This window comes from Oryx dammah, unplaced genomic scaffold (genome assembly GCF_014754425.2).
Source record: "Oryx dammah isolate SB20612 unplaced genomic scaffold, SCBI_Odam_1.1 HiC_scaffold_29, whole genome shotgun sequence".
Lineage (NCBI taxonomy): Eukaryota > Metazoa > Chordata > Mammalia > Artiodactyla > Bovidae > Oryx > Oryx dammah.
In genome coordinates, this window is record NW_024070213.1 from 17,709,736 (window position 1) to 17,853,914 (window position 144,179).

The 144,179-nt window shown below is 42.0% G+C and overlaps 3 protein-coding genes, 2 long non-coding RNA genes and 1 pseudogene across 6 annotated transcripts; 1 reads left to right on the forward strand and 5 right to left on the reverse strand.

Annotated features, from left to right (window-relative positions):
- Window positions 1–23,287: 23,287 nt before the first annotated feature.
- LOC120858781 lies at window positions 23,288–28,340 on the reverse strand. The gene is made up of 2 exons (XR_005719942.1): window positions 28,225–28,340; window positions 23,288–23,671 (listed from the first exon to the last, which is right to left on the reverse strand). It is a non-coding gene; the product is annotated as an uncharacterized LOC120858781 (long non-coding RNA).
- Window positions 28,341–45,788: 17,448 nt separating this feature from the next.
- On the reverse strand, window positions 45,789–46,421 carry LOC120858782. The gene is made up of 2 exons (XR_005719943.1): window positions 46,270–46,421; window positions 45,789–46,149 (listed from the first exon to the last, which is right to left on the reverse strand). It is a non-coding gene; the product is annotated as an uncharacterized LOC120858782 (long non-coding RNA).
- A 20,549-nt stretch (window positions 46,422–66,970) lies between these two features.
- Window positions 66,971–79,886, forward strand: SLC2A3 (solute carrier family 2 member 3). The gene is made up of 10 exons (XM_040235086.1): window positions 66,971–67,147; window positions 69,114–69,206; window positions 69,751–69,911; window positions 70,460–70,700; window positions 71,347–71,509; window positions 71,773–71,960; window positions 75,109–75,213; window positions 75,568–75,669; window positions 76,249–76,452; window positions 77,214–79,886. The coding sequence occupies exons 1-10, from the start codon at window positions 67,133–67,135 to the stop codon at window positions 77,424–77,426; spliced, it is 1,485 nt and encodes a 494-aa protein (XP_040091020.1). The 5' UTR covers window positions 66,971–67,132; the 3' UTR covers window positions 77,427–79,886.
- Window positions 79,887–98,804: 18,918 nt separating this feature from the next.
- On the reverse strand, window positions 98,805–103,322 carry NANOG (Nanog homeobox). 2 transcript variants are annotated; one of them, XM_040235088.1, is made up of 4 exons: window positions 103,187–103,322; window positions 100,796–101,058; window positions 99,368–99,454; window positions 98,805–99,176 (listed from the first exon to the last, which is right to left on the reverse strand). In XM_040235088.1, the coding sequence occupies exons 1-4, from the start codon at window positions 103,320–103,322 to the stop codon at window positions 98,805–98,807; spliced, it is 858 nt and encodes a 285-aa protein (XP_040091022.1). The 2 variants fall into 2 exon arrangements, with proteins under 2 accessions (XP_040091022.1, XP_040091021.1); XM_040235087.1 differs by having other exon boundaries at window positions 98,805–99,221.
- Window positions 103,323–108,118: 4,796 nt separating this feature from the next.
- On the reverse strand, window positions 108,119–108,595 carry LOC120857970 (annotated as a pseudogene).
- A 28,598-nt stretch (window positions 108,596–137,193) lies between these two features.
- Window positions 137,194–140,192, reverse strand: LOC120857971 (negative elongation factor C/D-like). Its single transcript, XM_040233891.1, has 2 exons — window positions 140,134–140,192; window positions 137,194–138,976 (listed from the first exon to the last, which is right to left on the reverse strand). Exons 1-2 carry the CDS (start codon window positions 140,190–140,192, stop codon window positions 137,194–137,196), a joined length of 1,842 nt encoding a protein of 613 aa, XP_040089825.1.
- Between the last annotated feature and the right edge of the window lie 3,987 nt (window positions 140,193–144,179).

A 144,179-nucleotide genomic window follows, 5' to 3' on the forward strand; every position in this document is an offset into this window, starting at 1 on the left:
GCTGACAATTAAATTATATACTATAGTCTAAGCACTTATCAAAGAATCTCGCTGCAAAGGGAAAAGCTCAGTTTTTTCGCATACCAAGCCATGCTCTGTGGCTGCAACTGGTTGTCCGACAGCGTAACTCGATTCCGACACTGTCCTCCCTGCCCCCTGCATGCATACACATACGCACGCACACACTTCAGATGCCAGTTGCAAGATTACCTGTGCTTCTGACCAACCGGCTGTAGATTGGGAGGGCTTCCTTGGGTTCAATTAATTTGCTGAAATGGATCACAGAACTCAAAGAAACACTTATGTTTACCAGTTGGTTAAATGACATAAAGGACACAGATGAACAGCCAGAGAAAGAACTACACAGGGCAAGGTCTAGCAGAGTTGCAAGTGTAGGCGCTTTCGTCCCCAGGGAGTTGAGGTGTGTCACCCCCCCCACCTTGTATGTGTTTACCAACCTGAAAGCTCTCTAAAACCCCTAGCACCGAGGTTTTATGGAGGCTTCCCCGTCAATCAGTAACTCCTGTTTCTAGCCCCTCTGCCCTCTCTGGAGGATGAAGGGTGAACTGATAATCCCAAGCTTCTCATCATGGTTTGGTCTTGCTGGGGACTGGCCCTATCCAGGGGCCCACCCTGAGCCGCTTCACTAGAACAAAAGATGCCCCTACTGCTCTTGTCACTGAGGAATTTACAAGGCTTTTAGGAGCCTGGGACCTGGTCAAAGACAATGATTAAGCAAGAGATGTTCCCAGTGTTCTTATCGCTTAGGAAATTACAAAGATTTTAGAAGTTCTGTGCCAGGAACCAAGGACAGAGACCAATATTCATATTCTGTTATCTCACATTGGCATATAGAAGATGTTAAGTACTTGGGAATTTATTATTATTTACATGCATTGATTTGTGAGGCAGATGTTACTCTGAAAACCTTAAGATCGTGGATAAATTTTTCAGGTCACAAAACTTAGCTTCACTAAGAGAGTGTCTTGTGACCAATATCTTTACACGAAAACTGTCTTTCCTCTGTTCTACATTATTCCCCTATAGACAGATCTACATTATTCCCCTGTAAACAGGTCTCCATGGGGATTCTCCACGCAAGAATACTGGAATGAGTTGCCATACCCTCCTCCAGGGGATCTTCCCAACCCAGGGATCGAACCCAGGTCTCCTGCATTGCAGGCAGATTCTTTACCATCTGAGCCACCAGGAAAGCTATAGACAGATCAAGAGATTCAGAATTCAAGAGCCATCAAGAGAAATCAAGTATAGTGTGAAAAAGGTAACTTTGCGTTGGGAAGGTCCCCTGGAGAAAGGACGGGCTGCCCACTCCAGTATTCTTGGGCTTCCCTGGTGGCTCAGACTGTAAAGGGTCCACCTGCAATGTGGGAAACCTGGGTTTGATCCCTGGGTTGGGAAGATCCCCTGGAGGAGGGAACAGCTACCCACTCCAGTATTCTTGCCTGGAGAATTCCACGGACAGAGGAGCCTGCAGGCTACAGTCTATGGGGTTGCAAAGAGTCGGACACAACTGAAGACTTTCACTTCACTTCGCGTTATCATCCACTCATTGAATTTCAGTTCAGGCTCAAAAGGAGATCAAGAAGGAGTACAGAGGTAAAAAACAAATGTAAAGGTTTATGTAGTGCTTCAGTTCCATATTATCAGGGAAAGCTATGGAGGCAGGACACATGACATGATTATACAGTTCACAAGGGGAATAAGACCTATTGTTCTTTCAAGTATCATTCATCTAACAAAATAGTAATAGAGCAAAAAGTAGACTTATTTTTCCTGGAGAGATATGATTTCCACATTGTTCTCTGCGACTCATTTGTTTATTTAAATCTTTAAGTGATATTATATGACAGGCACTATTGGAGCCTAAGACTGCCCCTCACGGATCTTATTCTCATGAAGGAAGTGATAAATCCTATGAAGAAAAAGTAAGGGAGTAGATGGTGGAAATCGGTGAAAGACCGCTAATGGGTATGGAATTTCTTTATAGGGGTGATGAAAGTATGCCACAATTAATTGTGGTAGTGGTTGCAAACCCTGTGAATATGCTAGAAACCACTAAATTATATGCTTTAAATAGTGAATTGCATAGTACATGAGTTATATCTCAATAAAGCTGTCATTTTAAAAAAAACCAACAGTTAAAAAAAAAGGTCAAAAGACATGGAGCAGATGTTTCAGTGAAGAAGACCTACAAATGATGAGTAAGCACGTGGAAAAGATGCTCAGCAGAATTAGCTAGGGCAGTGCAAATTAAAACCACAGTAAGAAATAACCACATGCCTTTCAGGATGACTAAAGTGAAAAATAATGAGAGCATTTTCTGGTGCACATGCAGAAAAGCTGGCTCCTTCACACATTACTGGTGAAAGCATAAAAGGGTGCGATGACTCTGGTATGGAATATGACAGTTTCTTCTGAAACTAAACATGCACTTAGCGTGTCAGTTGCTCTCTTGGGCACTTACCCCAAAGAAACAAAAACATAATCATAAAAATCCTGTACTTGAGGGTTTACAGCAGCTTTATTTGTCATAGCCAAAAACTAGAAACAACCTGATTGTCCTTTAACAGGTGAATGATTAAGCAATAAACTATAGTATATTCATATCACGTAATACTACTCAGCAGTAAAAAGGAACAAACTACTGCTATATATAGCAACTTGGATGGATCTGAGGGAATTATGCCAAGTGAAAAGAAGCAACCTCAAAATGTTATATGTTATATGATCTCGTTATGATCTTAATGTTTGTGTCCCCTCAAAATTTATATGCTGAGGACTTCCCTTGTGGTATGGTGGATGAGAATCCACCTGCCAATGCAAGGGGCGTGGGTTTGATCCCTGGTCCAGAAAGATGTGTTCCTTCATACGTGGAGGAACAGCTAAAGCCCGTGTGCCTGCACACACTAGAGCCTATGCCCCGCAACAAGAGATGCCACCACTTTGAGAAGCCCTCACACCACAAATAGAGCGTAGCCCCGACTAGTGAAACAATGAAGACCCATCACAGCCATCAATCAGTCAATAAACGGGCTTCCCTGGTGGCTCAGTGGTACAGATCCACCTGCCAGTGCAGGAGATGCCAGTTCGATCCCTGGATCGGAAAGATCCCCTGAAGAGGAAATGGCAGCCCACTCCAGTATTCCTGCTTGGAAAATCCCATGGACAGAGAAGCCTGGCGGGCTACAGTCCATGGGGTCAAAAAGAGTCGGACATGACTTTGTGCCTAAACACAGACACACACACAAATCAATAAAAATTATTGTTTTAAATATCATAGATTAAAAGAAGTCAGAGAAGTAGCTCAGTTTCCTTCTGCCTTGAAAGGACATGGTGAGAAGATGCCTGTCTAGAGACTAGGAAAAGGACCTTAACTAGAACCAACTACGCTAGTACCCAGAGCCTGGACTTCGAGCCTTTGGAACTGTAGGCAATAAATGTTTGTTCTTTAAGTCACACCATCTATACTACTCTGTTATGGCAACCCAAGCTAAAAGATGTCCCATTTACATTTTTTAAATTACAAAATTACAGAGATGGAGGAGAGATTAATGGTTGCCACTGATTGGGATTGTGGAAGAGATAACTGGCTATAAAAAGAAGCACAAAATATCCACTTCCTCCCTCCCCTTCTCCTCCTTCAGGGGTATACTTCTTATAGAACTATTTTGTATCTTGACTGTGATGGTGGTTATAACAATTTACACAAGTGATAAAGTGGCATAAAACTAAACACACACACATACATGAGCATATGTAAAACTGGTAAAATCTGCATAAAGTGAGTAGACTTGTCAATTCCCTGGCTGTGATATTGTGAGTATGATGCAAGATGTTGCCATGCAAGGGAACCTGGGTGAGGAGCATATGGGGTTTCTGTGTTATTTCTTATAACTACATGGGGATCTACAATTATCTCAAAAACTTAAGGAAACAAAACTAACGACAACAACAAAAAAAATGGGGTAGGCAGCATTTGTGGCATTCAAAGAAGAGCGGGGGGGTGGAGGGTGATGTATCAGAGAGAAGAGGGGCAGGAAGTGAGGTTAGGGAGGCAGCCCAGAGCTGACCACATGGCGCTGGCAGGCCGTGATGAGATGCTTACCTTTTTTTTCTAAATCTGATGAAACACCGCTGAAGGGTTTTGACCAGGGAGAAATAAGAGCAGACTTATGTTAGCCCTCCATGTGGAAACATCCAAGTCTGCAGCCTAAAGACCAGGTCCCAAACTGGAGACTGAGATTTGATGTAAATGCTATTTAAAGCAGTGGCCCTGGAGGAGACAACCCAAGGAGTGAGTATTTGTAGGAAAGAGTTTTAAGGAGTCAACCTTGGGAACATTCCAGCATTTAGAAATACTGAGAAAAGGCAGTAAGATAAATGAGAAACCAGAACAGATTGGTGTATGAAAAGCCAAGGGAAGAAATTTATTCCAAGAAGAACAGAGTGATAAAAATTTTTTTTTTTTTTTTTTTTTAAAAAGGACCTCCTTGGTGTTCTAGTGGTTAAGACTCCACTTTCCAATGGAAGGCACAAGGGTTCAATCCCTGGTTGGGACACTAAGGTTCCACATGCCTCAGGATGCAGTCAAAATTTTTTTTAAAAAGAGAGTGATGAGTGTTGTCATGTTTTTGAGAGGTCAAGTCAGGATAGAGAATTGAGCCTTGAATTTGATAAGACAGAGTCTGCTGATGACCTTGACAGGAGTAGTTCAAACAGTAGGAGGGACAAAAACATTAAACCTCATCCCGAATGGGCCTCTCTGGTGACTCAGACGGTAAAGAATCTGCCTGCAGTGCAGGAAACCTGGGTGGGGAAGATCCCCTGGAGGAGGGCGTGGCAACCCACTCCAGTATTCTGGCCTGGAGAATCCCATGGACAGAGGAACTGGTGGGCTGCAGTCCATGGAGTCGCAAAGAGTTGGACACAACTAAGCAACTAACACTTTCACTTCACTCAGTCAGTTCAGTCACTCAGTCGTGTCCGACTCTTTGCGACCCCATGAATTGCAGCACGCCAGGCTTCCCTGTCCATCGCCATCTCCCGGAGTTCACTCAGACTCAGGTCCATCGAGTCCGTGATGCCATCCAGCCATCTCATCCTCAGTCGTCCCCTTCTCCTCCTGCCCCCAATCCCTCCCAGCATCAGAATCTTTTCCAGTGAGTCAACTCTTCTCATGAGGTGGCCAAAGTACTGGATCTTCAGCTTCAGCATCATTCCTTCCAAAGAAATCCCAGGGTTGATCTCCTTCAGAATGGACTGGTTGGATCTCCTTGCAGTCCAAGGGACTCTCAAGAGTCTTTCTTCTCCAACACCACAGTTCAAAAGCATCAATTCTTCGGCGCTCAGCCTTCTTCAAAGTCCAACTCTCACATCCATACATGACCACTGGAAAAACCATAGCCTTGACTAGACGGACCTTAGTCAGCAAAGTAATGTCTCTGCTTTTGAATATGCTATCTAGGTTGGTCATAACTTTTCTTCCAAGGAGTAAGCGTCTTTTAATTTCATGGCTGCAGTCACCATCTGCAGTGATTTTGGAGCCCAAAAAAATAAAGTCTGGCACTGTTTCTACTGTTTCCCCATCTATTTCCCATGAAGTGATGGGACCAGATGCCATAAAAGTCACTTTTAATAGAGAGTGGTTTAAGGAATCGGTGGAATTTACTTTAAAGGGAGCACAGATGCAGGGCTCTTGTCTTGAAAAGGAACTTAAGGTCCAGAAAATAATTATTTATTTCATTACTATGAAGGAATGTATGATAAGAATTTTATACGGTCAATTTATATTGAGAATTAACCAGCTGGAGTTGGGTTCAGATGATCCTAATTTTGTTGCTTCTGCTAAGTCGCTTCAGTCGTGTCCGACTCTGTGCAACCCCATAGACGGCAGCCCACCAGGCTCCCCCATCCCTGGGATTCTCCAGGCAAGAACACTGGAGTGGATTGCCATTTCCTTCTGCTAACTTTGTTAGCACCCTCCAAAGCATCACAGTCAAGAGCCAGTTGGACTTCTCTCCATCAGACCTGATCACAAAGTTGACCTTGGCCATGACATGCCTATTTGATCTGGTGCTCGTTGGCCTTGACCCCATAGTGAACACAAGTATATGGTTGTCTTCTGTCTTCTTCATGGATCACCCAGGTCAGCAGGCCTTGATGGTGGCACAGTGGTCAAGCTCGCTCCTCCTGCGACTCCACAGACTATAGCCCACCAGGCTCCTCTGTCCGTGGGATTCTCCAGGCAAGAATACTGGAGTGGGTTGCCATTTCCTTCTCCAGGGGATCTTCCTGAGCCGGGGAGCAGGAGACGGTTTGTCCATTTCAACAAGAAGCAAGCTGAGAGTGTGGATACTGATTCAGGTAGATTTGATAGTGAATTAGAATGGTGAGAAATTTCTTTCGTTTTTCAAAGAAATAAGAAATGAAATTATCGACTCTGTGAAAAAGGACAAGGAGATCTTGGAAATTTGAGGTGGGAGGAAAAGGTGTGAAATTGTTTTCTTATACAATAGGGAGTGAATGATTTGGGAAAATAAAGCTTTGCAGAGCAGTTAGAGAGCTCACTTGAGATTATCATCTAATTCAATGTGATAGCAGTTAGCATGGTTGCAGGTTTTTCTCCAGTTATATTTATTTAGCTAGTGAATGCAAGCAAGCAGAGTAACTGGAGTTGGATTTAACCAAGGGTTGGGGTTTTACCCAGGAACATAACAGGAGGGAGAGAAGTGTTAAGGAGTTGCAAGTTTTTGCAAAGGAGTGCTTCTAGTGAAGAATCTAACCATTTAAGTTGGGGGATATGGAAAGTAAAAATAGAAGGGTGATGAAGTAAAAAATTTAATAGGGTTAATAACTTAGAGATCCTGCTCCTATTAAGAAATGGTTAAAGGAGAATTCCCTGACCATCCAGTGGTTAAAACTGCCTTTCAATGCAGGGGGTGCGGGTTTGATCGGGGAGATAATAAGATCCCACATGCCTCATGGCCAAAAAACGAGAACATAAAAGAAGCACTATCAATTTCAAGAAAGACTTTAAAAATGGTCCACATTAGAAAGAAAAAAAAATTGTTGGAGAGGCCATGATCAGTGTGAGATGCAAGAAACAGAGGTTTGGGAAGAAAAGCATTTATTTTTAATGACTCAGGCTAGGGTGTCACCATGAAAATGAGTGCGAGGTGGACTGGAAAATAGGGTGATTGGAAATGAGCGGATAAGGAACTGAGGCCAACACAGGGCTGAATTGTTTCCAGGGATGACGCAGCCTCTAGGAATGGTGACAGCAGGCGTTGTGTAACCAAGAGAATGAGTCAGGTTTTCAGATTTCCAGGGAATGAAGGGAAGTGGCCCAGGGGATCAGCAGACTGCAATATCCTGATGGCACACACTTCAGAGGCCCGGAGTCTTTGAGGGACTAGAGGAAGAGAAAGAGTTGGGATTAGGCAGTGTGGCTCTCCCCCAGGCCTTCCAGTGAAATAGCTGAACCCACGCTGAGAGGAGTGGGGTCCTCTTCCTTGGAAGATCAAAAAAAAAGAAATCATTGGGTTTACGCTGGACTTTGAAAGATGAAATGAATTTTGAGAGAAATAGACTTGGAAAGATGTTTCCGGACAGAGATAAGGCGATGACCCCAGCCGAGGGAGCTAACGCTGGCGGTTCCGCCCTGGTGCCCCTGCCAAACGCCCGGCGTCGCCCCAGTCGCCTGGTAAACTGTCGGTCGCTAGGTGGCAGTGTGTGCCTTTGGGGCACCCTCCCTGCTCTTGTGGGTTTCCAGGAGTTGGAAATGAGAATCCAGCCGAGATGAGCTAATGATGGGTTGGTGTATTTAGTTAGGCTCAGAGTGTGGTCCTAGAAGTGAATTGGCAGCGCCCGCAAAAGAAAAGAATAAACTTGAGAACGCTTAGGCGAAGGATCAGGCAGAAGATTAAAAGAACGGATGGGCTTTGATGTGATATAAGAATCAGAGAAATGCAGAGACTTGGGCAGGGGTGTGTGTGCCTGAGCAACATGGAAGGAGAGACAGATACAGTAATCTCCGTTTTGACTTGTTTACTCAGAAAATAATTTTGAAAAACTATACAACCTGTCCCCTGCCCCCCCATCTACCCCCTCCCACCCCGCCACACACACACACACTCATTTTTAAGTTGATATCTAAAATGTTTTAATTACTTTCTGGGATTACTTTCTGCTGTCTCGATGGGTTTCAGGGCTATTGTTAGCCTTTCTGGTACCTTTGTGCAGATTAGGAAAAGGGGTGCCTGGCCGGAGGTGGGGGGGGAGCGGAATGGGCAGTTTTCTAGGGACCCTCCCTCTGTGCAGAGAAAACGTGCCCCTCCCTCTGGTTGAGGAGCAGAGCTAGCCTGTAATTGCGGCTGTATTTCAGGCTCCACTTGCCCCTAAACTACAACCATACATGGGACTTCCCTGGCGGTCCAGTGGTTAAGACTTCACCTTCCAATGTAGGGGCTGTGGGTTTGATCCCTGGTTAGGGAACGAAGATCCCACATGCCTTGTGGTCAAAAAGCCAAAACATAAAATAGAAGCAATATTGTAACACATTCAGTAAAGACTTTAAAAATGGTCCACATCAAAGAGGAAAAAAAACAAAAAAACACCACCTTTAAGAGCTTCCCTGGTGGCTCAGTGGTAAAGAATCAGCCTGCCAATTCTGAAGTTCCCCAAGTGTCACAACTACTGAGCTTGTGCTCTACAGCCAGAGAACTGCAACTGCTGAAGCCGACAAACAGTAGAGCTTGTGCACCAACTAGAGAGTGGCCTCTACTCGTAGAGCTTGTGCACCAACTAGAGAGTGGCCTCTACTCGCTGCAGCTAGAGAAAAGCCCCCACAACAATGACCCAGCAGAGACAAAAATTAGAAAGATAAAAAAATAATCCTTTAAAAATAAAAAAATTTTTTAATAAGAAATTACAACCATATACGTGGGTTCCTGTAGAATTTTTTAAACCTTTGATTACAAACATAACTCATTCCATATGTAGAATTATCAACTGCATGACAAAGCCATTGTCCTTGGGCAAACCAGTAAGCCAAATCGTACTTGGTTTGTGTCAGAAAAATTCTGACTTTATTTCAAATAAAAATGTTAACTTCTGTCCCTGTACCAACCGTCTTACTTCTCAACTCAGACAGATGTTCCGGAACTTTGCTGAGGGTTTTGTTTTTTGTTTTTGTTTTTGTTTTTTTTAACCAGTTGATGCTTCTAAAACTCTAGCATGTTTAGGAGTCACTTGGAAGGCTTGGTGTTACTATGAGTTTTTTGGTCCCTACCTTTCAGAGAGTCTGACCCAGCAAGTCTGGAGTGGAACTGTCAGTTTTCACACCTAACAAGCCCCTAGGAGATGCTAAGTCACCCATCCATGGATGGTCACCTTCTTAATATCACTGGGAAGACGCTTCCCCCTTTAATTATTCCCATCAATGCCATATTGACTGTCAGAGCTCTATCTCACTTTTAAATTGTGCCTGTTGCATCGTAGTAAAAACTTAAGATGGGTTAGAGATAACCTTTTTTTTTTTTTTCTTTTTTTACAAAGTAGGAGAAAGCAGTGGAAAGGAAGATGAGAAAGCAAAAAGGGTCAACCAGGCATATTCTTAAGAAAAACAATTTTAGAAAACTCATGAAAGCTGAAGTCTTGGAAAATTATTTCTATCAAAAATGGGTGGAGAAGAAAGGGCGGGATGACTAGGTGGAGCATAGCAGATTTCCGAGGCAATGAAAGAACACTGTGTGATACCAGCCTGCTAGCTCTGAGTCGTTATACGTCTGTCCCAGCACATAGACTGTACGCCACCAAGAGTAAACGCTAATGGAAGCTATGTAGGCTTACCCACTGTAAGCAGTGTACCATTCTGGTGGGGGTATGGATAATGTATTTTTTAAAAAGCCCAGTTTGAAGCCTACTGTAGTAAAATTGTGTGTGAAATATGCCTAATTAATTACAACTTTTTTTTAAAGGCTGTGTATTTCATGTTATTATGCTAATGCCTTAACAAAGAGCATTTACGGACTAGAAGGAACAGTGGTAAATGTGCAGGGTAAAAAGGCCTCATAGCCAGATCAAAAACATGAAGCTGTGGGTATATCCCATGACCTATTTAGATTTCTTCTTGTGGTCCCAGCATTGCCGATCCACCATCTGGGGAACAAGGGTGGGTGGGCGGTCATCAGAAAACAAGCAGGAACTGGAGCTGACACAATTGTCTTCACAGGATGTAAAGATAGGTTGCCTAATGTAAAGAGTGGCAGTTAAGAGGTTATTCTGGGAAGTGATAGAGTGATGAAGTCATGCTACTTACTGGGCAAATGACACTCACTGACTTCCCAAGCTACATATAGAGAAAAATCCCTTTGAGGAAAGTCTGCCTGTGGGATCGGCCGTTGCATGACCCCTGGTTCAAGGGATCCTGACTTTCCTGTACTGCGTGGGACTCAGCACGGTGACAACTTCATGCTTTACAGTTTTCAAAGAACTCGAATCTATATTATTTAATCTCCCAATAATTCCATGCCTGTCGCCATTCTACTGATCAGCCAAGGTCATGCAGTTGGGAATGGGCCTTTTGCTTTACACCATAAATGTTTTGAACATCTGAAACTGCCCCATATAAAGCTTTCCTGGTGGCTCAGAGGTTAAAGCATTTGCCTCCAATGCAGGAGACCTGGGTTCGATGCCTGGGTCGGGAAGATCCCCTGTTGGCAACCCACTCCAGTATTCTTGCCTGAAGAATCCCATGGACGAAGGAGCCTGGTAGCTACAGTCCACCGGGGTCGCAAAGAGTCGGACACGACTGACCGACTTCACCTTCACCTTAAGGAGAAAGCAAAAAGAACTTTAAATTATTGGTATGGTGCTAAGCACTTCTTCGACTTGATCTGATTTAATCCTTCTAACCACCTGTGAGATGGAACAGAACTTTAGCTACTTTGTTTAGAGTTGTGACATAAAATACTTCTCCAAGTTCTGTGCATAGATATGTTCCAAACATTTCATGGGACATATTGGAAAAAGAAGTTGCAGTCTACTCCAGTATTCTTGTTTTGCCTGGAGAATCCCATGGACAGAAGAGCCTTGGTGGGTTTTGGTCCAAAGCATCGCCAAGAGTCAGACACAACTAAAGTAACTTAATATAAATGCACATTTATACTAAAAGACATACTCGTTGTTTATCTGAAATCCAAATTTAATAGCATTTGATTTATTTTTTTGCTAGATCTGACAGCTCTGCCAGTTTCTTTTATCCTACATATTAAAAATAATTTACTTTCTTCAAAACACATTGCACAACTTCAGTTCCCTTCCCTCATACTTGTTTGTCCTACTGGTGTTTGGTTTAGTAAGAGCAGCCAAAATTTAGAAACAAAAGGTTGTTGATGTTTGGGATAACTTTTATAAAAATCCACTGAAGGGACTGTAGGAGAGCCCAGAGATTTAACTTCTATTTCCAGGTTTATCTATGAGTCTCAGGTCCTCAACCCTAATTTTAATGAAGAATCATTTAGCTTTTTTTTACAAGTCATCCCTGTGAAAAGGTATGTTGCTGAAATCTTCCAACGAGAGTTGTAAAATTTTAAAACTGGGAAGGACCTTAGAGATCATCTAATTCTTAAAGTTTCCAGACCCTTAAGCAAGAACCAATGTCTCCCGGCAAAGAGAAGGAGGACTTTCTAGATAGGGATTCCTGCACCTACCGCCGGGAGATGTCAGCCTACCTCACCTTTCCCCTTTTCTTGCCTACTATCCGTCCCAGACATCTCTCCTTGTCTGAGTACCTAACATTCCAAATATCTTTTGTTCTTCTTTTTTTGTTGTTGTTCTTAAATTATAAACTGTTATCTATGGCTCCACTGGGTCGGTGATAAGCAGGAGAGAGAAAGTGACATGGAACAATTCAAGATGAAAATAAACCTGCCCCAGACAAGTCCCCTTGGTGAAAAACAGTGGCAAGTTGGAGGAGGAATAGCTCTTTCCAACACAGGAGAAAGAAGGGAAGGTCAACCAACTCAGGCTTCTTGCAGGGAATAAACATAAGGTTATCCTTCCAAATCCAGTTCGAGGTCCAGAATGTTAAAGAGGAGCTCCTGATCTCTCATGAGTATGTAAGCTTGCCTCTGTTCTGGTGAAGCAAACTGAGAAATAGCTGAAATATTTTCTCAAAGATTTTATCCTATAAGAAGGGCCCCCAGCGCTCAGAAATGCCCTTTTCCATCAGATAGCACATATCCTGAAGCTTAGCAAAGGATTTAAGCCTTTCTATAACTTTCTATGGTATACAGAGAATTGTTCCAAGGAGCAGTATGTATCAATAGTGGTTGATCAGTAGATGTTTATTGAATGACTTCCCCAAGGTTGGGTTCTGTATTTTTTCCTGCTTTGTTACAACTATTTCCTGGTTGTATTTTCCCATCTGTAGTTTTGGAAAAGCAAAATCAAATAGAAAGTTATAAAGATCTGCCTCTTAAAGAAATTTTCTCAAAAACAGAGGTTTGCATTCAATGTACTTTTTATGTCCTTTTGATGCCTAATATTTTGAGTCTCCTACCAGTACCTCGGTTCAAGCCATTGTCGTCTATTATAGAAGGCTCCTAATTAATTCTAGTACAGTCAGTCATCTTTCTAAAATTTTTGTTCATGTTCTTACTGTACTTAACCTACTGCCTCTCTGTGATCCTCAGAATATAAAGTCCAGAGTCCAGACTCCTTCACCTGGCATCAGGCCATTTGTGATAACAATCCCTGCTCACTTCCAGTTTCTTCTCAGCCCTTGGACCACTGCACCTCAGCCATGTGGACATATTTGGAAGATCACAAACACACCATAGTCTAACCCTCCAGCCCTTTCTCACTCTGTACCCTCATTCTCTTTATCTCCCTCCCTCCTACTTTGTCAGGGGAACTGCCACAGAGTCTTCAGGTCTTTCTCAACCTACCTTCCCAAAGGGTAAGCCTTCCGGACACCACCACACCCCTTCCTCCAGCCTGACTTTTGTATTTCTCCCCCAAGTCCTCCACCCAAGACCAGAAGTCAGGCACTGCTGGGTTGGGGGAGGGGAGGCAACGATAGCATGAACTGTGATATGAGTGGTCATCTGGGTCTACAGACACCATGAGCACAGTCTTATGTAGTGTCACCATGGGAGTATATGCTACCAACATATCTACTACTACAGGCAGGAATCCCTTAGAAGAAATGGAGTAGCCATCATACAGTCAACAAAAGAGTCCTAAATGCAGTACTTGGGTGCAACCTCAAAAACGACAGAAAGATCTCTGTTTGTTTCCAAAGCAAACCATTCAATATTACAGCAATCCAAGTCTATGCCCCAACCCGTTATGCTGAAGAAGCTGAAGTTGAATGGTGCTATGAAGACCTATAACACCTTCTAGAACTAACACCCAAAAAGATGTCCTTTTCATTATAGGGGACTGGAATGCAAAAGTAGGAACTCAAGAAACACCTGGAGTAACAGGCAAATTTGCCCTTGGAGTACAGAATGAAGCAGGGCAAAGGCTAACAGAGTTTTGCCAAGAGAATGGATTGGTCATAGCAAACACCCTCTTCCAGCAACACAAGAGACAACTCTACATATGGACATGACCAGATGGTCAATACTGAAATCAGATTGATTATATTCTTTACGGCCTAAGATGGAGAAGCTCTATACAGTCAGCAAAAACAAGACCAGGAGCTGATTGTGGCTCAGATCATGAACTCCTTATTGCCAAATTTAGACTTAAGTTGAAGAAAGTAGGGAAAACCACTAGACCATTCAGGTATGACCTAAATCAAATCCCTTATGATTATACAGTGGAAGTGAGAAATAGACACAAGGGATTAGATCTGATAGACAGAGTGCCTGAAGAACTATGGACTGAGGTTCGTGACACTGTACAGGAGACAGGGATCAAGACCACCCCCAAGCAAAAGAAACGCAAAAAAGCAAAAGGGCTGTCTGAGAAGGCCTTACAAATAGCTGCGAAAATAAGAGAAGCCAAAAGCAAAGGAGAAAAGGAAAGATATACCCATTTGAATGCAGAGTTCCAGAGAATAGCAAGGAGAGATAAGAAAGCCTTCCTCAGAGATCAGTTCAAAGAAATAGAGGACAACAACAGAATGGGAAAGACTAGAGCTCTCCTCAAGAAAATTAGAGATACCAAGGGAACATTTCATGCAAAGATGGACACAAAAAAGGACAGAAATGGTAGGGACCTAACAGAAGCAGAAGATATTAAGAAGAGGTGGCAAGAATACACAGAAGAACTATGCAAAAAAGATCTTCATGACCCAGATAATCATGATGGTGTGATCACTCATCTAGAGCCAGACATCCTGGAATGTGAAGTCAAGTGGGCCTTAGAAAGTATAACTACAAACAAAGCTAGTGGAGGTGATGGAATTCCAGTTGAGCTCTTTTAAATCCTGAAAGATGATGCTGTGAAAGTGCTGCATTCAATATGCCAGCAAATTTGGAAAATTCAGCAGTAGCCACAGGACTGAAAAAGGTCAGTTTTCATTCCAATCCCTAAGAAAGGCAATGCCAAAGAATGCTCAAACTACCACACAATTGCACTCATCTCACACTCTAGTAATGCTCAAAATTCTACAAGCCAGGCTTCAACAGTACATGAATTGTGAACTTCCAGATGTTCAAGCTGGATTTAGAAAAGGCAGAAGAACCAGAGATCAAATTGCCAACACCCACTGGATCATCAAAAAAGCAAGAGAGTTCCAGAAAAACATCTATTTCTACTTTATTGATTTTGCTAAAGCCTTTGACTGTGTGGATCACAACAAGCTGTGGAAAATTCTTAGAGATGGGAATGCCAGACCGCCTGACCTGCCTCTTGAGAAATCTGTATGCAGGCCAGGAAGCAACAGTTAGAACTGGACATGGAACTTCTTTCCAAATAGGGAAAGAAGTACATCAAGGCTGTATGTTGTCACCCTGCTTATATAACTTATATGCAGAGTACATCATGAGAAACACTGGGCTGGATGAAGCACAGCTGGAATCAAGATTGCCAGGAGAAATATCAATAACCTAGATATGTGAATGAAACCACCCTTATGGCAGAAAGTGGAGAAGAACTAAAGAGCCTCTTGATGAAAGTGAAAGAGGAGAGTGAAAAAGTTGGCTTAAAGCTCAACATTCAGAAAACTAAGATCATGGCATCTGGTCCCATCAGTTTATGGCAAATAGATGGGAAACAGTGGAAACAGTAACAGACTTTTGGGGGGCTCCAAAATACTGCAGATGATGACTGCAACCATGAAATTAAAAGATGCTTGCTCCTTGGAAGAAAAGCTATGACCAACCTAGATAGCATATTAAAAAGCTGAGACATTACTTTGCCAACAAAGTCCATCTAGTTAAAGCTATAGTTTTTCCAGTAATCATGTATGGATGTGAGAGTTGGACTATAAAGAAAGCTGAGCACTGAAGAAGTGGTGTTCGAGAAGACTCTTGAGAGTCCCTTGGACTGCAAGGAGATCCAACCAGTCCCTCCTAAAGGAAATGAGTCCTGAATATTCATTGGAAGAACTGATGCTGAAGCTGAAACTCCAAAACTTCGGCCACCTGATGCAAAGAACTGACTCATTTGAAAAGACATGCTGGGAAAGATTGAAGGTGGGAGGAGAAGGAGACGACAGAGCATGAGATGGTTGGATGGCATCACTGACTCAATGGACACGAATTTGAGTAAACTCTGGGAGTTGGTGATGGACAGGGAGGCCTGGTGTGCTACAGTCCATGGGGTTGCAAACAGCCGGATATGACTGAGCAACTGAACTGAACTGAAGGTGAAAAGATCTTGGTGTTTCCTGCAGAACTGAAAAAATATCAGTGTGTGGACTTCCCTGATGGCACAGTGGATGGGAATCCACCTGCCGATTCAGGGGACACAGGTTTGATCTCAGGTCCAGGAAGATTCCAGATGCCCAGGGGCAACTAAGCCTGAGTGCCACAACTTCTGAGCCCCTGCTGCAGCTACTGAAGCCTATGTGTCTATGTGTCCCCACAGGAGAAGCCACTGCAGTGAGAAGTCCATGCACCACAACGAAGACTAGCCCCCGCTCACCACAACTATAGAGAGCCTGCAAACAGCAGTGATGTCTCAGTGCAGCAAAAGAACAAATAATTAATCTAAAAATATATATCAGTGTGGTTGTAACTGGTAAATAAAAAGAGGGTAATAGTGCAAGTGAGATTGCACATAAATTTTTTAAAACAAACTCTCTTAGACACTTATGTTGTTTTCCAAATTTTTCCTATGACATAATGCCACAACGATCACTGTTCTACTTTTATCCATATAAGCTGTGGCAGTATTTTGCCGGACCCCTCCAGAATAGAAATTATGGATTGGAAAGTGTGAAAGATTTCAATAGATATTGTCAACCTGCCTTCTTAAAAAGTTAACAATTTTACATTTACATTTACTTTGCCTGTTTTCTAAAACTAGCCAGGCATAGGTATTGTCAGTCTTCATAATTTTTACCCATCTCTGTAGGAAGAAATTATGAAGTAGGAAGAAAAAATAATTTTTTAGTAAGTTTGGATATCTTTTCATTTTGACAGTTACTGATTCTTTCCTTATGAATGCTTGTTCCTGTGCTTAGCCTATTTTTGTCCATTGTTCAATTTTCTTATTATATAGTTCTTATTTTACTGTTCCTTTCTCTTTGTGTATTATGAAAATGAAGCCTCGGTCATATGATTTGGACACATTTTTGCCAGTTTTTCTTTAAAAAAATTTTTATGATATTTTGTCATAATAGAAAGTTTTAATTTTATGTAGTTATAATTTTGTCCTTTATAATTCACATATTACATATTTTGCTTTAAAAAGATCTGTATTTAAAAAAGCAAATATAGTTATGTGGTGGTATTTGATGGGTAAGGGGATATGTTGGGGAAGTTTAAGAAAATTAAATCAGTTGTTCACTGTAAATTGAGGCTGTGGCTATGAGCATGGGAAATAGAAGATAAATTTAGGGACTTTAAAAAAAGTATAACACCTTTACTGAGATATGGTTTACTTATCTTACAATACACCTGTTTAAAGTGTTGCAGTTCATGGGTTTTTTAAGGATATTCACAGAGATTTGCAACCATTAATCAATTTTGGAACATTCTATCACCCCCACAAGAAGCCCCATAACCATTAGCAGTCATTCTGCATTCCTCCATAATTGCTTCCAGCCTCTGGCAACCACTAGACTACTTATATCTATAGATTTCTCTGTTGTGGACATTTCATGGATGGAATCATAAAGTATGTAATCTAGTGTGACTCGCCTGTTTGTCACTTAGCATGATGTTCCAGGGTTCATCCATGTTGTAGCATGTATTACTACTTCACTTCTATGAAAAAATAATATTTCATTGTATGATGATTATTACCGCATTTGTTTATCCATTGACCAGTCAATGGACATTTGGGTTTTTTCCATTTTTGGCTATTGTGAATAATGTTGTTATCAATATTCTTGTTCAAGTTTTTTATGCAGACACAGGTTTACAGTTCCCTTGAGTATATGTATTGGAGTGAAATTGCTGGGACATATGGTAATTCTGTTTAACTTTATAAGGAACTACCGAACAATTACCGAACTATTTTCCAAAGCACTGTACCATGGGACATACACACAAGCAATGTATGAGGGTTCTAATTGCTTCATATCCTCACCAACAATTGTTATTATGTATCTTTGTTAAAAAGTTACAGCCACTTTAGTGGATGTAAGGTGCTTTCTCATTATGAGTTTGATTTTCATTTCCTCAGTGGCTAAAGATGTTGAGCATGTTCTTTGCTTGTTGGTCATTTGTATACCTTCACTGAAGACATGTCTATTCAAGTCCTTTGTCCATTTTTTAACTGGATTGTCTTTTTGTTGAGTTGTAAATTCTTACATATTCTGGTTGTGCTCTTTATCAGGTCTATGAGTTATATTTTCTCATGTTGTATGGATTGTCTTCTCACTTTTTTGGTGATATTCTTTGAAGCACAAAAATTTTTATGTTGACATCCAATTAATTTAATTTTTCTTTTTTTACTTGTATGCTTGATGTCATATCACAAAGGCTTTGTCTAACTCAAGTCGAAAAGGTTTACATTTAGATCTATTGTCCATTTTCAGTTAGTTTTTATTTACAGTGTGAGGCAGGGATCCAATTTCATTCTTATATTTTGGATAGTCAGTTGTTACAGCATCATTTCAAAACAAGATTTGATTTTGTCAATAACTAGTCGGGTATTGAGGCACATTTTTTGAAAGCAGACTTGAAAGGACTTGACAACTAGAAGGTTAAGGAGATAGAAGAATGAAAATTTTTTGTTTAGAAACTAGATAACTAGTAATGCCATTAACCAATGTGGGCAAATCAAGTAGAGGAGGAGGAGCAGGGGCAGCTTTGGGAGATGGACAACTCTTGAGAGTCCCTTGGACTGCAAGGAGATCCAACCAGTCCATCCTAAAGGAAATCAGTCCTGAGTATTCATTGGAAGGACTGATGCTGAAGCTGAAACTCCAATACTTTGGCCACCTGATGCGAAGAACTGACTCATTGGAAAAGTCCCTGACGCTGGGAAAGACTGAAGTGGGGAGGAGAAGGGGACGACAGAGGATGAGATGGTTGGATGGCATCACCGTCTCAATGGACATGAGTTTTTATAAACCCTGGGAGTTGGTAATGGACAGGGAAGCCTGGCATGCTGCTCTCCATGGGGTCGCAAAGAGCTGGATATGACTGAGTGACTTAACTGAACTTTGGGCATGTTTAACTTGAGATACTCACAAGCTAGTCATGTGGCAGTTCATAACAGGCAATTGTAAATTTGGTCTGGAATTCAAAAGAATGTTTGGAATGAAAACCACAGATTTGGAAGTCCCCTTCCTCTGTAGGAAAGGTTGAGATGATGGAGAATCCAGACAGAGATAAACCTGACATTTAAGTGTCTTTGAGGGGGAAGAGTCAATGAAAAAGAAATAAGAATGAGAGAAGCCAAGAAGGTTCCTTGAAGAATGGTGGTGATGCTAAGAGAGATTAGGGAAGCTCATTAGCAATTTAAATGATGAAGAGAGTTTGATTAGGATCATAGCCAAGGAGGTTCATAGCCAAGGAGGTCATAGCCAAGGAAGTTCTACAGTTAGGTCATTTGTTTGTTTTTTTGCAGCTAAAGCTTCAATAGAGAGGTTGCAATGGAATATGAGGAAGAGTGCTTGAATCTTTAAGCAAAAAAAAAAGAACATGTTTTCCTTGGAAATTTTTTCTAAAAACTATAACTACCATCTTAGTGGTCTAAGGGCAGGAGCACAAAAAAGGCCAAATGCTTCTCTTTTCCTTTGATTGTAACTTCATAGTCCAATACATAACAAAACTGAGATAAACCTGGAATATTGCAGCAAAACTTTCTAAAGACCAGGAGGAGATTAAAGAAGAAAAAAAAGAGTATGAGAATTATAGATAATAGATGTTTCTCTTCTAGCAAGGTGGTTCATTACAGAGCTATCTTCCTGAGAAGCTTTCAGCCTAGTTCCATTTATCAGAGACCAGTGTTACCTAGTACCCCTTGGGAGGGTCCTTAAACACATCTAAACTTAAAGTCTAAGGGAGCAAGGTCAAGTTTCTTTATACATATGTGTGAGAGTTCTGGGTTTCTTTCTGTGGACCCACCTCTTTTCTCTAGATATGGGAATGTCCACTTAATTCAGGGGGAAATCGTACCCTCTCACCAGGGTGTGGCCAAAGGAAGATAGTCATTATTTCAGTGAAATAATTAATTCCCATTGTGCCAAAGATATTGTTAGTAGCAGATCCGTAATTTCACATAGAGGGCTGAATTTCTGTGCATCCATAAGACATTCTGAAATATGTTGATGCTGAATGGGAGGGAAATAAATAGAAACAGAGTGTAAGTGGTTCCTTGGGGGATTTTGATAGGGAAGGACCTTATGGGAAGCAGAGGAATGGAAGACTGAGAGAGCTTCAGGAAAGGGGTGCTTTAGCATCCCATTGGCAGCAGGGAAAGAGAGGAGGAAGTGGGAAATTTAATACAGAAATGGGAATAATGGATAGAACAGAGTCCTGAGGTGTGGGTGAGGAGGATGGAGATATGGAGAGGAGGATGGAAATCTCTAAAATAGGCAGGATTCTAGAAGGAATGAATTAAAGGTGAGGTGAGCGTAAGGAATGAAAATTAGCAAAATCTGTTTTCTGAAAAAAACAGGGAGTCTGGTCATCTGGGAAAATGGAGAAAACAGAGTTGAGAGTGGAATCTGAAGAGGCTGGGAAAACGTTTGTTTTTCTGAATGCAGTATTTTCCCCATACCCTAACACCTTAAGTAGTGCTTCTATAGAGAGATGTCTTTTCCTGTAGTAAAACCTGCAAAGATAACTGCTTGGTTGAATGAGTCCCTTGGCCAACAGTCCTTGTGTTTTACCCACCTGAAAAATCCCTAGGATTGGTTTAACTTTCTCTGATACTACCCCTAGGATGCTGAAAAAAATAAACACAACTCAGAAGATCATGGAAGCGTTATAAATTCATAGTCACCCATTTCACTAAGAAATTAATAATGCTCAGAAATCTGTAATCATCTAATCCAATTTTTACCAAATTAAGGAACAATTACCCAGTTTATCTATATTATTACTCATGTATTCAACAAGTACTAATTGACCATCTAGGCTGTACAGGCTCCTTCTATATGTTAAGTATATGGAATGAATAAGGTTGCTGGACAAGATCCTTGTTGTAGTGGGGTCAGATAGGAATAATTCCAAATACTGCTAAAACCTATGAAAAAAATTAAAACAGAAAAATGTGATAAATCATGAGTGAGCAGAAGGATAACACAGACAGCCCAAGAAAGAGGCCTCTTTAAGAAAGAGGCCTGGGCCAAGACCTAAATGACAAGAAGGACTTAGACATTTGAAAATCTCATGAAGACATATCCAGGCAGGTCTTGTGCCAGAAATGAACTTGATATAATAGATGGACAGGGGGGAAAAAAAAGCCAACAAACCTAATGTGGCTAGCACTTAATGAATCAGGGGAATAGTGATAAATAATAAGGCAGTATAAAGGGGGAGAGGCCAGGTATGGCTTTGAGTCCTCTGTAAAGAATGAGTAATAGAAGAATAGGAATGAAATCGGTAAGAGTGATTCAGAGACAGTTGCGGTAGATCAAATGGCAGATTTTGATGGTTTTGACAAGGGTGCTGTGGTGGACATAGGAGTGGAAGGAATCTGGGTAGATTCTGGAGGTAAAGCTTATTATTGGACAAGATATGGGAGGTAGGAGAGAAATCCCATAGAGCTTCTAGCATTTGGGCTTTAGCAAAAGGGTGAATAGTGATAATGTTTGTGATATGTGATAGTGATAATGATAATGATAAATGGAGAAGACTAAGGAAGGAAAAGATTTGGGGGATTGGAAGAGAAATCAGTTCTTCTATCCTGGCTATGCTTAGTTTGAGATGCCTGATAGCCACTCAAAAAGAGATATCAGACAGGCTATAGGTCTATGACTCCAGAAATCAGGAGGTGAGTCAGCAGTGAGAAACTTACTATCTATGTTTTAGGAAACATAGCAAATATTTTAAGAAAATTATCATGTTCTCCCCTAATGTCTTCTATTCTCTAAATAACCCTAGTTCCCCAGCTGCTCTGCATGACCTTGTTTCCATATTCTTCAACATCCTGGTCATATCTTTTTCAAAGTGGGATGCCAAGGACTAACATGACCTGAATAACATGCCCCAAAATTTCCCTCTGATTTGTTATTCTTTTGGAAATATGTTCACTTTTAATAACTTGTCTGTGTTCTGTCTTGTCATTAGTATGTTAGGGTCCCTGCCTGAGGCATACACATTTCTTCTAATTTTCTTCTAATCTGTTGTTGATTTGAAACTCAAATAACCAACTTATGCTCTGTATCAAACATTAACATTTTGCTTTATATGCTTGGGATATTTTCTAGTAATTTAAAAGGGAGAGAATGTGCTTTCTATGAGGGGCCGCCTGAGCCTTTCTATGAGTAAAATTTTGAACTCTAGTGAGAAAAATTTTTTCCTTTACTTCGCTTTTCTAATCTATATTCAAAATAAGTGAGTTTTCCAAATAGTTGATTTCAAGATGGGTAAGGTATTTCAGTCCTTTACAAAAGGATCTCATTAGAGATTTTCTCAGTCTAGGGCACTGGTTCTCAACCAGCAGTGATTTTGCTCTCCAGGGACATTTGGCAATTTCTGCAAACTTGTTTGGTGGCTGTGGCTTGTAGCAAAGAGGACACTACCTGCATCGAGTAGGGGAAAGCCCAGGGGTGCTGTGAAATATCCCACAGTGCACAGGGCAAGCCCCAGTAACAAGGAATTATCTGGCCCCTAATGTCAATAGTTCCTCTATTTAGGAAGGATCCTGGTCAGGTATTCCCCCAATCTTGTTTACTAACCTCATTAAAATAAGGTTAGTAAAACCTGTGGGAAAAAATGTACACAATTTAAACTCAATAAATTAATTCTGCTTCCAACTAATTACTGCTCTCTCCTTTTATCGTGTGCCAACCATCTGTTGATAATCTTCCTATAATTTATTTTTTAATATAAATTTATTTATTTTAATTGGAGATTAATTGCTTTACAATATTGTATTGGTTTTGTCATACATCAGCATGAATCTGCCACAGGTATACACGCGTTCCCCATCCTGAACCAGACAATACTAAAGCACTTTTTGTCATCCGAGAAGATGTTTTCATAGTCCCAATTTTCTGTCACCTCTTCCAATCTCATCCTTTTAGAAATGTTAACAATGTTCAGTGATCACATTAGGACTTTTTCTTTTAATTAAAAAAAACGTTGACTGTGCTGGGTCTTCAGTACGGCTCATGGGCTTCTCTTGTTTCCGAGCACAGGCTCTGAAGGGTAAATGCTCCACAGTCTCATCTCAAGGACTTAGTTGCCCAGGAACTTGTGTGATCTTAGTTCCCCGACCAGGGATCTAACCTGCATCCCCTGCATTGGAAGGCGGATTCTCAACCACCGGACCACCAGGGAAGTCGCTGGACTTTATTTTCATATGCTCTTATTGAAAGCAAAATCAGGGAGTTCCTTGGTGGTCTAGTGGTTAGGATTAAGAGCTTTCACTGCCGTGGACCACGTTCAATCCCTGGTAGGGGATCTGAGATCCCGATAGCCTTGAGGTACAGCCCCCCCCCCCCAAAAAAAATAAAGCAAAATCATATTTTCATTGCCCTTTCTGGACTTTTACTTTCTCTTCCCCATATTTTGCTCATGCTTTCCAGCAGAAAGGTAATAATCCTGCTTTTCTTTTTCATATCTCAATACTCGATAAATGCAACCGAACTGAAACCAGCAGCTCTGTTCTCCTTATCGCGCAGGTGCCCCAGTGAGGCATGCAGCTATTCTGGGACGAGGCAGTGCTGACAGGCTCACTAGCTGGCTGGTAGCGAGGGGAAAGCAGAGCCGCTGCCCTGTCGCTGGCTGTACTCGGAGGCAGGGGTGTGGGAACCAAGAAGAATGCTCCTTACTGCACGGGCACCATGGTGGGAACAGGTCCAGGTTTTCCCTGGGGTTGTTTGATTTCTTGATATTGATGGCAGCTGTCAAGATCAAAGAAGAACTAGTGAGACAGTGGTAAATAGCTTCATTCTCAGGGTAGCTGAAGGGAGCAAAAGTTGGAGGAAATTTTGAAATGCAAGGAGAAAAATAAATTCTTTCTTTAGCCAGACCCAGAAACAGCAACTAGGTAGCTCCCTTCAGGTGCTTCTGATATTTCAAACTACAACTGTGATATCATTCAGAATCTAGTGACTTCCCCAGTACCTTTATGTTTTAGAGCTGGAGAGTCATTCATTCATTCAGATATTTGCTGAATGTGTCTGTATGTACCAGGCACAAAAATGAACCAGGGAAACTTCTAAAGATTTGGGAATTTCGAGTGTGTGTTTGAAAGAGGTATGATAAGTGCATACTTAATTAGTAGTCAAAATATTTACATAATTTATCCCCTTTCTCCCATGGGGAGATTGCTCTACATGCATGAACCCCCAGGTATTTGTGTAGGTGACGTGTTGAAGGTGGCAGAGAATAAATCAGTTGGAATCCTTCCCCTTCAGCCCTAAGACCACCTTTTTTTTTTTTTTTTTTTTGGGCCATACCTCTCAGCATATGGGATCTTAGTTCCCCCATCATGGATCAAACGGCTTAACCACTGGACCTGCAGGGAAGTCCAAGACCACTTTTTAGAATTAGAGAACTGAGACAGAGGTTTAACAACATAAATGTTAGCACAGTCCGTAGCACAGCAAGATAGTGCCATAGTCTGAGCTGCTACCTGGGTCTTCTAACTCTCAGCCTTGTCTTTGTTCTAAAAATAGACATGAGAGAAGATTGTTTGCAGGAAACACTTTCCACTACTGTACCAAGTTGGTTTCTATCCATAAAGCCATCTGACTGACACAATGGATAGGATAATGAAATGAAGCAGCAGAGTTTGGGGTTCCTAGTTGGGAGGGAGGGAAGCAATGGAGAAGAGAGATTAGAAAAAGCACAGAGCAAGGAGACTGTATTTTAGTTGTGGTGTCTCTGGAGTGCAAGCGGTATGTTGATATTGTAAAAAAGAAAAATATGCAGTAAGATTTTGCGTCACCTAAGGGCTCATGCCAAAGTAGCATGTCTGGTATTCAAAGACTGCTATAGCAGCGCCTGAGCTTGGTTTTAGAGAAACATAAAGGCAATGGCAACCCACTCCAGTACTCTTGCCTGGGAGATCCCATGGATGGAGGAGCCTGGTAGGCTACAGTCCATGGGGTTGCGAAGAGTCGGACACGACTGAGCAACTTCACTTTTAGTTTTCACTTTCCTGCACTGGAGAAGGAAATGGCAACCCACTCCAATGTTCTTGCCTGGAGAATCCCAGGGATGGGGGAGCCTGGTGGGCTGTCGTCTATAGGGTCACACAGAGTCGGACACGACTGACGTGACTTAGCAGCAGCAGCAGCAGCAGCAATCTCTTATTGGATTCCTATAAGGGCTCTACTCTTGAGCAAGATCCAAAAAAGCAGTCTTCTCTGAACTTCTGCACACACCTCCTAACACCATTACTTTGCCCAGGCTATCGCATCTTCCTGAGATGCCTTTCTCTAATCTCTCTCTCTTCCCTTTTTTAAAGATTTTTTTTTTTAATGTGTGGACCATTTTAAAAGTCTTTATTGAATTTGTTACAATATTTCTTACCAATGATGTTTTGGTTATTGGTCTCAGGGCATGTTTTCTCATTTGAAAAGACCCTGATGCTGGGAAAGATTGAGGGCAGGAGGAGAAGGGGACAACAGAGGATGAGATGGTTGGATGGCATCACCGACTCAATGGACATGAGTTTGGGTAGGCTCCGGGAGTTGGTGTTGGACAGGGAGACCTGGCGTGCTGCAGCTCATGAGGTCGCAGAGTCGAACATGACTGAGTCACTGAACTGAATGGAACTGAACGCAGGGCATGTGGGATCTTAGCTTTCCAACCAGGGATCAAACCTGCAAACCCTGCACTGGAAAGTGAAGTCTCAACCACTGGACCACCAGGAAAGTCCCTCTGCCTATCTCTTTTCCTACCCATCTTTTAAGAACTAGTTCAGATTCTGACTTCTGGAAGATTCTAATTTCAGAAGCCTTTCTGGATTGTTCCCACATGAATAAAATCTCTGGATTCTTTGACTTTCTTTTCTGGTTCCCTCCATGGACCAGACTGATCAACCCAAGGGCAGGAACTTGGGGGCCTTTGCATTGTTCAGCAGAGCACTGCACAATTTTATGGGCTCTCTCAGTATCTATGTATGTATATATTTTAATTTTTCTAAAAATTGCCTTTAAAAAAGTAAATCTTAGTTTTAAGGGAACTTCCCTGGTGGCTCATTGGTTAAGAATCTGCCTAGCAACGCAAAGGATATTGATTCCCTCCCTGATCTGGGACGATTCCACCTGCTGTGGAGCAGCTAAACCTGTGTGTCGCAGCTACTGAGCCTGTGCTCTAGAGCCCAGAGCTGTAACTACTGAAGCCCAAGCGTCTGGAGCCTGTGCTGTGCAACAAGAGAAGCTCCCACTCGCTGCAATTAGAGAAAGCAGCCCGCAGTGAAGACCCAGCACAGCCGAAAATAAATAAATGAAAGGATCTGCCTTCCAATGCAGGGGCCATGGGTTCAATCCCTAGTTGGGAAACTAAGAGTCACATGCCAAGGGGCAACTAAGCCCAGGAACTCTTAAATAAAGAGCCTGGGCACCACAACTAGAGAAACCCGCATGCCACAATGAAGACAGCACAGCCAAAAAAAAAAAATCCTAGCTTTAGAAAACTGCTGTTTCTTATTGTTTTTATCAGATGTTGTCTTATCCAAAGATCAAGAGGTCCAAGAATGCAGCTTAGAGGCAAGAATAGAGAATGGATTTGGAAGAAGCAAAGTTTCTGGCTAAGATGTGAGGACAAGTTTGACTGTAGATACAAGGAATATTGGAAAAGAGAATAGGAGAGACCGAAGGAGGCTGAAGATAGTGGCTTATATCTGGAGAAATGGAAAGAAAAGAAACAAAAGGAATTGTAGAAATTTTGAGATACAAATATTGAGATGGACGAAGAACAGTCAAGAGACTGAAAGGGTTACATCTAAGGGAAAGATCTTAGCTTTTGCTTGTCTTTGGGAGGTTCCTTTTTACACATTAGAAAAGGAAATGGAAAACAATACAGAAGTAAGAGTATCCTCTTTATAACCTCCTGCTGGTCCCTTCCGTGGAAATCGAAATGACTCACAGAGGCATATGAGTATAAATAAATACTTCCTTGGGACTGTCTCTGTTCTTAGCAAGGTTCCGTTTGCAGCTGCAACTGTTTTCTCCAGAATCCTGCATGACCTACTTAAAGACGTAACTATGTCTTTCCCCTCTTGTGACTCCCTGGGTTTCAGCCTCCTGGGTTTGCTGATGCCCATTGCCTTAGTGCCTCTGCTCTGTTCTTCAAACTGTGGGCAAGATGTCTCTGTCCGTTTCTGTAAGTTGTTCATGGTGTCTTATCACTTGTGCAGTTCCTCTTTGACTGCCTCAGGTCTCCTCTATGTGCCTTTTCCTTTTGCCTTAGTCTTTTATTTTTCTCTCTGCATTCTCCCATTCTACTTCTGTCACGTCTTTCTTTATCAGTTGGCTTACTGTGATTCCATCCCCATAGCATCCCCACTCTGGGGAAAAATGAGGGGAACAGGAAGGAAGAGAGAGCCTAGAATTAGAGGGACAGTGAGAAGCTGGACTGGAATTACAGGGTGACCTTTTGACTGAGTCGTGAAACAGAGTACAGACAAACTATGTAGATAGATGCCAGCCAAATTACACAAAATCGTAAGGGAACACACACTAGGGGCCCAGATACTGCTCCTGCTAGGAAAACTCATTCAGTGAATTACCTACTCTTCTTACTTCACAAAAATGTATTGAAGATCACTTGAAACAATGTATATAAAATATTTATATTACAATATTGTACACGTATTAAGACAGAGAAGTAGCTTACTTGTTTGTATTTAAAATGTATTATTTATAGACAAAAAAAATAGCAACACAGCAATGCAATTCCTAAATATATACCCAAGAGAAAAGAATTTATAAGTGTGGCAAATGACAGGAATGTTTTATAATAGCTGAAAACTAAAAACAGTAATGGAGGAGCATGAATGTATACATCCACAGGAGACTGGCTACATAAATTCTGACATATCCATAAATGGTTAGTATTTGGCAGTAACAAGGAATGAACTGCTGATTCATACCATGCAACACTCACAGACACTATGCTGAGTGAAAAAAAAAAATCCTAGCACAAAAGAAAGCATACTATATGATTCTATTTTTGTAGAGATGAAGAACAACAAAATTAATTGATAATGACAGAAGTCAGTATAGTGGGTACCTCTGGGGAGGGAGGCTATAGACTGGAACAGGCCCAAGGAAACCTTTTGGGGAGCAGAAGTATTCTAGAATCTAGATCTTAATCTGGGTAGTAAATATTCACCCAGCTGTATACTTAACATTAATGCAGTTTTACCTGCTTTACTGTATGCATATTTATACTTCAGTAAAATAGAACGGAGAACAAGACGTAAAAGGAAGAAAGAACTCACCCTTCACTTCTAATACCACTAGAAAACAAATTCTTTATGTTGAAATGTTTCAACTCTAAACAGCTCAGCATTGTTTAAGAGGCTCGGTTTTGTAATTAGAACATGTACTGTGTGGGTCTAGAGGTTATCCCCTTGGTAGGAGTTAGTGTTCAGATATCTCTGTTTCTAGACTTGAGCAACATGTGACAGTAAAGGGAAGTGGAAACCCTGTGTCACTGGCTCAGGAAGAGGGCTAGGTTTACAGCAATATCGCAACAAATCTTTGTTATCATTTTTCCTTCCTTCTTATTTTTCATTTTGTGTCCTTATACCTACTTTCTTTCTATTTCTTTCTTTCTCTGCCTCTCTCTGTCTCTTGCTTTCATTTCTCTTCTTGACTGTGCAGCTTATATCTTAGTTCCCCGACCAGGGATTGAACCCCGGCCCTCTACAATGAGACTGCTCGGTCCTAATCACTGGGCCACTAGGGAATTCCCATGCTTACTTTTCTTAGATTGACTTTTCACCCCTCCCACCAAACAGCATACTCTTTGTGAGAGCTGGTGGGGTGAAGGGGTGCAGTCTTCAAATCTTCATCTCTGGTCAGTAGACTATTTCCCCATCTTTTCTAAACGTGTCTCATTAAACTCAACGTCATATGCTGCAACTTCTTTATGAGTCTGTTCCAGGCACTCACATCCTGCCCCCTGCACAGAATACTTTACAGCTACATTCTCAGACTGCATTGGTTTGGGAACAGTGCCTGTGACAGTTCCCACTCTCTCAGTAGGACTCCCGCCCGCCCTTCAGGGAATTCCACGCATTTTAGTGCTTTCCCCTCAGCAGCTATTCTGCGTTTAGTGTTTTCGTTCACCTTCAGCCTTCCTGAGGAAAAAAGAAAACAGGAAAAAAGTCAATTTATTTCTCAGGAAGGACTGATCAGCTGACCAAGTTGTCCAAGAGTCTAAAAGGGGATGGGGGGTGGATAAGGGAGTGGGGGTGGGGGGGTGGATAGTATTATCAGAAATAAGTAGGTGGAAGGACAGCCATTCCACTCTGTCTTTTCTTTTAAACCGACTAGTTCTAGTTTTTAATTTCTGTAACATCAGTGCTTGTTTCATAGAAGGTACTTAATAAGTATTTGCCAATATATGAAAAAAGTGAATGAACGCATAAGACTAAAACTATACAGTATGGCTGAAAAATGACAGAGGAGCTGTAGCAGGAATCCGGGTGCTGAGGGAACTTCCTAAGATGCAAATCAGTGGGGCGGTGGGTGCATGGGTGCGTTTATCTGTCAGAAGTCATTGACCTGAACACCCAGTTTGTAAACGAAATTAACTTAAAAAAAATAATAATAACAGACTAGGATACTGCAGGTTCTTAGAGAAGGGGACGATTTTGTAAAGATCCGAGGCCGTGTGGAAATATGAAATATACATAGAAGAGAAAAGAGGGAAGAAGGGCAGAGAAAAGAACAGAAAATAAGACCAGACCAGGCAGACCCCTGGCTAAACAGTCAGGGAGAGAAGGAGGAACAAGCGGGATGCAGACGGACACTGCTGAGCGGTAGAAAGGGCGGTTTGGAATTAGTTGCCTGGAACAAAAATCTGCCCTAAAGGCAGAACCCTTGTGCGACCTTTTGCTTCTCCCTAGAGATGCTTCAGATTCCAGGAAATTAGAGCTCTCCCCACCGACCCGGGCGGCGCCCCGCCGGGCCCCCTCAGCATCTGGCCGGGGGCGGGGCGCGGGCGCGGACGTGCGGGGAGACACGGCGCCCCCGGCGCAGCATCCTGGCCCGCCCCCGGCCCCGCGCCCCCGCCCAGACGGGCCCTGCGCACGTTTTTCCCGTGCGCGTCGGCTCTCAGTCTCTGTCGTGCCAATTTTGGCCAAGGCGGGAGAGATGCCAGTGGGAGGGGGCCGAGGGTGGGGTGGGTAAAAGAAAAGTAGAGCGCAAGGGAGCAGGGAGGGGGCTTGGAAACCGCGTGGAGAGACGTGGGTGGAGGAGAGGGAGGGAGCGCTCAGGGGAAGGGAAACAGAGCTGGTACCCAGAGAAAAGGTGATTTCGAACGAATCAGGACGGAGGAAGATGTGTCGAGATCAGCAGAGCAAGAGCCAGTTAAGAATTAACGGCGCCATCAAAGACGAGCATAAATATGTGTAGGGAAATGGAGAAAAAACAGGTTGCAGGCCATGGCCGAAGAGGGGCCTGAGAGGAATCTGTGGAATCTGAGGAAGGGGGGAAAAAATCTCTAAATCAAGGACTCTTCTTTACCTCCCTCACTTTCCCTTCAGGTGAGATGTAACTAAATTCCTCTGTTGGTATTTCCCTGGAGAAAAGCAAGCGAGCGCCACGTGTTTTTAAAATGAGGCGATTTATGCAAGTGAGAATCAGGACATTGTTTTTGTTGCATTATAGTTTAGTTATGGACTTGGTGGTGCCCTTTCACACCACGTCATGTAAACTTTTTAGAACTTCTGGTAAACATAATCAACATGTAATGCATATAGCTACAGCATCTGATATACTGCGGAGAGTTACTCATTAGAAAATTCAAGCATGTTCTACACTAAACCCACCTATTGTGCCACATTAAAATCTGAATTTTTGAAAAAGTTAATTAGAACAATCATATATAATTTAGAATTATACAGGATTTTTAAAAATTATACAGAGGTTGACTTTTTTGGTTGGTTTTTTTTTTTTTTTTGAGATTGGCTTTATTTTTAAAAACAGGTGCCCATGGTGTGTTTTTTAAAATAGGACTCAGCAGCAAGGAGTGATAGAAATCAGTAAGTGTTAGAATAAGCAGATCAGTGATCTAGGTTTAATAATATATTCTGTGTATAATTATTTATTGAGGAACTTGATTTCACTAATGTCCTTGTTCCTCTGCTAGTCTCCACATCCTATTTCCTGACCCGTGATTTCATTAGATAATTGGGTGCAGATGGTAACATTTTGGCTCCAGTTACCAGCCCTAACTTTTATGACTTCTACTTTCCAGCTAGAAAAAGAAATATTAGAAGACACAGAAATTCCTGGCAACATGTATGGCAAAACCAATACAGAATTGTAAAGTAAAATAAATAAATAAATAAATAAATAAAAAGAAATTCCTGGCAACAGTCTAACAGCGCATCACTGTACACTCCAGCCGTCCCTACAACTCACTTGCCCGCACCATCTTTGACACTGATATAAAATACCGAACAACTGCTATCTTTTGGGGGGAGTCACAGAAAATGACCTTGTAGTTAAGGAAGCTAGGGAGACTGAACTTGAAGATTAGGCATGAACCCACTAAGTTAGCCACTAGATTAGCCACTTCTCTAAACCAGTTCTGAGTTTTCCTCTCCTTAGTAACTGGAAGGCAGTTGTATGTCAATTATACTTCAAAAACAAGCAAATTCTTTAAAAAGAGAGAGAGAGATCAGAGTTGTGATTGCCAGAGGGAAGGGGTGACAGGAGGAGGAACAGGATGAAGGTGTTCAAAGGAAACAAACTCCCAGTCACAAGATAAGTAAGTAAATATAATTAACACTGCGGCATGTTGGAAAAAGACCCTGATCGAGGGCAAGAGGAGAAGGGGGCGACAGAGGATGAGATGGTTGGATGGTGTATTTGACTCAGTGGACGTGAGTTTGAGCAAACACCAGGAGATAGTGAAGGACAGGGAAGCCTAGCAGGCTGCAGTTCATGGGGTTGCAGAGTTGGACACGACTTAGCGACTGAAAAAGAAAATGTTTTAAATGAAAGTTGTTGAGAGTAAATCTTAAGGGTTCTCATCACTAAAGTTTTTTTCAATTTTTAAAAATTTTGGGTCTATATGAGGTGATCAGTGTTCACAAAGCTTACTGTGATAATCATTTCATCATGTATGTAAGTTACATCATTATGCTGTACGCCTGAAACTCATGCAGTGCTGTATGTCAGTTACATCTCAGTCAAATGGAAAAAAATGGTAGCACTATGTTCAGAGCAACCGCCTAGGGATTTAGGTGTGTGACACTCTGTACTGTGCGTCTGAAAGTGAAAGTTGCTCAGTCTTGTCTGACTCTTTGCGACCCCATGGACTGTACAATCCATGGAATTCTCCAGGCCAGAATACTGGAGTGGGTAGCCTATCCCTTCTCCAGGGGATCGTCCCGGTCCAGGAATTGTACCAGGGTCTCCTGCATTGCAGGTGGATTCTTTACCAACTGAGTTACCAGGGAAGCTCATACTGTATGTCTAGATAAGTGAAAAGAACAGGTGGACGTGTGATCTGGGAGTGAACCTAGGGAACAGGTTTGGGAGGTCATGCTCAACCTTGGGAAGTGTCTTTCCCAGTCCCCATTATGTAGTATGCGAGAAATTTGGAGAATCATTTCCTCTTGCCTGGTCTCCAGCCTTGGGCATCTCCATCTTGGGGGGCCCACTTTGCTGCATTCTCTTCTCAGAGGATTCTCACTCCCGTGAGATGTCTGTGTCCCTTTCAGATGCATTCCCTCTCTCTTCACTGTCTTCTGCTGCACTGCCCCATCTGTTCTTTCCTCTGACTTGGGTGCATGCGAAGTCGCTTTAGTCGTGTCTGTGTCTGATTCTTTGCAACCCCAAGGACTGTAGCCCTCCAGGCTGCTCTGTCCATGGGATTGTCCAGGCAAGAATACTGGAGTGGGTTGTCATGCCCTCCTCAAGAGGATCTCTCCAACCCAGAGATGGAACCTGTGTCTCCTAAGTTGCCCTGCATTGGCAGGTGGTTTCTTTACCACTAGCGCCACCTGGGAAGCCCCCCTCTGACTTGGGCCTAGTATATACCTATCTGGGTTTTCACAACTTTATGGCTCTATTCCATGTTATTCATCAGCTAGCTGTGTAACTTGGAAGCTGGCAAACTTTACTTGGAGGATCAGATACTAATTATCTTAGACATTGTGGGCCGTAGAGTCTTTTTCATAACTACTCAGCTCTACTCTTGTAGAATAAAAGCAGCCGTTGACAGTATATAAATGAGTGAGAGTGGCTGGGTACCAGTAAAACCTTACCTATGGGCATTGAAATTTGGATTTTATACAGTCTGTACAAGCCATGAAAGTTTTTCTTTTTTCCCAGCCACTTAAAAATGTATATATGATTCTTAGTTTGTGGGTGGTACAAAAGCAGGCATTGGATCGCCAAATCCATCATTCCCGAAGAATACTCCTCTTTTTCCTCCTTCTGGTGTTTCTTGTTGACAGAGACAACCCTGATAGGTAGCAGGAGCTTTTCTACCCTCAGGTGGGCTCCACCTAGGAGGAAGTCTGCTTAAAGCCACTTATCCTCAGCCTTAGACTTCCTACACCAGCTGGGCTTCCTGTTTATGATCAGCTGTTTTAAGAAGGGAGGAAGAATAGGCCCCATTTCCTAAGAGGAGAGGGGTAGGGGGTAAAAATAAGGAAACACTAGCTATATCCTACATACTTTTCTCTGAACCTATATTGGCCATACCTTTTCCTTAATCTACAGGAATATGCTGTAGTCAGACAGCTAGTTCTTCCCCCAACCCTGGGTCCTTGAGCAAATTATTTATAGATTTTTCGTGGCAAATCAGAATGATCAAGGGACTTCCCTGGTGGTCCAGTGGTTAAGACTCCACATTTCCAGTGCAGGGGGCCTGGGTTCAATCTCTGATCAGGGAATTAGACTCCACATGCTTTAACTAAAGATCCTGCATGCCACAGCTAAGACCCAGAGCAGCCAAATAAATAATTAAAAAAAAAAAAAGATAATATGAAATTTGAACTATTGTGAATGATGTCACATGATAAGAACCAGGCACTTAATAATGGACTGTAGATCAGCAGGCTCCTCTGTCCAAGGAGATTCTCCAGGCAAAAATACCGGATTGGGTTCCCATTCCCTCCTCCAGGGGATCTTCCTGACCTAGGGATTGAACCCAGGTTTCCTGCATTGCAGACAGATTCTTTACCATCTGAGCCACCAGGGAAGCCCTCAGTTTATCAAGAACCACTAACTATTACTATAGAATAGTTCTGAGATTATTTGTTTGCGCTTTTATCCTGTGTAATTGGAAAATCTGTGGAAAGTCTTTAGGGTCTTTTAAAAAATGTGGTTTTAGACTTTAATCCATGACCTGCATGAGCTTCTTTATCTCTGAGCATGTTACTCCACTATGAAATTAAATAGATAGATGTGTTTCTTTTTTTTTAATTTTACACTTACATGACACTTAATATACAATGGCACTGTTCTGAGTACTTTACTCATATTAAGTGATTTAATTTAATCCTCATAACGGATCTTATGAAGTAGACTCTATTATTGCCTTCATTTTACAGGTGAGGAAACAGAAGCACAGTGAGGCCAAATGATCGTCCCCAAACCACGATAATGCAAGAGCTAGGATTCAAACCCAGGATGCCTGGCTCCAGGCTTCATGTTCTTGGCTACACTTGCTTGAAAATAATTTTGTCGTTGTTGTTTTTGGCTGTGCTGCACAGCTTGTGGGATTTTGGTTTTCTGACCAAGGACTGAATCCAGGTCATAGTGGTAAAAGTGCCGAATCCTAACCACTAGAGTGCCAGGGAATTCTCCAAAATAATAATAAAATAGAAATAGGGAACTTTCCCAGCGATCCAGTGGTTAGGACTTCGCCTTCCAGTGCAGGGGGTTACGGGTTCGATCCCTCCTCGGGGAGCTGTCTCCCCTTTTTTGGCCACATGTCTCTTGGCCAAAAAACCAAAACATAAACCAGAAACAATATTGCAACATACTTAACAAAGAGTTTTAAAAAATAGAAATAAAAGGTAAAAACATGTGCATAACCCCAATCCACTTGAATTTAAGCTCCATGAAAGCAGGAAATGAGTTCTCTTACCACCACAATATCCCCAGTATCTAAAATTGGGCCTGGCAACATAGTAGATCCAAATGAAGACATAGATGAATTAACCCAGATCTATATCCCATTGTGGGGTTTTAAGGCTATTTGTGTGTCTTCTTCACTCTTGCTCTCAGTACCCTGATCTTTTTGTGCTGATAGTATGGAGAAGGAGCTGGCCAGAGAGTATGAAGCTGAGGCTTAAAGCTCCTAAAAGTCCAGTTGTCTGAGTATGAGATTTAAGGGATTATCTTGTTCCTCTTAATTTTGTAAAAACATGTATAAACTTGTTTATTCCCAAGTAGCTTAGAACAACCATTTACATGTAATTGGAATTAAGTTGGATTAAAAAGTCCACCTGGAACTTAAAGAATTTAGACTGTGATTATAATAAAAGTAACTCCTTCCCCTCCCCCCATTTGAACACTTAAACAGTTATAGGATGATAGCATCAGGCCATCAAAGGCAACACTGCTTGCACACATTTTTGAAATAAGTACATTTTCATTCAACAAATTTGCATCCCACCATGCAAGAAGGACTCAGGGTTTTACACCATGGGATTGTGCAGATTCAGGTCCAAGGGAGAAGAACCAAAGAGCATGAGGGAAACAGGACAATAAGGAAGATAAAATACTGCCTGCATCCCTGGGTAGCATTTGCACAAAATAAATGCCGTTGGAGGAGGGGAGAAACGGAAGAATAAAGAGTCATGAGACTTGAGTGATGGAAGTGGTCGCCACGGAGATGGGGCTGACGGTGTACGGTCTACGAAGCACGTCTACACTCTCTGACGTCGCAGCCACCTAAAGAAAAAAAAACAGAAAAACCGCGGGCAGGCGGGGCTCCCCTGTGGGGTGGGCACAGACCAGAAGAGATTCTTGGGTTTCTGAGCCCGCCTCATCCAAATGTTTCTGCGACTGCCTGACTCAGTTTGTGGCTGAAAACAAGAAGTCGGAATGGCCTCAGTTATCATAAGAAAGTTGTGTAAATTGGGGAAGCTGGATTTTCACAGCACAGGGCGATCACGTGGCGCTGGTAAAGCGAGCATATGTGGGGGACACAGAACAACAGTGGCTGGAACCCGGTCGCACCTGCTCGGCCCTGGACAACGTCTGTTGACTGCATGGAGTGTGAACAGCTTTGATGAGGCAAACTCACAGTTCTCAGTTTATCTCAAAAGAGCCCTGCCTTTATTGTTTCAGAGCCCCTAAAGGCCGAGGAAGAACTCTGCCTTTAGCTCTTCCTCTTGGAGTCTTTAAGGGCAATGCTAAAATGTTAGAGCAAGCACTTGGATGAGCAAAGACAAAGATTTTTTGGTCCAGCTACGCCCTGTTCAGAGGATTGATTTTGCTCCTTGCTAAAGTACGCTGGAAATAAGGAGCATGATTCCCTGCACTCCTGGGGGACTTCAGACTCTTCCCCTCCCCCACTGCTGGGAGGGGGATTAGAGCCCAGACCTTCCTAGGAGTGGGCGGTGAAGCCCTGAGAAAGCAGACAATGCCTGAGGCCTTTACTCCATATACGGTCAAGGAGGTCAGAGCTCTCCTCCCTCTTCCTCCACACCCAGGGTTTGGCAGCCCTTTTTGGCTGGTTTTCAGTTTTGCACCTTTTTTGAGACTGTGATAAGAGCTGGTGGCCCCCTTCCCCTCAGAAAAGTGTACCGAAATACAATATTTTTATTCACTTTTAGGGGGCTTATGTATCTGCCTGGTCTGCCTTAGAACTCCCTGTGAATAAACACCACCCAAGAGCTTCAATCCTGTTCATTGAGTTCTCAAGGGAAGAATGCTGAAGTGGTTTGCCACTTCAACATTCTTGAAAGTCAGTGGATGGCATCACGGACTCGATGGACATTGAGTTTGAGCAAACTCTGGGAGATAGTAAAGGAGAGGGAAGCCTGGCGCTCTGCAGTCCATGGGGTCATAAAGAGTTGAACACAACTGAACTACTGAAAAACAACAACAAAGAGCTTCAATAGCCTTTTTCTTCGTCTGGGACTTAATGGAATTTATTTGAGAAATTAGGCTTACCAGAGTTAGGGAAGAGTTCTGCTCAAAGAACACAGACCTTTAATTATGAAATATTGTACTGAAAGTGACTTGACTTCCGCCGTCATCAATAGGTTGCCATTTGCGTATGGTTCTTTGAAAGGGTGGATGTGAGTCAGCGCGAGCACTTTAGTTATCTGTGTTTAGTGGCTGCCTTCCTGTAAGTGAGCCAGGCAGGGGTATCCTGATGATATAGTGTCAGACTAATAGTCATACAGAAAAGGAAGGATGTTTATAGTTTTAGAGCATTGCTAAAATAACTTAAGGAACTCAAAAAAAGCTCTTTGCTTCCTACAAGTGATAGTCTGGGTTCCCTGTTGGCACTTGTATAGAAATTGACATTTAAAGTGCTTGTTTATAATCCAACAATCACATTCCTTGGTATTTATCCAAATGAGTTGAAAAGCTGCATCTATACAAAAACTTGCACACAAGTATTTATAACAGCTTTGTTCTTAACTGCTAAAACTTGGAAGCCACCAAGATGTCCTTCAGTGTTCAGTTCAGTTCAGTCTCTCAGTCATATCCAACTCTTTGCGATCCCATGGACTGCAGCATGCCAGGCATCCCTGTCCATTACCAATTCCCAGAGCTTGCTCAAACTCATGTCCTTCAAGTTGGTGATGCCATTCAACTATCTCATTCTCTGTTATCCCCTTGTCCTACCTTCAGTCTTTCTCAGCATCAGGGTCTTTTCCAATGAATCAGTTCTTCACATCAGGTGGCCAAAGTATTGGAGTTTCAGCTTCAGCATCAGTCCTTCCAATGAATATTCAAGACTGATTTCCTTTAGGATTGACTTGTTTAGTCTCCTTGCAGTACAAGGGACTCTCAAGAGTCTTCTCCAACACCCCAGTTCAAAAGCATCAATTCTTCGGTGCTCAGCTTTCTTTATGGTCCAATTCTCACATCTATACATGACTACTGGAAAAACCACAGCTCTGACTAGAAGCACCTTTGTCGGCAAAGTAATGTCTCAGCTTTTTAATACACTGTCTAGGTTGGTCATAGCTTTTCTTTCAAGGAGCAAATGTCTTAATTTCATGGCTGCAATCACCATTTGCAGTGATTTTGGAGCCCAAGAAAATAAAGTCACTGTTTCCATTGTTTCCACATCTATGTGCCATGAAGTGATGGGACCAGATGCCATGATCTTCATTTTCTGAATGTTGAGTTTTAAGCCAGCTTTTTCACTCTCCTCTTTCACCCTCATCAAGAGGCATTTTTCAGTTCAGTTCAGTCGCTTAGTTGTGTCCAACTCTTTTCGACCCCATGAATCACATCACGCCAGGCCTTCCTGTCCATCACCAACTCCTAAAGTTTATCCAAACTCATGTCCATCGAGTCAGTGATGGCATCCAGTGATCTCATCCTCTGTGGTTCCCTTCTCCTTCTGCCCCTAATCCCTCCCAGCATCAGGGTCTTTTCCAATGAGTCAACTCTTCTCATGAGGTGGCCAAAGTATTGGAGTTTCAGCTTTAGCATCAGTCCTTCCAATGAACACCCAGGACTGATCTCCTTTAGAATGGACTGGTTGGATCTTCTTGCAGTCCAAGGGACTCTCAACAGTCTTCTTCAACACCTTAGTTGAAAAGCATCAATTCTTCAGTGCTCAGCTTTCTTCACAGTCCAACATCCATATATGACCGCTGGTAAAACCATAGCCTTGACTAGATGGACCTTTGTTGGCAAAGTAATGTCTCTGCTTTTGAATATGCTATCTAGGTTGGTCATAACTTTCCTTCCAAGGAGTAAGCGTCTTTGAATTTCATGGCTGCAGTCACCATCTGCAGTGATTTTGGACCCCCCCAAAATAAAGTCTGACACTGTTTCCACTGTTTCCTCATCTATTTCCCATGAAGTGATGGGACCAGATGCCATGATCTTAGTTTTCTGAATGTTGAGCTTTAGGCCAACTTTTTCACTCTCCACTTTCACTTTCATCAAGAGGCTTTTTAGTTCCTCTTCACTTTCTGCCTTAAGGGTGGTGTCATCTGCAAATCTGAGGTTATTGATATTTCTCCCGGCAATCTTGATTCCAGCTTGTGCTTCTTCCAGCCCAGCATTTCTCGTGATGTACTCTGCGTATAAGTTAAATAAGCAGGGTGACAATATACAGCCTTGATGTACTCCTTTTCCTATTTGGAACCAGTTTGTTGTTCCATGTCCAGTTCTAACTGTTGCTTCCTGATCTGCATATAGATTTCTCAAGAGGCAGGTCAGGTGGTCTGGTATTCCCATCTCTTTCAGAATTTTCCACAGTTTATTGTGATCCACACAGTCAAAGGCTTTGGCGTAGTCAATAAAGCAGAAATCGATGTTTTTCTGGAACTCTCTTGCTTTTTTGATAATCCAGCGGATGTTGGCAATTTGATCTCTGGTTCCTCTGCCTTTTCTAAAACCAGCTTGAACATCTGGAAGTTCACAGTTCATGTATTGCTGAAGCTTGGCTTGGAGAATTTTGAGCATTACTTTACTAGCATGTGAGATGAGTGCAATTGTGCAGTAGTTTGAGCATTCTTTTGCATTGCCTTTCTTAGGGATTGGAATAAAAACTGACCTTTTCCAGTCCTGTGGCCACTGCTGAGTTTTCCAAGTTTATTGGCATATTGAGTGCAGCACTTTCACAGCATCATCTTTCAGGATTTGAAATAGCTCAACTGGAATTCCATCACCTCCACTAGCTTTGTTCGTAGTGATGCTTTCTAAGGCTTACTTGACTTCACATTCCAGGATGTCTGGCTCTAGGTGAGTGATCACAGCATCGTGATTATCTGGGTCGCAAAGATCTTTTTTGTACAGTTATTCTGTGTATTCTTGCCACCTCTTCTTAATATCTTCTGCTTCTCTTAGGTCCATACCATTTCTGTCCTTTATTGAGCCCATCTTTGCATGAAATGTTCCCTTGGTATCTCTAATTTTCTTGAAGAGATCTCTAGTCTTTCCCATTCTGTTATTTTCCTCTATTTCTTTGCATTCATCATTCAGGAAGGTTTTCTTATCTCTCCTTGCTATTCTTTGGAACTCTGCATTCAGATGCTTACATCTTTCTTTTTCTCCTTTGCTTTTTACTTCTCTTCTTTTCACAGGTATTTGTAAGGCCTCCTCAGACAGCCATTTTGCTTTTTCAGGAGCTATGGCAACACCAGCGCTAGAGGCTTGAGGAGAAAGACTTGAAGAGAAAAACTTAATGAGGTGTAGTTTTTCTTACAGAAAAATATCGAGTTATTTCATGGCATTTGCACCTCCAGAAAACAGAGATGGTCCCAAAATGCAGACAAAGATGAGCACCTGGACACCCTTAAACCATCAGCTTTTGAATGACCAGGTATTTGAAGAAAGAAGACCTCTGCTTGGAAAATGGGTAACTATTTAAAGTATACTTGATTCTAAGTCAGAAAGAGAAAGACAAACACCATATGAATATCACTTATATGTGGAATCTAAACTGTAGCACCGATGAACCTACCCTCAAAACAGAAACAGACTCACAGACGTAGAGATCAGACTTGTGGTTGCCAAGTGGGAGGAGAGGAGGAAGCAGGACAGACCGGCTGCGACGGACTGCGCAGAAGTGTGGCCGAGAGAATCTACCGTCGACCAAGGTCAGGGGCGGCAGCCGAGAGGAGCAACCCCCCGTCCAAGAGGCACTTTAGTTCTGCCATAAAGGTGGTGCAATCTGCGTATCTGAGGTTATTGATATTTCTCCTGATAGTGTTGATTCAAGCATGTGCTTCATTCAGCCTGACATTTCACATGATGTATGTTGCACATAAGTTAAACAAGGGTGACAATATACAGCCTTGATGTACTCCTCTCCCAGTTTGGAACCAGTCTGTTGTCCCATGTCCAATTAGAACTGTTGCTTCTTGACCTGCATATAGATTTCTCAGGAAATTATGGGTACATTTGTCCAAATCTGTAAAATAAACAAAAGCAAGAGTGAACCCTAGTGTAAACTATGGACTTAGGGTGACTAAGGTGTGTCAGTGTAGTTTATCTGTTGTAACAAATGTACACACTAACACAAGAGGCTAATAAAAGGAAGTTGAGAAAGTATATGATCCTTTCTAACCAATTTTTCTATAAACATTACTCTGCTCCCCCAAATAAAGCCTATTAAGTTAAAAATTTGTTTTTTATGTCTCTTCACTCAGTGCCCCACCCCCCTCCCCCCCCCCACCCATAGCCCATGAGACCATAAAGGCAGGAAGTGTATCTTTTAGTTTTTATGTTGCCAAAATCTGGGAGAGGCAAGGAGAGTGTTTTATTGTTAGAGCACTGCTGTTAATGCCATATCTCAGACTTCACATGTTTAAAACAAAGCTCTTAAGTTGACCTCTGCTCTCCCTGTTTCCCTGACTGAAAGAAATGGCAACTCCAGTTCTCCAGTAATCCTGGCCAAAACCCATTCTTGACTCTTTGTTTTTTTCCCTCATGCACAGCAACTAGGCTGTTAGTTAATCCTGCTGGTTGTACCTTGAAAATATACTTCAAATCCAATGACTCACTGCCTCCACTACGACCGCTGTCGTCCAAACCCTCATCATTTCTCACCTGGACCAGTAGCCTCCTCGCTGGTCTTTGTTTCCATGCTTGCCTGCCTCTCTCATCGTCTCCATTCCATAGCAAATACATTTTTTAAAAACACTAATCAACTGCTGTTACGGCTTCACCCAGAAACCTAAAATGGCTTTGTAGATTCCTGGCTCTGTCACTTTGTGATACAATCCAGAATCCTCGCCATTGCTCCCAACACCCTTTGTCTTCAGACCCCTGCTTATCCCTCCAGCAGCGTTTCTCTCTCCGCCCTGGCCCTGGTTCACACCACTCACTGCTACAGGTCCGCGTTTAGCACCATGCCAAGCAAACATCCTTCACTTGGTATCTCTGTATTTGAAATTCCTTCCTTTTGGAACACTGTTCTCACACATGCTCCCAAGGATGAATCCCTCTTGTCATACAGGTTTCTGTTCAAATGTCACCTCTCCTGACGTCTTCCCTCCCTACCCTATCTTCAATAACCCTCCTCTTCTTTATTACCTCACCTTGACTATGTATTCTTCTAAGGGCTCCCTTATCATGACCTGACATTCTGTGTTGGTTTGTCGGTTTGCTGTAGTGGTCTGCTAGGGCTGCCTAACAAAATACCACAGTCTACGTCGGCAGCGTGCGTGAGGGATCTTGATTCCCCACTTCAGGATCGAACCTCTGCCCCGCCCCTCACTTTGGGAGCATGGAGTCTTAACCACTGCACCACCAGGGAAGTCCCTGGCTTGTTTAAATAACAGAAATCTGTTATCTCACAGTTCTGGAACCTGCAATTCCAAGATTAGGACTGGCTTCTCCTGAGACCTCCCTCCCCACAGGTGGCTGCCTCCTTGCTGTGTCCTCCCAAGGCCTGTGCTCTGTATCACATCCCTGGTGTCTCTTTCTCTTCTTATAAGGAGGTTGGTCATATTGGATTACATCACCTTTTTAATTAATGTTTATTTATTTGATTGCACTGGGTCTTAATTGAAGAATGAGGGATCTTTAGTTGTGGCTTGCAGGATGTATTTCCCTGATTGGGAATCTAACCCAGGCCCCTCACTTTGGGAGTACTAAGTCTTATCCACTGGACCAGCAGGGAAGTCCCTACATCCCTTCTTATGACTTCACCTCAATAAAGCCCTATCTCCAAAGACAGACACGTTCTAAGGTCCTGGAGGTTAGGGGTTCAACATATGAATTTTAGGAGGACACAGTTCAGTCTGTACAATGCTACCCTGTGGCCCACCAAAATTCATGTCCTTCTCACATGTAAAATACAGGTACCTCCAACCCAGTAGCCCCCTCAAAGTCTTAACCCATTCCAGCATCAAATCCAAGTATTGGGTTGGCCAAAAAGTTCACACGGCTTTTTCAAATGAACATCTTGCGAATAAACCCGCACAACTTTTTGACCAACCCAATCCAAAGTCTCATCTGAAATCATCTAAATCAGGTGTGAGTGAGACTCGAGGTGTGATTCAACCTGAAGTGGATTCCTCTTCAGCTGTGAACCTATGAAACCAGACACGGTACGTGCTTCCAAAATACACTGCAAGATAGGCGAGAGGGAGAAATTGGGAAGAAAGAGGAGGTGAAGAGTCCCAAACAAGTACAAAACCTGGCGAGGTAAATTCCATTAGATTTTTTTTCTCTTTGTTTCTTATTGTAGAAACAAACACATAACATAAAAGTCACCATCCCAGCCTCTTTTAGGTGTACATATGAGTAGTGTGAAGTGTATTCATGTTGTTGGGAAAGAGGTCTCCAAACGCTTTCATCTTGCAAAACTGAAACTCTACACCTGAAACTAACACAATGTTGTCAACTAAAAATTGAAAGTGAAAGTTGCTCAGTTGTGTCCGACTCTTTCCAAACCCATGGACTATGCAGTCTGTGGAATTCTCCAGGCCAGAATACTGGAGTGGGTAGCCTTTCCCTTCTCCAGGGAATCTTTCCAACCCAGGGATCAAACCCAAGTCACCCACATTGCAGGTGGATTCTTTACCAGCTGAACCACCAGGGAAGTCCAAGAATACTAGAGTGGGTAGCCTATTCCCTTCTCCAGTGGATCTTCCCAACTAGGGAATCAAACCAAGGTCTCCTGCATTGCTGGTGGATTCTTTACCAGCTGATCTACCGAGGAAACTCAAGTCCAATAAAATTTAAAAACAAAACCCTGAAACTCTGTACCCATTAAACCACAGGTCCCCTTTCTTCCCCCTCATCAACTATAGGTAACCACCATGCAACTTTCTGTTTCTGTGAGCTTGGAAGTTTAGATAATTCATTAAAGTACAGTCATAGAGTATTTGTCTTTTTTGACTGATCTATTTCACTTAGCATAGTGTCCTCAAGGTTCATCCTTGTTTAGGATGTGCCAGCATTTCCTTCTTTTTTAAGACTGTGTACTATTCCATTGTGGGCTTCCCTGGTAGCTCAGACAGTAAAGAATTCACCTGCAATGTGGGAGATCTGAGTTTGATCCCTGCGTTGGGAAGATCCCCTGAAGGAGGACATGGCAACCCACTCCAGTATTCTTGCCTAGGGAATCCCCATGGACAGAGGAGCCTGGCGGGCTACAGTCCATGGGGTCTCAAAGAGTCGGACACGACTGAACAACTAAGCACGGCAGAGCACTGATCCACTGTGTGCAGACACCACAGTCCATTTACCCATGCATCCATCGATGGACACTTGGGTTGCCTCACCTTTGGCTCCTGTGAATAATACTGCTGTGAACATGGGTATGAATATACTTCTTGGAGCTTTTGCTTTCAGTACTTTCAGTACCTAGAAGTTAGATTACTAGATCGTATGGTAGTTCTGTTTTTAATTTTTTGAGGAATTGCCATACTATTTTCCATAGTAGTTGCAGTGTTTTTTAATTCCCACCAACAGTGCACAACAGTTCCACATCCTCACGAACACTTGTTATTTATTTATTTTTTTTTTATGTAGCCATCTTAGTGATTGTGAAGAGACACCTCATTATGTTTTCAATTTGCATTTCTCTGATAATTAATAGTGTTTAGCATCTTTTCATACATTTGTTGGCCATTTTAAATCATCTTTGAAGATATGTCTGTTCATGTCCTTTGCCCATACTCTATTTTAGTATTTTGATAGTAATCTATTCTGGATATTAATCCTTTATCAGATACATGATTTGCAAATATTTCCTCCCGTTCCAGAGGTTGCCTTTTCATTCGGTTACTGTGTCCTTTGATAAGCAAGACTTTTTAAGTTGGATGTGGTCCCATTTGTTTATTTTTGGTTTTGTTGTCTGTACTTTTGGTATCATAGCCACGAAATTAATACTCCAGTCAATTTTAAGTCTCAGGAATAAATAATTCTCACTGGCTCAGTGCTCTGACCTCCAGGCCCACCGAGGTGGCCCTGTTGCCCGCTTGGCCCCAGACACAGGCCCGACCCACTGACACTGAAGAGAAGTTAGCCTTGCCTTGACGGCACATGTGCTCTGGGTCTGTGGGGCACCGGCAGTTCTCTGGTGTCTTTCCCACAGTATCATCACGCATCGAGCTCATTCTTCCCTGCAAGGATAACACGTGTTGCTAGATCTACTGGTAGAATCTATCAGTAGAATGTGGTAGAATCTTATCTGGTAGAATCTTGGAAGTCTCATACCCTTCCTTCCTTCAGTTTGTCTTAATCTCTTTACCTTTTAGCCTGTCTGGCAGTGTTTCTGCCGCTGTCTCTCTGTAACACCAACTCTCTTTCTAGGTTCTGCCGAGATGGATGATGAAACCCAGGAATTTCAGCCCTAGTCTCCTTATCAAATGATGTTCCAGCCATCCCTTTGGTATCCCCTCCAGAGCAAGCTGACAGGGGTGGGGGTGGGGGTTTGTTTGTTTGTTTTTTGCAATTTGGATAGGCTAAGAATTTTTACAAATCTTCAATTTCTGTTTCCCTTTTGCCTAATAATTCCTCCTTCATTGTATCTCCCTCCTCTCACATTACTATAAGCAACAAGGGAAAATCATATCTTTAACCGTTTGCTTAGAAATCCCCTCAGCGGGACTTCCCTGGTGATCTAGTAAAGACTCCTCCTTCCAATGCAACCCCTGGTCGGGTGCTAAGATCCCCCCCAAACCCAAAACATAACACAGAAACAATATTGTAACAAATTCAATAAAGACTTTAAAAACAAAAGAGCAAGCAAAATCTCCTCAGCTAAATAACTTATTTTGTCACAAATTCTACTTTTCACAAAACAGTAAAACACAATCACACCAAGTTCCTCGATACTTTGTAACAAGGGCCAGCTTTCCTCCAATTTCCAATAGCATGTTCCTCATTTCTGTCTGAGACTTCATCAGAATCCCTTTTACCATTCATATTTCTGCCAACAGTTTCTTCCAGGTGATCTAGGCTTTCTCTCGTGTGTATCTCAAAACTCCTCCAGCCTCTACCTGCATTTTTAGGTATTTGTTATAGCAGCACCCCACCTCTTGGTACCACAATGTGTATTAGTCAGGGTTCTGCAAAGAAACAGAACCAATAAAATGTGTAAATACTGGTTTTTCCTAGGCATCCAGGACTAGAGCCTTCCTATGAAACCTTTCATAAGCAGAAATGGCTTAAAACAAAGAGGTAATTACCTTAGACCGCATCTTGCTAACAGGCACACAGAATAAATCAAGATAAAGTGGAGATGCTCAGAGACATAGTTCAAAGCTGTGGCAGCTTGATGCTGAAATACTGAGTGTAGGTCCTGGGGAACTGGCTTGGCTGTGGTGCTGTCAAAGCGGTGGCTGTGCGCTCTCTTTAACGACTGGTTGCAAAACAAATGCTTGCTTAACACCACTTTCACTTTTCACCTTTTCCCCTAAAAGTGAAAAGCCTCTTCTGACTTCTGTTGGTTAGTGAAAACAGGTACTAATGTAGATCTTTCGTGCAAGTGAAGTGGCGTAAAGTAGACTTTCGAAAAGCAGGGGATAGTTGTATATACAAAAAAATTACTTTTGAGAGATTTATTCACATGATTATAGAAGCTGGAAAGTCCAGAATTTGTAGGGTGGGCTGGCAGGCTGGAGACCGAGGAGAAGCCAGTGCTGTGGTTGAAGTACAAAGACCACCAAGCTGAAACCCCAAGAAAGCTGGTGTTGCAGTTGAAGTCAGAGGCTGTCTCCTCGCTGGGGGCAGGGTTGAGATGGGGAGAAAGGGGTCAGTTTTTGGTTCTTTTTTTAAGTCTTCAACTGATTAGACAAGGCCCACCCATTATGGAGGACAAGTCTTACTCAAAATCTGTCACTTAAATGTAAACCTCATCCAAAAACACCCTCACTGAAACATCCATTATGTTTGGCCAGATATCTTGGTATAGTTGGCCAAGCCAGGCCAACACATAAAATTAACCTTTCATATACCTTCTATGTTACATTTTAAGCTCTGTGGGGACTGGGACTTTGTCTTAACAACATTTGTACTGCTTACGCCTGGAACTGCAGCTAGCATACAGTAGGTATTCAATGTACAGTTGATGAAAACTGCATAAATGACTGACTAGATGAATATCTGCTAGGGCTTTAAAGTTTATCAGATTTGTTTTTTTTTCCCTCACTTGCATTATCTGATTTAACTGTCCCAACAGTTCTTTGATCTGGGTCTCATGGCCTCCAGTTAAATACTGAAACTGGGAAATAGAGAAAGTTAAATGACCAGTTGAGATGCTAACCTCTAGCTCGTGTTTCAGACCTGGACTCAGATTTCACTCTTTTGACTCCTAATTCTCTACTTAATCAGCTACATGCCACTGTAATTATTCTCTCACCTTACCTATTCGTCCACTTATTATTAGGTAACAAGTGGAAATTGGTAACTTAATAGTGCCAAGTCTCTGCTGGCTGTTAAAAGGGCACACAGTGGGTGAGAGGATATTTGCATTCCTGCTCAAGGCCATACAGTATGGAGGGGTGTCAGAGAAGGACCTTCTGCTTCAGTGATGAGTGGTCATCTCAGGGGACCGCTGAGATGCTCAGCCAGGAGAGAGAGCCTCTTTTGTCTCTAATCCTGGAAGAAGACCAGCTATGAAAACACTGAAGAGGGTCTCTGTAGATATAACACAAACCCGGAGGCTTTTCTCTGTGCTGCTTCTCTTGCAGAATTAATCTGGCATGTCACTCCTCGGCTGGGATGGAGTGGCTTGACATGAGATTCCATCCTGCTACTCAGAACTGCATGCAGTTTTAAGCTTATGAATGGTTTATTTCTGGAATTTTCCATTTAATATCTTTGGTGGGATGCTGGTGGTATTGGGGAGAGTTTGGGGCTGAATTATATGCAGCTGTTGTATAAGGTGGTGTGGTTTGTTTGTTTGTTTGTTTGTTTTTGGTTTGAATTGTGACATAGACACTCACTTTCCCCTCTTAGTGACCTGGTTCTTTTTCTTTAGCTCTGCCTTTGTCAACCATAATGATGTTTTAACTTCCCATCTATTGTTTAGAACATATTCTGACATATCATTATTGATTATTATCAATAAGTATAATAAACATGATGCTATGCTATGCTAGAGCCAATTTAATTTCTGCCACTTATTAAAAAGTACTTTATCCATAGAGTTCCTTGGTGGTCCAGTGGTTAGGACTCATGCTCTCACAGCAGAGGGCGTAAATTCAATCCTTCATGGGGAAACTAGGATCCTGTAAGCTTTGTGGTACAGCCGAAAAAGGGGGGAAAAGGATACTTGATACAAAATAAAAATGACTTGACGTTGGCAACAGATTTAAAAACATGACGTTTCTGAAAAGACAGTATTAAATAAAGGCAATTTGTTCAAAGAAACCTGGGGTATGGTATTAAACAGCAAAGTTCATTGTTCTCTTCATAAGACAAATTAATTAATTTGCAAATTAATTATTCAATAGATATTAATAATTGGATTTCATTAAAAAATTGACAAGGAGCAAGCCTTGCTGAATGATTAGGTAAGACTAAAAAGGTGAGCTGTGTTGGTAGAGTTGACAGGAGACAAATTAAAAATTTTTAGTTGGCATGGTGGTTTACCAGTAAGAATAAAGAGTTTATGCCCAATGAGTACATTTACTTTCATATAGAACTTCCTGCCTCTAAAATGAAATTATTTAATTCCTCCAAAAAACTGTAAATACTGAACTGTGCCAAGTACTGAGAGGGTGATGGAAATGGTATTGGAGAAAGAGATGCAGAAATGAAATGAACACAATTTCTGCTTTCAAGATTGGGGGAAATTGCTTGTATAAGGAATTGATTTTTAAAAAATTAAGGTTTTATTCTTTTAGAGCAGTTTTAGGTTTAAGGCAAAATTTAAAGGAAAGCACAGAGATTGTTTTCCATATACTCTCTTCCTCCACAAATGCATAACCTCTCCCACTATAAGCATATCCCACCAGAACTTGTTACAATTGATGAGAGTACATTGCCACATCACAGTCACCCAAGGTCCAGACTTTACATTAGGGTTCATTCTTGGTCTTATATGGACTTGGACATGCTAAGGACTTGGCCTTCTATGGACATCATCATTGCAGTATCATATAGAATATTTTCCCTTCACTTAAAAACCTCTGTGCTCCAACTATTCATCTCTCTTCTCATCATCCACCCGCAGCCACTGACAACTAGTGATCTTTTCACTGCTTCCATGGTTTTGCCTTTTGTCGAACGTCATGGAGCTGGAATTACACAATATGTAGCCTTTTCAGACTGGCTTCTTTATTTTACTGTCATGCATTTAAGAATTCTGTCTTTTCCTGGTTTGATAGCTCATTTCTTTTCAGTGCTGAATAACATCCCATTGTCTGGATATACCACTGTTTGTTTATACCTTCTCTTATTGAAGGATATCTTGGTTGCTTCTGAGTTTTGGCAGTTATGAGTAAAGCTACTCTAAACATCGGTGTGAAGGTTTTTTTGTAGACATAATTTTCACCTTCTTTGGGCAAACACCAAAGAGTGAGATTGCTGGATTAGATCATAAGAGTATGTTTAATTTTGTAAAAAACTACCAAACTGTCTTCCAAAGTGGCTGTACCACTTTACATTCTTGGCAGCAGCGAATGAACGTTCCTGTTGCACCACATCCTTGCAGCAATTTGTTTTCTTTCTTTTTTTTTTTTTTTATAGGTTTCTGATGTCTATTTTCTTTTTTTTTCTTTTTTTTTTTTTTAAACTCATCTTGGTTTATTTATTTATTTTTTTAATTAATTTATTTATTTTTAATTTTTACTTTACAATTCTGTATTGGTTTTGGCATAGATTGACATGAATCCAGCAATTTGTTTTCAGTGTTTCAGATTTTGACCATTCTAATGCGTGTGTGGTGGTATCTCATTGTTGCTTTAATCTGCATTTCCCTTATGACATATAAATTGGAGCATCTTTTCAAATGCTTATTTGCCATCAATACATCTTCTTTGATGGGCTGTCTGTTCAGGTCTTTGGCCTATTTTTAATCAGATTGTTTGTTTTATTATTGTTGAGGACTTTTTATGATTAAAGAACATTTATTAGGTTCTTATTGTTGAGCTTTAAGAGTTCTTTGTATATTTTGGGCAATGGTCCTTTATCAGATGTGTCTTTGAACATACTTTCTCTCAATCTGTGACTTATATACTCCTTCTCTTGACAGTGTTTTTACAGTCAGAAATTTTTAATTTAATAAAGCAGAAATTTTTAATTTAATAAAGCCAAACTTATCAGTTACCACATTCATGGATTATGCCTTTGGTTTTGTATCTAAAAAGTCATAGAGATAACCAGGGTCATCTGGGTTTTCTCCTCTGTTATCTTCTAACAGTTTTATAGGTCTGTGTTTTATATTTAGACCTATGATCCATCTTGAGTTAATTTTTGTGAAAGGTGTAAGGTCTGGGTCTGCATTAATGTGTATGCGTGTGTATCCTGCTGTTCTAGCACCATTTGTTGAGGAGGCTGTCTCTGCTCCATTTGTTGCCTTTGCTTCTTTGTCAAAAATCACTTGACTGTGTATATTTATTTGGGTCTCTTTCTGGGGTCTCTATTCCATTCCACTGATCTGTTTGTCTGTTCTTTTATCAGTACCACAGTGTCTTGATTTTTGAGCCTTTACAGTAAGTGTTTTTTTTTTTTTTTTCCTTTAAAATTTTATTTATCTATTTTTTGACTGGGGTGGGTCTTCCTTGTCTTGCACAGGCTTTCTCTAGCTGCGGTGAGTGGAGGCTATTCTTCTTTCCGATGCTTGGCCTTCTTATTGTTGTGGTTTCTCTTGCTGTGAAGCACAGGCTCTGCGGCGCTTGGGCTTCAGTAGTTGTGCCACCTGGGCTTAGGTGCTCTGTGGCATGCAGAACCTTCCCAGACCAGAGACTGGACCCATGTGGCCTACATTAGTAAGTGAATTCTTAACCACTGGATCACCAGGGAAGTCCCATAGGTATTTTTAAGATATTATATTGGTGCAAAAGTAATTGCTGTTTTGCATTATTGAACTTGCTGTTTGATACTGGAACACATTCTTAAATAAATGTGGTAATGTTATAAGAGTTGAATCATTGGAAAAGATCCTGATGCTGGCAGGGATTGGGGGCAGGAGGAGAAGGGGACGACAGAGGATGAGATAGCTGGATGGCATCACCGACTCGATGGACATGACTCTGGGTAAACTCCAGGAGTTGGCAATGGACAGGGAGGCCTGGCGTGCTGCGATTCATGGGGTTGCAGAGAGTCGGACACGAATGAGTAACTGAACTAAACCGAACTGACCTGAACGTGATAATACATCATTTTAATGCATATTATGTTTTTTTGCTAATGACTTACTACTTGCTGTTTATATTTATTTTAGACTATAGCAATGATCTTAAACAAAAATCAAATTCAAGTAATTTTTTTTATTTGAATGCAAAATGGGTTGTAAACTAGGAGAGACAATTCACAACATGAACAACACATTTGGACCAGGAACTGCTAATGAATGTCAGTGCAGCAGTGGTTCAAAAAGTTTTGAAAGGGAGATGAGAGCATTGAAGATGAGGAGTAAAATGGCTGGCCATCAGAAGTTGACAAGAACCAATACAGAGCAATCTCGAAGCTAATCCTCTTTAACTACATGAGAAGTTGCTGAAGAACCAACGTCGACCATTCTACAGTCATTAACATTTGAAGCAAACTGGAAAGGTGAAAAACCTTGATAAGGGAGTGCCTCATGTCATGAGCCAGAGAAGGCAATGGCACCCCACTCCAGTACTCTTGCCTGGAAAATCCCATGGACGGAGGAGCCTGGTAGGCTGCAGTCCATGCATGGGGTCACTAAGAGTCGGGCACAACTGAGCAACTTCACTTTCGCTTTTCACTTTCATGCATTGGAGAGGGAAATGGCAACCCACTCCAGTATTCTTGCCTGCAGAATCCCAGAGACAGAGGAGCCTAGCGGGCTGCCGTCTATGGGGTCGCACAGAGTCAGACACGATCGAAGCAACTTAGCAGCAGCAGCAGCAGCATGTTATGAGCAGACCGCACCAAAAAAGTGTTGTCATTTTGAAGTGTTGTCTTCTCTTATTCTACACAGAAACAACAAGCCATTTCTCGAACGGATTGTGACATGGGATGAAAAGTGGATTGTATACAGTAACCAGCAATGACCAGCTCAGTGGCTGGACTGAGAAAAGGCTCCAAAGCCAAACTTGCACCCAAAAAAAAGGTCACGGTCTCTGTTTGGTGGTCTGCTGCTGGTCTGATCCTCTATAGCTTTGGTGAAACCATTACATCTGGAAGTATGCTCAGCAAACTGATGAGAGGCACCAAAAATTGCAACACCTGCAGCCAGCAGTGGTGTTATTCTCCTCCATGACAACTGCCGACCACATGTCACACAACCAATGCTTCAAAAGTGGAGCGAATTGGGCTACGAAGTTTTGTCTCATCCACCATATTCAACTGACCTCTTGCAAACCGACTACACTTGTTCAAGCATCCTGACAACGTTTTGCAGAGAAAACACTTCCGCAGTCAGCAGGAGGCAGAAAAACTTTCCAGGAGTTTGTCAAGGTCCCAAAGCATGGATTTTACACTACAGGATGAAACCAACTTATTTCTCACTGGCAAAAATGTGTTGATTTAAATGGTTCCTATTTTGAATTAATAAATGTTTTTGTTGTCAGTGGTTTGGTTTTTTTTTGTTTTTTTTTTTGTTTTTTTGACCGTAACCGTGCCTTGGATAAACCTCATTGAATACGATACTGCCACTATGCAAAGCTTGAGCCTACTTATAATGATTTTAAATTCACGGTCCAAAACCACAATTACTTTTTCATCAACTAATAAATTATGTCAGCAAATTTGGAAAACTCAGCAATGGCCACAGGACTGGAAAAGGTCAATTTTCATTCCAATCCCAAAGAAGGACAGTGCCAAAGAATATTCAAATTACCGGACAATTTTGCTCATTTTCACATGTGAACAAATTAATGCTCAAAATCCTTCAAGCTAGACTTTAGCAGTACATGAACCGAGAACTTCAGATGTTCAAGCTGGACTTAGGAAAGGCACAAGAACCAGAGATCAAATTGCCAACATTTTGGATCATAGAAAAAGCTACAGAATTCCAGAAAAACATCTTCTTCTGCATCATTGACTACACTAAAGCCTTTGACTGTATAGATCATAACAAACTGGAAAATTCTTAAAGAGATGGGAATGCTAGGCCACCTTAACTGCCTCCTGTGAAACCTGTACACAAGTCAAGAAACAGCAATTAGATCCAGACAGGAAGCAATGAACTGGTTCCGAATTGGGAAAGGAGTACACTGTATATTGTCACCCTGCTCATTTAACCCATATACAAAGTACGCCATGAGAAATACAGGGCTGTGTGAATCACAAGCTGAAATCAGATTGCCAGGAGAAATCAACAACCTCAGATATGCAGTCGATACCACTCTAATGGCAGAAAGTGAAGAGGAGCTGAAGAACCTCTTGATGAAGGTGAAAGAGGAGTGAAAAAGCTGGCTTAAAACTCAACATTAAAAAAAACAACGATAATTGCATCTGGTCCCATCACTTCATGGAAAATAAATGGGGAAAAAATGGAAACAGTGGCAGATTTTATTTTCTTGGCCTCTAAAATCACTACATATGGTGACTGCAGATATGAAATTAAAAGGCACTTGCTCCTTGAAAGAAAAGCTATGAGAAACCCAGACAGTGTATTAAAAAGCAGAGACATCACTTTGCTGACAAAGGTCCGTATAGTAAAAGCTGTGGTTTTTCCAGTAGTCATGTATGGATGTGAGAGCTGGACCATAAAGAAGGCTGAGTGAGTAAAAGTCACTCAATCGTGTCCAACTCTTTGTGACCCCATGGACTGTAGCCAGCCAGGCTCCTCTGTCCATGGAATTCTCCAAGCAAGAATATTGGAGTGGGTTGCCACTCCCTTTTCCAGGGGATCTTCCCAACCCAGGGATCGAACCCACATCTCCCACATTGCAGGCAGATTCTTTACCATCTGAGCCACCAGGGAAGTCCAAAGAAGGCTGAGTGCCAAAGAACTGGTGTTTCAAATTGTGGTGCTGGAGAAGACTCTTGAGAGTCCCTTGGACAGCAAGGAGATCAAACCAGTCAAGCCTAAAGGAAATCAACCCTAAATATTCACTGGAAGGACTGATGCTGAAGCTGAAGCTCCAATACTTTGGCTACCTGGTGCAAAGGGCTGACTCATTAGGAAAGACCCTGATGCTGGAAAGGTTGACAACAGGAAGAGAAGGGGATGACAGAGGATGAGGTTGACATGACAGACAGACAGGGATGACAGGGATGGCATCACCGACTCAATGGATATGAATTTGAGCAAATTCCGGGAGCTAGTGAAGGACAGGGAAGCCTGGCATAATGTAGTCCATGGGGTCACAAAGAGTCGGACCAACTTAGCGACTGAACAACAACAATAGATTATGGCACAAAGATGCTTATATCTACTTCAATTTTTTTTGGAAATGTTTTCAAAGGAGAAGAGACACTAGTCATTTTAGTATGACCAAGAGTTAGCCAGTTGGAAATGATATTCAAGATGGAAGAGAGTACAAAAGAATGAGTCTCCAATAGAAACATGATGTAATGAACTTAATTGTATCTCTCCAAAATTCATGTTGGAGTCTTAATTTCCAGCACCTTAGTTATGAATGTATTAGGAGAGACAGCCTTTAAAGAGGTGATTGCATTAAAATGCAGTCCCCAGGGTGGGCCCCAATCCAGTAGTGTTACGGAGTTGAAGCTCAGTCTTCTCTCTTCATGACAAGCCAATTAACCTGAGCGACAAGGAATATAACTTTATTCAGAGATCCAACTGACTAAGAGGATGGTTTTCTGCTTTATTAACTATCCCTAAGCCTCTGACTGTCTGAATCACAATAAACTGTGAAAAATTCTGAAAGAAATGGGAATTCCAGACCACTTGACCTGCCTCTTGAGAAATCTGTATGCAGGTCAGGAAGCAACAGGTAGAACTGGACATGGAACAACAGACTGGTTCTAAATAGGAAAAGGAGTACATCAAGGCTGTATATTGTCACCCTGCTTATTTAACTTATTTGCAGAGTACATCATGAGAAACACTGGGCTGGAGGAAGCACAAGCTGGAATCAAGATTGCCGGGAGAAATATCAATAACCTCAGATATGCAGATGACACCACCCTTATAGCAGAAAGTGAAGAAGAACTAGAGCCTCTTGATGAAAGTGAAAGAAGAGAGTGAAAAAGTTGGCTTAAAGCTCAACATTCAGAAAACTAAGATCATGGCAACCGGTCCCATCACTTCATGGCAAATAGATGTGGAAACAGTGTAAACAGTGACCGACTTTATTTTTCTGGGCTCCAAGATCATTACAGATGATGACTGCAGCCATGAAATTAAAAGACACTTACTCCTTGGAAGGGAAGCTATGACCAACCTAGACAGCATATTAAAAAGCAGAGACATTACTTTGCCAACAAAAGTCCGTCATCTAGTCAAAGCTATGGTTTTTCCAGTGGTGATGTATGGATGTGAGAGTTGGACTATAAAGAAAGCTGAGCACAGAAGAATTGATGCTTTTGAACTGTGGTGTTGGAAAAGACTCTTGAGAGTCCCTTGGACTGCAAGGAGATCCAATTAGTCCCTCCTAAAGGAGATCAGTCCTGAGTGTTCATTGGAAGGACTGATGTTGAAGCTGAAACTCCAATACTTTGGTCACCTGATGGGAAGAACTGACATTTGAAAAGACCCTGATGCTGGGAAAGATTGAGGGCAGGAGGAGAAGGGGACGACAAAGGATGAGATGGTTGGATGGCACCACCAACTCAGTCAACATGAGTTTGAGTGAACTCTGGGAGTTCGTGATGGACAGGGAGGCCTGGTGTGCTACAGCCCATGGGGTCACAAGGAGTCAGACACAACTGTGTGACTGAACTGAACTAAACCATCTTTTTGAATATACAGAAAAGTAGAATATAATAGACTGAAAAGCACTATGAGCCAATTCAACATAATTAAGTGAAAGTTACTTCAGTCATGTCTAACTCTGTGACCCTGTAGTCTGTAGACTGCCAAGCTCCTCTGTCCATGGGATTTCCCAGGCAAGAATACTGGATTGGGTTGCCACGCCCTCCTCCAGGGGATCTTCCCGACCCAGGGATCCAACCCATGTCTCTTATGTCTCCTGCATTGACAGGCAAGTTCTTTACGACTAGCACCACCTGGGAAGCCCCAGGGTTCCCTGAGGCAGGCATTTATGTATGACTATAATAACAAAAGTAATAAAAACAGAGAGTAAAGTCAAAGATCTACCATGGAGTTAGAATTGGCTCTTCCCTGCAACAGTTTCACGGATGTTCTTTTTAAAAAAGTATATATTTATTTTTGGCTGTGCTGGGTCTTCGTTGCTGCTCGTGGGCTTCCTCTAGTTGTGGGGAGTGGGGGTTACTCTCTAACCTCTCTGAGGTGCGTGAGTTTGCCATTGTGGTGGCTTCTCTTGTTGCAGAGCACAGGCTCTCGGTGTGTGGGCTTCAGTAGTTGCAACTTAAGAGCTTTAGGGTTCGTGGGTTTCAAAATTTCAACACATGGGCTCACTAGTTGTGGGTCACAGGCCCTAGAGCATGCAGGCTTCAGTAGTTTTGGCACATGGGCTTAACTGCTCTGTCATATGTGAAATCTTCCTGGACCAGGAATAGAACCCATGTCCTGTGCATTGGGAGGTGGATTCCTATCCACTACAGTACCAGGGAAGTCCTGACTGATGGTCTTATAAGAAGAAATTTAGGCCCCAAAATAGTTAGCAATAATGCACGCATGTGGGGAGAAGGCTGTATGAGGACCCAGTTAGAAGCTGGCATCTCAGGAGAAGCCTCAAGAGAAACCAGAACTGTCAACACCCTGATCTTGAACTTCCAGCCTGCAGAACTGCAATGAAATAAATTTCTGTTGTTTGAGCCACCCATTCTGTGGTGTAACATTATAGCAGCCTGATGTGTGTTTTTCCACACCACCAGGAAATTCTCTAGTTCTCAGCTGACACTAACTGGGTATTCTACCAATTTAAATTTAATACTTTAATTTAAATTTAATAATTTAAAATTGGTATTCTACCAATTTAACTGACACTGTCTACTTGATCATAACATCAGACCCCGATGCCAAAAGTTTGGCCTCTGTGTACCACTGCCGAGTTGAATCTCGGAAACAGAGTTTTGGGTGAAGTAGAAAAGAGTATAAATAAATAAATAAATAAATTTTTTAAAGTAGTAGCTTTACTGCTTTGCCAGGCAAAGGGAGGGACACAATAGGCTCGTGCCTCAAAAATGTGTGTCTCAACCCAGGGAGATTTGGTGAGGAGTTTTTAGCAATGGTTCAAGGATGGAGTTGCTGAGAAGGATCAGGGTGTGCACAGGGTCTGCATCCTTTTATTCACTTACTTTTAATTTTTTAAAATTTGCGGCTGTGCTGAATCCTTGTTGCTGTGAGTAGACTTTCTCTAGTGGCAATGCGGGGGCTACTCTTCGTTGCTGTGCTCAGGTTTCTCACTGTAACAGCTTCTCTTGTTACAGAGCACAGGTTCTAGCCATGCAGGCTTCAGTAGTTGCAGCTTATCAGCCCTAGAGCACACAGGCTTGTGGCATATGGGCTTTGTTGCCGTAAGGCATGTGGGAATCTTCCTGGACGAGGTATCGAACCCCTGTCCCCTGCATTAGCAAGCAGATTCTTATCCACTGTACCACCAGGGAAGTCCCCTGCATTTCTTTGTGTGGTCTCAGATGATCTCTTGATGATCAGTGGTTCTTGAGGTTATTAAACTGTGGACTTCTCTCTGGAATAAAGAATGTCTCAAGTAGTTAACATCTTCTGTTTGTTGGAATTTTCAGAAGAACTCAGAGATACTGTTTTGTGTATCTCTTGAGGGAACCAGGATCCTATCTCAAGGGTGAACTTTTGCTGCTTGATGGCTCCTCCCTTGTCTCTTCATCTCTTCTCTTCCATGTTTGAACCTGCCCTTTGGAACTCAAGGAAGGTCCAGAAATGGGGAACACAGAAAGACTTTCATGGCCAAGAGCCCACAGAGTTCTGCTCGGTTTTAGTCCCACAGATTCAAGTCTCAGTCTCACAAGACTGCCCCCACTTCAGCTCCAGTTGAAAGTCTGAGTTGTCACTTGTGCTTCTGATGGACCGGCTATAAATCAGCGAGATTCCTATGAACTCCTCCTTGGGCTCAATCAATGTGCCAGAGCAGCTCACAGAACTCAGAGAACATTTACTTACATTTACCAGTTTGTTACAAAAGATAAGTACATAATTAAGAGTGTCACCTACAAATTCGCACTTGACATCTATCTCTACAAGGATCAAATTATGAGTGGCTGTGGGTGCTGACCTTTAACACCCCCTGAAAGGAGTTCAGGGTGGAAATCAGGAATGAGGCACTCTGCTCTGGGAGAAACTGGCAGAACAAGTCTTCAGATAGAAAGATATTTTCAGGAGACTTTATGAGCCCAGTTCTTTCATCTTCTCAGATCTAGAAAAGCACTAAAGTCCTTCATGGTGATGTCTGCTCATTGCGGCTAGCAAAAAAAAAAAAAAAAGAATATGTGCTTAATTGCATGTACTCCCCCTTCACCAAAATCACATTTATAATGACCTTCTCCCCTTCTTCTCTGGAGCAGCTTCTCAGAGCTATTTGAAATGCTATCTCCCAGGCTAAAGTCTTCATTTTGCCCCAAATAAAACTTAACTTACAACTCTCCTGCTGTGAGGTAGTTTTTTGTTTTTTGTTTTTTTTTTCAGTTGGAAAAAGGTACATAGGTAGGGCAAGGTCTAGAAAGATGTCTCCATGGAACTGGGTTGCACCACTTTCTCCAAATATGGATAGGCTCACCTACCTGGGAACTCATCAAATCCCTTGTTCCAGTGTTTTTATAGAGTTTAATCTGTAGCTCTTCCTTTCCCCTTCCTAGAGGTCAGTGTTGTTGTTATTCAGTCACTAAGTCATTTCTGATTCTTTGATGACTCCATGGACTGCAGCTCCAGTCTCCTCTGTCCTCCAGGATCTCCTGGAGTTTGCTCAAATTCATGTCCATTGAGTTGGTAATTGCTTTCAAACCATCTCATCCTCTGCCGCCCCCTGCTCCTTTTGCCTTCAGTCTGTCCCAGCATCAGAGTCTTTTCCAGTGAGACAGCTCTTCTCATCAGGTGGCCAAAGTATTGGAGCTTCAGCTTCAGCAACATTCCCTCTAATGTATATTTAGGGTTGATTTCTTTTAGAATTGACTGGTTTAATCTCCTTGCAGCCCAAGAGGTCAGTGAGTAGTGCTAAAAGTGTTAGTCCCATAACCATTTGATCTCTCTGGTGACCAGCTCCGTCCTTAGGCTATCTGAGAGCCACACATTTGAATCACTTCATGTGCATAAATTTAGGTGTGGCCCAAAGGGCTCCTTATGAATAACAGACATTCCTACCACTCCGGAAATTCCAAGTGTTTTAGGAAATTTTTATACCAGACATGGAGACAAAGACCACAAATATTTCTCATTAAATCACCCAGCCCTGGCAAACAAACACAGATGGTTTATTTAAATACTTGTTAGGTATAGTTGAAACATAAAGGTATATGTGGAAGAATAGTAGAAATAAGACTGAGTGACTGTAAGGATAGGGAATATATGTGATTTTGAAAAGCAAAGACTTTGGAGCCTGACTGTCTAGGTTCAAATCTGGTCAATAACATGTGCCAACTATGTATGTCAGCCTAGGCAAGTTATTTTCTCATTTATGAATTATTTGTGTCCCATCAGAGTCATTAGTAGATAATGCATATTAACTGATATGGTAATTGTTTTCCAAAAGAGTCCTAAATGCAGTACTTGGATGCAATCTCAAAAACAACAGAATGATCTCTGTTCGTTTCCAAGGCAAACCATTCGATATCACAGTAATCCAAGTCTATGTCCCAACCCGTTATGCTGAAGAAGCTGAAGTTGAACGGTTCTATGAAGACCTACAAGACCTTCTAGAACTAACACCCCAAAAAGATGTCCTTTTCATCATAGGGGACTGGAATGCAAAAGTAGAAGTCAAGAGATACCTGGAATAACAGGCAAGTTTGGTCTTGGAGTACAGAAAGAAGCAGGGGAAAGGCTAACACTTTTTCTAAGAGAACGCACTGGTCATAGTAAACACCCCCTTCCAACAACACAAGAGATGACTCTACACATGGACATCACCAAATGGTCAATACTGAAATCAGATTGATTATATTCTTTGCTGCCAAAGATGGAGACGCTCTATACAGTCAGCAAAAACAAGACCGGGAGCTAATTGTGGCTCAGATCATGAACTCCTTATTGCCAAATTCAGACTTAAGTTGAAGAAAGTAGGGAAAACCACTAGACCATTCAGGTATGACCTAAATCAAATCCCTTATGATTATACAGTGGATGTGACAAATAAATTCAAGGGATTAGATCTGATAGACAGAGTGCCTGAAGAACTATGGACAGAGGTTCGTGACATTGTACAAAAGGCAGTAATCAAGACCATCCCCAAGAAAAAGAAATGCAAAAAGGCAAAATAGTTGTCTGAAGAGGGCTTAAAATAGCTAAGAAAAGAAGAGAAGCTAAAGGGAAAGGAGAAAAGGGAAGATATACCCATCTGAATGCAGAGTTCCAAAGAATAGCAAGGGGAGATAAGAAAGCTTTCCTCAGTGATCAGTGCGAAGAAGTAGAGGAAAACACGAGAATGGGAAAGACTAGACATCTCTTCAAGAAAATTAGAGATACCAAGGGAACATTTCATGCAAAGATGGACACAAAAAAGGACAGAAATGGTAGGGACCTAACAGAAGCAGAAGATATTAAGAAGAGGTGGCAAGAATACACAGAAGAACTATACAAAAAAGATCATAACCCAGATAAACGATGGTGTGATCACTCACCTAGAGCCAGACATCCTGGAATGAGAAGTCAAGTGGGCCTTAGGAAGCATAACTACAAACAAAGCTAGTGGAGGTGATGGAATTCCAGTTGAGCTCTTTTAAATCCGAAAAGATGATGCTGTGAAAGTGCGGCACTCAGTATGCCAACAAATTTGGAAAATTCAGCAGTAGCCACAGGACTGGAAAAAGTCAGTTTTCATTCCAATCCCTAAGAAAGGCAATGCCAAAGAATGCTCAAACTACCACACAATTGCACTCATCTCACACTCTAGTAATGCTCAAAATTCTACAAGCCAGGCTTCAACAGTACATGCATGAATCGTGAACTTCCAGATGATCAAGCTGGATTTAGAAAAGGCAGAGAAACCAGAGATCAAATTGCCAACATCCACTGGATCATGGAGAAAGGAAGAGAGTTCCAGAAAAACATCTATTTCTGCTCTACTGACTATACCAAATCCTTTGACTGTGTGAATCACCACAAACTGTGGAAAATTGTGCAAGAGATGGGAATACCAGGCGACCTGACCTGCTTCTTGAGAAATCTGTATGCAGGTCAGGAAGCAACAGTTATTACTGGACATGGAACAACAGACTGGTTCTAAATGGAAAAAGGAGTACGTCAAGGCTGTATATTGTCATCCTGCTTATTTAACTTGTATGCAGAGTACATCATGAGAAATGCTGGGCTGGAAGAAGCACAAGCTGGAATCAAGATTGCCGGGAGAAATACCAATAACCTCAGATATGCGAATGAAACCACCCTTATGGCAGAAAGTGGAGAAGAACTAAAGAGCCTCTTGATGAAAGTGAAAGAGGAGAGTAAAAAAGTTGGCTTAAAACTCAACGTTCAGAAAACTAAGATCAAGGCATCTGGTCCCATCACTTCATGGAAAATAGATGGGAAAATAGTGGAAACAGTGACAGTTAATTTGGGGGGGCTCCAAAATACTGCAGATGGTGACTCCAGCCATGAAATTAAAAGACGCTTACTCCTTGGAAGAAAAACTGTGACCAACCTAGATAGCATATTAAAAAGCAGAGACATTTCTTTGCCAACAAATGTCTAGTCAAGGCTATGGTTTTTCCAGTAATCATGTATGGATATGAGAGTTGGACTATAAAGAGAGCTGAGCACAGAATTGATGCTTTTGAACTGTGGTGTTGGAGAAGACTCTTGAGAGTCCCTTGGACTGCAAGGAGATCCAACCAGCCCATCCTAAAGGAAATCAGCCCTGAATGTTTGTTGGAAGGACTGATGTTGAAGCTGAAACTCCAATACTTTGGCATCCTGATGCAAAGAGCTAACTCATTTGAAAAGACTCTGATGCTGGAAAAGATTGATGAAGGCAGGAGGAGAAGGGGACAACAGAGGATGAGATGGTTGTGGGCATCACTGATTCACTGAACATGAGTTTAAGTAAACTCCGAGAGTTGGTAATGGATAGGGAGGCCTGGTGCGCAGGAGTCCATGGGGTCGCAAAGAGTTAGACACAACTGAGCGACTGAACTGAACTGAACTGAGGGCATATTAAGCTAAATAAAGTATAATATTAAAAGTGGCCACTAATTTTTTTCATTTTTTTATATGTGGCTACTGGAAAAATTTTAATTTCATATGTGACTCACATTATATTCCTAACAGTCAGCACTGATCTAGATTATTCAATAACGTGTTGAAGTGACTTGATTAGGAGATGATGTGATTATATTTTGGTTTGTGTGCATGCTAGTCTCTTTGTGTGAAGCTAAGTCACTTCAGTCGTGTCAGATATTTTTGATTTAAGGTAATTCATCTAGTACTGGTGTGTGAGAGATTAACTTTTGAAGATGTTGGAGGAGCAGAAGAAAATCATAAGGATCTGGGAGATGGGATTAGGTCCTTAAGGATCAATTGAAATGATAAATGGTTGAAACCCTGTTTAGACAGGAAAATCAACATTTCTCAAATTTTTTCTTTCTTCACCCTGAGAGTTTTATTTTCTACTCTGAAAATAAGTAGTGTTTTCAGATTCACAATCAACTCCATCTACACCTAGCCTAATAAAAGAAGATTAATAAATAACATCCAGATCAAAAGTTGTTCTTTAGGAGGAATATTACAAATACTAGCAAAGAGTAGAATTAACTTTGGATATCTTCAAAGCAGTCACTAGCTTTTTTGTTGGGCCTTGAAATAGCATTTACATTGTTCTGTTGAAGAGGTAGTTTTCCCTGTCTTTATCTTGACAAGGTAAACGTGTTTACAGCCCTTTTGTTTCCAGGCTTTAGGATTTGGGATCTATTTGTTTTCCTGCTTAGTTATCGCATTTCCAAACATCTTCCCACAAAGGAACCCGAAACTGGGGTTGAGATTCTCGGTGGCAAATACTTGCATCTGGATCTAAGAGATTTCAGATCATGATCCCCATTCTTCTAAGCTGACCTCCCTTAAACTATTAAGCAGGGATTTCATGCCAATTCCTCCCCAACAGATTCCATTTTGAAATTTATCCACCCTGATGCTTCCTCCTGTTTTCAGTAAAGGTGGAAAAACACCACACAGGAATTAAATGACACAGGAGACCCACTGTAGGACAGTTTGCTGGCCTCCCTGGCTTACTTCCTAGAGGCTGCTTGTCTGAGCTGTGGCTCCTGACTGCATGGAGCTTGGAAGCTAGTGCTGCCTGCTTCCAAAGTGCCCCCAAGACTCCAGCCCCCGCAACCAATCCCCCCAACACTTTCCCAGCAAACAGTCGTCTTGAGCAACTGTTATCTGTGGCCCAGGATGAGGATTGCTTAACTGAGAGGTCCCTGTCACCTTGGGGACAAGTCAGGTTCCTGATCAGGTTTCTGAGAAACCCACCTGCTCAAGGAGCATTGTCTCAATATGCTCAGCCTACTCTTAAATTCTTGAGATCCCGTTGAATTTCAGTTTTTACCGTTTAAAAATACCATTAAAAAAAAACAAACAAACAGAGTTTGCTCTATCCCTCTCAGCCACTTAGCCACTTTCTTAAAGGCAGTTTGAGTTTAGCCACCGCAAGCAGGTTTCAGGTCTCCCTCCCTTTCACCCTCCCTCCTCTTCTGGCAAGAAGGAAAAACCTACAGGTTTCAGACATCTAAAACTTGACCCTGGGAATTGTTTCACTACTCTGATTTTATACAAATCATTTGAGACGGATATAATTCTAGGCCTTTACAATGATTTCATCTGTCCTTTCAATAAATACAGGGAAAATAATTCTCCTGGAATCACATTGGAGCCTGCTCTGAGTGGATGAAGGGGTCCGAAAGACCTATTTTTTTCTTTCGCTGGTGCCATTTGCTCTTGCAAAACAGTAAAGAAAACATCATTCTAAAGCAAATGAAAAGAAGAAATAAAGACAAAGTGATTTACAGCTAAGAATGACATGGTGAGGGAATTCCCTGGTGGTGCCGTGGTACCGACTCTGCGCTTTCACTGCTGAAGGTAGGGGTTCAATCGCTGGACAAGGAACTAGGATCCCACAAACTGTGCGGACAAAAAAAAAAGAATGATATTCTGACACAAATAATAAATAAAAATCAAAGATTAAAAAAGAATGAAGAAAAAGACACGCATCTCTGTGTGAACCTTCAGGGTCCAGTCTCCAGCCTCCTTGTGCCGATGAGCACGTACAAGACTGGCAGGACTGAGGAGGGACCGAGCATCTGAACTGCTCATTTTAGTACATTTATAATTGAAGCAGCTGAAAATAGAAAATATTTTCCCATCAAACACAGCTTTGTTGTTTTGATTAGAATGACTTATTACTGTAGCTGTAGAAAACAGAGTCTATGATGGAGATGTGTCGTAAACGAAATGTATACACTGGATTTCAAAGACTTACTAGGGAAAAAAAAGTAAACTATCTTAATATATATTAATATATATACCTACATTATTTGTTCAAATAGTATTATTTTGGCTATCAGTTCAAATAAAATAATTATGAAGATCAATTCTTCTTTCTAATGTCTTTCTTTTAAAAATTTTAATGTGGTCACTTAGAAAACTTATATAAATGGCTTAGATTGAATTTCTGCTGGCAGCGCTGCCATACAGGATATTCTTTGTCCTTAGGCTGCTAAACTCAGTTGCTGTGGTAACTAAAGGGGCCTCCTGGCTCAGGGTTTCCTGGAATACAGGGGGGTGACGCGGGGGAGGGGAGGCAGGACTCATGGGAAGGTTTTTTTGGAAGTCACGTTTCACTCATCGCCAGTTTTCTCCGCTAACAGCCAGACTGAATAATACCTTCATTTAGTGGTGATAATTTTGTAACGTATATAAATATCAAATCAGGTGTGACTGAGTTCTCTTCTCTGTCCACCTGAAACTATCACAACATTGTTAATCGGCTATACTCCAATATAGAAGAAAAAGTTTAAAAAAATAAAAACAAAAAACTTTTACCCCCACAAAATAATAAAAAATACCGAATCAGTATGTTGTACACCTAAAACTAATATAAAAATGTCAGTCAATTATATTTCAGTTGGGTTTTTTTTTATCCTCATTAAGGACAGACCACATGAGGTGGTTTGTTTCAGGCCCAGTAGTGTCAGTTTGGATTCCAGGTGCCCAACCAAAACCCCAAAGGAAGATGCACTATCAGCAGTGACTCCTCCAGCCAAATTCTACCTCTTCACCTGCTTCTGCCACCCCGCCCCCTCTTCCCCTGCTGGGGTTGCTAGGCTACAGATTAATAGGCATTGGGAACTTGACTATTGATAATTTCCCACCCTAAAGGCCTGATATAATTGCTCACCCAACTCTTTAACTACAACTAAACTGTCCCCCTTCCTTTACTCTCACATGGGAGCCACTTCACTGGCCTTTTATTTTCCTTCATCTTCCTCTGCTCTCATTTTCCTTCTATCTTTTTCCTCCTCATCTTGCTCACTTCTCTTGTATGGCTTGGAAATCAGATGTGTATCTCACACTTTTCTCTCACAGTCCAGAAGGAATAGGATGTTGGCAGTTCTCTCCAGTTGTGTAAGAAGCAGTTGCCCTGGTCCCTCTTGAATGTTTTAAGTGGAAGAAGGGGAGCACTGTCGATTCCTGAGGGCCTGGACTTTTTGATCTTCTCTACTGATGAATCCCCAACTTCTTTCTGATACACAGTTTGTGCTCTGCAAATAAAATACCTGTTTAATGGAACCTTACAGTTGTTCTCTCTCTAGATGTTGTCAACATGGGACTAGGGGCAAAACACTGCAGAGTGGGTGGGATTCAGCTGGGTGGGAAGCTGGTGAACAACATTTTCAGGAGTTTGGATTGTGTCCCAGGCCAGCTGATTCTCTGCTTCCTGGAACCCAGGAAGAGTTGGTTTGGCTCCTGGATATTCAGGTTTTCTCCCAGGAGAGACTATGCTAAGTCAGAGGACAAGTGGAGCCAAAAGCTCTTCCAATTCTTCCTTCTTTGGCTTTCCTTCTCCAGACTGTCCTTCCCCGCCTCTCCAAGATTGTAGACACAGCCTGCAATCAAAGAGCAGCTGATAAAGTCATAGGATTATGAATGTTTTCTGTTCACATCCAGCCACCTTTGCCGAATACGGATAGCCTTTATTCTCATCTTTTTACGGATTGATTCAATTCTGAGCACTTGCGAGAGCAAAAAATAAAGTGTATCTGCCCTCCCTCCAGGCTTTTTCTGGTAGCATTTTGTCTGTGAAACGTGCTCTTAAAACGGGGAAGGAGGAGAAGCTTTAAAAAAAAAAAAATTGAGTAGGGTGGGGGCAGGATGTGGTTTTCAAAAGCAGGCTTGAGGGGTGGGTTGGGGGGTGTTGCCTAGGGAGGGGGCAGTGTTTGAGGTCTACACTTACGAGGAGCTCCAAAGATTGGAGGCGGGTAGGGTGGGGCTGGGGGCTTGTCTCCCGGGCTCCGCCCTCTCCGAAGCTTATATAGGCGCATGAGCTATAGGCTCGCTACTGAGGACCTGGAGGAAAACTTGCTGCCGTTAGAGGACATTTTGGAGGTTTTGCTGCCTGGAAGCGGGGTCTCTGGAGTCCCACTCCTAGATCTTTATCGAAGATTTGAAAAGAAATTAGGGCCATGGGGACCACGAAGGTAAGAGCGATACGGTTACCGGTTATTTTTGCCGGCTTGGGATGCACTCGGAAAGGCAAGCTATACCAGCGTTGGCTGAGCTCTGTTACGCAGAGTCACCTAGCAATCTGGAAGCCTTTCCCATTGCTCTCCCAGCCAGCAGTGCCGCACTTTCACAGTTCTTTTCGGATGTCATGTCCTATAAAGGATTTATCCCAGTTCCATTCATCTTCTTGGTGTGGGAAAAGTCACCTGGAGAAGTTGTGTTTGTATTACACACATGGGTGTGTGTGTGTGTGTTTTCTTTAATACAGTTACATGCTTTTGAGGATGTGAAGTTGAGCGTTCAGGAGATCGGGGGCGTATGGTGGGTGTTGATGCTTTAGACCTTGAAAAGACCTGAGGTTTGTTTTGGGGGTGCCGGGTCGATGTCCAGCCGTCATCTGTTCTGTGACTTGTGGGATTACCTGAATTACCTAAGGAGAGAGAATTCCATGATTGTAAGCGCACAGTATATTAATATATTATTGTGTGTTGTGGATGCGGTATTTGTTGGGAGAAAGGCATTTTCACTAAGGTAATTTATCTGAAAATAAAAGATGGGAGAAGGGATGGAAAAGTAGGAGGGCCCTCAGGAGTTAAATGATGAGAGAAAATAAGAGGTTTCTACTAAAAGGAGTGGATGAAGTAGAAAGCGCTGCCCCCGCTGGCCTCGGGGGTACTTAGATGCCGGTGGAGGCAAGGTCAATTTGGGGAACTGTTAACTCCAGGCCTGCCACTGCCTGACTTGATAGGGAAGGAGTTTAAGATGAGAAAAGGTTGGCGGGGGCGGGGAGCTCTCGGGCATAAAAATTGAGCTCTCCTGGGGTGGAAATTAAGATCACACCTACTAGAATTATCCCCGACAAGGTGAGTGATGACTGGGTTGATTTCAGCACAGCCCCCTCACAAAATGTCTCCATTTTGGATTGGGAGTCAGCTTGTTCTCGCCCCCTGGTGGGTGGGTGGGGGATAGCAGTACCTCTTTAAGTGAACGGGAAGAATTTCAGATGGGACCAAGGAAGGGTACGGTGGTACGGCGGGCGGATCCTGCAGATTCTGTGACCCAGAGTTGCGAGCAGCCTGGTGATGACGACACATCACTAGCACTCTTGCTTTTGTGGAATTTGGGGTACGGGTGAGCCTACACTGGCTCTAGCTGGTCGCAGAGTAATCTGTTCTCGACAATCCTAAGGCTTTGCAGTCTGCCCTCAGTTTCTTCTATCCCTGAGCACAATTCTGTGCTTGCCTGGGGATTTACCTGGGGCTGCTCTTTGAATACTTACAAACGGACTAACCCAGTTCTCCTAACTTGTCCCTTCCAAAATTTTCTTTCCAGAATTTCCCCAGGTTTACTCTTCATGCTCATCTATATCACCAGATAAGCTCTTCAGTTCTTTTGTGTTCCTTATTCACTACCTAAACGGTTAAATTGTTGTTTTCATACTACCAACCAGCTGAGTTCTAGTACATAAATCTCTTTTTTTTTTCTTTTTTAAAATTTTATCTTCATGGTATTTCTCTCTCTTTTTTAAATTATGAAAGTATAAATAACACATTTACAGGAGACTTGGAAAATACAGAACAAAGTTACATATAGTTCCACTATATATTAAAATTTTTTTAAGTAGATATATCAAGATTTTTAGTTGGAATTTTCAATATCAAACTCAAAAATTAATAGAATGAATATACAGAAAAGTAGAAGAATGTGGTAGACCTGAAAAGCACTATGAACCAGTTCAACCTAATGAAGATTTATATAGTTTTCAGATAACAGCAGAATACAAATTCAAGTTCCCAGAAACTGTAAACTGGGAGGCACTGGAACGTATCCAGGGCATAAAACAAGGTGCAAAAATCTCATGGTGCGTTCTCCTTAATAAGAGCCAGTCATGGATCAAGAATTTTAAGGAATTTTAAGGGTTCTTCTCTACCCTCCCCCCAGGTCACCACACCTCTGATCTTCGCCATCTCGGTTGCTACCATAGGCTCTTTCCAGTTTGGCTACAACACTGGAGTCATCAATGCTCCTGAGGCGGTGAGTGCCAGGCATCAAGAGTTTGAGTTTGGAATGGGGAAAGTATTCCTTTAGGTAGGGTTTCCAGAATTATCATGCTTAGACAGACTTGGTAGCTCACTTGGCTAAGACTGAGAAGGGGCATGATATTGGTGGGGATCTAATTGAATCATTGATCAAAGCAAGAGGCTCAGGGCAGGGGTCCCTGCACCCTAGGCTGGGTCTGTTCATCCTCTCACCCTCCGGTGACACACTTCCCTTATTGTACCCTAGAGGTTAGTTACAAAGTCGGGGCGCAGGGGTGCGGTGTGAAGTCATCCCTGAACAGAAGTACATCAGTACTACTACCTACTGGCATTTTCAGGACAGCTAAGTTATTCAGATCTGGTAACATGAACTCCAGTGTTAGCTGTCTCTTCCATTGCCATCTATTTATTCCCTCGACTCTCTACCTAGAAAGTAACTGGAACACAGTTCTCTTAGGGAGGGGAAGATCCTGAGTGTTTGTGTCTTTTCTCATCCAACTGTAATGGTCTTTTCTCCCACCACCCATTTTAACTGGCAGATCATAAAAGACTTTCTCAATTACACTTTGGAAGAACGGTCAGAAACGCCCCCATCCAGCGTGCTCCTCACATCCCTGTGGTCCTTGTCTGTGGCCATCTTCTCCGTGGGTGGTATGATTGGTTCCTTCTCCGTCGGACTCTTTGTCAACCGATTTGGCAGGTATTGACCAGAAACTGTGCAAGGAAGGGGGCTATACCTGTTGCACTGAAGACAAGCACTGAGGCTTAGAGCAGGGAGGTGATGGTGCATTTGAATAGAAAGCCTGTGACATTCCCATCAAGGGAAAACCAATCCCACAGACTAGTCTCCATCCTCCTTCCCCACCCCCCAGCCACATTAAGGCGTAATGATGAATCTGGGGTGGAGTGGGACAGTTTTAATTTCTAGAAAATTTCTAGCTGATGGATGCTGTTAGTTTGTGGATAACTTTGAGAACAAATGGCCTTGAAGTGCTTCCTAAAATCCTACCTGATAGCTAAGACGTAGAGGAGAAACTCTGCAACAAGTTCTCTAGGTGAGTCTCATGTAAGCCGAGGTGTAGGAACCATCAGTCCTGATTATCGCAATCAGATATGTTCTGATAACTAGAAAGTGGAAAAGTTTGACCAAAAGATGTATGAGCCTGGAGAATGGTAGAGTGACTAGGAATGAAGGGGAGAGGTGGACTCTGTTTAGCAAATTTCCCTTATCTTTGTTTAATCTTCCAGGCGCAACTCAATGCTTATTGTCAACCTGTTGGCCATAGCTGGCGGCTGCCTTATGGGATTCTGCAAAATAGCAGAGTCAGTTGAAATGCTGATTTTGGGCCGACTGATTATCGGCCTCTTCTGCGGACTCTGCACAGGATTCGTGCCCATGTACATTGGAGAGATCTCCCCTACTGCCCTGCGGGGTGCCTTTGGTACTCTCAACCAGCTGGGCATCGTTATCGGAATTCTGGTGGCCCAGGTACTCTAGAACTTATTGAGTGTTCATTCATGGCTCATTAAATGAATTTACACAGATAAAGTCACCAAAAATAAAGTGTGGCACAGGGAACTATATTCAATATTCTATGGTAAACACAATGGAAAAGAATATTAAAAAAAGGTTTTGTATATGTATATATATAACTGAATCACTTTGCTGTACATTGGTACTTAAATCAACCATGCTTCAATTTTTACAAAAAATGTCTGGCACTTATTCAGCTGCGTATGTTTCAGATATTAATATTACTAGCGCCCATAGATGGGTAAGGAAACAGGTAGGGTAGAAAAAGAAAAAGCTATCTTTCCCTGTGATAGAAGGCCAGGTGATTTTCTGAACTTTTTTTTTTTTTTTAATCAATTTGTGGCTTTCCCAATGGCTCAGTGGATAAAGAATCTACCTGCAGTGCAGGAGACACAGGAGACTCCGGTTTGATCCCTGGATTGGGAAGTTCCCCTGGAGGAGGAAATGACAACCCACTCCAGTATTCTTGCCTAGAGAATCCCATGGACAGAGGAGCCTGGGGGGCTACAGTCTAAAGGGTCGCAACGAGTCAGACATGACTGAGCAACTAAGCATGTGGCCTATAAAGTATGGAATTTATAGTATTGTCTTTGGTTTCTAGATCTTTGGTCTAAAAGTCATCTTGGGGACTGAAGATCTCTGGCCTCTGCTCCTGGGCTTCACCATCTTACCAGCCATCATCCAGTGCGCTGCCCTTCCATTTTGCCCTGAAAGTCCTAGATTCTTGCTCATTAACAGAAAGGAGGAGGAGAAGGCAAAGGAGAGTGAGTATCCTTCGTGCTTTGTAGGAACCTCAAGACTGTGGTTTGTTTTAAGATGAGGGTTTTGGATCTGGTTCTCGCCATCTCCTTTCCCTACCCTTCAGAACCTGAGTGGAGAATTATCTGATTACTCTGAGTCACAGGGGGTGAGGGGTGAGAAGGCAAGTTCAGGCCAGACACAGGGCTCCTCAGAGTGGCATTTTCCCAGCTGTCTCATGGGGGCAAGGCATTCCAGCACCTTATCTGTGACCTCTCCTCTTCTGCAGTCCTTCAGAGACTCTGGGGCACCGAAGACGTGGCTCAGGATATCCAGGAGATGAAGGATGAGAGTATGCGGATGTCGCAGGAGAAGCAAGTCACAGTGCTAGAGCTCTTCCGCGCCCCCAACTACCGGCAACCCATCATTATCTCCATCATGCTCCAGCTCTCCCAGCAGCTCTCTGGGATCAACGCGGTGAGTGTCCATTCGGGGCAGATGTGTCCAGCCCATTTCACTGGAATCACCTGACCAGCTTCCCTGGTGACTCAGTGGTAAAGAATCACCTGCCAATTCAGGAAAATGAGGGTTGGATCCCTAGGTCAGGAAGATCCCCTGGAGGAGGAAGTGGCAACCCACTCCACTATTCTTGCCTGGAAAATCCCATGGACAGAGGAGGGCTACAATCCATGGCATCACAAAGATTCAGACATGACTTAGTGACTAAACAACAACACGCCTGACCAGAGGGGAACCGCACTGGCCGCTGCTCACCTTCTGATATACCCAGGGTCTCCCACAGTGTTTGCCTGGTAGTGGTTTCTCAAAAAAGGCACATTATCCAGGTTTAGACTTGCTTTTGGATTTATCTTCTAAAGTTATATCTATAATACATGTTTGTGTGGCAAGATGAGAGAGTGAAAAATTTCTCACCCTTAGTCGTAGAACTTGTCACGAACATTTGTCCTCTTCCAGATTTTTTTTAACATTATGGAGTATCATAATTTATCTAATTTTTATTCATCCTCTGTTTTGGACTGCTTATTTTCTTTTTGACTGTGCCTCTCAGCTTGCAGGATCTTACTTCTCCAACTGGGGATCAAACCTGTGCCCCCTGCATTGGAAGTGAGGAGTTACCAGGCCACCACAGTGAAACTGCTAAGTCCTAGTCACTGGATCACCAGGGAATTCCCAACCACTCATTTTTAAAATACCCAGTTCTCTTTAACTCTGATCTGTCTTGGATGATGTCATCAATGATAACATAGGCCATGTAATCCAAGCAGATCTGAGAATTGACACATCTTGGGGTTTTTTTCCCAGGACTTTACAAACTGAAATCAGTGTAAAGCCATAGGGAGCAATTAGGAGGTATGAGGGTACCCAGACAGCTGGCCTTCCATTGTGTATATTTTTTTACAACTTAGAATAGTGACTGTGATTGTTTAAAGTGAGGGGCCAAATGGAAGCTAGCGTCGGGCAGGTAGCCATGGTATTCTGTGCAAAAGTCTGCTTCCTTCTTTTGAGTCCTGGGTGTGAGCAGAGAAGGTATTCCTACACCTCTGTCCTTTTGCAGATAAAATATTACCTCTGTCCTTTTGCAGACAGACCTCTCTCTAAGTACCAATTCTTGAGCTGAGGATTTGCCATCATAATATGATCAGTGTGATCAAACCATTTTATGACAAAGCAGTTTTGCAAAAAATACATGATAACTTAAAATAGTAAGTTGGTCCTTAGCCTCTCTCCCTAACGCACCACAAGAAAACTTGTTTGTGCTTCCCCTGAGGGATTAGAGGCTGTTACATTAGAACCTGGGAGGGAAGATGGTCTGAAAAGTCCTCTTGGGTGGTTCCGATGGATCTCAGTCTCAGATTTCCTCATTTGAAAAACCACTGTAATAAAATGTACACTCAGGACTTTCCAGAACAGTGAAACTGGGACTAGAGGGAAGTGTCCAGGTATAAAATAGGTCCTGAGAAGGCCACCTTCTTCAATTCTAGACCCCAGGCACCTGCTTGCCTCTCCCAAGTCTGATCCCTGCAGAACAGGATCAGAGAAAGACCACCCTGGGAAAGTTAAATGATGGATGAGTGCTCTGCAGGCAGGACCCTTCCCCCTTCTCTCCTCCACTTCAGTAAATGGTGGGTGAAAGTCACTTTTCCAACCTACCTTTGAACAGACTGTTTTCTAATCTCCCTTAAAGGTAAGAGGCTGGACAGTGTTTACCCAGCAAAGTAAAACTGGCTTTCGGTAGGATGATGTAGGGGTGAGCTTAACCTGGCTCCAAGGTTCCAGGCAGCATGACTTTATTATAAGAAGTTTGCTTGAGGTGTGTATGTCTGAGTTAGGTTTTTGATGTGTGTGCTTTTATATAAGAAGGAGAATTGGCATGATTATTCATCTCTAGTTTTAACTGTTCAAGTATCTTTCCTTACAAGCTTTATGTTATTAAATATTCTTGGAATTTTTTTAAAAAACAAAATTTAATTAGATCACCCTTGCTTGTCTCCCAGAGCAGCAGTTTTTAATGAGGATGACACTACTTATCTCAGTTTCCAAGAGCACAGCCTGAATCTTATTTTGGAAAATATACATGGTTTCTATCTTAGGCTGTAGGGCTTTGAAGACTTGTTTCTGCAGACAGTCACTCCCAATGTGGAAGTGTATGTTGATCAAAACTCTGATAAAGAACTTTTCCCTGACAGTCCAGTGGTTAAGACTCAGCACTTCCTATGCAGGGGGCACGAGTTCAATCCCTGGTTAGGAGCTAAGATCTCACATGCCGCATGGTACAGCCAAAAACTAAAAATAAATAACAATAAGAACAAAAGAAAAAAACAGAATGTATCACACTAATTTTTTTTTTAAGTCTGCTTAAAAAAAAAAAAAATCTGCCATGGAGGCAGATGTTCTGGGTGAAATCATAAACTCCTAAACCAAGCCTAAGAGCCTGAGCAACCTAGATCCTGTTGCCTTGTTATCTTCAGGTCTGAGTCCAATGTTTCCACATCTCTTAAGTTATGGTAGTTGTGGCAGCCCTACATTAGCACAGTGTTGGCCAAATAATAAGAATAGTATAAATTGTAGCTTATTTAATAGTGTGCATTCAATTAAAATAATCACTGGTGTTATTTACTAAAACACTTGTAAAGATCCAGTGCCTGGAATTCCAGCCCACGGTTCTAAAAACAAGCAGGCTGAGGTTACTCTTCTGTTTCTTCACTATCAAGTTGATCCATCAATGCCTGTCATTGTTGGTGGGGGTGGGAGTTGGGGTAAGAGTCTATCGGTAAAGCAGAATTGAAAAACTTAACAGGACTTAAGCTGCTCTCTCTAAGTTACTAAAAGCAGACTTCAGGAAGAGACTAAATGGAGCAGTAAGAATGAGCATAGTTCATAGGGAAAAAATGGAACTAAGTAGCTAGAGTTGGAGACAACTAAGAAGAAAATAAGTTACAAAAGATCATTTGTTTGCAGAAAAGATACTGTGATTGAACAACAGCAACAAAAAATTGCTGGAAAGTACCCCTGAACTTCGGAGACTTTTGAGTTGATTTTTTGAGGGTTCAGTGCAACTGCTACACACAACTGTTTTTCACAGCAGCACCTTTTGTTCCGTTAGGTGTTCTACTACTCGACAGGAATCTTCAAAGATGCGGGTGTCCAGGAGCCGGTCTACGCCACTATCGGCGCAGGTGTGGTCAACACCATCTTCACCGTGGTGTCTGTAAGTCAGATGTTTTGATTATTTTCAAGCAGGGTGGAGAACTCTTGGTACCCATATTCAAGTATAGGTGGCATGTCCTTCCATCTCCCTGCTGCCTTTTAGTTAAACCTTTTTTGTTCTAATTCCCCGTGGGGGAAAAGAGCTATTGAATGATGGGTGAATGAAAAGATGGGCAAAGGGAAGCACAGAGGGGACCGTGGAGGATGCTCTTAACTCAGAGCTAGAAGAGAGGCAGTTGTGACTATCGCAGGTATCCTGCTGCTCATCAGGCAGCTTCCAGTAGCTCGTATAGTGTCTTCATGAAAAAGAAAATGACATTGTTTCACGGGTACTTTTTCTAAATCATTTTTTTAGGTGTTCTTGGTGGAAAGGGCTGGGAGGAGGACTCTACACCTGATTGGCCTTGGAGGGATGGCTTTTTGTTCCATCCTCATGACGATTTCTTTGTTACTAAAGGTGAGTACTCTTTATAAAGGAAAGAGAGAAGTGGGGAAAGGTGAGGGGGTGGGTCGTCGAGGTTTGGCAATTACACAAGTGAACTTTGAGAGAAGCAATAGGTGCAGAGGTTTAAGAAAAGTGGATTTTCAGAGATAGATAATTAAATTGCTGTCATCCCTATAGCTATATAACATATAGCTTGTAACATACATGGTCTCATTTCATTCTTAAAGAGATGTTAAGGTCATTAATCCTCTCAGAATGTCCAGAATGACATGTGTGATCATACTGCTGAGATTCCAAGACCTAAGGCTGCTGGACTTCCTTGACAGTCCAGTGGTTAAGAATCTGCCTTCCAGCACAGGGAATGAGGGTTCAATCCCTGGTCAGGAAACTAAGATCCCACATTCTACATGGCGCAGTCGAAACAAAAACAAGGAAAACAACAAAGCCCAAGGTTTCTAGGTCCAGTAACTCCTTTACATCATGGGATAGAAGGAACTTTTCATTATTACATCAGTCCTCATCTGTGGGAAGCTGACGCCTACCTGGGCATGCTGTCTTTAATATTAACTTTCCTCTGTTCCTTTCTCGTAGGATAATTACAGCTGGATGAGCTTTATCTGTATTGGGGCCATCCTGGTCTTCGTGGCCTTCTTTGAAATTGGCCCAGGCCCCATTCCCTGGTTTATTGTGGCTGAACTCTTTGGCCAGGGACCCCGCCCAGCTGCCATGGCAGTGGCCGGGTGTTCCAACTGGACCTCCAACTTTTTGGTTGGACTGCTCTTCCCCTCGGCCACGGTAAGTAACTTAAAACTCATCCAGCCCTTGTTGAAACCAACTAATACATAGTTCTGCTTAGGAACAGAATAGCAATGATAAGCTTAGGATTCCAAATCAATATCTAAAATCCATCATTTGGTCCAGCATTAATGGCCTGATCCAAAAGGTTCACTGAGGAAAGGATGTTAATGATGAGGTAGGTCCTACTGTAAAATGGCCTAGAGTTGATTTGTTAAATAAAGGAACTAGCAGTGGACATCTAGGATGCATTTCCAATTTTTGTGAGTCTTTCAGAAACCCAGATTTTAAAAAAAATAATCAAAAGGACTTTTCTGCTGATTCTTTGGTTAAGAATTCACCTGCCAAAACAGAAGACAAGGGTTCGATCCCTGGTTTGGGAAGACTTCACCTGCCATATGCTTCACAATAAGAGAAGCCCACACGCGGAAACAAGAGTAGCCCTCGCTCACGGCAACTAGAGAAAGCCCAGCCACAGCAGTGAAGACCTGGTGCAGCCAGAAATAAATAAAAAAATAGTGATGTTAATCAAAAGTCCTAAAAACTCAATAGGTATTTGGAAATGGCTAGCTTTAATGACTAGGAGAAGGAATGACACAAAATTGCAGAGAAATCTAGGAAGTTACCAGTGAAATCATGAGAAAGTCTCTGAAGAGACTGCACTGTTTTGATGAAGTCTAGGGGGGTTCTGCCTTCACGGCTATTGGAAATACGATTGTGAGGGAACCGACTGACTCTTCTGTTCTGTATCTCTTCACCAGTTCTACTTAGGTGCCTACGTTTTCATCGTCTTCACCGTCTTCCTCGTTATCTTCTGGGTCTTCACCTTCTTCAAAGTTCCTGAGACCCGTGGCAGGACTTTTGAGGAAATTACACGAGCCTTTGAAGGGCAGGTGCAGACAGGAACCCGCGGTGAGAAAGGCCCCATCATGGAGATGAACAGCATCCAGCCCACGAAGGACACCAATGCCTAAGACATGCCTCCTACCCACCTCCCTCCCGTCACGAAAAGCAACCTCCCCCTGAGCAGGCGGGGAGACCTCATCAGGTTGTAACCCAGGACTGTTTCTGAATGCTGCTACTCCATTCCTTTCTCATCCACATACTCGATGGGCGCTCAGAGGATCCCAAAGCTGGGGTTAGTCGTTGTGTTCAATGGCTTTTAAAATTTTCATTTCTTGGACATTCTCTTCAGCTCAGGAGAGACCAAGTAAACCTACCTTCATTTCAGGAGGGATTGGCCACTTGGTATGTGACAACTTGGCCAGCTCCCGCTCCCTTAGGTTCTAAAATTGCCTCAAGGCATTTTTGGGAATGGGCTAGAAGGTGCCATTCCTCCAACCTCAGACTCACCAGGAAGCAGGTACACTTAAGAGTGGAGGGCAGAGAGGGATTCCATAAGAGCTCCTTCACTTCCATACAGCTCTGCTGAGCAAATTAACTTGAGTTTTATTTATTTTATCTTCTGGTTTTATTGCATAAATATTTATTTTTTTAAATATAAAGTAATTTTACCAAATAATGAAAGCATAAGGAAATTGAGGTTAGAGGGAGGTGCTTCAAGAGAGGTTATAGGGTGGAAGATTTGATACCGAAGAGGTTAAGGTGCAATAAGAAGGGAAGGATTTAGGGAGAAAGGTCATGCATGATTGAAGGATGCATGATGTGGTGTGTGAGGTTTGCACGTTGCCTCTTAAAACAATTTCTATCCTTCAGATAAAAACTCTCAACTTTCTCAGAAAAGTCATGTGCCTGTATAAAGAAGCTATTGGTTTCCTTTGGAACTTTTTTCTTCGTTTAAGATTATATGTAGTACTACTTGAAATCTAGGATTATTGCTAAGGTGGGCATTTTAGTTAATAGGGGTTTATGGGTTCTAATTTTGGATGGAGTCCAGAGAAGGGACGGTTATTTCTACAAATCCTCTCTCCCCTCACTGGACCAAGCAGCTTCTTTCTCTGTAGTAAACTCACTTTTATAAAAAAAATATTCCTATCACCCATCTGGTGGGAGAGCCTCCCAAGTGAGCAACCAAAAATCTTGGTTCTTGGTAGAGGTTCATTATTTCTTCAGTTTGTTGTTTAGAGGATTTTAGATGTTGACTTTTATTTTGCTTTAAGCCATAGCTTTAAAATAGAGATGTTTATAGCTAACTTGGAATTTGTAACCTCAGCGCTGGAAGACGATTTTTTTTTTCCTGAACGATTATTATCCAGTTGACGTGTGTTATTACATGAGAGTCATCTCATGCTTGTTTATGTCTGTTTACCATGTCAAGTTACCCTTGTTACCACGTTACCATAGTGTTATGTCGGGTGTCCCCTGAGGGACTTGAACTTTCCTGTAGACCACACGTGACAGTCTGCGTGGATGTGCGGCAAGGCCCACACATGAGCGTGAATGTGTGTGCACCGTCACGAAGCAGTTGCTGGTTATCTTGTTAGGTTCCTAAGGCCCCTATTGGGTATAATGTGTTCAGACTTGTGTATATGTAAACAACACTGCCTCTGCTGGGTGGAATCTGCATCAGTGGTTTTCTTTGAAACTTCAGAGTTCCATCTCATCTGGCTGCCTTTCCTTGTTGGAGAGGACAGAGAGAACTCCCTAAATGTTGAGACTGAGAGTGGAGGACTCACTCTCCACTCAGACAGCAGGAGAAGACAGGAAAGAGTGTGAGATCAGGACATGATGCCTCCTGGGTTCGCTGGAAGGGCATCATGGGGGAGAGGGAGGCATTCTTAAGGGGACAATAGATCTGGGGTGGCCAGAGGGTTTGCTGAGATGGAGGGATTGCATTTGCTGCAGCCCATGGCCACCTCCAGGATCATCCAGTATTTTTAGAAGTGGAGCCTGGGCTCTTCATCCCTCCTTCATATGTTACTTGATCTCCCTTTCCCTCTTTGGTGCTTACATATTTCAAGCCCTTCCGTCAAACCCTTGCCTATGACAGTATTTTGGTTCTAAGTTCTCACCATTCCCTCTGGTTGCTGAGGCTTTGGGTACAAAACTCGCAGAGCCTTGGGACAGGGCTTTACCATGATGGGAGACTGTCCTCCAACTGCACCTCTGCTCCAACTCAGACCAGTGGGTTTTTTCCCAGTTCTCAGTGACCAGGTTGTGAATAATTTCCAAATGGATTTTTTCTATTATTGTTACTACGGTTCTTTGTTTTGAAATAAAATTCTGAATGTACATAATATAACATCACAGGCTTGGTTTTTTGTGTGTGTGGGGGTTGGGGGGGACCTTCCTCTGTAACAAGTCAGCTTTAAACACCGTGTGGCTGCTCAGTACTTGTTATAACCTAAATAAGTTTCTTATACAAGAGTTTTGTACAAATGAAAATAGCCATATTCATTTATTATGCGCAGATGAAATGGAAAAGCCTTAGTGCATTGCCTTGCATACTTAATAAATTATGTTGCTTGCTTTCACCAGTGAGAATTCTTCTGATTTTTCTCTTATGCTCTTTTCTATTTCCTTTCTCCTCCAGTCTTTGATCTCTGAAATTCATCCTACATTAATGTCAGGGTATTCATATATATACATATATAATATATGTGTATTATGTTTTCCCAATGGCTCAGCAGTAAAGAACCCACCTGCAGTGCAGGAGATGTGAGAGATGCAGTTTCAGTTCCTGGGAGGGGAAGCTATTCCCTGGAGTAGGAAACAGCAACCCCTATTTTGCCTGGAGAATCCCATGGACAGAGGATCCTGGTAGGCTACAGTCCATGGAATTGCAGAGTTGGACACAATTGAGCAAGCACATTGTATATATATCACATATATACATTTATGTCACATCTATATATATGTATACACATGGAACACATTCACGTTTATATCACTGTACAATAGTTTCCAATCAATTACTACCCTGGCTTAACACAACCCCTCCAGGGGCAGGGTCCCTGCTACATCTCCATTTGATTCACTGTTGTTTGTTTGTTTTTAATTTTTATTTCACATTCAGCTACAGCTGACTTTGTGAAGATAAGTGAAGGACAGGAAAGTATGGCATGCAGCAGTCCAGGGGGTCACAAAGAGTTGGACATGACAAGGACTAAACAACAAAAATAGCTAATTAACATGTTGTTAGTTTCAGGTGTACAGCCAAGTGATTCAGTTACATATATATCCATTCTTTTTCATTCTTTTCCCATATAGGTTACTACTGAATATTGAGTAGAGTTGCCTGTGTTATACAGTAGATCCTTATTATTTTATATATGGTAGTGCGTGTATGTTAACCCCAAACTAATTTATCCCTCCCTCCCCATGTTGTTTACCCTTTGGTTAACCATAGATTTGTTTTTGAAGTCTGTAAGTCTGTTTCTGTTCTGTAAATGAGCTCGTTTGTATCTTTTTTTTTTTTTTGAGGTCACATATATAAGTGCCATATTTGTCTTCCTCTGTCTGACTTCACTCAGTATGATCATCTCTAGGTTCATCCTGATCCAACCAACACTTAATTTATGTAAGAAAACACCTCATACCCATGATGGGCACTCAACATTTTGATGCTTTCCTTCATGTAGTTATGAAACTCCCTTGCCCAGTTTCCATTCATTTACTACAGATATCTGAAAGGCTACTCTCTTATTTCTATGAGGCCCAAGCAGGAGCTCCATAAAGACTTCCTCGCTCCCAACATAACCTTGCACTGTGGTTCTCTGTGTGTTAGGGGTGGAATGAAAGGATGGAATACCTGGCCGTCAGTGAGTGCATCATAGTCTCCAAAATTGGTTGCTTTAGCTCCTTTTTTCCACCTTTGCTTCCTTATAATTCATTCTTCACATGACTAGAGTGTTCTTTTAAAATCAGATCATGTTGGGACTTCACTGGTGGTCCAGTGGTTAGGCATTCACACTTCCACTGGAGGTGTGGGCACAGGTTCAATCCCAGCTTGGGGAACGAAGATCCCATATGCTACGTGGTGTGGCCAAAAGATAATTTAAAAAATCAGAACATGTCAATTCCTTGTTCAAAGCCACTTAGAGTAGTCACGCTTAAAATAGTATCCAGGCTCTTGAGGGGATGGTATCTAGAGGATTTCAGAATGGACCAGGGTTCAACTTACATAGTTGGCTGTCTACAACACAACCTCTAACAAAACTAGGCTGTCTGGGACTCCTGGTGATAGAATTACAAGAAGGTTGGGGAAGCATCAAAGCCTACAGATGGTAGGGGCCTCATGCTGTGAGATCTGAAGATCTAATGAGGTGGTCTGAAATGAAAAAGCATGTCAGCAGGATCTATTGTGGGTCCATGGGAGCCAAATGTGTCCTCGACAGGATCAAGCAGGATTTCCTTGAGCAGAGAATCATGAAAAGTGTTGAAGGCAAAAGCAAAAGCAAAAGCACAACACTTAAGTCAGAAAGCCAAATTTAAAAAGATTTCTAGGGACTTTCCTGGTGGTCCGGTGGTTAAGACTTGGAGCTTGCAATGTTCTTGGATTCAATCCCTGGTCGAGGAACTAAGATCCTCACATACCATACACCCAAAAAATAAAAACGGAGGTTTTTGGGTTTTTTTGTGGTGGTGGCGATGTGGAATTCCCTAGTGTCTAGTGGTTAGGATTCCTTCGGTGCTTTTACTGCAGAGGTCTGGGTTAGATCCTTGGTTGGGGAACAGATCCCACAAGCTAAGGGGTGCAGCCAAAATAAATAAGTGAAATGGAAATGTCTGAGCAGTAAAAAAAAAAAAAAAAGAAAGAAAGAAAAGAAAATAATAGTATCCAAACTCCTTTGCTATGGCCTATAAACTGGGTGACCATACATCCCAGTTTATTCCTATTACCCTGGTGCAACTTTTCTTTTCATTCATTCTTATAACTGTCCTGACACTTTAAGTTCTGCTTCCCTTACCTAAAAAGTTTACTTCTTCAGCTTCATTTCTTGTACTCTCTTTGGTCACTGAAGTCTAGCCTCACTGGTTTTCTAGCTCTCCTATACATCAAGTTCATGATCACTTAGGTTCTTGTCACTTCTCTTGTGCTTGAAATATCCTGCCTCAGAATTTTGCAATGCTGAGTCTATTTGTGCATGAGGATTTAGTGACGCTCTGCAGAGAATAAGCTCCAAAAAACAAGTACCTTGTCTTGTTAACACCTAGCACACTGCCTGACATAGAATTTTTATTAAGTGTATGAATCTGATTTCTATCAAGATCAAAACTTTTACAACTAAAAACATAAAGAAGGGCTTCCTGGCAGCTCAGTGGTAAAGAATCCAATTGCCAATACAGGAGATGAGGGTTCGAGCCCTGATCCGGGAAGATCCCACATGCCTTGGAGCAACAAAGCCCATGTGCCACAACTACCGAGCCTGTGTTCTAGAACCTGTGCTCTGCAACAAGAGAAGCCACCTCAATGGGAAGCCTGTGCAGTGCAACTAGAGAATAGCCCCCACTCGCTGCAACTAGACAAAAGCCTGTGCAGCAATGAAGACCCAACACAGCCATAAATAAATTGGTTAATTTAAAAACATAAAGAAGACTGAAACCACACATTGACCTAAACAGGGAAAGTTGAATTAAAAAAAAAAAAAAAGTTATGACAACAAATGAAAAAAGGATGTAAGAGAACTCAGTATGGGTATCCCAGGGCTGAAGGAGTGTATCCAAGGAAGTTCAAATTTGGGAGGCCACCTCCCCAAAGCTGAGGTTCTGAGCTCACTGGAAAAGGCGCAGTCACAATTTACCTGCTAGCAGAGGACTGCGCAGGCCAGAGCTGGTGTGCCTTCCCCAGGCAAGTAGGAGACAAACTCTCCACAGATGGTGGCTAGATACCTGAGTGTTCAGAGGACCTGAGGCCAAGAACAGGAGAGAGGACTGGGGCCTGGTGAAGACTGGTTGCTTAGGGCAGGTGGGGGTGGGGGTGGGGTGGGGGTGGGGGTTACTGTAAGATGGCTGAGGGAGCTTGCATCCTGCCTTCACGGCTGGGACTGGGACACCATCAGATGTTCTCTCATCTACCCTGTTGATCTGTGGTGGTTCAGCGGGTAAAGAACCTGCCTGCCCCCTGCAGGCGGAGAAGGCAGTGGCACCCTACTCCAATACTCTTGCCTGGAAAATCCCAGGGATGGAGGAGCCTGGAAGGCTGCAGTCCATGGGGTCGCTGAGGGTCGGACACGACTGAGCGACTTCACTTTCACGCGTTGGAGAAGGAAATGGCAACCCACTCCAGTGTTCTTCCCTGGAGAATCCCAGGGACGGGGGAGCCTGGTGGGCTGCCGTCTATGGGGTTGCACAGAGTCGGACACGACTGAAGTGACTTAGCAGCTTAGCAGCAGCCCCCTGCAGGAGATCCAGGAGACCTGGGTTCAATCACTGGGTCAGGAAGATCCCCTGGAGGAGGATATGACCAGCCACTCTAGTATTCTTGCCTGGGAAATTCCATGGACAGAGGAGCCTGGCGGGCTACAGTCCATGGGGTCGCGAAAAATCAGACACGGCTCGTGACAGCATAGCCACCGACACGGGCAGAAGCCCTCTTCCCTATACAGTATCCGCCTAGCACTATCTTCTGAAAAAACTTCATTGGCTCAACACGCCACGGTTTATAGAGAATTCCGAGCATCCCAAGACAGGTCCTGAAGGATGAATTTGGAGCTGAGGCAGTAGATTGGTAACTGGCAGGATTCACGTTAGATGGCGGGCTGAAGCGGTACCTCGATGGACAGAATCGGCTCCTTCCACAGCTCCCAAAGCCACGAGATTCCAGATGCAATTCAGGTTGAAACATGCCTTTGTGGGGGACTCGGGGGTGGGGGTGGGGGACCCAAATGTGTTTACTGCAGAAGTTTGGCCAAAGTTCAACTGGGTGGTCCCAGCTGAGGCTGGGCCAGAATGGTCTTCCCTAGAGCCGGGCAAGTGAGACAGAGGAGGGAGATCGAGGGAGCCGCCCAGAGCCCGGGGGCCTCTGAGCCGCCGGATGACGTTCGGGGCGGGGCCGCAGGTGAGGCCTCGGCCCACTCGCTTTGGCTCTACGCTCTGGGTCTTTACCGCGCCGTCCTTTGGGATACCGATTCCCAAAGGACGGCACCAACGACACTAGTAGCATCAGTGTCCATGATCCCGGGCCACGGTGGCGGCGGCACCGCTGAAACTGCGGGTCCCGCCCTGGGTCTCTCTTCCTCCGGCAGTAGCCGCCCTGCTCCCTCAGCTCCCTCCGCTCCAGCCTAAGGAGCTGCCCGACGCCCGCGTCCGTCGCCTCCCCAGCGCCGCAGTCACGGGAGGCCGCGCTGCGCTGGACCAAAGCGCGGAGCCTGCAGGAGGCGGGGCTTTTGGCCGCGCCGTGTGTGTGTGTTGGGGGCGGGGGTGCGGCCTCCCGCGAGCCTTCACTGCGCAGGCGCAGGCGGCTCGGAAACCTGTTGGATTCGGTTCGCTTCAGTGCCAGCCTTTTCTGGCTAAAATCCTGGCCATGCTCGGAAACTAGCAGACCTTCAAATGCCCGTACTTCCCGCCTTTCTTATCCCGAAGAGAATTTAGCTACCTTTTCTGGATCGTTCAGGGTTTTGTGGTTTGATAGACTGAGTCACCGAAATTGGATCGCTTTCAGAGATTAAATTCAGATCTCACCTTTAAAAAATTGAATGAATTGTTAAAAGGAATTGCACCCTGTCGGTTAAGTGCTTAAGAACTGGACTAAAGTTAAATACCCAACAAGGTGTAAGGGTACCAGTTTTTTTTTTTTTTTTTTAGCACCAAAATGTTTTATTGTGAAACGTTTAATCTTTATCAACCTGAAGTGAGAAAGGGGTCCTATGTTTTAAATCTTCATTTTTATTATGAGATTGAGCCAAGAAGTGGAAGCGACACGAATGTCCAGCAGTGAGTGAATGGATAAACACTGATGTAGAGTATGCACCCAAGGGAATATTATACGGGCTGGAAAAGGACGGAAACCCCACATATCCTTATGCATGGACCAACCTCGAGGCCACGATATTATGTGAAATAAGCCAGTCACAAAGAGACAAGTACTGTGTAAGTCTATTTGTATGAAGTATCTAAAGCAGTCAAATTCACAGAAACAAAGTGGAGTGTTGCTTACCAGGAACTGGGTAGGGGGAAATTAGAGTTGTTTGATGGGTATACAGCTTCATATTGAAAATGAAAGTCGCTGAGTCATGTCCGACTCTTTGGGACCCCATGGACTGTGTCCATGGAATTCTCTAGGCCAGAATACTGGAGTGGGTTAAGTATCCCTTCTGCAGGGGATCTTCCCGACCCAGGAATCGAACCGGGGTCTCTTTGGTTCGGTGAGGGCAAGGGCCATCTTGCAGCCTTCTTTTTTGGGTAGGGGTGGGGCTTGGGGGTTGCAAACTTTTTGTATTCTTTCATGGCTTTCATGGCTTTCAGAGCTTTCTTGCGTGTTTGGGTTTTCTTTTAATGTGGTAGTAATTCTTCTATGTCTTACTTTTACTCATTTCCCAATGTGCCTGGGACATTACCCCATATTAGTAACTAAAGAAGAGTCTTCCTTCTTTTTAGGTTCTCCATCATAGTGTGGATACCACAATGGATCCAATCATCCCCCTCATGGATTGGCATTTAAATGTTTCTCATTTTTTGCCATTTCAACAAAAAGTACAGCGGTAAAGAACTCTGTAAGTGTATCATGTCACACACATGCCAGTACGTATGCTAAATATGGAGTTGAGTGATGGGTCAAAGGGTATGGATATTTACAATTTTGGTAGATTGGGCTAAATTGCTTTCCATAAAGGTTGTTCTGTGGTTTTTTTTTGTTTTTTTTTTAATAAATGCACTAGTCCCATTAGTGAACACTCCTCCCTCATGTCCTAATCAGCTCGCAAAGGACCCAACAAACTAATCTCATCACATTGGTCATTAGGATTTCAACATATGAGTTGGAAGGACACAAACATTTAGACCACAACAGTTAAGATAGTCTATAAAAGTTTTAAATTTTTAAGTCCAGTCCGTTCATCTTTTTGTTATTTGGTGCCCTGTGCTGCAGGAGCTTGCCAATTATTTAGGCCTTTTTCTTTAGAGAAAAGAGACAGGAAAAATAGCCTATTGCAGCCTGTGCTTATTCTGAAGAAGAACTTGGGATAGAAGTGAGTCCTTGAAAATAAGACTGCAGTGTGCCCTCTAGGTGTTAAAGGTGAGCTGCTGGAATCTTCCTGGGATCAAGGGGGATTTCCTATGGGTTGCACTCCACAATTCATTAATTTGCAGTTCACAGGATGCTCATGATAATAAGAAGCATCTAATGACTTTTTTTTTTTTTTTTGCCACACTGCCTGGCATTCAGGATCTTAATTCCCAATCAGGAATGGAACCCATGTTCCCTGGAATGGAGGTAGAGACTTTTTAAATTCATTTTTGGCTGCACTAGATCATCGTTGCTGAGCACAAGCTTTCTCTATTTGTGGCAGGTGGGGCTGCTCTTTACTTGTGGTGCACGGGTTTCTCACTGCAGTGGCTTCTCTTGTTTTGGAGCACAGGTTTTAGACTTGCAGATTCAGTTGTGGCTAACATGCTTAGTTGCTCTACGGCATGTGGAATCTTCCCAGACCAGGGATGCAACCCAGGCCCCCTGCCTTGGAGGTGGATTCTCAACCAATGGACCATGAAACAAGTCCTTCTAATTACTCTTAAAGTACATTTTGTTCCTAAAATACTACGTATTTGCTTAGCGGCATAGTTTCCATTCTACCTGATCAAAGCTCATGTTGAAAAACTTGCCAAAATAAACCAAAAAAAAAACTCACCAATTTTATTTTATTTTTTTCTGGTATACCAATTTCAAATTAGGCAGAAAGGAAAATACATAGTTTACAATGAACTAGGTAGGCGTCGACTCCCATCCTGACCCTTGGGCTAATTATATTAATACAAAGTAGATCCATTCAAGATCCAAAAAGAGTAGACTAAAGTTTTCTGGGGGCCAAATAAGCAACAGTAACAAAGAAGCTACATAAAGATAGGTAATAAGCAGACAGACTGGGTCAGTGTATGATCCCTGCCTGAAAATGGATCAATTACGGAGTTTCCCTGGTACCTGATGGATGTAGGGTGTCGTGCTGTTTGACCATATGCACACCTGGTCAAACCCTGGAGCCCTACCTCCACTGATCGCAGCATCTGTGTGGCTCCAGAGTCATCAAAGAATGTATCAATTTTCTTCGTACAAAAGTCACAGAAACTAAGTGTAAATAAAACACTGTCACCTATGAGAACTGCAGTATAGGAGGTGGGCTTCCCTGGTGACTTAGTCAGTAAAGAATCCGCTTGCAGGGCAGGAGACCTGAGTTTGATCCCTGGGTTGGGACAATCCCTTGGAGAAGGGAACGGTTACCCACTCCAGTATTCTGGCCTGGAGAATTCCATGGATGGAGGAGCCTGGTGGGCTACAGTCCATGGGATTGAAAAGAGTTGGACATGACTGAGTGACTAAGAACAGCACAGTATAGGATGTAAATTAAATGCTCATCAGAAATGACCTAGGTACCAGCACTCAAAACTTTTAAATTAAAATTATAGGACTTGCCTGGTGGTCCAGTGGTTGAGAATCTGCCTGATGATGCATAGGACACAGGTTTGACCCCCGTTTCAGGAAGATTCCACATGCCACGGGGTACATAAGTTCATCTGCTGCAAGTACTGAAGGCTGAGTGCCCTAGCACCCCTGCTCCACTACAAGAGAAACCACCGCAGTGAGAAGCCCGTTCACCAACCAGAGAGCAACCCCCACTGCCTGCAACTAGAAAAAGCCTGTGCAGCAACAGAGACCCAGTGCAGCCATAAATTAAAAAAAGAAGCAGTTTAAAAAAATAATAGAAAATAAAATTATAGGTGCACCTTTATATACATGAATACACTGATGACATACTCCAAGGTTTGCTTAATGGCAGATGGAAAAAGAGGGGCTTCATGACATCAGTGTGGAACATTAGACATTTAGGGACTTCCCTGGGGGTCCAGTGGTTAAGACTCCATGCTCCCAATGCAGGGTGTACAGGTTAGAACCCTGGTTTGGGAACTAAGATCCCATATACCTCACGGTTTGGTAAAAAAACATGTCAAGTTTAACTACCACATCTCAGTAACAGATTGAGCAGCTATTCAAAAAAGCCAGCAAGTATATAGTCAATTTGAATAATATCACCAGCCACTTTCACTCAGGCTGCATTTATACCTTGTTACACCCAATGACTGAAGAATTACATTATTTTCAAGTGCACATGGAGTAGTCAACAAGATAAGCAATATACTGGGCTGTAAAACAGGTCTTGAGAAATTTCAAGGCACAGCTCTTGCAGAATATATTCTCTGAGCACAATAGAATTGAATTAGAAATCAGTAATGACATTATGACTGGAAAAGCACAGAGTGCTTAGAACAGACTTATAAGTAAGTAATCTGTTGGTCAAAAAATAAGTCATGGGGTTCCCTGGTGGGCTGTTGGCTAATACTTCGCCTTCCAATGCGAGGGGTGTAGCTTCGATCCCCAGTGAAGGAGCTAAGATTCCACATGCCTTGCGGTCAGAAAAACCAAAACATAAAACAGAAACAATATTTTAACAAATTCAATAAACACTTTAAATAATGGTTCACATCAAAATAAAAAAAAATCACAAAGAAAATTGGAAAGTATTTCCAAATGGGTGATTAAAGAATGCAATATATAAAAAATTGTTAAATGCAGCTAAATCAGTGCTTTGAGAGAAATTTATAGCTCTAAATAATACTTAAATAGAAAGTTTCTTTTTTAAGATTTAAATCAATTATACTTTTTTCTCCTTTTTTGTTGTTGAGTGGCTGTCATGTCTGACTCTTTGTGATCCCATGAACTGCAACATGCCAGGCTCCTCTGTCCTCTGTTATCTCTGGGAATTTGATAAAATTTATGTCCATTGAGTCAGTGATGCTATCTAGCCATTTCATCCTCTGTCACCCCTTATTCTTTTGCCTTCAATCTTTCCCAGCATTAGGATCTTTTCCAATGAGTCAGATCTTCACACCAGGAGGCCAGTTGGAGCTTCAGCTTCTTCCAGTGAAAATTCAGGGTTGATTTCCTTTAGGATTGACTGGTTTGATCACCTTGCAGTGCAAAGGACTCTCAAGAGTCTTCTCCAGCAACACAATTCAAAAGCGTCAATTCTTCGATGCTCTGCCCTCTTTATGGTCCAACTCTCACATCCATACATGACCACTGGAAAAACCACAGCTTTGACTACACGGACGTTGGTCGGCAAAGTGATGTCTTTGCTTTTAATACTCTGTCTAGGCTTGTCATAGCTTTTCTTCCAAGGAGCAAGCATCTTTTAATTTCATGGCTGCAGTGATTTTGGAGCCTAAGACAATAAAATCTATCACTGCTTCCACTTTTCCCCCTTCTCTTTGCCTTGAAGTCATGGGACCAGATGCCAGAATCTTAATTTTTTGAATGTCTGAGTTTCAAGCCAGCTTTTTCACTCTCCTGTTTCACCCTCATCAAGAGGCTCTTTAGTTCCTCTTCCCTTTCTTCCATTAGAATGGTATCATCTGCATATCTGAGGTTGTTGATATTTCTACTGGGCCACCTGGGAAGCCCTGCTTTTTCCTTACAAAACTCAGAGACAAACAAACCCCAAGTTAGTAGAAGTAAGAAAACAGAAATCATCGGAATAGAAAACAGGCTAGAGAAACAAATTCAGTCAAAATTAGTTCTTTGAAGAGTAATAAACTTGATAAATCAATAAGAAGACTGAACAGAAACAAAAAGAGGAAACACGATTTACCAATATTGGAAATTTTTAAATGGGCTATCCTGCTGACATCAGAAGGGAAATATAGAGTTAGTATGACTTACCTTTATACCAAAACTCAATAATTTGATGAAATGGAAAAAAAAAGTTTCTTGAAAGGCACAAATTACCAAAACAGATGTAAGGTGACAGAAAATCTGATTAACCTTTCATGTGTCAAATAAATTAGTTAGCAAAATTACTCCACAAAAATCTCCAGGTCCAGAAGATTCCCATGATGAATTCTGTCAGATATTTAAGGAAGAAATAATACTAATCTCACACAAGCTCTTTCAGAAAGTAGAAGAAGGGCCACCCAAGGCGTACGGTTCACGGTGGAGAGTTCTGACAAAATGCAGTCCACTGGAGAAGGGAATGGCAAACTACTTCAGTATTCTTGCCTCGAGAACCCTATGAACACTATAGGAAGGGAAAAAAAAAAAAAAAGCCTGGTCTTACCTAATACTAATTGCGTCTTCCAAGACCCTGTTTCCAAAAGATTCTAAACTAAGGTTCTCAATGAATGTGCACTTCAGAGGAGAGAATATTCAACCTTGTGCAGAGGGAAGGCATAATTCCCCACTCCTTAAGTGAGACTGTGAAGGAGGAAACAGACAGAACAGGCTCCATCTTGAAAGCAGGACTCCATCTTGGGCCAGACTGTGGACTTTGAGCTGCTGGAAAACCAGACCCCCGGATGGAAGAGCCCCAGGGCTCGTACCTAGACTCTCTGTCGCCTAAAAGAATACCCTAATTGTCTGTGTAACCAAATAGAACCATAAATTCTATTATGCTTATTCAGGTATGAGCACAGGCCTACTGATAGTTGTCCACTGTTAATTAACTAGGCCTAAGGCATATGAATCATGGGTTATCTTTGATTGTATCTTTCTTTTCCTTTGTTCAGACTAGTTTCAGGGAATTTGGGGAGGTGGGTTTGGGCACGTACACTTAGGGTATATAAGGTTTTCAGAAAAACTGGTCGGGGTCCTTGGTTAAGAGGAAACTCTGCCTTGGGCCCCGTGTAGTAAACTGCACTCCACTCTCTGCATTGTGCTTGTGAGTGAGTTTGTTTCCCGGATGGGTGGCTACAACAGCTGTAGACATTGACCTCCTTCCCCAAAGTACAGTATGGAAAAGGCGGGAAAAAAACATCAGAGTGGAGAAACCTGATACACTGAATGGACATTTGGAAATAGAAGGTTTGCTTCCGTTTTCTCCAGTACTTCTTATTGGACCCCCGCCCCAGTCTTGCTGATGATACACTGAAACAATATGAAGGAGATTGATAATGCTTTCAGTTAAAACTCTTAAAGGCAGATCTCTTTTCTGCTTGTCCTCAGCAATTCGTACATCCCTTACAATACCTCATCACACTCAGCCAAGAATGTTTGCGAGCTTCCTTCACTGCTCACCGCTATGAGTCACTTGGCAAACAAGTGTCCTTTACTCTGATAAGCTTTCTCATTTTTTCTTAATTAAAACAAACAAACAAAAAAAGAGGGTTTTTTTTGGTCACACAGCACATAGAACCTTACTCACATCCCCTGCATTGCAAGTACAAAGTCTTAACCACTGGACCACCAGAGAATGCTCTCCCTTTTCCCCACCCTCTCATGGTCTCCAGTTAGTTCCTTTTAGGACCTCCCCCCAGTTCATCAGACGTATCTATGTACATCTTTACCATCATACATGGATCACACACAATTGAGGGACATGTCTAGACAAATATTTCCTTGTCCTGGAAGATTTGATGATAAGAAAGAAACTTCCCAAGGTTCTAAAACAGGCAGCTGGTGAGCCCAGAACAGGTAGTGGACCCCTGGAGGGAGATGTGACCCTCCAAGTGAGCTTAACGCTGCATCTGGTGGCTTTGCCCAAAGCGGCCTTGTCTGATCTGTGGTTCAGAACCCAGAGTTCCAGGATTCTAGCCTCTCTAAAGGTAATAAGACAAATACATGATCTATTTTCATGTTTCAAAAAAGTTATTTTTACTGGTAATTATTTATTCCCATACATGCTACTCCTGTTCTTTCCAAATGGAGATATTTATTATTTTTGTCTGATAATATATGCTCTAAAAAAATTCCAGTAATAGCATATGAAAATTCCCTCAAATTTTTCCCTCCTTAAATGTTGCTTTTTGGTATCTATCTTTCCACATTATATTTATGTCTGTCCATTGGAAAATCGTGTAGCAAAGAAATATCTGGGGCTTTGGAGTCAGGTAATTAAGAGTTTGAATCTAGATTTTGACTATACCTACTGGGTACCATCTTTGATATGTTGCTTAGGCTCTTGGCTTTTTTTACATGAAAATTTGATTTTTAATAATCTCTTCCTCGTATGAATATTTGGGGAGTGTGGAAAAACCTGATTACCCACTAGTTCCTCAGTAGTAGCAGCTAATATGGAAACCTGTTAACTGGTTTGAAAAATATTAAAGAGATAGACTTAACTAGTGATTATTTGTGCAGCAAAATGGATGGACCTAGAGATTATCAGACTCAGTGAAGTAAGTCAGAAAGATAGATACCATTATGATAGCACTTATATGTGAACTCTAAAAAAATGATACAAATTAACTTATTTACAAAACAGTAAATAAGGATTGAACCGCATTCCGACATTGAAAACAAGCTTATGGTTGGAGGGGAACGTCAGGGGGAGGGATAAATTAGGAATTTGGGATTAACCTATGTGCATGCATGCATGCATGCTAAATCGCTTCAGTTGTGTCCGACTCTCAACCCCATGGACTGTAGCCTACCAGGCTTCTCTGTCCATGGGGATTCTCCAGGCAAGAATACTGGAGTGGGTTGCCATGTCCTCCTCCAGGGGATCTTCCTGACCCAAGGATCGAACCCATGTCTCTTACGTCTCCTACATTGGCAGACGGATTCTTTACCACTAGTGCCACCTGGGAAGCCCGGGATTAACATACACACACTGCTATATAGAAAACTGGTGGCTTCCCTGGTGGCTCAGAGGTTAAAGCATCTGCCTGGAATGCGGGAGACCGGGGTTTGATCCCTGGGTCGGGAAGATCCCCTGGAGAAGGAAAATGGCAACCCACTGCAGTACTCTTGCCTGGAGAATCCCCTGGAGAAGGAAAATGGCAACCCACTCCAGTACTCTTCCTGGGAGAATCCCATGGAGGGAGGAGCCTGGTAGGCTACAGTCCATGGGGTTGCAAAGAGTCAGACACGACTGAGCGACTTCACTTTCACTTTCATATAGGAAATAGATAACCAACAAAGACCTGCTGTATAGCACAGTGAACTCTACTCAATATTTTGTAATAACCTATAAGGGAAAAGAATCTGAAAAAGAATATATATATCATTGAGTCACTTTGCTGTACACCTGAAACTAAAACAACATTGTAAATCAAGTATACTTCGATTTTTAAAAATTAATTTAAAAAACCCTCCCAAAAGAGTAGCTGTTTGGATATGGTAGGTGAAAGAAAATATCCTAGGATAATGATCAGGCTTCTAGGGTGGATTATAGTGCTATGAGCCAGCATAAGTGTGAAATACATTTATAAGTATTTTCTTCCAAGTTGAAACTTGATTTTTTCACAATTCTTTTGGAAGTTGCAAACAGCATAAGGAAAGGCACAGCACAGAGCCAGCCATGGAGTTACGAATAATAGTCATTTTTCTCTTATCCTCACAAAGACTGATACAGCAGATATTTACACAAGGGCTTTTTCTCTATAGAGGGTAGTCTCAATAGATAAAGGGAACCATTTTTATTGACTTAATGAGATAGAAATTGATCAGGGAATCCGTGGGAATGAGTGCATTAGTGTTTAATGGTTTATCAGACAACGCTGAAGGAATCCACAAAGCCTTACACAATTTGGGGAATGTTAAGTATGACTGTAGGGTCAAGTGGCTGAGGATGGATAAGAGACCTGAAAAATGAGAACTAGGATCTGGGGGAAGCTAAGAATGAAGGAAGGAATTGCAGAAGGACAGGAATTGGGTGACTCATCAAGTATAAAGTGCATTTACTGTATTGTCTGAGAACGTTCACTTTGACAGTGGAAAGCAAATGTAATTTATGTAACTCTTTGCGACTCTGTGGACTGTCGCCAGCTAGGTTCCTCTGTCCGTGGTATTCCAGGCAAGAATACTGGACTGGGCTGCCATTTCCTACATCAGGGGATCTTTTTGACCTTCAGATATAGCACATTAACTATAGCTAAGTAAGTATGACTGATTTGGATAGACAGAGTACATGTACACAGAACACAGAATGGAACCAGAGGAGCAAGAGGCATCAATACTCTTATTTAGTCCAACACTAAATATCCTTATGTACCTGAGGCATTCAACATCCATAGCTTTTATCTATGTATTTATTTTCTAGAGCCGAGAAAGGTTTATTGCAAAGCCATGCAAGGAGACAGGTTCCTCAGGCCCTAAAGCGTCAGAAGCTCCCCAGAGGGTTTCGGAGAAGCACTTTTAAAAGCCAGGTGAGGGAGGGGGCTCACAGGATTTGTGATCAGCTTGTGCACAGTTCTCTGGTTAAATTGTGCCACCATCCATAGCTTTTAAATTGGTGGTCCATTGGTAACACCCATTCCAATGGCCACTTGTATTCTACCCAAGTGGTGAAAATAAATTCCACAGCTGCTCATCAAGCTAAGAAGAGCTATACTTATGGCCAGGAGTACCTGCCCTCAATGTCCCCATGGAGAAAGCCTGGGTGACTGTGTCCAGCTACATTTTTTATGCAAAGATGTGGCCCTAATTCAGTCTGACCACGTCCTTAGTCCCTGTCACATCTTGAACCCAAGACATGGGTTGTATGAACATTGCCAACCTTTCTATAATTCCCCCTTGAGACCCTAAGTGCATGGGGCTGTCCCGCTTTAATTCACTCTATAGGCTTCTAGTTTCTTGATTTCACCTGTGAGATTTTTCTGTTCAATACCTCGCTTGGTCATTATACTTTGGAGGTAGAGCTACTTTGCATTCACTTCCCAAGCTTTTAACCTTTTTAAATTCTCAAGGACACTTTCTCCCAAGCCACATCAAACACCCAGAAGCTGGGAACCCCTTAAAGAAGAGCTCGCCACCAGCTGCTGCTGCTTTCTGGTTTCATCTTAGCCTCACACCAAGGCATCTATTCAAATACCTACATTTCGGTCTCCTCAGTCGGACTCACTTCCTGTGCCAGAAGCTTTTGTCGGCCCCAACTGCTTCTTTATTTAACAAATTCCCTTTATCTACCACTTGAGGCGAACGCCTTGGGCCCCAGGGGGCCAGCAGTGTTTACTAAGGGCCCTCCCTCTTTCCTGCCCCGTCTGGCGGTTGTCTGCCTATACCTTTGGGTCTCAAATCTTGGCTTCCCCACCGCCTCCCCGGCACCCTAGACACCAAGTTTTCTGAATAGTAGGATTATTTGTAACAGGCTGAAATTTGTCCTTTACCCTGAGAACTGGGTGCTTGAAATTCAGTAAGCAAGGCCTACTCCTCCCACTCTTGGGCTTTGAATCCAGGCTGAGGAATTCAGAAGACCTAGGCAAATTCAACCCATGTGCTTCTTCAGGCACGAACTAAAATGGAGAGGCAAGCTGAAAATCAAGACGAAGCGAAAATATAATGCAGTACAATGACATTGGAAGTGACATCCACCTCCTTTAGGGAGGAGGATGGAGAGAGCGAGATTTTCTAAAAAGAAGGGATGTAGAAAGATGGGAGAGGCTGGCAGATGACTTAATCATCTCTTTTTTTGCCTGTCTCCTTCTGTTATACTAGTTTATATTCTTGGTAATCCTATGACTCAAAGCAAACACTTAAGTCTTTAAATTGCTATTGGTAATAGCAACATGATTTGTAATGGCAAATAACCAAAACAGAAGCAAATTAATGTATTTGTAATATGCATTGCAGTATTTAGTATGTGTCAGTACAGCATTTAAATTCATTGATGTGTAGATCTTTTAGTTAGAAAAAGTGAGTTGCAGAAAGTGCGTATAATTTGGATAGGAAAAATGAGTTTTTATGTCACGTATATGCATGAAAATGTCAGGAAAGATGTCAGAGTTAAAGTTAAGTAACAGTCTTTCTTTTCTAAGGAAATGAGTCACACTGAGATATTAGGAAACACCAAAAAACTTAAAATCTTTCCCTGGTTCGACTAACTTGAATTTCACTCTTCATTAACAGAAATATTTTGAGAGAATATTTGAGGAAGAAACCATCTCAATGTTAACTAAGGAAAATAGGGACTCTGTTCTTGAATGTAGTTGTCAATTTTTATTATTTATCTAAATTATCTCAAATCTCTCGATTTTGATGTGCAAAGAGGCTAAAAAATGTCAAGTGGATAAAAGCCTTTCAGAAGAGAATGTATGGTATAATCCTTACAATGGAATAAGTCTATTAAAATCAACATATAGAAACCACCCATATTACATATACTAATACACTTGTAGGAAATATGCCATCTTGTTGATACTGTTTACTAGACTCACTTCATTATTTATTTTCTATTGCTTGGTTTTTAATGATTCTTTTAGTCTTGCAGTCAAAAGCTCCAGTCTTTAAATAGATGAATGGCATTTCTGTAAAATGGCTGATTTTCAAAAGCAAGTAGTGATCATCAAAATTCCATCCTTCTGCTTCCCGTCTTATTTGCTTCTATCTTTTTATAGGTGCTCCTATCTTTTCTGGCACTAATAAATCTTCCTAAATTAGCTGTTCCTTACCAATCTATTCCCAGTGACTTATAGCTACACTTAATCCAAAGCACAAAGTTGTAAAAAAAAAAAAACTAACAATGGTTCATCTCAGTACAGGAAAACTAAATTTTGTGTTTCCTGGGTTCTACCACTTTACTTTTAAATTGGAATATAACTGATTTACAATGTTGTGCTTCTGCTGTACAACATGAATAAGCTATGTGTGTACATACATCCTCTTCCTCTTGAGCCTCCTCCCACCCCCAATAACACTTTACAGTAACTATTTCCCCAAGTTTTCCAGGTTCTGGTTCATCATTTAGTGCTTTTCTCAAATTTGTCAGTTCATCTTGTGCACTTGTTTAGAGCCAAGAATTTTGTAAATGTTAAAGTGACTGATGATACAATCAATGCTTTCTATTTCCATTATCTACTCGGTTAAATATGCTGCCTGGCAGAGAATCCACATATCTGCCAATCAAAAAGAATGTTGCGTTCAACTTTGGTATTGGCAGAAATTTTCACTGACTTCCTCTTTTAGTTAAATGTCTAAATTCGTTGGGTTGGACAGTATGATAGATCAACATTGGAAAACTAGGGGAACCACGAGGAAAATAAGAAAACCACTCTGGTTATTCCCACCAATGATCTGTGGTAACCTAAATGGGAAGGAGATGCAAAAAAAAAAAAAAAAAAGTGGGGAGATGTATATATATATATATACATACACACATATATGTAGCTGATTCACCTTGCTAGTATAGGAACAACATTGTAAAGCAGCTATAATCCAATAAAAATTAATTTTAAAGAATCATTCTTAAGTTCACATAAAAAATAAGAATAAAAATAAGCTGAACTTTAAGTTGAAGAAGAGCAGTCACAGAACCTGTCATGTGTTACAGGAGAGCTTCCAGTTCTACCTTTTCCCCTTTGTTCCAGATCTTCCAGATGTGGCATTCTTCCGTAACTGCAAACCACAGATTTTATTGTTTCAATACTACATACACAGAAAGAAAATGTTTGTTCAGGTTTAATTAATCCATCACCTAATATTGTGTTATCTGGTTACCTTTCCTTTACTCACTTCTAGTCTCCTGGATGCCTAGAGAAGATTAGTTTATTCCCTTCCATATGAAATATTCCCGTGTTGACCTCCCTGGTGGTCCAGTGGCTAAGACTGCAAGCTCCCAAGGCAGAGGGCCTTGGATTCAATCTCTGGTCGGAGAACTAGATCCCACATGCCGTAAAGACCCAGCACAGCCAAAAAAAAAAAAAATTTTCCATGTTTAGTCAGATTTTTAACTCTTTAAATCACTGTGTGAAATCGGGGAGAGACAACTAAATGTAAAATGGCTATTTTTTATTTGTACTTAAACAACAAACCAGCCAAACTGGTACTACTTATGATGTGGCAAAATACAAAACATCGTTCTCCAAAAATAAGAGTGATGAACAAATTAGGGGTTGTAGTAAAATAGCGAAAAGGGGTGGAGGAAATCAGTAAAGCACTCTTCATCTTAAGGACTGAGATTCTTAACAAGTAAAGCCTCCCTATCCCAGAAAATATGAATAATCCCCATCTTACGTCTTTGTACTTTTGTTCCCTGTGCTTAAAGTTAGATTCTAGATCCTAAAAGTATCCAAAATATTATATATTATATCCAAAGTACTATAGTTATCTATAGCCAGACACATTTGTAATGTTGTACAATGCTTCTGAAACCTCTTATTGGACTCATTACCCTTCCCTCAAATTGACACAGAAGGTATAGTGAAAAGCAGGTTACTAAGGGGAAGCGGTACAGAATTCTAAAATGAGAAAAATTCTAGAGAATACAGTCTCTGCTCACATTAAGATTGTATACAATAGCTGTCACAAATAGCTGTTACAAATCTTCAGGCTGTATGTTGAGAGGGTAGTTTGGGAATAAATCAGTGATTTGCTGCTGGGAACTGAAATACTTGACAGTTTGCTGTATTACGTTATAATTTTCCCCAGCAGTTCCCAGGGTGGCCTCCAGATCACAGACGGGAGAATTCTGCTGGAGCTGGATCCCGGGCTGCAGGAATTCCTCCATGTAGTTGTTGAACTGATTGTTCCAAGGCTGGTTATTCCAGGCTTGGGGGCACCAGGCCTGACTGTTCCAGGAGTGGTTGCTCCAAGACTGACTGTTCCAGCTCTGATTGCTCCACGTGGGGTTATTCCAGGTCTGGTTACCCCACATGGGCAGGTTTCCAGGAGAGTTCACCAAACACCCCTGATGGTAGGAATAGAAGCCTGGGTATTCTGCCATTGCTGGGCCCTTTTGAAAAAAGAAGAAGGGATTAACTGAAAAAGTACTTGGAAGTTCAGAATTGTCCGTGGTTGGGATTGCATGCTGCAGCAATAGACAGAACTAAAAACTCTTTGTTAGGAAAAAGCAGAAAACTTTAAGTTTTCTGTTATTACCTGAGGCACACCAGTGCTATTCCTCGGCCAGTTGTTTTTCTGCCATTTCTTACATTTCATTCTCTGGTTCTGGAACCAGGTCTTCACCTGACAAGGAAAAGATAACCGGAAAAATTTTAAGATATTAGTAGGCACCTCCGATCTTCCAGTGCAGGGGGCATGGGTTCAGTCCCTGGTCAGGGAGCTAAGATCCCATGTGCTGCATGGCCATACCCCCCGCCAAAATCCACAAATAAATTTAAAAATAAAATATTAGTAATGCAGGATGTATTGATAGTAGGAACCAAAGAATATTAAGTTTTTTTTTTTTTTTTTCTGATAGCTACAACTATCTCAAACTTGAAACAAAAATTCTAATTACCAGACTCTTTTCTTAAATCCTGAATTTGAGTAAATTTCAAGCCTTTCAAGTCAGTTGGCTTTTTAAATAAACTTAACCAGTTAGATACACTGCGAGTGTGGCTAGGAGGCTAAGGCTATGAACTAGGAAGTTCACATTTAAATGTCTGCCCATACTGTTCATTGAGGTGAGGTGAGGTGAGATGAAGTCACTCAGTCGTGTCCGACTCTTTGCGACCCCATAGACTGTAGCCTGCCAGGCTCCTCCGTCCATGGGATTTTCCAAGCAAGAGTACTGGAGTGGGTTGCCATTTCCTTCTCCAGAGGATCTTCCCAACCCAGGGATCGAACCCGGGGTCTCCCACATTGTAGGCAGACGCTTTACCGTCTGAGTTTTAGTCAACAGTTAAAAGTAACTTATTTGCAATAATAAGTCCCCCCTCCATATTAGCACATTTACATTTAATATGATAATAGTATGTTAATTCAAGAATGATGAAACTTCACAAGCACAACTATACAAAAAGTTAAGGTCATTTGATAGAGGACTTGCCAAGTATGGTACCAGAGATAGAAAACCATTTGCCTGAATAAACTAGCCAATAAATATATGAAAAATGATTAACTTCATCAGTAATCAGATGTATACAGAATAAACATGCAACTTTGATTTTAACGAGAACCAGTGGTTAGCTAGGACTCTTCTAACTCAAGATGATAGAAATGTGTTTTTCCTTTGTTTAAGGGAAAATTGGAAACATTTTCACAATTTTGGCTTAACACGGGAAATGGTTTAATAAATTATGACACATTTGCAATAGATATTTAGTGAAAGAAAGATGGTCACAAAACACATTACAAAAAGATTCCATTTGCATTATTAAAAATTAACTTATTTGCAGAGGTGCATAAACATTCTTCCCCCCCCCCAAAAAAAATTTATTTGGCTGTGTGTGACATGTGGGATCTAGTTCCCTAACTAAGAATCGAACCCAGGCCCCCTTCAGTGGCAGTGATGAATCTGAGCCGCTGGATCACCAGGGAAATCCCTTATTATTTCTTATTGCACAGACAACAAAACAACTATACCTGCTTGTAGCTGAGGTTCAAGATGTTGGAAAGTTCTTGCATTTGCTGGAGACTGAGGTATTTCTGCCTCTGAAATCTGTCATTGAGTACACACAGCTGGGTCTGTGAGAACACAGTTCTGATCTTTTGTTTCTTGACGGGGACCTTCTCTTCCTTCTCTGTGCTCTCCTCCGCAGATGGGGACAGTGGTTTCACTCGGGGGCTTGTGGAAGAATCAGGACTGTCCTGAATAAGCAGATCCATGGAGGAAGGAAGAGGAGAGACTGTTGGGAATAAAACAACACTTTTCTCTAAAACTTCAAATATTAAAAATGCGTTGTTTTCAAAGCACTATTAAAAGTCCTCAGAGCAAGATAGTAGGTAATAACTTTATTCTTAACTGATCCTGAACACTCTGCCAAGTTTTGTACAAAAAACATTTTACATATAATAGACATGGTTAATATCATGTGTTGCTGGGAAGCAGTTTTTGTTCAGTGGCTAAGTCCTGTCCAGACTCTGCGACCCGGTGGACTGCAGCTTACCAGTTTCCCCTGTCCTGGGTGGGAAGCAACAGGGGACTCAAACCTCTGATAAAACAGATGATCCAGATTCTTGGGGACCCTATAGAATTAATGGTCTACTACCCAGTTTTAATACCAGGACTGTCAGAAAATGTGAATTCCAATAAACTCCTTTTGCAACCCAGACCTTGGTTAGCTCTGTGGTCTCATTTCCAGGATTATCCCTTCCTCGTGAAGTTTTTTTTTTTTTTTTTTTTTGGTTTGGTTTGGTTTGGCAATTGGGCCAAGGTTATCATAGTTTTTTTTTCTTTTTTTTAATGAAATATGCTTGCTGTGTAATATGTAAATCGCAGGTGTACAATATAGTTATTTACAATTTTTAAAGGTTATACTCCATGTATAATTATAAAATATTTGTTATCTTTCCCATGTTGTATATCTCATGGAGTTTTTCCATTGATTAGTATGATGCAACAGACAAAAAATTTAGAAATAACAAGTTAACAGACAAAAATTGTGTAGCACACGGCTTGACATATATTATTGACTTTGTAACTGAGAATTTATTTCCTGTAGTGGATTTATTTGTACAGAGGTATTCCTAGTGCTCATCTCGAATTTTACCCTTGTCATGGAATAAATGGACAGGCCTTAAACAGCAACAACTACCAAAAAAAAAAAAAAAAATCACAATCTCACAAGTAGGAAGGTCTTCAACTCATGACTAGAGGTGAGGAGTGTCTTAAAAATCATCTAGGATTTCCCTGGTGGTCCAGTGGTTAAGACTCTCTGTACTTCCAATGCAGGGTGTACGGCTTCCGTCCCTGGTTGAACAAAGATCCCACACAGCAAGGGGCTTGGTCTAACAAAAAATTTTTTAAATCCTTTTTACAAACGTGCAGTTAGCTTGCTAGGAGGAAATGCCCACGCCCACTTGCTTGTATTAAGTGCTGTATAATTTCAGCATGTGAAATTATAAAAAGATACACAAAATTTAGGAAAATGGGGTTAACATTAAATTCCATCACTCAAATATCGCAGTTGGGACATCTTGCCTCAAATACAGCAGTTATAGAAATCGTATTCCGGGGTGAATCTCTAGTGTTACCTTTTTATTTTTAATAATGACTGCTAAATTGATTTCCCAAAAAGGTGGTGCTGTCTTTACAGTATCCTGAGCATCTCTTACATTCAGTTACCAGTTAGAAGCTGAAGTACTAGAGCATAGATTTTGAAGCCAAACTGGATTTCAGATCTGAACTCTTACCCACTTAGGCAGCCTATTAAACCTTCTGGAATCATCCACCATAAAGTGAGGTGAAGACTTACTTCCCCTAGATTTAGGAGACCTGAGCATACCAGGTGTTTACAAACTACCCAGTAATAGCCAGACATCCAGAGGTTAGGAGAAGACACAAGGGCTACTTGTATAGTAGAAAAGTGAAATATTTCCCAAAGGTGCATTTCGGATCATTAACGATGCCATCTCTAGCACACCTTGAATAGACAGACCGAAAAGGTGATGTTCCTACTTCTGGCTTAGCAGTAACATTTACTGTTACTGGGTGCTCCGCATGACGCTAAGATTTTACACATCGGTGTATCACATCGCATTTGCTTGTGCACGTAAACTCTCAAATACACCGTATACGTCTGAACCGCTGCTCCCCGGTCCCTCGTCTCTCGGTGCACAGATCCTGATGCCTGAGACAGCGGGGAAAGCGCATGATCCCATCAGATTATAGTTGGAAAACAGGTGTCGAGAGGATTAACAGATAATGACACCTGCTTGTATTGATGGGCTCAAGAGGGAGACAAATGACCTTCAGTCCCTTCTTTCTCTTTCCCTGAAGGAACTTAACCCCTCAAAGATTCAGTATTTTCTTACCAGTGTCCGTGTCGAGGGTGTCAGCAGATGACCTTTGCAAGGACGCGTAACTTTCTTCAGGCATGGGTGAAGATTCCCTAGAGTTGGATGCTTCGGGGCCAAGCAGGCTTTGGGGACAAGCTGGGTCCACACTCATGTTGTTGAGCTGAAGGAGAAGGAAAAAAGCCTAAGAGCTAGATGCTAGGAAAAGTCCAGGCTGGAGAATCTAGATAGAAGAACTTAGAGAAAGGTGAAGATCTCCAGGTGTGAAAGTATTTTAAAAAAGACAGGTTGAAAGGAGTCACCTGTAAGATAAGAGCAGCCAGTCCAATCTAGGAAAATGAAAATAGATAGATAGAGGCTCTACATTTATAAGTAAGGCCCAACCATACTTGGCCCCGCCCCTCCTGGCAACGCCACGCCCACACACACGCTTGCGAATTCCCAGTTAATCCCGTCTGCCAGTCTCACCAAGGCCATTGTAATGCAAAAGAGAGTTGCAGAGTAACCCAGACCCGGTGGGGAACTGCGAAACTAGGACCTCGGAAATGGGAAACACAATGAACCCAGCAATGAGACACTCCTAGCTTCACCTTGTTTCCACCTTTTAAAAGTCAAAGACGCACCTCCAGTGGCCACCTAAGGTGATTGAAACTCTCACTGGGACAGTTAATTCCCTTGACTTGAGCCCCCCTTAGGGTCTCGAAATCAGGCTAGTTTATGGCAAAAACTGCAACTAACTCTATTTTCCTCTTTGGTTCACTCTAAGGTCACAGTAAAACACATATGGAATGTTAAGGCATCAGCTGATGTTAAAAAATCGCACTTGTTTTCAACCCCCACCTAACTTCTGTCTTGGCTTTTAGCTTTCAGAAAAACCACCAAGTCTTTTCAGCAAGGCAAAAGCCAGAGGAAAGGACCTGCAGGCCTAAGATCCTGGGAGACTGGTTAGTCATCATACATAAACCATTACTGTGGAAGTTTTTAAAAACACGTAAACACGTAAGTGCTTGGCTTAGCCACTTTACTAAGTCTCCGTTTCCTCATCTACAAATAAGGGCAGAAGTACCTTATCTGTATCTTCTTTGTGTTATTGTAAGAATCAGAGAAAGTAAAATGCTCATAACCTCTGACATGTCGTGATGTATACCCATGGCTCTTAATAGAAATTCTTTCAGGACTCTATGCCTATGACCTCTAAGTCTGACAATACTTGATGAGATTTTTGTTCTAATCCAGTGAACATGAAATCTAACATTGCATGATATAATGAAAGTACCACCTTCTTTACCTGATTCATTACTAGATGCAAAATAATAGAATTTATTGACCTGTGAAAAGAAAAGTGAAAGTGTTCCTCACTCAGTCCTGTCCCACTCTCTCCGACCCCAGGGACTGTAGCCCGTCAGGCTCCTCTGTCCATGGGATTTCCCGGGCAAGAATACTGGAGTGGATTGCCGTTCCCTTTTCCAGGGGATCTTTCCAACCCAGGGATGGAACCTGGGTCTCCTGTGTCTCCTGCACTGGAAACAAGGAGAAAAAGAACATTCTCTAGATAATTGGTATTCTTGGAATAGACTTGCCAGAGCAAATGTGATAGATTTATTTTAGAACCAACATTTGCCCTCCTGACTATTTCTCCTTCCTAAGCAGTCATCTTTATCTTGCCTTTTTTTGCTTCTTCTGGCTCTTTCTTTGAATAGCTTTTTCTTCTCCAGCATGGAAATCCTGTCTGGTCTTTAAACCCCACACCGTCCTCTTCTTCTTCTTTTGGTTTATTTCCCAAAGGAACAGTTTTTAGAGTTGAATTGCAGCACTAACCTATTTATGGACAGAAGATAACCATCTGCGCCTTCAGTTTTCCTCCTCATTCCCAAATTCAACATTCAAGAATCTTAAGATTTCTTCGTTTCCAGTCTCTCAATTCTAAAAGTAAACCCTTGGCAAATTGCAATTATATGTTTTTCTAAAATACAATTCTTGACTAATCCTCCCATCCACTCTGCCGCTCAGGTCTCCACCTGCTGGCTTAGCTCCCACGCCAGCTGAGTTTGACTCACAATACAAAGATGCCAACTTGCAAGAGTAGGATTATTGCTGGGTCCAAACAAGGGGATGAAATTCTGTGTAATCTTTGTCTTCTTGGACCACCATCCTGGAGGGGAAAAGAGTCTAGAAGAGAGGCCTCAAGGGGAGGGTGGGTGGAATACCTTGTGTTTCAGGCATAGAGCTTCTGTCTCATTAGAAATAGAAGATGATTTCTTTAAAAAAAAAAAAAAAAAGGAATGTCAGGGACTTCCCTAGCAGTCCAGTGTTTAAGACTGTGTGCTTCCACCGCAGGGGGCATGGGTTCCATCCCAGGTTGGTCGGTCGGGGAACTGAGATCCCAAATGCTCTGCAGCATGGCCAAAGGGTGGGAGGATAATGTGAGGTGATGGATATTAACAAAACTTATTGTGGTGATCATTTTGCAACACATCAGTCAGTTCAGTCACTCAGTCATGTCCAACTCTTTGCAACCCCATGAGCTGCAGCACGCCAGGCCTCCCTGTCCAACACCAACTCCCGGAGCCCATTCAAACTCATATGCATTGAGTCAGTGATGTATTGGCAACACATACGTATATCAAATTATTACATTGTACACCTTGGACTAATATGATATTGTATTAATATATCAATTACATTTCAACAAAAAGAGGAAAATAACTTTAAATGGGGAAAAACTAGGCTTCCAGGCTCTCAATTAGCACTGTTTGGTAGTTGAGGGCAGTCAAGGCCACCAGGTAAGTTGGTTTGCCTGCAGCTCTCTAAACTGCTGGTACGGGAAGTTTTGTTCTTTGTTGGTGGGGGTCTTTGCATGAAAGCCTGAGATGAATTCACCCCATCCCCCACCTGTGTCCCATTGTGTCTAAAGGAAGAGCCTCCGGAGAGGAAGACCAAAGGGCAGGGGGCTGGTAGCTGGAAGGTAGGCTTACTACATTCCTTGACCTGGAAAGCAATTTGAATGAGGCTGAGAATGCCTCAGAAGCTGTCAGTGACTGTGGGTTTGTTGGGGTGGGCTGTGTGGGTGGAGGAGGGGTATGAGATAATGTGTTGGAGTCCAGAGCCCCAAATGCAAAAATGAGTCAGTGAAATCATGATTTTAAATTTGATGGTTCTAAGAGCAACATCTGGGGAAAAGAAGGAAAAAAAAAAAAGCTAAATACCAGAAAGGAGAAATATTTTACGGCTATGATTTATTCCTTATTTATAGACAAGAAGTGCACTTTGTGGGACTTCCTGATGGTCCAGTGTGGCTAAGACTTCACACTCCCAATGCAGGAGGTCTGAGTTCAATCCTTGGTCAGAGAACTAATCCCAAATGCTGCAACTAAGACCTGGCACAGCCCATAAAATAAATTTTTAAAAAATGAAAGAAAGAAAGAAAGAAATATACTTTGGGCTACACAGTCTTTTAGGAGAGCTGGCCCTGTTAACGTTTCATTGGATTTTGTTGATTTGTCAAGGATAAGGGAATGGCAACCCACTCCGATATTCTTGCCTGGGAAATCCCATGGACAAAGGAGCCTGGTGGGCTACAGTCCATGGGGGTCACAAAAGAGTCGAATACAACTGAGAAACTAACACTAACAATCATCACAAGTATTCTTTTTAATATATTTATTTTAGTTATTTGGCTGCTGCGGGTTTTAGTTACAGCATGTGGGATCTAGTTCCCTGATCAGAGATTGAACTCCCAGCCCCCTGCACTGGGAGTGTGGAGTCTTAGCCACTGGACCACCAAGGAAGTTCCATCACAAGTATTAATACAGACTTTACCTCCCCTCAAATCTCAGGCATGGCATATACATCAAATGTGGAATTATTAAATGTAATGTTGATTTATTAGTCGTGGAAATATTGAATTTATTATTGATATATCATTGCTTTTACGCTTCACCCCTTTGTCCACTTGAGTTTGCTTGAGTATGCCCAAAATGGTACACATTCACTTATTTTTTTTTTAATTCTCATATAAGTTTTTGCTACCATTTCTTTCCTCTTCACATTGTTTCACTCTGCCTAATAAACCCATTCTATTAGTAACAGTTTCTTGTTAGTGTACATACGTGTGTATACATTTAGTGATTTAACAGTTGATTGGCCAGGAAATATTTTATTTATTTATTTATTTTATATTTATTTTATTTATTTATTTTGTTGCTGTTTCAGCTCATAGTAAAAGAGATACCTACCATGAGCCTGAGAGGAAACGAATAAGTAAATATCATCTCTACTTTTGAGGAGCTAACCATTTCATAGAGTAGATTAAATGTGTGATAAACATTGAAAACAAACCAACCAAACAGCACCAGGATGTATACAAGAGATACTGGGGGTGAATAAACAAGGAAGGTAGAGTCGAGGAAGGGAGTCAGAGATGACTTCTTGGAGGAGACTTGGAAGTCTTGAGAAGTCTCCTCCAAGCAGACTTCTCAACTTAAGAACTCAACTTCTTGAGTTGAGATAGGAAAACGTTAAGAGACTAAGGAAGGGAATTCCAGAAAATAAACAATTTGGGCAAGGCATTAGGGAAAATGATGGATTCCAGTACGGTCACTTAACATGGCTCAGAGGCAGGGTGCAGTGAAAGGGGCTGTGAGAGAAAATGACTGGAACTCATCTATAGTGAGCTCTATTTTTCTGTCCTCTGAGGCATTTTATTTGCACACATATGTATTGTTGTTCAGTCACTAAGTTGTGTCTAACTCTTTGTGACCCCATGGACTGCAGCACACCAGGCCTCCCTGTCCCTCACCATCTCCTGGAGTTTGCCCAAGTTCATGTCCATTGAACCAGTGATGCTATCCAACTATCTCATCCTCTGCCACCCTCTTCTCCTTTTGCCTTCCATCTTTCCCAGCATCAGGGTCTTTTCCAACGAGTCAGCTGTATTGTATTAAATGTGTATTACATCCCTGGACAAAAAAATCCAAGGGTTTTCCCTCCTATGTGTTTTCATCTTCTTTATGGTCCATGTTGCCTGCTGAGGTTGTCAGTACAATGAAACCAAACCAACAGGACAAGAGCAGTTTATTCTGCTGTTTTTCCAGATCTTTCACATCCAGTCTTGGGCTGATCACGCCACACTTATTTAGCCTGCCTGTGAGGTTCACAACAGTTTTCCCAGCCTTGTGGTCATCAATGATTTCAAATTCTCCAGTGTAACCAGGCCTCATCATCACAGTTAGAAAGATGACAAAGACTTTGGAGCACAGCCTGGTGTTTGCCTCTCTTTTCAGCATTGTTGATACTCTTGAGAGCATCAGCCAGGACATGCGTGGGCACCTTTAAGGCGACATGGGAAGGTGGCAGAAAGAGTATAAGTGAGCTCTTGCTATGTATAAGGCACTGTTGTATCTGTGTTGTAGGCACCTTAATTAGCATCTAGCCCAGCAACTGATGTGCACTATATGCTCGAGCTTTGTGCTTTTAATAAATAAATACAGATGGAAGTGTTTAATAGGTCTTTGGAAATTAGAGTTGAGAAACCTAAGAAGTAAAAAGTGATCACAGGTATAGTAAAAAAAAACAAACTGAGTTTGGAATTAAATCCCCTCCTCTTATTAGTTTGCACTTTCCTGGTGTTCCTCTTACTAACCTGGTGATTCTGTCTCCTTTCTGGTTCTTCCTCACTCCTATATCTAAAAATTAGAGTGTACCCAAGTTTAGTTCTGGCTTCCCTGGTGGCTCAGAGAGTAAAGAAACCTCCTGCAATGCTGGAGACTGGGTTCGATCCCTGGGTTGGGAAGATCCCCCTGGAGGAGGGCATGGCAACTCACTCCAGTTATTCTTGCCTGGAGAATCCGCATAGACAGAGGAGCCTGGTGGGCTACAGTCCATGGGGTTGCAAAGAGTTGGACACAACTGAAAGACTAAGCAAAGCACACAGCAAGTTTAGTTCTCAAACCTCTACCTATAGTCACTGCCTTAGTTATCTCAGCCTATCTTATAACTTTTTTTTTTTTTTGGTCACATGGCTTGTGGGACCTTAGTTCACTCAGTAGGGATTGAACACTCACCCTTGGCAGTGAAAGTGTGCAGTCTTAATCACTGGACTGCCAGATAATTCTATCTTATGACTTTAAATACCATCTCTATGCTTTTGTTTTTCACATGTATGTCTTTGTCCCAGATCTGTTTCTGAGACTTAAGTCTCTTATCTATCCAACTCCCTACTTAACCTCTCCACTTGAATTTCTAATAGGCATCACAATATTAATATTTCCCAAACCGACCTCTCAATGTTCCTTCCTACTCAGGCTCCTCCTATAGTCTTCTCCATCTTGTTATATGAGAATTCCATCCTTCTGGTTGCTCAGGGCAAATTTCCAAAGCCATCTTTGTTGACGAATGCCATCAAAATTTAGCAGAATCCAATTTGTTGTTGTTTAGTCATTAAGTCATATCTGACCCTTTGGACTGTAGCCTGCCAGCTCATCTGTCTGTGGGATTTCTCAGGCAAAAATACTGGAGTGGGTAGCCATTTCCTTCTCCAGAGATCTTTGTGAACCAGCCCAGAATCCAATTATTTCTTTCTTTTAATTTTTTCTCTCTCCACGTTTCCTTTTTCCACTGTTTTTGATCATCATATAGACTAGGGCATAGAAAATCAATGGATAGTAATAAATGGTTATTTTTTAAAATAAAGAACATGTATTTATTTTGTTACTGTTCATGTCACAAGAGAGCTGGGGGCTTGAAATTACCTGTGTCCTGTGTTCTCTGGGAAAAAAGAAAGCTCAGGGCTTCCTTTGGTGGCTCCGTGGTACGGAATCTGCCTGCCAATGCAGGAGACACAGGTTTGTTCCCTGATCCAGGAAGATCCCACGTGCACCACAACTACTGAGCCTGTGCTCTGGAGCCCGGGAGCCACACCTGCTGACTGAAGCCCTTGCACACTGGAGCCTGTGTTCCACAGCGAGAGAAGTCACCACAACGAGAAGCCTGAGCACCACAGCTAGAGAGTAGCCCCCTCGCCGCAGTTAGAGAAAGCCTGTACAGCTCCTGAGACCCAGCACAGAAAAAATAAATCCTTTTTTTCTTAGAAAAAGAGAGACAGGGGGCTGCACTTGACCTTTTCTAAGTATCTCCAAGGCTACGGCCCTCACCAAACCACCATCTATATTGCTTGGATTATTCCAGTAGCCTCCCAACTCATCTTTGAAAAAAAAAAATTTAAAGACTATCACACGAAGCTATTCCTTTGCTCACAACCCTCCTTTAGTTTTCGCACATTCAGAGTAACAAGTCAGTACACTGAATTACAGAAGCCCTCTTCTGGCCGTGTACTTGACTTCTGTCTTGGGTCCTTGTGTTTTCCATCATCTCCATGAAGCTGGCCTCCCTGCTGATCCTGGAATGAACCAGGAAAGCTCTAGAATCAGGGCTTTTGTGTCCTTACTTTTTTCTCTGATCAGTTCCCTGCCTTTCCCCACCGCCCCCAGAATTACAACCAACTTGATCCCTCTCCCTTCCTTTAAATCTTTAATTTTCCTCTTCAGTAATGCCTCCTCTTCCCAGTTCTTCTCTACTTTTCTTCTTAGCACTTATCATCATAATATATATTTTTCTATATAAATATATAATCATAAATAATATTTGTCTATAATAAATATTTATCTATAATAAAAATTTATTTTTCTATCTATAATAAATATTTTATATTTATTAGATTTTTTTTCTATCTATTCTATCCATCTATCACCATCTTCTGTTCCCCACTACCACTAAAAGATAAATTCTGTTAGGGTGTTATTTTAATTTTTGTTTTTTTTCATTTAGTGTAGTATTTCCAGCCCCAGAAGAGTGTGGTCCATAAGCCAGCATCATCAGTATTTCTTGGGAGTTGTTAGGGACATAAGTGCATGGGCTTTACCACAGAACTGCTGAATAGGAGTCTCTGGTGGGGGTGACTGGAATCTGTAAATCTGTGTTTAAAAGTTATTCAAGTGAATCTTTGACAAGTGGTTGTTTGAGAATTTCTGTTATAGAACAGTCACGGGCAACAGTAGGGATGCTCTCAATCATTGTTTGTTGATGAAGGAATGGGTTTCAAAAGATCTAGAACTTTGTAAGTAAATAAGGTAGGAGCCATTTCCTACATTTAAATATTAAATTGCACTTCAATGTGAAATACAAAATAGCAGTTAAAAACAAAAAAAAACAATGCTCTTGGCCTCAGGTTCCCTAAAATGAATTCAGTGAGCCTGGAACTCTTGGGAAAGAGCTGACTTTAATTTGCAACAAATTAGCTCTTTCTAGGTCCTCTGCTGCTGGGGCTGCTGCTGCGAAGTTGCTTCAGTCATGTCGGACTCTGTGTGACCCCATAGATGGCAGTCCACCGGGCTCCGCCGTCCCTGGGATTCTCCAGGCAAGAGTACTGGAGTGGGTTGCTATTGTCTTCTCCGCTAGGTCCTCTGAGAGATAGATAACTCTTAAATTGCTTGTGTTGTAAAAAAATGAACCACACAACCACCTAAACTGCCATTTCAGAGGCTACTAATGGAATTTCACAGTATGTTCTCCACTGACTTTGCCTGTTTTAACTATAAGAGCATTAACACACTTTCATCCACCTGCAAAGAAGCTTCTTACTTACTTAGTAGACAATATGATAAGCTGTCAAAATGTACCTGGCATCCAACTTTAGTAAGTTACTCATGGCCAATTTTGTTTCATCTGTGACCTTACCATGAGTACAAGCTTGGACATCCAATAAAAGATTCACCTAACGGGAAAATAGGTGACGTGTCACTGACACCTTTTTCCAACATCTGAACCTTTATATAATTAAATACTAACTTTTGTGATCATTTTATCTCCTAATACTTCACCAGTCTGTCCCTTGGATATTCAGTGTTCTTGTTGTTTGGTGGCTGGGTCTTGTCCGACCCTTTGGGATCCTGTGGATTGTAGCCCACCAGGGTCCCTGTCCATGGGATTTTCCAGGCAAGAATTCTGGACTGGGTTGCCGTTTCCTTCTGGAGGGGATCTTCCTGACCCAGGGATCGAAGCCCCGTCTTCTGCTTGACAGGTGGATTCTTTATCACTGAGCCACCTGGGAAGCCTGTATGTTCAGTACCACTCCCTTTACCCTCATTCAGGCATCATCTCTTGCCCAGACCTCCACAGACTTCCACTTAACCTTACATAGGCAGAACCCACTGTGTGCCAGAGTTATTGACCTTCAAATCAACCATAGTATCCTTTGGCTGAAGTCTTCTCTAAAGAAGACCACAGCCTGCTCTCTGCTTGCCTCTTCAGTTTTGGCAGGTTGCTTTACCCAACTAGTCCCTTCGGTCCTGATGCTTTTCTCCTCTCTCTTTGCTTGGGTGCATTTTTAGTTTTTCAAGATGCAGATCAGGTGTCCTTTCTCTCAGTGACTTAGGTGTCCCTCTTCTGTGCCTAACTCCTCCCATGGCGGTTGTCACTTTGCATTTATTTTTTAATTTAAAAACATTTTGATGGGGGGGGGAGGTTGTCTGTATTGCAAGGCATGTGGGGGTCTTAGTTCCCTGACCAAGGACTGAACCTGAATCCCCTGCATTGGAGGCTTGGAGTCTTAACCCCTGGGCCACTAGGGGAGTCTCAACATTTTGCATTTTAGTTATAGCTTTTGTTTTTTTATATTTGGATTCTGTCTGGAATAACTCATTGAGAGTCTGGTTTGTTCTTTAGCCTAGTGCAATACTAGTCAAAGAAAGGTCCTGCTTTCAGATCACATCAGCATTATCTGGGAGCTTGTAAGAAAAGCAAGTTCTTGGACTGGGTGTTACCCCAGATTTACTGGATCAGAATCTGGGAGTGGAGCCCAGGAATCTGTCTTTTCAGAATCTCTGATTTTTGTGTGCTCTAAAGTTTGAGGAGTACTGATTTAGAACACAGTGCTTGGCAGTAGGGGAAGATCTCAATTAATATTTAAAGAATCTGCCTGTGATGCGGGAGACCTGGGTTTGATCCCTGGGTCGGGAAGATCCCCTGGAGGAAGGCCTGGCAGCCCACTCCAGTATTCTTGCCTGGAGAATCCCATGGACAGAGTCCGTGGGGTCGCAGAGTTGGACACAACTGAGCAGCTAAGACATATTTATTAAGTTAATAAATCAATTCCAGTGGCTATAACACTGATATTCAGAAAACTGGAGAATTAAGAGAACTCTGAAAAAACAAAGCAAAACAAATCAAATTTCTTCCTTGGGGTTTTGATTTGGATTTTTCAGATCTTGCTCTCTCTAAAGTCTTTTGATACATAAGGACTAAACTACTCTGTCTCCCAAATTGTAAAGTTCTAAAGTGTCAAGTTCTAAAGTCAAACCATCAAGTTGAATTGTCAGAATCCTGACCCTTTGCAACACTATTGACAGCATAACTCCCTTTCCGCCCTACCCTCAGGGGATCCTTCACCTATAGTAGAAATGGATTTTTTTCTTGTTTTTCATCTAGGTTAGGTCTAGCCCCCAGGGAAAGGAAGAACCTACAGGAATGTCTACCAAAGTTTAGCAAATGTATACAGTTGCTCTGGAACTCGGCCCAGAGTTATTGGCCCAGAAGAGAGTAAGCTTCCCAGTTTCTCAGTAGGTTTTAGAGAAAGAGGAAGAAGTTAGAAAAGCAGGTCTTTGTGGAAAGAGTAAGGTGATGGTGGTGGTGGTGATGGTGATGGTGGAGGGGGTGTGGAATAAAAGAAACAACCACCTTAGTTGTTGCTCTAGTTGACTGGTATTGGGATGAAATAAGCTGTTAACCCTAATAACAGTGCACCTAAATATTGTACTTAGAATATTTCAGGACACCAGGGTATTCCAATATTATATAGAGATGAGAGGAAGCAGGAACAAGAGATCTCTGCCTCCCAGGAGTAAATAAATTCAATACCGGAAAGAGAAATCAAGGCTAAGGCAAATAGCAGGATGTGGGGAAAGAATTCAAATTCAAGGAAGCTATTTTTTTTTTTTTTTAGTGACGTATAGTTAATTTATAATGTGTTAGTTTCAGGTGTACAGCAAGGTGATTCAGTTTTACATATATATCTGTCCTTTTCACATTCTTTTCTATTACGAATTTTTATAAGATATTGAATATAGCTCCTTGTGGTATACAGTAGGTCCTTGTTATCTATTTTACATATAGTAGGATTCCCTGGTAGCTCAACTGATAAAGAATCCACCTGCAATGCAGGAGACCCCAGTTTGATTCCTGGGTCGGGAAGACCCACTGGAGAAAGGATAGGCTACCCACTCCAGTATTCTTGGGCTTCCCTGGTGGCTCAGTTGGTAGAGAATCCGCCTGCAATGTGGGAGACCTGGGTTTGATCCCTGGGTTGGGAAGATCCCCTGGAGAAGGGCATGGCAAACCATTCCAGTATTCTTGCCTGGAGAATCCCATGCACAGAGGAGCCTGGTGGGCTACAGTCCCTGGGGTCGCAAAGAGTCGGACATGACTGAGCGACTAAACACAGAATGGCACAGTGTGTACATATTAATCCCAAACACTATCCCTGTTTAGTAACCATGTTTGTTTTTTATGTCTGTGAGTCTATTACATAACCAGTAGTTTCACACTTCCGTGCCTCAATTTCATGAATGTACATGAAAAAAAGGACATAATATATAGTAACTGATCAGAAAGGTATGCTGGGTCCCAGAGTGGGCTGCACTTAAATGTACCTCAATGGCCTATTGGTTACTTTGAATTAAAGTTGCTTAAGACGGGATCTTTGAGTTGCACTCAATATCCCAGCAAGCTCGGAAAACCCAGCAGTGGCCACAGGACTGGAAAAGGTCAGTTTTTATTCCAATCCTAAAGAAAGGCAATGCCAGAGAATGTTCAAACTACTGCACAATTGCACTTATTTCACATGCTAGCAAAGTAATATTGAAAATTCTCCAATCTAGGTTTCAACAGTAGGTGAATTGAGAACTTCCAGATGTTCAAGCTGGATTTAGAAAAGGCAGAGGAACCAGAGATCAAATTGCCAACATCCGTTGGATCATGGAAAAAGCAAGAGAGTTCCAGAAAAAATCTTCTTCTGCTTCATTGACTATGCTAAAGCCTTTGACCGTGTGGATCACAACAAACGGTGGAAAATTCTTTGCGCATGCAGCGTTTCATGGGGTCGCAAAGAGTCGGACACGACCGAGTGACTGAACTGAACTGAACTTACCTGCCTCCTGAGAAATTTGTGCGCAGGTCAAGAAGCAACAGTTAGAACTGGACATGGATCAATGGACTGGTTCCAAATTGGGAAAGGAGTACATCAAGGCTATATATTGTCACCTTGCTTATTTAACTTATATTCAGAGTATATCACATGAAATGCCAGATTGGATGAAGCACAAGCTGGAATCAAGATTGCCAGGAGAACTATTAATAACCTCAGATATGCAGATGACACCACCCTTATGGCAGAAAGCAAAGAGGAACTAAAGAGCCTCTTGATGAAAGTGAAAGAGTAGAGTGAAAAAGCTGTCTTAAAACTCAACATTCAAAAAACAAAGATCATGGTATCCGGTCCCATCACTTCATGGCAAATAAATGGGGAAACAATGGAAACAGTGACAGACTTTACTTTCTTGGGCTCCAAAATCACTGCAGATAGCCAGCAAAGGTCCATCTAGTCAAAGCTATGATTATTCCAGTAGTCATGTATGTATGTGAAACTTGTACTATAAAGAAAGCTGAGCGCCAGAGAACTGTGGTGTTGGAGAAGACTCTTGAGGGTCCCTTGGACTGCAAGGAGATCCAACCAGTCCATCCTAAAGGAGACCAGTCCTGAATATTCATTGGAAGGACTGATGCTGAAGCTGAAACTCCAATACTTTGGCCACCTGATGTGAATAACTGATTCATTGAAAAAGACCGTGGTGCTGGGAAAGATTGACAGCAGGAGGAGAAGGGGACAACAGAGGATGAAATGGTTGGATAGCATCATCCACTTGAGGGACATGAGTTTGAGCAAGCTCTGGGAGTTGGTGATGGACATCTAATGTGCTACAGTTCATGGGGTCGCAAAGAGTCCACACAACTGAGCGACTGAACCGAAGACAGGATCAATGCAAGAAGGGTTCTCTGACTCTTCTCGTGTCTCCCCGAGAGCAGGAAATAGATCTCTTTTGTGAAACATGGACTCCCCCGTGTGGAGGGAGAAGTCCACCCTTATCCCCAGTGGCAGGGAATTTTGGCCAAGAAGTCTGTGTAAGCAAAACTTGTTACTTATTTAATTTATTACCCTAGGCTCTAATTCTGTTTAGATTTTTCACTAATTGAGCTCTGAAGTCTGAGTTTCTTGGTCTTGTCAATTCTTTGCAAATCTATTGTTTCTTGGTTTAAAAGTATAAACACTGCTTGCTTTGACAACCTCTTAGGCCCATTTCTATGAGATGGTCACTATTAAATTTTTTTTCTTTTTTTTTTTAAGAAAAAGCATTATTAGTTCAGACACAAAAACTCAAGAGCATGAGAGGGAAATTCCTTTCCCCCACCTCCACAGGTATATCTTGTAGGTGCTCAGTCAGTGTTAGCTATTATTATTTTCTCTCTGTAGGCTATATTTTGGGGCTTCCCTGGTGGCTCAGTGATAAAGAATCTGCCTGCCTTACCAGGAGATACAGGAGACATGGGTCCAATCCCTGGGTCAGAAAGATTCCCTGGAGTAAAGCATGGCTACTCATTCCAGGGTTCGCACCTGGAGAATCCCATGGTCTGAGGAGCCTGGTGGGCTGCCGTCCATGGGATCACATAGAGTCAAACATGACTGAAGCAATTGAGCACAGCCTGGCACGTGCCCTGTTTTGGAAAGTCCGTGACTTCGTTCACTAAGCGAATACTATGAAGCATCTCTGAAGTGTCAGATGCTGGAATAAAGAAGTGGGTTATGCATGCTTCCCAGTGGACTTTCCAGGTGGCGCATTGGTCAAGAACCCACCTGCCAACGCGGGAGTCTGGGGTTTGATCCCTGGGTCGGGAAGATCCCCTGGAGAAAGGGAATGGCTACCTACTCCACTACCCTTGCCTGGAGAATTCCATGGACAGAGGAGCCTGGTGGGCTATAGTCCATGGGGTCGCAAAGAGTCAGACATGACTGAGCAACTAACACTTTCACTTTCAATATCAATGAATCATTCCATGAACAAAGATAACTATTACTTCTTTCAGTGTACTAACTAGATTACATGTACTCTGGCATCCACAGATTTTTATCTTGTATGGCACATTTGGAATTGTTATTTCCATCCTTAAGAGATATGTCAAGAATGGAGGTAGTTGAATTTGAGGAGAACATAATTCATTCTATAAGAGTTATAAGTGTGTTTGTGTGTGTGTGTGTGTGTGTGTGTGTGTGTGTGTGTAGCAAATCCTTTTGTTTGCATCTTCCTCTGATCCCCATATCAGCTAACATAAGATGTATAGATAATAATTAACTTACATCAGTGTACTTAAGATACTGTGTATCAAGGAGATTTCTGATAGCTCAGGTGGTAAAGAATCCACAGGCATTGCAGGAGACCCTGGTTCGATTCCTGGGTTGGGAAGATCCTCTGGAGAAGGGATAGGCTACCCACTCCAATATTCTTGGGTTTCCCTGGTGGCTCAGCTGGTAAAGAATCCACCTGCAATGCGGAAGGACTGGGTTTGATCTCTGGGTTGGGAAGATCCCCTGGAGAAGGGAAAGGCTACCCACTCCAGTATTCTGAGCTAGAGAATTCCATGGACTGTATAGTCCATGGCCTCACAAAGAGTCAGACATGACTGAGTGACTGTCATATCAAGAGTGAATATCACCCAGATTTTGTATTATCTTGTTGGGAAAGAGCACATTTCTGGTTGTACACACGATAGTTTTATTATGTTAGGTAGAAATATGACTTTGCTATTTTCTTTATTTGTAGGTTAAATATGGTTTAAGGAGATGTATATGGGTGCCATGTTCACAGGGGATGAGCTATGATGCTTAATTTTATGTGTCAACTTGGCTAGTCAGCAGTACCCAGGTATTCAATTAAACATTAGTCTGAGTGTTGTTGTGAAAGTATTTTTGTAGATGTAGTTAACATCTACCATCAGCTGACTTTAAGTAAAAGAACATTATCCTTACTAATCTGGGAAGGCCTGATCTAATCAGTTGAAAGTCCTTGAACAAGATAGAGGTTTCCCCAAAGAAGAAATTTCACTTCTGGACTGCAGCTTTAGCTCCTGTCTGACAATTTCTAGCCATCTGGCCTGCCCTCTGGATTTTGGGTTTATTAGATCCTCAGAGCCACATAGCCAATTCCTTGAAATAAATATCTATGTATAGGTGTATAACCTACTGGTTCTGTTTCTAGATTAGAATCCTGATTGATTTAGCTGTTTTGTATATTACCTATGAATAAAGTCAAAGTTAATACCTAGGTGTTGAAAGTGGCAGTTGACATATTTGGTTTGTTGAATTTGGCATTCATTATTAACAAAGTTCTTTTCATCTGGCCTATATGGGCTTCCCATGTGGCTCAGCTGGTAAAGAATACACCTGCAATGCGGGAGACCTGGATTTGATCCCTGGGTTGGGAAAATCCCCTTGAGAAGGGAAAGGCTACCCACTCCAGTATTCTGCCCTGGAGAATTCCATGGACTGTATAGTCCATGGGTTTCCAAAGAGTCAGACACGACTGAGTGATTTTCACTTTCATCTGGCCTATATAAGTTATTTCTTGATTTTTTTAAAAATATGTTAAAAACTCACTTTTGATATTGAGTGATATTAGCAAACATACATTGATAAAAACATAAAATACTTTGCAAGGTATATTTTATTCATTTGGGGGTACATTTAAAAAATAAACTATTTTATTAAATAGAATAGTTTAAGATTTACAGAAAAGTAAACAGTATAGATTATTCTCATATACTCCATATCAAATTCCCCCTATTATTAAACCTTAGATTAGTATGGTACAATTGTCATAACTAATGAACTGACATTAACAAAAACCCATACTTCATATTTTCAAAGATTTTACCTTTCGGGGGAGGGGGAGGCGCTGTGCCCGGCAGCATGCAGGATCTTAGTTCCCCCACCAGAGATCCAACCAGAGCCCTTGAGAGTGAGAGCTCAGAGTCCTAACCACTGGACTGCCAGGGAATTCCCCTTTCTTTTTCATTTTAAAACATTTTGCTATAAATGTACTATAAACATTTATTATAAATACAAATTACAGTATTAAACTGAAATATTGAAGGAAGACAAAGTCATTCATTTACTTCCCTGTCATAGTTAGTAATTTATTTTATCTTTTTATTATATACTCGGCATGACAGTGTACAGGAGACAAGAATCAAGACAATCTTCAAGAAAACAAAATGCAAAAAAGCAAAATGGCTGTCTGCGGAGGCCTTACAAAATAGCTGTGAAAAGAAGGGAAGCCAAAAGCAAAGGAGAAAAGGAAAGATACACCCATTTGAATGCAGAGTTCCAAAGAATAGCACGGAGAGATAAGAAAGCCTTCCTCAGGGATGGATGCAAAGAAATAGAGGAAAACACTAGAATGGGAAAGACTAGAGATCTCTTCAAGAAAATTAGAGATACCAAGGGAAGATTTCCTGCAAAGATGGCCTCGATAAAGGACAGAAATGGTATGGACCTAACAGAAGCAGAAGATATTAAGAAGAGGTGGCAAGAATACACAGAAGAACTGTACAAAAAAGATCTTTACCATCTATATAATCACAATGGTGTGATCACTCACCTAGAGCCAGACCTCCTGGAATCTGAAGTCAAGTGGGCCTTAGAAAGCATCACTATGAACAAAGCTAGTGGAGGTGATGGAATTCCAGTTGAGCTCTTTCAAATCCTGAAAGATGATGCTGTGAAAGTGCTGCACTCAATATGCCAGCAAATTTGGAAAACTCAGCTGTGGCCACAGGACTGGAAAAGGTCAGTTTTCATTCTAATCCCTAAGAAAGCCAATGGCAAAAAATGCTCAAACTACTGCACAATTGCACTCATCTCACACGCTAGTAAAGTAATGCTCAGAATTCTCCAAGCCAGGCTTCAGCAATACGTGAACCATGAACTTCCAGATGTTCAAGCTGGATTCAGAAAAGGCTTAGGAACCAGAGATCAAATTGCCAACATCCGCTGGATCATGGAAAAATCAAGGGAGTTCCAGAAAAACATCTATTTCTGCTTTATTGACTATGCCAAAGCCTTTGACTGTGTGGATCACAATAAACTGTGGAAAATTCTGAAAGAGAGGGGAATACCAGACCACCTGACCTGCCTCTTGAGAAACCTGTATGCAGGTCAGGAAGCAACAGTTAGAACTGAACATGGAACTACAGACTTGTTCCAAATAGGGAAAGAAGTACATCAAGGCTGTATATTGTCACCCTGCTTATTTAACTTATATGCAGAGTACATCATGAGAAACACTGGGCTAGAGGAAGCACAAGTTGGAATCAAGATTGCCGGGAGAAATACTAATAACCTCAGATATGCAGATGACACCACCCTTATGGCAGAAAGTGAAGAACTAAAGAGCCTCGATGAAAGTGAAAGAGGAGAGTGAAAAAGTTGGCTTAAAGCTCAACATTCAGAAAACAAAGATCATGGCATCTGGTCCCATCACTTCATGGGAAATAGATGGGGAAACAGTGGAAACAGTGTCAGACTTTATTTTTCTGGGCTCCAAACTGCAGATGGTGACTGCAGCCATGAAATTAAAGGACGGTTACTCCTTGGAAGGAAAGTTATGACCAACCTAGATAGCATATTCAAAAGCAGAGACATTACTTTGCCAACAAAGGTCCGTCTTGTCAAGGCTATGGTTTTTCCAGTGGTCATGTATGGATGTGAGAGTTGGACTATAAAGAGCTGAGTGCCAAAGAGTTGATGCTTTTGACCTGTGGTGTTGGAGAAGACTCTTGAGAGTCCCTTGGACTGCAAGGAGATCCAACCAGTCCATCCTAAAGGAGATCAGTCCTGGGTGTTCATTGGTAGGATTGATGTTGAAGCTGAAACTCCAATACTTTGGCCACCTGATGTGAAGAGTTGACTCATTTGAAAAGACCCTGATGCTGGGAAAGATTGAGGACAGAAGGAGAAGGGGACGACAGAGGATGAACTGGCTGGATGGCATCACCAACTCAATGGACATGGGTTTGGGTGGACTCTGGGAGTTGGTGATGGACAGGAAGGCCTGGCATGCTGCAGTTCATGGGGTCGCAAATAGTCGGACACGACTGAGCGACTGAACTGAACTGGCATGTTATTTACAGCTGTCATCATACCCACTCATACATTCTTGTGTCTTGCTTTATTTTTTAAACTTAATATAGCATTTTCCCAGGTCTTTCATTATACACATTCAGTTCCCATCTCTTGCAGAATTTTCCACAGTTTATTGTGATCCACACAGTCAAAGGCTTTGGCATAGTCAATAAAGCAGAAATAGATGTTTTTCTGGAACTCCCTTGATTTTTCGATGATCCAGTGGATGTTGGCAATTTGATCTCTGATTCCTCTGCCTTTTCTGAATCCAGCTTGAACATCTGGAAGTTCATGGTTCACGTATTGCTGAAGCCTGGCTTGGAGAATTCTGAGCATTACTTTACTAGCGTGTGAGATGAGTGCAATTGTGCAGTAGTTTGAGCATTTTTTGCCATTGCCTTTCTTAGGGATTGGAATGAAAACTGACCTTTTCCAGTCCTGTGGCCACAGCTGAGTTTTCCAAATTTGCTGGCATATTGAGTGCAGCACTTTCACAGCATCATCTTTCAGGATTTGAAAGAGCTCAACTGGAATTCCATCACCTCCACTAGCTTTGTTCATAGTGATGCTTTCTAAGGCCCACTTGACTTCAGATTCCAGGAGGTCTGGCTCTAGGTGAGTGATCACACCATTGTGATTATATAGATGGTAAAGATCTTTTTTGTACAGTTCTTCTGTGTATTCTTGCCACCTCTTCTTAATATCTTCTGCTTCTGTTAGGTCCATACCATTTCTGTCCTTTATCGAGGCCATCTTTGCAGGAAATCTTCCCTTGGTATCTCTAATTTTCTTGAAGAGATCTCTAGTCTTTCCCATTCTAGTGTTTTCCTCTATTTCTTTGTATCGATCCCTGAGGAAGGTTTTCTTATCTCTCTGTGCTATTCTTTGGAACTCTGCATTCAGATGCTTATGTCTTTCCTTTTCTCCTTTGCTTTTGGCTTCCCTTCTTTTCACAGCTATTTGTAAGGTCTCCTCAGACAGCCATTTCGCTTTTTGGCATTTCTTTTTCTTGGAGATGATCTTGATCCCTGTCTCCTGTACAATGTCATGAACCTCCATCCATATTTCATCAGGCACTCTGTCTATCAGATCTAGTCCCTTAAATTTATTTCTCACTTCCACTGTATAATCATAGGGGATTTAATTTAGGTTATATCTTAATGGTCTAGTGGTTTTCCCTACTTTCTTCAATTTAAGTCTGAATTTGGTAATAAGGAGTTCATGATCTGAGCCACAGTCAGCTCCTGGTCTTGTTTTTGTTGACTTCATAGAGCTTCTCCATCTTTGGCTGCAAAGAATATAATCAGTCTGATTTCAGTGTTGACCATCTGGTGATGTCCATGTGTAGAGTCTTCTCTTGTGTTGTTGGAAGAGGGTGTTTGCTATGACCAGTGAGTTTTCTTGGCAAAACTCTATTAGCCTTTGCCCTGCTTCATTCTGTATTTCAAGGCCCAATTTCCCTGTTACTCCAGGTGTTTCTTGACTTCCTACTTTTGCATTCCAGTCCCCTATAATGAAAAGGACATCTTTTTTGGGTGTTAGTTCTAAAAGGTCTTGTACATCTTCATAGAACCGTTCAACTTCAGCTTCTTCAGCGTTACTGGTTGGGGCATAGACTTGGATTACTGTGATATTGAATGATTTGCCTTAGAAACTAACAGATCATTCTGTCATTTTTGAGATTGTATCCAAGTACTGCATTTCAGATTCTTTTCTTGACTATGATGGCTACTCCCTTTCTTCTAAGGGATTCCTGCCCACAGTAGTAGATATAATAGTCATCTGAATTAAATTCACCCATTTCAGTCCATTTTAGTTCACTGATTCCTAAAACTTTTAATGAATAGAAAACATACCATTCACTGGCTATATATTTATATTTTTGGATTATTTCCTTAGACCAGAGGTTGGCAAACTATGCTAGTGTTATTCTCCATGAGTGCCTGGAAAACAAAGAATGCTATACCCTTGAGTGGCATCTCCTGTATCTAAATCCATCATTTTTAAGTACTTAAGGTAGGCCCTGGAGAAGGGAAAGGTTACCCACTCCAGTATTCTGGCTTTGAGGATTCCATGGACTGTAGACCATGGGGTCGCAAAGAGTCAGACACCACTGAGCAACTTTCACTTTCAAGGTAGATGCCCATCCAGGTGTCCTCAGGAGCTAATGTCATCTAGGCGAAGATGCAGGCTCCATACCAGGGCAGGCAGCTCGGGACAGGCTCTGAATTGCAGGCTCCCCTGGCCTGGCAGAGCAGTGCGCCACTGGTACCTCATCGGACAGCGTCGGCAGGATGCAGGGCCTCCAGTGTCTAGGGTCCGACTTCCTGTTGCCGGATCTCAGGGTCAGGTTGGCTCACCTCTGTTTTCTTTTTTCTTCCAGAATACTTCCCAGTATACCACATTACATTTAGTCATAATGCCTCCCAAGGCTGCTCTTGACTGTCACAGTTGGTCTATTTCATTTTAAGGATGCCCATTTCACCCATGTCCTCATCTGTTCTAGATTGCTTCCCTTTTTCCTACCCCTTTTGCCCACTTGTATTTTTTTTTCTCTACTGGTAGTTTATGCCTACTCCCTGAACACATAATTTGTTTCATAGTTACTGCTTTTAAAGGCATTATCTTCCTTTAAGATTTTTAAAAAATCTTAAGAATGGCAGGGTGTTCTCCAAAATGTCAAAGGTTATAGCTAAAAAAGATGACGATTCTGTGGTCACAGTAGATAGCTAGCATTTTTAGGATTTTGCTAAATTCAGATTCATTTCATTCTTCCATCCTCGCTTCTGCAAATTATAGACAGTGTGGTGTGGTTTGGGGGAACTTAGATAGGCAAGTTTTAGCTTTGAGGTTAACCAGACCAGTGTTTGAATTCCAGAGCTATTTGGATCGTGGCCAAGTTCATTTAACCTGATATTCTAGTTCTTTTATCTGTAAAGCAGCTGTAGGGAATTCAGAACTTCACCTCTACACTTATGTGGTCCCTGACTGGGCTCAAGAATTAAGTTGACACAAAACAGATTAAAAAGAGAAAAGTATTTCACTTTACTTGATGATTTTACATATGGGATTCTTCACAGGAAAATGGACACTTCAAAAGCAGTATATCATTTTTCATGGCTTAATTTTCTGTGCTGACCACTTATCTTTTAACATAGGTTGCTAATATGACACCTGATTATGACCAAAATATAGGGATAAATAATCATTGCCCAGGATAACTTGAAAATTAAGAAACTGGACAAATGATCTATATATTCCCCATAGACACCTCAATCATGAAAATGCCATGATAGCAAGATGTTTGTCCACTTCGCTCATCTGGCGCCTAGAATCGTGTCAATTATATAGAAAGAGGTTCAGTAAATATTTTAATAAGTATTAAGTGAATGTATATAAGTATATGTGTGTGTGTGAGAGAGAGAGGGAGATAATGGAGAATTAAAGATCAGAGGGGGAAGTAATGAGTTATTTAATAAATACTGCTAGAAAAGATTGATAAAATTTATATAAAAGTTGAGAACTGCTATTCAAAGATTTCCTGAAGTGGAGAGAAAAGCCATTAATCTACAGAAAATGCATGTAACAGAAAATGACAAGATTTGGGGGTATCTATAACACAGAATTTCCGTAAATCATAATCAGTAAAGCTCTGTCCACCTTGAAAGGCTTTCTTCTCAGGGCTCCCGGGACCCAATCCTTTTCTGAGATTCCTTCTGTGTCGATGATGCACATTCCAGGTTTTCTTTGATTCTTACTACTCCTCTCTCCCTCTCCCTGACTGGGGACCTACTGTGTATGTCAAAGCTACATCTTCTAGTCTAAACTCAATCTGTCAGAAAATCTGCTTTCCTTTCTTCAAAATATACCCCCAAATCTTCAACTTCTGAGCACCATCACCTCTCAACTAGAAACATTTCCTGGTGTCTGGTTTTCATCTTCCCATCCCATGGTCTATTTCCAACCGAGCAGAGTAGTTCTTCTGAAATGTAAATTACCCAATATCATGCCATGACTGAAACCTTGACAGTGGCTTTCAATATCTTACAGAGGAAAAGCCAGAGATTTTGCAAACTTCTAAAGGATTTGGCCCCTTGCTCCATTTCTTATGTCTTAACACATCCCTTCTCATTTACCTCCATCCCTTCTGCTTGGCTTGCTTTTCAGGAAATGAACCCAGCATGGTTGCAGTTTCAGCCTTTGCACTTGCTGTTTGCTGTGCCTAGAAATTTATATTTCCATATAAAAGCCAGAGTCTTTTTTCTTTTTTTCCTTCTTTCTTTTTTTTTTTTTTTTAATTTGGTCATGCCCCATGGCTTGCAGGATCTCAGTTCCCTGACAGGGGATTGAACCCAGGCCCGGCAGTGCAACTGCTGAGTTCTAACTCTTAGACTGCCAGGGAATTCCCAAGACTTATTTTCCAAAAGTATTTTTTAAATTGAAATATAGTTGATTTACACTGTTGTGTTTCTGTTGTACAGCAAGTTCAGTTCAGTTCAGTCACTCAGTCGTGTCCGACTCTTTGTGACCCAGTGAACCGCAGCATGCCAGGCCTTCCTGTCCATCACCAACTCCTGGAATCCACACAAACCCATGTCCATTGAGTTGGTGATGCCATCCAGCCAGTTCATCCTCTGTCGTCCCCTTCTCCTTCTGCCCTCAATCTTTCCCACCATCAGGGTCTTTTCAAATGAGTCAGCTCTTCACATCAGGTGGCCAAAGTATTGGAGTTTCAGCTTCAGCATCAGTCCTTCCTGTGAACACCCAGGACTGATCTCCTTTAGGATGGACTGGTTGAATCTCCTTGCAGTCCAAGGGACTCTCAAGAGTCTTCTCTAACAACACAGTTCAAAAGCATTAACTCTTCAGCACTCAGCTTTCTTCACAGTCCAACTCTCACATCCATACATGACCACTGGAAAAACCATAGCCTTGACTAGACGGACCTTTGTTGGCAAAGTAATGTCTGTGCTTTTGAATATGCTATCTAGGTTGGTCATAACTTTTCTTCCAAGGAATAAGCGTCTTTGAATTTCATGGCTGCAGTCACCATCTGCAGTGATTTTGGACCCCCCAAAATAAAGTCTGACACTGTTTCCACTGTTCCCCCATCTATTTCCCATGAAGTGATGGGACCAGATGCCATGATCTTTTTTCTGAATGTTGAGCTTTAAGCCAACTTTTTCACTCTCCTCTTTCACTTTCATCAAGAGGCTCTTTAGTTTTTCTTCACTTTCTTCCATAAGGGTGGTGTCATCTGCATATCTGAGGTTATTGATATTTCTCCTGGCAATCTTGATTCCAGCTTGTGCTTCCTCCAGCCCAGCCGCAAAGTCATTCAGTTATACATCTGTGTGTATATATATGTATAGCTGAATTATATAGCTATATAGCTGAATATGTTTATATATATATATAGTTTTTCATACTCTTTTCTACTATGGTTTATTATAGGTGACCGAATATAACCTATAATACTGAATATAATATAGTTCCCTGTGCTCTACAGTAGGACCTTCTCATTTATTCATTTCTAGTAGTTTGCATCTGCTAATTCCAAGCTCCTTTTATCCCTCTCCCACCCTCTTTACCATTTGGTAACTATATAAGTTTGTTTTCTATCAGATAATTTTTCTCACCTTCCTCCAGTTTTTCTCTAAATATATTTGTTGACAAAGCAGTGTCCAGAAGTAAGATTTAAATCTGTACCTGAGAAAACTATTAGAATTTGTGATTTAGAGCTTGAGGGTTAATGGAAGGTTCTGGGAAATTTTGTTTGAACTTGTGATCAAGTAAAATTTAAAACATAGAGCATTTCTACCAGAGAGATGAAATTACAAATTTAGGCTTAGACATTTAGGAACTGGTGCTTGTTGATGAAATCACATTTTTTATTTTTAATTCAAAAGTTTAATTGTTTTCAATTGGACTGGGTCTTCAATGCTGCCAGCAGGCTTTCCCTGGATTTGGAGGGCAGGGCTACTCTCTAGTTGTGCCTGGGCTTCTTACTGCAGTGGCTTCTCTTGTTGCAGGGCACAGCTCCAGGCCCACAGACTTCAGAGGTTGCAGCACGCAGGCTCAGTAGTTGCGGTGTACTGGCTCTAAGGTGGGCAGGCTTCAGTCCTTGTGGTGCCCGGACTCAGCAGTTGCAACTGTCAGGCTCTAGAGCCCTGGCTCAGTAGTTGTGGCTCACCAGCTTAGTTGCTCCTTGGCATGTGGAATCCTTCCAGACCAGCGATGGACCCTTTTCCCCTGCATTGGCAGGTGGGTTCTTATCCACTGCACATCAAGAAAGTCCTCACATTCTTTCCTAACAATTCAGTTTCCTCATTTTGGATGTAGAATGACAATCAATGAGGTCATATTAAAGATTTGTACATCAATATCCATAAATAATATATACAAATTCCATAAACAACCAGTGCCATTAAAAGTGTTGATGTTTTTATCTTTATCTTCCTTCCCATCATATGAGCTTTTTCCAAACAACAGAGAGGAAAGACGAGCACCAAATGTATTCAACATCTAAGAAACAAAGAAAAGACAAAATTATTCAGTCTAGTAAAAATCTAATGGCTGCCATTCTGTGTCTGGTAATATGATTACATGATAAATGGTGGCATGACCACAGGTGTATTTATCTGTGCCGAGAGGACTGAAAAATCGGACAGAAAGTTGATGGGATATCCAACAACTGTGGGAACACAATGTGTCTCCATAGGTCAATGTATTTTTTCCATTTTATGTTCTACATGTCAAACATCCTTACCTCTTCTGTTTTTATATTCCCTCCAGTGTATTTCTTTTTTGTATGTCTTCCTCTTTTTACAAAACCATTGGTTTATCTGCAAAAAAAAAAAAAAAAAATGTTGAGAGCTGATTCATCCAGAAATAAGGATAATGGTTTATATGGGTAAGAGTTGTATACCAGGGACTTTGTCAGTAAACAAATATGTCATCATACCTGAGTCTGTGTCATGCTAAATTCAGACGCAAGTGATGAAATATCCTAAAATGTGGGATTTTTTTTAAATTTAAACATTGCCCAGAGAGTGTCCATAAGGGGTCTGCTGACAAAGTTTTTCTTCTGGTATCATTTCTTATTTTTCTTTTCTTTCTCGTCCTCTTCATCCTGTTCCTTTTCCAAGGTTTCTTCTATGACTTCTTCCTTTTCTCCTCCTTCTCTCTTTCTCTTCGTCTTCCTTTCAACTTCAAGATGATTTTGATCACAGGGCATCACTGGTTGTTTCTGTGCATCAAAATCTATGGAATAAAATCAAGTTGCAGCTAAACTGGACATTCAGATCATAGAATTCTTCAGTGTGAGAATATATCTGATTTTCATAAGATAGCAGTGTCAGACCTTGTTGGGAAGCAGAGGAAAGGAAAAGTCAAATTGTCTAAACCAATGAAGATTTTCATGAAAAGAATGGTCTGAAAAAATTTTTCTTTTGAATGTTAAGTAGTGATAAATAAATACTTCCTGAGGAAAGGCTATTTATTGAAGTTGAAACATCTGTATGTGATGTTACGTACTCAAAAATAAGTGAACTTGAAATGAAATTAGCTATGATTGATCTTCCTTAAAGGACTATGCATGCTAAATCACTTCAATTGTGTCTGACTCTTTTCGATCCTATGGACCATAGATCTCCAGGCTCCTCTTTCCATAGAATTCTCCAGGCAAGAATACTGGGATTGTAAAAAAAAACAAAAAAAACAAAACAGAATGGGTTGCCATGCTCTTCAGGGGATCTTCCTGACCCAGGGATCAAACCTGCCTCTTTTAGTTCTGCTGCATCAGCAGGCAGGTTAAGGACTATATAGGCTTTCTATTTCTATTTCAGAAAATTTTGCTAATTTTTAGAAATTTGTCCTTATATTTCTTTTTCCCAGCATCCTCCTGGCTTATGTTCATGTCCTGGCATAATTACTAATATCACTACTTTTACCTTAAAGTACTCTGGCTTAAACTATATATTATGTGATTCCATCACTTACACTATTTAAGAAACCAAATCAGTAATTTAAAAGTAACCAAGACACATCAGAAGAGTTTAATTAGGAACATAATAAACAGCAATAGTTATTGAAACAGACAAGAATGATTGTACAAATGGACAAGTTCACCACTGAAAAGGAAAGGGGGCCTAAAATTAGACCCTAGTAGATAATCAAAAATTATTGTATGATAATGGAGAATTTCTGATCAGTGGGGGGAAGTAATGAACTATTTAATCAGTGCTGCTAAATAAAACTGACCAAATTTGTATAAAAATTGACAACTGCTATTCACCAAAGATTTCATGAATAAAGTGGAGAGAAAAGCCATAAATTGGCAGAAAATATATGTAACAGAAAACTGACAAATTTTTGGTATCTAGAGCAAAGAGCTCCCATAAGTCTATAAGGAAAAAAAAATCCAAGAGAGAAAACAAAAGCTGTGTGTGTGTGAGGGCTGGGAGTCAGAAGTAGATCTGAATGGCTAATATTTTGAAAAGAATAATCAAGATGAAGATAAGAATGAGCTGCCTTTTTATAGACTTGATAGACAGAAATGAAGAAATCAAATAATACCAAATATGAGACAGCGGTAGGTTGACAAGAACTTGCAGGTATTTTTGGTAGAAGTGTGAGTTGATTGAACTCCTTTGAGAAACAATTTTGCACTGTTTTGTAAAATTATAGATTCTCATATCCTTGATTTAACCCTAGAGACTTACTTGTATATGTTGAAGAGGAGACACAAATAAAAATCTGGTAGCGTTCATGATCTGAAACATCAGAAGAGGAAATAACTCAATGTCTATATTCAGAATGACAGTATTTTGGCCACCTGATGGGAAGAGCTGACTCATTGGAAAAGACCCTGATGCTGGGAAAGATTGAGGGCAGGAGGAGAAGGGGATGACAGAGGTTGAGATGGTTGGATGGCATCACTGACTTGATGGACATGAGTTTGAGCAAACTCTGAGAGATAGTGAAGGACAGGGAAGGAAGCCTGGTGTGTTGCAGTCCATGGGGGTCTCAAAGAGTCGGACACAACTTCATAACTGAACAGCATTATCAGAATGAAGTTAATGATTAAAGGTAATCTGAGAATTTGGTGAACTTTAGAATTATAATTCTGAGTAAAAAGAACAAGTCGCATATCCTCCAATGAAAAATAAACCAAAAAAGAACAATTCTCCAAAGTAAATAGTATTCAAAAGCCAAATAATATTATTGAAGGGTACATACGTATGTGATAAAAAAATATAAAACTAAGCAAATGATAAAGGAGTTTCAGAAGATGGTTGGAAGAACACAGTAGGATAGAAGAGGCTTACAGAAAAGCTGATGAAATACATTAATAATGTTATACCTAGATCAGTAATGTTATACAGCATCTGTAATATATGTTGTACGTAGGACTGTCCAATTATTCTGTGACCTAGATGCATCCAGGTGGCCTGAAAATTAAGAGCCCATTAGGAATAAGCTTCTGTGATTCGGTTATTGGTGCCACAACAACTAGACTTCCCAGGTGACAGTGGTAAAAAGCCTATCTGCCAATGCAGAAGACATAAGAGACTCCGGTTCAAGCCCTGGGTCAGGAAGATCCCCTAGAGGAGGGAATGGCAACCCACTCCAGTATTCTTACCTGGACAATCGCATGGACAGAGGAACCTGTGGGCTGTAGTCCATGGGGTCAGACATGACTGAAGCGATTTAGCATGTAGGCACACCACAACAGTTAAGAATGGAGTGAAAGACAAGAGGCAGTGCATTTGCTTATTATTTGATTTCCATTGAATTCCTACTTACTCCAGCTTTCTGATTTTGTGAAGTTGTCACACATTTCCAGCCCTTGTTGACATAGGTCCATGATTGTCTTCCTTTAGGTCTTCTGTACTAGATGTTGTCCTTGACTTTCAGAAATCAAACACTCAGATTGACCTAAGAAAAATCCAGAGAAAGAGTTTGTTATAGAAACATATTCAAAAGCTCTTATGGGGGCTTCCCTGGTAGCTCAGTTGTACAGAATCTGCCTGCCAGTGCAGGGGACATAGGTTCAATCCCTGATCCAGGAAGATCCCACATGCTTTGGAGCAACAAAGCCCATGCCACAAATATTGAGCCTCTGCTCTAGAGCCCAGGAGCTGCAGCTACTGAGCCTACATGCCACAACTAATGAAGCCCATGTGTCCTAGAGCCTGTGCTCCAAAATAAGAAAAGTCACCACAGTGAGAACCCACTTGCTGCAGTGAAGTGTAGCCCCTGCTTGCCACAACTACAGAAAAAGCCAGCACAGCAACCAAGACCCAGCACAGCCAAAAGTAAATAAAATCATTATTATTTTTTTAAAGCTCTTATGGGACTTCTCTGGTGGTCCAGCAGTTAAGAATCTGCCTGCCAATGGAAGGGGCATGGGTTTGATTCCTGCTCTGAGAGGAATACATATGCCGTCGGGGCAACTAAGCCCATGCACATCAACTACTGTACCCATGCCCTAGAGCCCCAAAATCTCCATTGCAACTGTGTGTTTATTTTCTTGTACAAGAAAACTGCTTTTAAAAAGTCCTATTTGTGTTTGCATGTCGGTGATATATTTCCTGGTCATTTTCTCTTGAATTGACTCCAGTCAGGCTTTCACATCCAACTCCACAGACATCTCTCTTGTCAAAGCCACCAATCAATGATCTTAGCATTGCAAAAATCCAGTGATCAATTCCCAGCGCTGTCTTACTTGGAGTATTTGGAGCTCTGTCCATCTTGAAAGGCTTTTCTCTCAGAGCTCTCAGAATCCTCAATCCTCTCCTGAGATTCTGTGTATGTTAGTGATGCTCCTTTCAAGTTTCTTTACTTTTCTCTCCTTGTCTTCCAGACTGCAGACCTACTGGGACTCTCAAGTCTATGTCTCTAGAATTCTGAGTTCCTATATATACTGTCCAAGCACGGAAATCTAATCATAATGACATTGTTACCACCCAGACCGTGATTAGGTTAGGATTTGAATCTCCAGGCTTGTATATCCAAAATTCCAGCTCCGTATCTCTGCTTGGATGTCTCGTTAGTCATAAGTCAAACTTAAAACTCCCAACCTCAACCTCGAAGCCCCGAATTGACCCCTAACCCTCTCTCAGGCCTCCCTGTTTAAGTGAAGGCAGTTCCATTGATCCAGTTGATTGAGCCAAGAACCTCAGCTTCTACAATTGCTGTCTTTTCTCTTGGGCCAAAATCAATCTTAAAAAAAAAAAAAAAAATCGGCTTGGTCCCTTGCTAGGTTTCTGACTTCTGTTAACCCTTTCTTGTATTTCCCTGGTGGCCTAGTGGTTAAGAATCTGCCTGCTAATGAAAACATGGGTTCACTCCCTGGTCCAGAGGATTTCTCTTGCCTTGGGGGAGCTGCCCCTGTGTCCCACAACTACTGAAGCCCAGGTGTTCTAGAGCCCGTCCTCCACAAGAGAAGCCCCTGCAATGGAAACCCACTCATTGCAGCTGGAGAGTAGCCCCTGATCAACAAAACTAGAGAAAGCTAGCGTGCAAGAAAGAAAGAACTGCAAGTTCTTGGGGGGGGGGGGGGAAGCACTTTCCTGCACTCACTTTACTCCATCCCTCAGTTGCCTTGCTTTTCAGTTAACAAGCCAGTGTGGGGCCCAGCTGAAGCCTCTGCACTTGCTGTTCGTTCTGCCTACAAAGTTTTATCTCCAGAGAAATGCAAGACTTGTTCTCTTACTCTCTTCTGATTTCAAGTACTTTTATTGACAAGGCAGTGACCAGAAATGAGACTGTAGTAGGCAGTGCATGGAGATGACAGTTAAGGATTTGGGATTAGAATGTGAGGGTTAATAGACTCTTTCAGGAAGTTTGAACTTGGGCTCTGATCAAGAAAAATTTAAATTAGAGAACTGATGAGAACTCTTCAAAGCTGGAGACCAGCCAGGAACCTGAAGATGTTCCAATTCAGGCTAAGGATTTTGTGAAAAGAAAGAAAGTGAAAGTGGCATGTGACTCTTTGCGACCCCATGAATTCTCCAGGCCAAAATACTGGAGTGGGTAGCCTTTCCCTTCTCCAGGGGATCTTCCCAACCCAGGGATTGAACTCAGGTCTCCCGAATTGCAGGCAGATTCTTTACCAGCTGAACCATAAGGGAAGCCTGAGAATATTGGAGTGGATAGCCTATCCCTTCTCCAGGGGATCTTGCTGATCTTGGAATCGAATCGGGGTCTCTTGCATTGCAGGCAGATTCTTTACCAACTGAGCTAAATATTTAAGGCTATTGGGCATCCCTGATGGTTTGTAAATGATGAGGTAAACTGTGGTGAAGATGGATTGGATGAAGCAGATTAAGGGACCAAATTCTCCAAGCCAGGCTTCAGCAATACATGAACTGTGAACTTCCAGATGTTCAAGCTGGTTTCAGAAAAGACAGAGGAACCAGAGATCAAATTGCCAACATCCGCTGGATCATGGAAAGAGCAAGAGAGTTCCAGAAAAACATCTATTTTCTGCTTTATTGACTATGCCAAAGCCTTTGACTGTGTGGATCACAATAAACTGTGGAAAATTCTGAAAGAGATGGGAATACCAGACCACCTAACCTGCCTCTTGAGAAATCTGTATGCAGGTCAGGAAGCAACAGTCAGAACTGGACATGGAACAACAGACTGGTTCCAAATAGGAAAAGGAGTACATCAAGGCTGTATATTGTCTCCCTGCTTATTTAACTTATATGCAGAGTACATCATGAGAAACCCTGGACTGGAAGAAACACAAGCTGGAATCAAGATGGCCGGGAGAAATATCAATAACTTCAGATATGCAGATGACACCACCCTTATGGCAGAAAGTGAAGAGGAGCTAAAAAGCCTCTTGATGAAAGTGAAAGAGGAGAGCGAAAAAGTTGGCTTAAAGGAGGGGGGTTCATGTTTGGGAACGCATGTACACCCGTGGTGTAATAAAGGAGAGAGTTAGTTTTCTTTAAAATAAATTTTTTTTTAACTTGGTTGTAGCAGGTCCTTGGGCTTCCCAGGTGGCACTAGTGGTAAAGAGTCCCCTCTCCACCCCCTGAAAAATGCAGGAGATGTAGGAGACTCAGGTTCGACCCCTGGGTTGGGAAGATTCCCCTGGAGGAGGAAATGGCCACCCACTCCAATCTTTTTGCCTGGAGAATCTCATGGACAGAGGAGCCTGGCGGGCTACAGTCCATAAGGTCACATGGAGCTGGACGTGACTGAAGTGACTTAGCACCCACGCAGGCGTTGGGTCTTTAGCTGTGGCACGGGTGATCTGGTTCCCTGACCAGGGATCAAACCCAGGCCCGCTGCACTAGAAGTGCAGGTATTAATATTGGGCCATCAAGAAAATCCTTTGTCAAACAAGTTTTCACTGTCTTGTAAAATTATACATTCTCTTATCCTTCATATACACATGGAGACCTTCTTCCATACATGTATCAGGAGACATGAAGAAGAATATGGTAGCATTCATGGTTTGAAACATCAGAAGGGGGAATAATATAGTCAAAAGGAAGCTAATGAATTAAAGTTAATTCGGGTCCTTGGTTGGGGCTTCCCTGGTAGCTCAGCTGGTAAAGCTGAGCTGCAGTGTAGGAGACCTCACTTGAATCCCTGGATCAGGAAGATCCCCTGGAGAAGGGAACAGCTACCCACTCCAGTATTCTTGCTTGGAGAAGCCCCATGGACAGAGGAGCCTGGCATGGGGTCACAAAGAGTTGGATATGACTGAGCGACTCTCACTTTCAAGGACTCGGTTGATTATAGAAGCATCATTTTGGGTAAAAAGAGCAAGTCTTGAAATACATAATCTTCAAAAATCAAATAATATTATTGAAGGATGCATAAATACGTGATTTAAAAAGCTATAAAACTGAGGGAAGGATAAAGGAAATTCAGGAAGATGGTTGGAAAAACAGACTAAGATAAAGGAGACATACAGATGAGCTGATGAAATGTGTAGGTAAAAGTATGTGTTGGTAATGTTATACGACTTCTGCTTTAGACTGACCTTTTTTTTTTTTTTTTTTTTTTTACTGACATGTAATTCTCTATAAGCTGCACATTTTTTGTAGGCTCAGTAGTTGTAGTACATGGGCTTAGTGGCTCCACAGCCTGTGGTAGCCTCCTGGGGCTAGAACATGTTCCCTGCATTGGCAGATTCTTATCCTTATTCACTGTGCCACGAGGGAAGTCCCCTCATTTTACTTTGATTGGATTTAATATATTCATAAAAACTATTTGAAAACATAAGTCTTTTGAGATGGCATGTTTTTAAAATTGTGTGCTAAGTCGCCCCAGTAGTGTCTGACTCTGTGTGACCCTATGGACTGTAGCTTGCCAGGCTCCTCTGTCCATGGGATTCTCCAGGCAAGAATACTGGAGTGAGTTGCCATTTCCTTCTCCAGGGGATCTTCCCAACCCAGGGATCAAACCCACGTCTCTTATGTCTCCTGCATTACCACTAGTGCCATCTTAAGTAATTTATTTTCCTGTCTGCACCAAGTGACTTGCCAAATCTTAGTTCTCTGACCAGAGATTGGACCTGTGGCCTTGCCAGTAAGAGAAGGGAGTCTTAACCACTGGGCTCCCAAGGAATTCCTGAGGCCACATGTCTCTCGGAGAAGGCAATGGCACCCCACTCCAGTACTCTTGCCTGGAAAATCCCAGGGACGGCGGAGCCTGGTGGGCTGCAGTCCATGGGGTCGCTAAGAGTCAGGCATGACTGAGAGACTTCACTTTCACTTTTCTCTTTCCTGCATTGGAGAAGGCAATGGCAACCCACTCCAGTGTTCTTGCTTGGAGAATCCCAGGGACGGGGGAGCCTGGTGGGCTGCCGCCTATGGGGGTCGCACAGAGTCGGACACGACTGAAGCGACTTAGCAGCAGCAGCAGCAGCAGAATGTCTCTAAGTTGAAAAAAAAGACATCAAAGTTATTGAATTTGTAACTTGAACTTCATTGTTCTGATTTTGTTCAAAATATAGAGAATAAAATAAGTATTACTCATGATATACATGTTGCCAAGTAATAATGCTTATGACAAAAATCAACAGGTAAAGAATGTAAAGTACAAAGAATTTGTATTACTAAAATTTCGATGATCACTATCCCAGCACAGGACTGGTCAAAATGACTCTAATTTCCACATATTTGAAAGCATTGTTTTCCCACATTATCTTTCCAGTTATCAAATAGAGTCATATAATTGTCTTCTGATAATTCACAATAGAGACAGTAAATGCTTCCTTGAAAATCTTTGTTTACCTGCCCAGAGACTTGAGTGTCTGGGTGCATTAGTGGGTTCAATGGCATGTGCTCAGTTTTACATGTAGAGATTCTGATACTGGTGGTAGACTTACATTTAATCCTGCCTCTTGAATCTGGGGTGACAGTATTTCTTGAAAACTTGGAAAGTCGTTTGACTTTTTGTTATTTATTTTTTGGACCCAAGTGCTTTATTTACACAGTAGAAAGCCAACACCAGAATGTACACTTTCCAACTGTACAAAGACTTTTAATTTGTTCTTGGAAAATTAAAGCAATTACAATAATATGAAATAAACAATCAGGTCTTGTGAAAAAAGCTAAGTTAACTTTTTTACAAAAGTTCTCCACCTCCTCCCACCAGAACCCATTTCCAAGGTGTTGACTGGGCCTCTCGTCACCTGTAGCTTCTGCAAAAGGATTCTCCACAGTGGGTCTGCTGGAATGTTCTGCTGGGGGTTTGGGGTTGCTCTGACTCAGTCCAGCAGCATGAAGTTAGACTGGCAGTGAGCTATGAACTCCATCACAGGCTCATGTTCACCCGCCCTTTTCAAGGTGCTAGCAATGCTGTCGTTTTCCAGGATGGGCAGGAAAAGCCTCACAAAGTCAGAGGTGTAGGGAGGGATGATCATATCCAGCACCTCGGTCACAAAGTAGCGGATGAGAGACAGGTCGGTATCCAGCTTCTCCAGATACCTGCGGATGTAGGCAACCACGGGGAGCACATGGCCGCAACTCAGCAGGTGCACCATCCTGTCCAGGAGGGTCTTCTTCACCTCGAGCTGCTTCATGGCATCTAGCTCGGAGTACTTGGTCTCCAAGAGCTTGATCAGCAGTTGCAAGACGTGGGGGTGCAGGAGGGGATGGTAGGTGCTGACCTCGTCCAGCAGGGCCAGGGGCACCAGAGTGGGGTGGGTGTGCTGCTCGAAGAATGTGGGCTTTGACACGGTCCAGTCCACCCACGTCAGCACACCCACCGCCACCACTGGAAATCTGATGCACCTATAGAGGGTGCCCAGCTCGGCCAGGAGCTCTCTTGCTCCTATGTTCTCAGCACAGCACAAACTGTGAACAGTTTCAATAGCCTTCACCGTTGCCTTCAGCTCATCTTGACTGATGCTCAGGCGTTTGTTCTTCTTCCAGACCTCCACCACACTGGCCGCGTAGGCCAAGAGATGGATATACTTGTGCTTGTGGTCTGGGTTGATCCTGGCCCCGGGTTTAAAGAGTGATTGCATGAACAGGTCCAGGAAAGCGGGCATCCGGATGAGCTCGACAGGAGGCGGGTCCTTGCTGGTAACAAATAGGTTGTAGAGGACGGTGATGTCGGCTGGATTCAGGGCCCCCTTGGACAGCATGGCCCCCAGGGCCTGGCACAGCCTGGGGTAGGAGGCGGCTCTGCCCAGGGCAAGTGGGATGCGACTGGCATCGTGGCCACTCTCCTGGGCAAAGCGCTGGACTTCCTGTGCGACCCTGCGCACTGCCCCGCCCCGCTGGTCTTTCTGGGCCAGCACGGCCATCAGGACCTGAGCCAGCAGGTACGTGTGCTCCCCGTGGCACACCATCTTAGAAAACTGAGGCAGATTTTCTGCAAGGTGGGCTTCTCCTCCATCCAAAATGGTAGCTAGAGAGCTCCCGAGAACTCTAGAGAACACTTCCAGCTGCTGGCAGGCTGCCACCACGCCAGTGATCTCGCCTTGGTATCCTGCATCAGAAATGAGCTTGACCATGAATTTCAGCATCAGACAGTCTGGGTGCACTTCCGTCAGCCGGTAAACAAGATCCCTCCAGGTGGGATATGCAATCATTTGTTCCAGCCAGGCGGGGGCTGCCCCTTCGTTTGTAAAGATAGAATCTGCTTTGCGGGGGTCAAAGTGTTGCATCACTAAGTTCTTGAAGTGGTTTTCCACAGTTTCCTGAACCTGCACTGGTTCCATCCCGGTCTGAATGAGCCACTGGGCCAGCAGGTTGATGGTCTGGGCCACAGCTGTATAGTTGTCTGATAAGAGGCGGATCACCTCCTCTGGAGACCCTCCTGCCTGGAAATATCTCATCAAAGTGTTGAAGACAGAAGGCTCCATGATATAATCTGGGGTAGAAAATTTCCGCAGGCATTCTTGCTGGACCTGGGCGTCTTCTTCTCCCAGCACACCATCTTCTGGCTGCTGGTCACCCCACTCGGGAGGGCTCCCGAAGTCATCCTGGTCTGTGTCCATGCTGGTGCCAGGCATGGCCCCCACTGGACTCTTCCGAAGCTGCCTGCTTAGGAAGGGATACCAGGATTATGGTCACCTCTGTCTTCTTTTCAAGGCTTTGGTATGTAAAACTGATGTTTCTTTTTCAAAAATGTTTATTAGTTTTTCTATTTGGCTGTACCAGGTCTTAGTTGGGGCATGCAGGACCTAGTTCCCTAACCAGGTAATGAACCCTGGCCCCCTGAGTTGGGAGCACAGAGTCTTAGCCACTGGACCATCACAGAGTCACCAAATGGATGTTTCTTGATAGGAATATGAATTTACTGATTAGATCATAGGAGGGCAAGTTTCTTCTGTCTACTCTTGGAATTGCAGTCTGATGTTCCAGAGGTCATTTCATTGGCCAGTTGAGATGCTTCTCTATAATGATCACGTGTTAAATTTATACTCTGATAAAATTACTATTTTCAAAAATTTGGAAAAACTTTACTTTCTCCAGACAACTAATATATTCTCTCAAAGATTAATCACCTGTGTCTTTAAGCTCTGACACTCTAGAGAGTAATCAGTAATCCTTAATCAACTTTTGACTCAAAACTAGTTACTATGCTCAAATAGTTCTTATTTTTTATACTATTGCTATGCCTTTTCTTTCAATGACTCTTCCATTCAATTTGGACATTTAAAATCAATTTTATTATTTTTGTTTTCTTCGTATTACATATTTATTCACTTCACTATAATTTGAGCACTTTTCTGTGTACCAGGCAGTTGTCTGTGTGTACAGTGAAAGGTTTAGGTTTTTTACTAAAAACAAAGGTAAGTTTGCATGGAAAAGTAACAGAAAATGGTTTTCTTTGAAAAAGATTGTGCCTGTCAAGGGAGAATGGCTAGACAGGATCTACCGGGGACAAGGAGGCAGTAGGTGGACAGGTGTTAGTTAGGCTGGCAGTGGATGTGGGCTTTAGGGAGTGGGAAGCGAGGGGGGGAATAGAGGACTGAGTGAGTGTTTCATTCACTTTCTTCAACAGATTTTCAAAGATGAAGGTTTACATGAGGGGAGACAGAAGAAAACCAAAAACAAAAGGCTTGGTAACTTACAGGGATATGGCCTTCGGGGAACAGGAGGACCACAGGGAGCACACAAGCTCCTCAGTAGCAGGTTGATCCACAGTCTATCCCAGCTCCTGAAAAATAAGAAAAAGAGCAGTTCAAACTCACTGCTGGTAAGGTTTGTGGTTAGGATCCACGCTCAGCTCTGCCACACTAAAAGCCCTCATTATTATACGGTGGAATAAGACGCAGCAGTAAACAAAGAAACAAACTGAAGCTCCAGTCCTTTGGCCACCACATGCGAAGAGTTGACTCATCGGAAAAGACCCTGATGCTGGGAAGGACTGGGGGCAGGAGGAGAAGGGGACGACCGAGGATGAGAGGACTGGATGGCATCACCGACTCGATGGACAGGGGTTTGGGTGAACTCCGGGAGTTGGTGATGGACAGGGAGGGCTGGCGTGCTGTTCATGGGGTCGCAAAGAGTCGAACACGACTGAGCGACTGAACTGAACTGAACTGAAAAAAATATGTGTGAAGTAGGACATGAAATGACATCCCAGCTATATTTGAGATACATCAGATTAACACAGTAGAATAAGTTTCTTAAATTGAAAAACAGATCCGATGAATATTCACGTAATCAGAGGGCTTCCCTGGGAAATTCTACTAACATTCAAATAATAGTTAAACCTTTCACAAACTCTCCCCAAGTACAGAAGAACAAGAAAGACTTCCAGCTCACTCTAAGAGGCCAGTATTCATTACCCTGTGTTAACAGTTAGGGTCCTACTAGAGAAACCGAACCTCATGTATTACGAGATTTCTTACAAGGAATTGGCTTACACGACTGAGGGAACTGTCTAGGCAAGCCTGAGATCCTTGGGGCAGCCTCAGAAAAGGCAGACTGGCATTCTTTGGTACCAAGGATGCTACTCTCCACAGACAGAATGTGTTCTCTTTAGGGAAACCTCAACTCGACTCTTAAAGCCTTCGTTAATTAGATCAGGCTAATTGGTTTATCAAGGATCATCTTGCTTCTTTAAAGTCAATTGATACAGATTTTAATTACATCAAAAAATACCTGAAATATAACTATATCCTCCAAGTTTCCACAAAACCACACCTTGATGCCTGAGCCACACAGAGGAATCCCAAGAAAGCTACTGACTAATATCCTTTTTGAATACAGGGGAAAAAAATCTTAAACAAAATCCCCACAATCTGAATCAGGCAAAGTAAGGATTATACACCATGACTCAGCAGAATTTGTATCAGAATTGTGAGGTTGATTAGATTTATGAAAAACAATCAATGTAACGTGTCAATAGAGTAAGGGACAAAAACCATATCATCATCTCAACGGAGGCTGAAAAAACTGTTTCTAAAAGTTAGAGTTGCCATATAAGGAGTTGTGTTCGACACTTGTGACCCCATGGACTAAAGCCCACCAGGCTCCTCTGTCCATGAATTTCTCCAGGCAAGAGTACTGCCATTTCCTTCTCCAGGAGATCTTCCCAACCCAGGGATTTAACCCCAGTCTCCTAATATTGCAGGCAGATTCTTTACCAACTGGGCCACCTGAGAAGCCCTGTGGCTCAGCCAGTCCTTTCAGATCGCATATGCAAGAGAAATGACAACCTAGCTCCACACAAAATACTTCTCAGGTGAGCATAGCAATGTCACTCATAATGGCTACAAGGTAGAAACACCCAAATGTCCATCAACTGATGAATGGATGAACAAAGCATGGTATACAGTGGAATGTTACCTAGTCATGAAGAGGAATAAAATACTAACTCGTGTTCAGCATGGATGGAAAGTTGCAAAGTGAAAGAATCCAGGTACAAGAGGTCATATACTATATCATCCACTTAAATGAAACAGTCAGTGTGGGTAAATTTGTAGAGATAGAAAATCAATTAGAGGTTGTCAGGAAATAGTGTGGGGCGAGATGGAAAGTGTCTGCTAATAGACTCCTTTTAGAGTGATGAAAATGCTCTGGAATTAGATAGTGGGGTGGCTGTACAACATTATGAATATGCTAACAAACTACTGAATTTTATACTTTAAAAGAGTGAATTTTATGGTTTGGACATTGTGTCCAGTTTTTTAAAGTGCTCACATAGTCCAGGAGTATAGACGAGATTTCAACTAAATTGCTTAGGCATATGAAACAATTATTTATATTTAAATAAGCTAACAATTATATTTTAAAAATTGCAACTTCAAATTTGTAGGATTCAAATAATTAGTTATAACTGTCATTTAATATAACTAATATGATTGGTTATATTAGTCTCCTTTGTCATTTCCATCCACCATATAGACAAACAAATTATTACCAGGTTTGGGAGGAAAAGACAAAACTCCACTGAATATCACAAGGCTCTTTTGCTATCACCCCATTTTTAACATTTCTTTTATAGGAAAACTCTTTTAAAAAGTTCTTTGTCTTTGCTGTGTGGTGATCTTTTTTTCCTGCACATTCTCTCTTTAATTTACCTCAATCAAGCCTCACTTGCAACCTACATAGACACCCAACCTGTGAAAGTCACAAATCCATGATCTTAACATTGCAAAAATCTAGTGATCATTTCCCAGCCCTCTCTTACTTGGAATATCTGGAGCTCTGTCCACCTTGAAAGGCTTTCTTCTCAGGACTCCCAGGACCCAGTCCTCTCCTGAGATTTGCTCTTTGTCAGTGGCCGCTCCTTCCAAGTGTTCTTTGCTTCTTCTCCTTCTCTCTTCCTCTCTCCAACTGTGAACCTATTGCGTCTTGCAAGGTGACATCTCCAGAGCTCTGCAATCCTATATATACTGTCCAGGCATGAAAATCTAATCATAATGATTTTTTTACTACCCACACAGTGATTAGATCTGGATTTGAATCTTCAGCCTTGTATATCCAAAGTCCCAGCTCGGTATCCCTGCTTGAGTGTCTTATAGGTCATAAGTCAAACTTAAAACTCCCCACCTCAATCCTGAAGTCCAGCCCTGACCCTCTCAGGCCTCACAGCTTAAGTAAAGCCGATTCCATTAGTCCAGTTGATTGAGTCAAGAGCCTTAGTATTTCTGACTCCTCTCCTTTCTCTTGGTCCAAGCTCAACTTGTGAGAAGAAAATCTAACTTGGCCCCTTGCTGTTTCTAACTTCTGTTAACACTTTCCTTCCTGCATATGACCCAACAAGCCCACTCCTGAGTATATATCTGAATAAAAACATAATTTGAAAGGATATGTGCTCCCCTATTCATAAATGTCCATTGACAGAGGAATGAATAACGAAGATGTAGGGTATATATATGATGGAATATTGCTCAGCCATAAAAAAAGAACAAAACAATGCCATTTGCAATGATATGGATGGACCTAGAAACTGTCATAATGAGTGAAGTAGGTCAGACAGAGGAAGACAAATATATGATATTGCTAATATATGAAATCTAAAAAAAAAAAAAAACCCTGCAGATGAACCTATTTACAAAACAGAAATTGAGTCACAGACATAGAAAAGAAATTTATGGTTACCAAAGGTGTGGGGAGGGATAAATTAGGAGATTGGGATTGACATATATACACTAATATATACAAAGTAGGTAACTAATAAGAACCTGATGTATAGCACAGGAATGTCATTCAGTACTCTGTGATGATCTATATGGAAATGGAATCTAAGAAGGAGAGGGTATATGTATAACTGTCTCACTTTGGTGTATAGCAGAAATTAACACAACATTCTAAATCAACTATACTCCAATAAAAAATTAAAACAAAACCCAAAACCACTTTCCTTCACTCACTCTGCTCCATCCTCTCTGGATGCTTTGCTGTTCAGCTAACAAGCCAGGCACCGTCCCAGTTTAGGCCTTTGCACTTGCCGTTTGCTCTGCCTAGAAAGTTATTTCTCCAGATTAAAAGCAAGACTTGTTCTCTCATCTTCTTCTGGTTTCTTTTCAAGTACTTTTAGTCACAAGGCATGTGACCAGAAATGAGACTGGAGTTGGTGGTTGGAGAAGACGATCAGGGGTTTGGGATTAGAGTGTGAGGATTAATGGAATCTCCCAGGTTTGTCTTAAAAAAAGCAAATGTGTGTTTGCCTGTGTCAGATCTTAGTTGTGGCACACAGGATTATTGCTGTGTCCTGAAGAATATTTCGTTGCAGCACCTGGACTCTCTAGTTGTGTGTGGGCTTCTGTACTGTCAGAGTGTGGGC

What these genes read in the sequence shown, in the direction of transcription:
- NANOG (XM_040235087.1), bottom strand. Translation starts at nt 103,322, where the DNA reads ATGAGTGTGGACCCAGCTTGTCCCCAAAGCCTGCTTGGCCCCGAAGCA. An exon ending in TGAACCTCAGCTACAAGCAG is followed by an intron (nt 99,455 to 100,795) that starts GTATAGTTGTTT and finishes TTTCCTTGTCAG; the next exon opens with GTGAAGACCTGGTTCCAGAA. An exon ending in ATAGCACTGGTGTGCCTCAG is followed by an intron (nt 99,222 to 99,367) that starts GTAATAACAGAA and finishes TTTTTTCAAAAG; the next exon opens with GGCCCAGCAATGGCAGAATA.
- LOC120857971 (XM_040233891.1), bottom strand. Translation starts at nt 140,192, where the DNA reads ATGAGGGCTTTTAGTGTGGCAGAGCTGAGCGTGGATCCTAACCACAAA. An exon ending in AACCACAAACCTTACCAGCA is followed by an intron (nt 138,977 to 140,133) that starts GTGAGTTTGAAC and finishes CTTCCTAAGCAG; the next exon opens with GCAGCTTCGGAAGAGTCCAG.
- SLC2A3 (XM_040235086.1), top strand. An exon ending in CCATCTTCACCGTGGTGTCT is followed by an intron (nt 75,214 to 75,567) that starts GTAAGTCAGATG and finishes TCATTTTTTTAG; the next exon opens with GTGTTCTTGGTGGAAAGGGC. An exon ending in TGCTCTTCCCCTCGGCCACG is followed by an intron (nt 76,453 to 77,213) that starts GTAAGTAACTTA and finishes TCTCTTCACCAG; the next exon opens with TTCTACTTAGGTGCCTACGT.